The sequence below is a fragment of the Rhineura floridana genome, chromosome 11 (genome assembly GCF_030035675.1).
Source record: "Rhineura floridana isolate rRhiFlo1 chromosome 11, rRhiFlo1.hap2, whole genome shotgun sequence".
Classification (NCBI taxonomy): Eukaryota; Metazoa; Chordata; class Lepidosauria; order Squamata; family Rhineuridae; genus Rhineura; species Rhineura floridana.
Genome location: NC_084490.1, coordinates 57,057,955 through 57,199,456, shown reverse-complemented (window position 1 = coordinate 57,199,456; position 141,502 = coordinate 57,057,955). Strand labels below are relative to the sequence as shown.

General features: G+C 44.4%; 7 protein-coding genes and 1 long non-coding RNA gene across 21 annotated transcripts in view; 6 read left to right on the top strand and 2 right to left on the bottom strand.

Moving 5' to 3' along the window:
• LOC133367032 (glucose-6-phosphatase catalytic subunit 1-like) overlaps positions 1–922 on the top strand; it is a 10,475-nt gene extending 9,553 nt beyond the window's left edge. For all 4 annotated transcript variants that reach the window (XM_061590667.1, XM_061590668.1, XM_061590666.1 and 1 more), the window contains one exon: positions 1–922. This exon is cut by the window's left edge and continues 450 nt beyond it. In XM_061590667.1, the coding sequence (XP_061446651.1) occupies positions 1–62 (62 nt within the window). In that variant the 3' untranslated portion in view covers positions 63–922.
• LOC133367031 (putative protein PTGES3L) lies at positions 869–29,803 on the bottom strand. 4 transcript variants are annotated; one of them, XM_061590664.1, is made up of 17 exons: positions 28,240–29,796; positions 26,612–26,725; positions 25,390–25,456; positions 23,121–23,219; positions 22,358–22,447; positions 20,835–20,888; positions 8,531–8,659; positions 7,413–7,572; positions 7,232–7,289; positions 6,356–6,512; positions 6,153–6,269; positions 5,767–5,897; positions 5,273–5,339; positions 4,277–4,368; positions 3,780–3,834; positions 1,926–2,020; positions 869–1,627 (listed from the first exon to the last, which is right to left on the bottom strand). In XM_061590664.1, the coding sequence occupies exons 1-17, from the start codon at positions 28,245–28,247 to the stop codon at positions 1,492–1,494; spliced, it is 1,629 nt and encodes a 542-aa protein (XP_061446648.1). In that variant the 5' UTR covers positions 28,248–29,796; the 3' UTR covers positions 869–1,491. The 4 variants fall into 4 exon arrangements, with proteins under 4 accessions (XP_061446648.1, XP_061446645.1, XP_061446646.1 ...); XM_061590661.1 differs by lacking the exons at positions 20,835–20,888; positions 22,358–22,447; positions 23,121–23,219; ... (1 more) ...; positions 26,612–26,725; positions 28,240–29,796 and adding an exon at positions 11,490–11,796 and having other exon boundaries at positions 1,926–2,023; XM_061590662.1 differs by lacking the exons at positions 20,835–20,888; positions 22,358–22,447; positions 23,121–23,219; ... (1 more) ...; positions 26,612–26,725; positions 28,240–29,796 and adding an exon at positions 11,490–11,794.
• Positions 17,046–25,490, top strand: LOC133367033 (uncharacterized). The gene is made up of 3 exons (XR_009758501.1): positions 17,046–17,336; positions 24,786–24,867; positions 25,252–25,490. It is a non-coding gene; the product is annotated as an uncharacterized LOC133367033 (long non-coding RNA).
• Positions 29,219–39,894, top strand: RUNDC1 (RUN domain containing 1). Its single transcript, XM_061590659.1, has 5 exons — positions 29,219–29,959; positions 31,802–31,960; positions 32,086–32,284; positions 34,912–35,025; positions 37,302–39,894. Exons 1-5 carry the CDS (start codon positions 29,633–29,635, stop codon positions 38,171–38,173), a joined length of 1,671 nt encoding a protein of 556 aa, XP_061446643.1. The 5' UTR covers positions 29,219–29,632; the 3' UTR covers positions 38,174–39,894.
• A 10,659-nt stretch (positions 39,895–50,553) lies between these two features.
• Positions 50,554–55,387, top strand: RPL27 (ribosomal protein L27). 2 transcript variants are annotated; one of them, XM_061590411.1, is made up of 5 exons: positions 50,554–50,660; positions 51,748–51,830; positions 53,581–53,750; positions 53,950–54,060; positions 55,298–55,387. In XM_061590411.1, exons 2-5 carry the CDS (start codon positions 51,750–51,752, stop codon positions 55,344–55,346), a joined length of 411 nt encoding a protein of 136 aa, XP_061446395.1. In that variant the 5' UTR covers positions 50,554–50,660; positions 51,748–51,749; the 3' UTR covers positions 55,347–55,387. The 2 variants fall into 2 exon arrangements, with proteins under 2 accessions (XP_061446395.1, XP_061446396.1); XM_061590412.1 differs by lacking the exon at positions 50,554–50,660 and adding an exon at positions 50,670–50,747.
• Positions 55,388–57,377: 1,990 nt separating this feature from the next.
• On the top strand, positions 57,378–71,135 carry IFI35 (interferon induced protein 35). 2 transcript variants are annotated; one of them, XM_061590923.1, is made up of 10 exons: positions 57,378–57,576; positions 58,773–58,800; positions 61,419–61,517; positions 62,491–62,649; positions 64,280–64,396; positions 64,862–65,012; positions 66,626–66,735; positions 68,944–69,133; positions 70,040–70,146; positions 70,459–71,135. In XM_061590923.1, exons 2-10 carry the CDS (start codon positions 58,786–58,788, stop codon positions 70,669–70,671), a joined length of 1,161 nt encoding a protein of 386 aa, XP_061446907.1. In that variant the 5' UTR covers positions 57,378–57,576; positions 58,773–58,785; the 3' UTR covers positions 70,672–71,135. The 2 variants fall into 2 exon arrangements, with proteins under 2 accessions (XP_061446907.1, XP_061446906.1); XM_061590922.1 differs by lacking the exon at positions 57,378–57,576 and adding an exon at positions 57,704–58,141.
• Positions 71,136–73,824: 2,689 nt separating this feature from the next.
• LOC133367123 (uncharacterized) lies at positions 73,825–97,210 on the top strand. 6 transcript variants are annotated; one of them, XM_061590916.1, is made up of 6 exons: positions 73,825–74,344; positions 80,427–80,617; positions 81,375–81,475; positions 87,975–90,533; positions 94,674–94,882; positions 96,141–97,210. In XM_061590916.1, exons 2-6 carry the CDS (start codon positions 80,437–80,439, stop codon positions 96,208–96,210), a joined length of 3,120 nt encoding a protein of 1,039 aa, XP_061446900.1. In that variant the 5' UTR covers positions 73,825–74,344; positions 80,427–80,436; the 3' UTR covers positions 96,211–97,210. The 6 variants fall into 6 exon arrangements, with proteins under 6 accessions (XP_061446900.1, XP_061446899.1, XP_061446901.1 ...); XM_061590915.1 differs by having other exon boundaries at positions 73,829–74,344; positions 81,372–81,475; XM_061590918.1 differs by lacking the exons at positions 73,825–74,344; positions 80,427–80,617 and adding exons at positions 84,219–84,396; positions 87,262–87,392 and having other exon boundaries at positions 81,396–81,475.
• Positions 97,211–98,567: 1,357 nt separating this feature from the next.
• On the bottom strand, positions 98,568–141,288 carry VAT1 (vesicle amine transport 1). The gene is made up of 6 exons (XM_061588233.1): positions 140,614–141,288; positions 114,190–114,397; positions 111,960–112,130; positions 111,442–111,531; positions 107,175–107,416; positions 98,568–104,828 (listed from the first exon to the last, which is right to left on the bottom strand). Exons 1-6 carry the CDS (start codon positions 141,040–141,042, stop codon positions 104,724–104,726), a joined length of 1,245 nt encoding a protein of 414 aa, XP_061444217.1. The 5' UTR covers positions 141,043–141,288; the 3' UTR covers positions 98,568–104,723.
• Positions 141,289–141,502: the final 214 nt, after the last annotated feature.

Below are 141,502 nucleotides of genomic sequence, written 5' to 3'. Positions count from 1 at the left end.
TGGCTGTGATCCCCTATTGCATCTCCTGGCTCCTCGGGCAGACAGCGAAGAAAGACTTATAGGGAACAGAAAGCTTGGAATTGAGCTACCTTGGACATGGTTCCTCATTCCACCTCTTGCAGGGGCCCTCAGGCCTAAAACTTTATAAACCAAGGAATATTGTTGACTCTTCTGTGGGAGATCAAACAGAGCTCTTCTGCAAAACGCTGATGAATAAGGATCTCCTCCAGATTAGGATCAGGAACATTCTGGCATTCGGGCAGGAAGGGCAATGAATGGTACAGGTTTCCCAGCCAGGGAGTGGAAAATGACTGGTGCTTACATGTGTATTGTGAAAGAAAGTCTGAAGAGTCTCAGCTAGAACAGGAGGATGGTTAAAGTGCTTTGTTCATTTTAAAGCCAGCTGGGGTGCATGTTGTATATTCAATAGCAGCCTGTGGGAATAGATTGCACTTTCTGCTGTCTGCCCACATTATTATTCTCTATTGTTCTGGTGCCTTCTCCCCATTTGTCCCTTTTCTATATTCCTATCCCACCCTTTGGATGTCTACATGCATCTCATTTGTCTCTTTTCCTCTGTCAGCCACAAATCTCAGGCTTTCCCCTTTGTCTCCCTTACTTTGCTCTTGGTCTTTAACATCTGTCCAGATTTAGTCTTGTGGGCTTTGTGGATGATTGCTCCTAACATGTTTTACATTTCTAATAATGTCTTTGGCACAGTATGGGTGTGACAGCCGTGCAAACCTCAATCTACCTGGTGCAGGTGTGGGTGTGACCTTCTTATGCTAAAGTGTGAGGCACCCAGTTATGTTTTACTAGGGCTGCAATCCTAAGCACACTTCCCAAGAACTGAATCAAAGCTACGTAATATTGCGCAAGAGACAAACTAATGGATTAAATAACTTGAACATGAGCAAAAGAACTGGCCAACAGTAGTGTGATCATGTTTAGCGTACAAACACATTTGTCTCCCTCGTACATGACAGTTTTCAATTGTATGATACTTGTAACAGGTGGGCAGCCTTCAGTGAGGCTAAGATATAGGAATTTAGCATTCTCTGCCTTTCAGGCACTTCAGCTGTGGTACGCCAGAGGGCAGTTTGCAGAGGGAGAGCTGAAGTAGTCAGAAAGAGATAGAGACCCATCCTGGGACATGCATAAATCATTGCAGGTGCTCAGAGGTACGCTCCGTGTCTTTGTCTCAGTATCCACTTGGATTAGGGGGAAGTCGCTTCAGGGGGAGTTAGCATGACTTCCAGGCGTGCTTTGTACCTGCCATTCACTTTTACCATTTTTACCTCTTGGAGATTTCTCACTTCACAACTACTGCCAAATTAGATTCCCAGCCCAGCCCCTTTGTTGACACTGGCATGCACAAAGCAAAAACACAAAGGGGGAAGACATTCTTAGCGGATAACTTTATAGTCCTTAGGGAGAACTGTGGCCGAATCGTTCCGCCATTATCTATTATGTTGCAGTTTGTCCATCCCATCACTGCTCTGTGATCTGTTCACTGATAAATGTCCGGAGCAGGGCCTCCACCTCTGCCCGCCGATTCATCCGTGTGGCTTTGCCCTGGTAGCGACCAGGCTTCCCAGCTCCTTTTCCTTCCAGCAGTTCGGCCACCCTTGTGGGAAGAACAGCAACAGAATCAGAATTGCTGCATCAAGCAGATTAGCTTTTCCTCAACCCACGGCAGCTTTGTGCACCAGCAGGCTCCCACAGAGTATATCCAGAGCATGATCTGGCTGATTTGCTTCAGCCCTACAAACTGCTAGATCAATATTTTGCTCTTTCAAAGATCTCCAAGAACCTATTAATCTTTTCTGTCTCACTGACAAAAAGATGACATCCACACCCCCTACCAACATACACACCAATCGAGGGCCTTACTTTAACTTATCCAACTGCCCTGAATGACTCACCTAGGGCCTAGTTTCTCCACCGTTTCTGGAGGCCCTGCGAGCAGAAAAAGCCCAGCTGCTTTTTCATCTCCCACAGACAGGAAAAGGAGGGTTTCCTGCTGGAAGAAGAGATTCAGAACTGCCACTGTTGCTACATGGCTCTTCAAGAAGTACTAATCAAACAGTTCTCAGGTGTGCTACTACTTGAGAAGATGTGAAATGGAACAGGATTCGGCAAATCAAGTGTTATTTATGGTGGTGCATCTCCCACACCATCACCCTGTACATTATCTGGATTTCACTGATTCCCATTTAGTTGCACTTGGCAGACATTTCAAGGTTTCCAGAGTAGCTGAGCTTTGCTGTTATGTATTTGGCTTTATTCAAGTGGTAGGATGAAAGTCCAAGATAGGACAATCCCTGCTTAGAAACTTTGGATAACCTTGGCTACTGCAGCAAATGATTACATTTTGATGTTACCCTAACTAGCTCCCATATCTGTTTTCACAATGCTTTGGATAACTGTGGTTGGGAAGTAAAACTCATGTCTATAAAAGGACCAGCTGCAACTCCAATATATTAGTCAAGTCTCAGAACGTGGCCATGAATCAGGATTGGGAATCTGTGGCTCTCCAGATGTTGCTGGACTACAATTTGCATAATCTCTGCCCATTGGCCATGCTGGGTGGGCAGCGGTGTCACTAGCAGGAGTGCGGGGGGGGGTGCGGACCTCCGGCGCGCACCCTCCCAGGGGCATGGACCGGGGTGGTTGGTCTCTCTGACAATCTCTCCCAGTGATTAAATCCTGGAGTCTGGATCCTGAGCCCCCGCCCCGCAGGAGATCATCCAGGCCGCTGGCGCCCTTCCCTCTTGTGGCGCCTCCGATGACGTCTAAGCGCACGTGCCGTGCCGCACAGGCTGGGCAGGCAGCTTAGCTCTCCGCCGGCCCTCAATGGCGTCTGCCTGTCCCGCTTCTTCCTGGACCTGGTGCCATCTGCAGCCTAGGGGCGGGGCCGGGCGGTTCTGGTGTCACCCCCTCCATGGCATCACCCGGGTGCGGCCCGCACCTGCCGCACCCGGCTGGTGATGCCCCTGTGGGTGGGGCTGATGGGAGTTGGCATCCACAATCAGAAGGCCACAGGTTCCCCAAGCCAGCCATAATCTGGAATGTCACTAGACTAACATTTAAATCTTTCTAAGTTTTGGAGTATGTAAGCTGTTAATAGTTATGGATGCAGCTGTGAGGTACTCCTAAGAATCAAACCAAATTTAGCATATTTGGGGCAGTTAGGATGGTGCTACATTACAAATTCTGAAATATCCATTTGTGCTTTTGGCCTATAAAGATTGACAAAAACAATGGCACAGCAGTTGTTCTTGAGCCTCAGCAAAAGTCACCACTCTAGAATAAGACCTTGTAACTACAAAAAATCTTTCTTACTCTCTTAAATTCAGTTAGAAACCTTTTTGCTATAACCTCTTTATTTTTAATTGGTAGTATCACATTAAATAGGGATATTTTAACCACAGAATTGTTGATTTAGGATTAAAATCTTCATAATTTCTAATTGCATCTGCTCATTTAATCAATTATATATCCTTCTGTATTTCATGTTAGATTTAATATTTACTTGGCACACAGTATCTTAAACCTTGAACAGTGGCTTCTGTAGCCAATTATCCTACTTTTAATTTCATTTTGAACTATAGTCTGAATAATATGAAACCACAGTATTAAGTTTGGATCTGTTTTGTGTTGCAATAACATAACTAATATATTAAAAGTGGGAACAAACTTTTAGCTTAAAGTTTAGCAACTGCACAACATCCCTGTATCTGGGACAGAAACTCCGAAACAAGAAAAGAGGGACTCACCCCTGTGCCAATCTCATTCGCAATGATGTTCATGAACTCAGAATCACCGTCTTTCCTGCAGAGAGGGAAAGGATGTTCCAAGACCCCATGATAACCTCTTCCTCATCCCAAAATCTGAAAGAAATGAGCCTAAACTTCCACCTCTGCCATACCTATCTCCCCAATGGATCCACCAGCCCCACAAGAAGGAAACTGGCTTGAGCATAATTTTTTAAAGTATTAATAATTCATAATTCAAACTCTGTGTTGCTACAAAGTTTCAAAAATATAAAAGACCATATAATTTTGCTTTGATTGGCTCAAAAAATCTTTGGGTGGGGGTGGGATGGGGGGTGAGAGAAACAGTCTCTAACCCGTTTTCCAGTTGTTAAACATCAGCCTTATATTTTGGCAAAATCTCAAGGCATCTAGTATTTTTCCTTTTTTCAGGCGTTTGAAACCTGACGCTCCCATAGTCGTTCCATGCAAACCCAACACTGAGCTACATTTCCCCTCACCTGTGTAACACAAGCACTGGTTCCTGGGCCAAGTTTTTTTTTAAGCTCTGAGCAGTTAGTACAGCTAAATCTCTCAGTAGGTTCAGGTTGTTCTGAAAGAGAAGCAGATGTTTGAATGCAGACACCATCACTCCATTACAATATTCAATCAAGAGTGAGTTATGGAGCAGGCAGGGAATGCTCAGCAGTCAAAAGTTGAAATTTGTCTTTAAAGGCCGGCTTCTAGAGAGAACAAATATTATAGGGGCTGCATTGTGCCATATTGTACCTGTTAAAGACTCTAGGTTCCGTGAAACTGCATCTAGAGTACTTCAGGAAGCAGAGTCCTTAGCCTATTAGCTAGCCTGCTGCTGCAATTTTACAGAACAATCCTGTCTCTGCTTGGCTCTCAGTCTCGTCTCATTGGTTGGAAACCACACAGCTCCTTCCAGGTTATCGTCAAATTGTCTGCAGCCATGGCTACCAAACCAAGTCTATTCTACTGCTCCTAGCTGATCTGTTTTCCTCAACCCTAGTTTCTATTGCTTTTTTATCATTTTACTGATCATTGGCTTCCTACAGGCTGCTTATTAGCATATGACCTCAGCTGCTGCTTGCATGACCCCCAGATCCTGACTGATCTCCCATTAAAGGGTCATCGGTGGATCTCTCTGCTGTTGTGGGGAACCTTTTCAACCCTGAGGGCTGCATTTCCTCATGGGCAACCTTCTGGGAGTTGCATGCCAATGTTGAGCAGGGACAAAGGCAACATGTGTGGCTATATTTCAGTTGTGGAACAGTCAAGAACATTTTACATACACCCACATGCATTTCCCCATCCAAGAAAGCAAGGTGCATTATCACAGGGCAAGGACACATTCAAGCCAGGCAAAAAAGAATGCAGAGCAAGGCCAAAGCTTGGAGATAGGGGACATTGTCTGGGAAAAGTCCTGAGGGTCAGACAGATGGGCCTGAGGTTCCCACCCTTCATGGGGGCCTGCTGCCTGTCAACTGTACCTTCTGAAGCTGCTTCAGAGAGTTCTGTAGCCTCTTCACAGCTTCCACGTGCTCTTCGGGGCCATTCCTAAAATGACAAAGGTTACCAAACGCCCTCAGGAGGATTGCTCTATCATTTAATGGAGGGCAAGCTCAGTGGACAAAGCAAAAACAGCTTGTGCTAACTGGAGACGCAGAACTGAGCAGCAATAGAAATGGTTAACCATTTGGGAACAGCCATCTTTAAATCCATTTCATGTGTGCCTGTTGAAAATGCTTGCATTACTTGTCCTGAGGCCCAAGATCAGGCCAGGCAATATACTATGAAAGAAATAACTGGCCCAACTTACATAAACAAATACATTTCGTTTTTTCTTGCCTTGAGAAAAAATCCCAGTCTTTGTAGGCTTTTCTTTTGACAGTTTATATGAAATTTGCAGGCCAGTGGGTTTTTCAATAGCCTTTCTCTTTACAACCCCTTTTATACTCTGGGGCAGGGGAAGACGAATACTTACTTAAGCAGTGATGTGAGGGCCTTCTCAGTGGCATGGCTTCGCTCCAGAGCTTTCAGTACTCGGTTTCCAGCGAGGAAAACTAAGTTGGTCTTGTTCTTTTTTCCTTTTTCGGTGCCCAAGAGCTTAACCATCTTCAAAAGACAAGCACTTTACTGTGAGTGGATGATTGTAGATGTTAAGCGAGTTAGGAAAGTATTACATCTGCATGCATCTATCTTGACCCCCACATTCACAGGGGAAAAGCATGTGCCACAAAGGGGCAGAACTCATTCTCACAACAAAGCACGGGTGTGGATTGCAGGGCAGTCCTGGGCTCATACGTGAAGGGATTCAGTCTGCAAAGGCCTCGATTCTGGGGCTACAAGGACCTCCCACCCATGCCTCACCTGCAGGTCACTGAGGTTGGAGACATGCGTGCCACAACACATATTGGCATCAACGCCCTCGATGCTTATGATCCGGACAGGCCCAGTATGGTCATCTGGTAAGCCACGGCTCCTCACCTGCAATAAAGTATCTGGTTCAGAGAAGTGTGCACAGCAGCCCCTCCTTTCTTGGCCTGACTGCCACGGCCTAGACGCTTGCTTACCATCTCAACTTCAGGGTCACCTGCTGCCAGCTCTCGCACCACCACAGGGATTCGGGCTCGGATTTTGTCATTCACGCTCTGCTCAAGGGCTGCCACCTGACCTGCTGTCATTGAAGAGGTGTCCAACTCTATAGTGCTTCGCTGGCGTCCCAGCTCCCTGCAGAGGATGGGAGAGAGATAAATGGCACACGCTCCAAGTCACTTGGGAGAGAGCTCTGGGTACACCAGAGAGCTCTCTTGGACACCCCTAATACCATTGTTTGATGAAGGACTATTGCATGGAAACTAGGCCAAGATTGCCATGCTATGTGCACTTCCCTGGGAGAGAAGCCCTACTGAATATATATCATCAGACTCTACATTTCTTTATGGCTATGCAATTTATTTCTGATCTCAGCTTCTGCGTTAAGTTGAAGACAAAATATTCCTTATTAATTAACAATATTTAGCCAGTAGGAGATGTGTTGATATGCTACTATAGGAAACTGTGAAAGTAACTTCTCAATAGGACTTTTGGGGAAGGAACAATTGCTGTCTCCCAGTAACCTATAAACTCCACCTGGGAATGTTAAGCTACAAAGACACGTTGCTCATTCAGATTTTCCCAGTGGCTTCAAGAAAATTGGAAAGATATTGCCTTGCAGAGGTCTTGTACTGCTGATTAATTGGTAATGAAACTGTTACAGAATAACCTGGTTATCTGAAGTTATTAAATACCCCAATGGTGATCTATGCAACTTCTTGCCAGCTTACACTCCCTAAGGACCCCTAATTTCTCTAGAGGTTTTGCAGCTTCTCTCTCTGTAACCCACTTGAGTACTCAGAACACACACAAGCAGGGGGGAAATGGATTAGGCAGAGGTGCATTCTGCTCACCATGATGTTGTCTTGAATCCAAACATCAGATCCGCAAGGGCTGTGATAAGATGTTGCCCTGAAAGAGACAATGATAATGTGACAATTTCCCTGCTGTTAGATTTTTAAAAAGATTTAAAATGTATTTTCTATGATTAACCTACCTGCACGTGTATGGGTATCACATTCATCAGTTCCTTACCTGAATGCTGCTGCATGTGGTCAAACCGCCGTTCCCAATCCAGCCCCAGCTGCACCTGGCTTCCTGGCTCAAGGGGTGTCTGGATGAAGTGGAGAGCATCTGGGCCTTGTCGGGTGACTCTCAGCACTGGGATGTCATTAATGAGCCCCCGGTCATCGGGCTGGAGAAAAGAGATTAAAGTCACTCCCAGCTTTTGGGAGCTACTGTTTTTTTGGGAATATACAAAATCATGTGAAAAAGAGGCAAACATTGCTGTGCAACATTTCACAAATATGGGAGTTCTCTGAATAATGTTCACAATATTAATCAGTCCAAGTAAAAGTTTTAATCATTATTAATTATGGCAATAAGGTGACTGTCATACAGTGAGTAGGCCTATTGAAATCAATGGACTTGAGTTACTTAAGTCCACTGATTTCAGTTGGTCTACTCTGAGTATGATTTAGCTGAATATCACCCAGTGGATTTTTCAGGCAGATTTAAGCTGGCACCCCAAAACACCCAAAATGTGCTATCGATATTTACTGCACATTCAGTGCAATCCAGTGTGTAGTGTAGTGATTTGAGTGTTGGACTAGGACCTGGGAGATCAGGGTTCCAATCCCCACTCAGCCATGAAGCGCACTGGGTGACCTTGGCCCGCTACTGTTTCTCAGCTTAATCTACCTCAGAGGGTTGGCATAAGGATAAAATGGGGAGGGGGAGAACCATGTGTGTCTCTTTGAATGGGACATAAATGTAATAATAAGAATAAGTTTACTTGGAAGTAAACCTTGGCTTATCCCCCAGAAAGTGTGTTTAGGAATGCAGCCTTAAATGTGTAAAATAAAAGTAGCACCCACAAGATTTGGATTTAAGAACAAACAGGAAATCACATTTGTTTTCAATTGTTGTAAACTGTCCAGAGAGCTTCGGCTATGGGGCGGTATACAAATGTAATAAATAAATAAATAAAAATAATAATGATATTTCTAATAACTGTATGGAACACTTAAAGACTTAGTTTCAAAAAAGAAGTGAACTGTAAATCCCTAGTAACATATTCAGAAATATACAATAGGTTACTGCTCCCAAAAAAGGGTTCCACGCTGTGTCTGGCCAAGAACAATCCTTGGTACCTGCCCTCCACCCTCTGGGAAAAGAATGGTATCTTCCAGGATGACATGGAATCCCTGAAGCGTCTCCTTTTTTCCACCGGTTTCCGTGGATAACTTTGCAGGGCAGCAGGAAACCACCTGTGTGGTAAACTGAGGAAGAAAAAAAAAAGGGGTTGTGTATGAATGTAGTTGCACTAAAGATCTGGAGGCCTTGAGATTTGAATGTAAGGAAAGGTATACACCAAACCCAAGAGGTAGAATCCAAAGATACTAAATGCTTCAGTATGACAAAAACCAGCAGTGTCTAACAACAGTTTTCTTCAGGACAAATTCCTTTATGTACTGTGAAGCAGAGCATGCCTTGCTATCTACTGACTGGCTTTTTCCATGAATTTTGTCACAGCAATGGGTTGTAGCCAAAGGTAATCACACTCAGAGTACACCCACTGAAATTCATGGATAAGGCTAATTTAAGTCCATTCATTTCAATGGGACTAATGGAGTAGAACTTAGTTGGATACAACTCAATTAATATATTCAGCACCTTTAGATTCTACACCACCATTTAACATAAATGCTTGCAAGGCAACTTATATACAATAATGCAATTTTTCTTTTTTAAAAAACACATAAATCAAAAAACATTTTATTAAAACAATTCAAAAACAAAGCAACTGTAGAAACATGCTTCCAGTTCAATCCCAAATGCCTGTTAAAATATTTTCATGTTTTCCAAATGAGATCAAAGAACAAACTAGGCAGACTTCTCAAAGGCCTCTGCTACACAGTACCAAAGTCACAATTGAAAAGTCTCTGCTCTTAGTAAAAGTATTTTTCTTGCCACTCATTCATTAATTTAATTTATTTATTATTTTATTTATACCCCGCCCTTCCTTCCAGCAGGAGCCCAGGGCGGCAAACAGAAACACTAAAAACACTTTAAAACATCATAAAAAGACCTTAAAATACATTAAAACAAAACAACGTTAAAAACAAAAAACTTTTTAAAATCTTTTTTAAAAAGGGTTAAAGATATTAAAAGACATATTAAAGGCAATTCTAACACAGACACAGACTGGGATAGGTCTCAACTTAAAAGGCTGGTTGAAAGAGGAAAGTCTTCAGAAGACGTCGAAAAGATAGCAGAGATGGTGCCTGCCTAACATTTAAGGGGAGGGAATTCCACAGGGTAGGTGCCGCCACACTAAAGGTCCATTTCCTATATTGTACAGAACGAACCTCCTGATAAGATGGTATATGCAGGAGGCCCTCACCTGCAGAGCGCAGTGATCGGCTGGGTATATAAGGGGTAAGACGGTCTTTCAGGTACCCTGGTCCCGAGCTATATAGGGCTTTGTACACCAAAACTAGAACCTTGAACTTGGCCCGGTAGCAAATGGGCAGCCAGTGCAGTTCTTTCAGCAGCGGGGTGACATGTTGGCGATATCCTGCCCCAGTGAGCAGTCTCGCCGCTGCATTTTGCACTAGCTGCAGCTTCCCGACCAACCTCAAGGGCAGCCCCACATAGAGCGCATTACAGTAATCCAGTCTAGAAGTTACCAGTGCGTGGACAACAGTGGTCAGGCTATCCCGGTCCAGAAACAGCTGCAGCTGTCTTACCAGCCAAAGCTGATAAAAGGCACTCCTAGACACAGAGGTCACCTGGGCCTCTAGTGACAAAGACTGATCCAGGAGCACCCCCAAGCTACGGACCTGCTCTTTCAGAGGGAGTATGACCCCATCCAAAGCAGGCAACTGACCAATTATCCGAACTCGGGAACCACCATAATTCCCCCATCCCCTGCTGTAGTTTCCCTTCCTCTCCTGTTGATATGTGTTATAACTAGGTTTTTGTATGATTATTTTATTGCATTCTGCAAGTAGTTATGAGAGCCAGTGTGGTGTAGTGGTTAAGGTGTTGGACTACGACCTGGGAGACCAAGGTTTGAATCCCCACATAGCCATGAAGCTCACTGGGTGACCTTGGGCCAGTCACTGCCTCTCAGCCTCATGAAAACCCTGTTCATAGGGTCGCCATAAGTTGGAATCAACTTGAAGGCAGTACATTTACATTTTTAAGTAGTTATGAGCATCAACTGTACTGTATCAAACTGTTATGTGAAACACACTGAATGGTAGCAATTGCTTGGTCAGGACCCAGGCCAGTGATGTGTTCCAGCCTCAGATGGTAACACAAGTTTTTAAGCCATGCATCTAGGCATAAAAATACAGTATAGAATCATAGAAGGAAAAGCAAAGGTCATCTAGTCCATCCCCCTGCTAATGCAGGAAATCCGCTGCTGCTACAGTATCTCATGAGAGCTAGTGAGATAGTGGCATAGTGGTTAGAGTGTTGGACAATGACCTGGGAGACCATGGTTTTAATCCCCACACAGCCATGAAGCTCACTGGGTGACCTTGGGCCAGTCACTGCCTCTCAGCCTCAGAGGAAGACAATAGTAAACCCCCTCTGAATACCGCTTACCATGAAAACCCTATTCATAGGGTCGCCATAAGTCGGAACCGACTTGAAGGCAGTACATTTCATTTTCACAGCATCTCATACAGGTAGCAATCCAGCCTCGAAAATGTTTTGTCCATGGGGTTTTTTATTCCAACAGCCCTCAGGACATGCCTGCTTGTGAATTAGCAACCAACGCCAGTTGGGAACGATTCAAATCCCCATTCAACCATGAACCTCATTGAGCGATCTTGGGCGAGTACTATCACTCCACTTAACCTAACAAGTTGGTATGACTGAGGATAAAGGGAAGGGAAGAGCCATGTACGCTGCCTTGAGCTCACGACCGGCGGAGACAGCAGGATAGAGAAAAAATAAATGATCTTGATTTGGTCTGGAGGACAGTATCTATCTGCAATGATGCAAATCTACACACATGCTATTGTATATATTCGCATGCGCACAATTAATAGAAATGAGCGAAACCCAACGTCCCAGATCCCTCGTATCCTTTCACACCTGCTGGACCCAGCTGTCCCGCTGGCATTTGAACGCCATGAAGCAAACAGCAGCGACGGCGGACCAAATGGCCCCGTAAATGCTCCTCGGCTCCTTTCGCCTCAGCCGCAATGAACCGCAAACACAACAGGTTACTTCCGCCCGGCCTAAGGCAAGCGGCGCAGGACATAGTAGTCTGACTTTCTCTGCGCTTAGTGACGAACGGAGCGGGGCGGGGCTCGAGCCACTTCGTCTCTGGTTGGTAATAGCGAGAATAAAAGGTCTCGCAACGTGGAGCTGCATTGACAAAGAAATACGCTGTTTCAAATTATAGATCATTACTCCCCCCCCCTCCCCTTTGGGCAAAACCTTTGTCGAGTGGGGAAGAGGGATTACAGTTGCCGCCTCACCCAGGCTTATTTGCATATGTTAATTAACGGCGTGACTATTTAAAATGACTAATCGTTTAAAAGAAAGATGGTCGTTTAAATCGCTAATCGTTTAAAAGAAAGGGGCGGAATCACAAGCAGTGTGATCTGAAAATGGTCAACTAGAGTAGGTAAGGGGTGGGTAGAGGAATTGGCATAAACAGGATCACAAAGCATTTTGTAATATGAAAAGTAAAAGTAGCAGTGTTGGATAATAAGAATTCCAAAATCCTTATTTGATTTATATCCTGCCCTTTCTCCCAGTAGGAGCCCTGATATTAGGATAATACCTTTATAAGGCCAACCAAAATGTCACAAAATAGTGTGGAAGCTTTTAAGTTCTCCAAAACTCAGGCTAGAATAATAATATGATAATAATAAAATTTTATTTAGCAGACGCCCATCTGTCCGACTGAACGGACACTCTGGGCGACGTACAATATAAAATACAATATAAAATACAATCTGCTCATATACATAATCATCACATTATTAATATCATAACATCTCATCTGAAGACCATCTTACATTAATACAGTGTAAAACCTAACCCACCCCAGAGATCCCATAGGCCTGCCTGAAGAGCCAGGTCTTCAAGGGGCATGCCGAAGGTCAAAGGGAAGTAAGTTCCAGAGGGTGGGGGCCACAATCGAAAAAGCCCTCTCCCTGGTCCGCACCAACCTAGCTGTCTTAGTCAGTGGGACCGAGAGAAGGTCCTGTGAGGCTGATCTTGTTTGGCGGCATATTTGATGATACTGGAGGCGCTCCTTCAGATAAACTGGGCCGGAACCGTATAGAGTTTTAAAGGTTAAAACCAACACCTTGAATTGGGCCCGGTATACAACTGGCAACCGGTGTAATTCAATCAACACTGGGGTGATATGATCGCGGCGGCGAGTCTGCTTTATTAAGCGTGCCGCCGCGTTTTGTACCAGCTGGAGTTTCCGGACCGTCTTCAAGGGTAACCCCACGTAGAGCGCATTACAGTAGTCTAATCGAGAGGAGATCAGGGCATGTATCACTCGTGGGAGCAGATGTATGGGAAGATAGGGTCGCAGCCTCTGTACTAGATGAAGTTGGTACCAAGCTGCCCGGCTCACTGCAGAAACCTGAGCCTCCATAGACAGCTGGGAGTCCAAGATGACCCCGAGACTGCGGACCTGGTCCTTCAGGGGCAAACTCACCCCATTAAGTATCAGGTCAAAATCACCCAACCTTCCCTTGTCCCCCACTAGTAATACCTCAGTCTTATCGGGGTTCAGCTTCAGCCTGTTCTTTCCCATCCATCCACTTACGGACTCCAGGCACTTGGACAAGGTATCCACAGCCAACTCTGGTGAAGATTTAAATTTTATTTATTTATTTATTGCACTTGTATACCGCCCCATAGCCGAAGCTCTCTGGGCAGTTTACAGCAATCAAAAACATTAAAACAAATATACAATTTAAAACACATATTTTAAAAACAATTTAAAACACAATTTTAAAATTTAAAACAATATAAAAACAATTTAAAACACATGCTAAAATGCCTGGGAGAAGATGCTGAAGGTGAAGCTAAGGTGCTGAAGCCCCTGCCACCATCGTGGTTAATGGCAGAGATGTGCACGCATAGCACGCATGCGTGCCATCAACCAAGATGGCGGTGGAGGCTTCATCCCCTTAGGGGAACTGTGTCCGCCATCTTGGTTAATGGCAATGCTAAAAGACAGGAGGCAGGCATGTGGGGCGAGGGAATGGTGGGCAGGCGGAAGTTGCTGCCCTGCGATCTGCAGAAGGGGAGCGGAGGGGCCCCTCGGGAGCTCCTGTAGCTCCAGGTGAAGGGGAAGCAGAGAAAAGTAGGTGGGGGCATGGGGGGAAGGGGAGCAGAGACAGGTAGGTGGGGACATGGGGGGGCCCACGGCACACACACACATGTGCACACACCGGGGCAAGCTGATGCCCAAGGGCCCCGGGAATGCCTGAAAGAATTAATAATAAGGGAAGAAATAACAAAGGATAAAAACAAATGTAATATACATATTTTAACACAACTCAAAGCTGTACTTTATCTCAGGGAAGCATAAATTCTTTTGACAGTATTCCAAAAATGGATTCCAGTTTACAATAACATTCTTTTTGTCTTTGTCTGTTTCCTTGGATCTAAAAATTGTGTCAATTTCACAAAATCCCAAAGCAAAATTTGAAAGTTTATCAATCACTTGTACAACTGAAACTGAAATTTAATCCAGATAGGACTGAGGCCATGGCCTGCCCTGGGTGGGGTTACCCTCCCTCTAAAGCAGCAAGTACGTAGTAATTCACTATTGTCACTGGAGACCCAGGTGGCTTCAGTACCACAAAGTACCTTCCATCAGCTTCGGCTGGTGGCTCAGCTGCAACCCCATCTGGACAGCAATAGCCTAAATGAGAGACAGAGCTGCGTGTCATCCGCATATTGGTGACACTGCAGCCCAAAACTCCTGATGATGGCTCCCAGCGGTTTCATATAAATGTTAAATAGCATGGGAGAGAGGATAGAACCCTGTGGCACACCACAGTTGAGGGGCCAAGGGTCTGAAACCTCATCCCCCAACACTACCCGTTGATATCTACCGGAGAGATAGGAACGGAACCACTGTAAAACAGTGCCTCCTATTCCCAGTCCCTCCAGGCGACTCAACAGGATACCGTGGTCGACGGTATCGAAAGCCGCTGAGAGGTCCAGGAGGACGAGGAAGGTATGTTCTCCCCTATCCAACGCCCTCCTCATATCATCCAGCAGAGCGACCAAGGCTGTTTCAGTTCCGTGTCCAGTCCTGAAGCCCGACTGGAAAGGATCTAAATAATCTGCTTCCTCCAAGTGTGTCTGTAGCTGCTTTGCCACCACACGCTCAATTACCTTGCCCAAGAACGGTAAATTGGAGACTGGGCGAAAGTTGTTTAAATCTTGGGGATCCAAGGAGGGCTTTTTCAGAATAGGTCTTATCACTGCCTCCTTGAGGGGCAATGGCATTACACCCTCCTCCAAGGATGCATTTACCATTGTCTTGATCCCATTGCCCAGTCTCTCTTTACAGCTCATAACGAGCCACGAAGGGCAAGGATCAAGTAAGCAAGTGGTTGGTTTTACAGTAGAGAGCACCTTGTCCACTTCATCAGAGAGAAGAGGCTGAAACCGATCCCAGCAGACCGGATTGCAACTGGCCGCCTCTGGACCCCTACTTGTAACCACGACGTACGGAATCTTGTCCTTTAGGTGCTCGATTTTATCGGCAAAGTGTTTAACAAATGTGTCACAGGAGGCTTTTGATTGTTCCATAGGTTCCTGCGCTACTGGACCGACCAGGCTTCGGACCACTTGGAACAACCTCCTGGGACAGCACTCTGCCGACGCAATAGAGGCAGCAAAGAATTGCCTCTTTGCTGCCTTTGTTGCCCGCTGGTAGTCCGCTATTGCCGCTCTAACCAGTGTCCGATCACCTTCAGTGCACGATTTCCGCCATCGGCGCTCTAGTCGTCTCACTTCCTGCCTCAGACTGCGTAACCGTGGTGTATACCAGGGTGCAGTCTGAGTTCTATTCAGGAGAAGAGGACGTTTCGGTGCCACCCAGTCTATTGCCCTAGTGATCTCCCTATTCCACTCCATCACCAGGGCTTCGACCGGGTGGCCTTCAGTTAGCTCCAGATCACCCAGCGCATTTAGGAATCCAATAGGCTCCATCATGCGTCTGGGGCAGACCATCCTAATAGGTCCTTGTCCCCTGCGGAGGGTGTGCGGCACAGAGAGATCCAATTTCACCAGGTAGTGATCTGACCATGACACAGGGCTAGAAGAAACAGTCCCCATCTTCAGATCACTTTCCTTCTCTCCCGCGACAAATACAAGGTCAATGGTATGGCCGGCTACATGGGTGGGACCCATATTACTTCGGTGCAGTTCCCATGAAGTCATGGTTTCAATGAAATCCCGAGGGGCTCCAGTGAGAATGGCCTCGGCATGCACGTTGAAATCCCCCAAAACCAATAAGTTCGGGGTAAACAACCGTACAGCCGCGACCACCTCGAGCACCTCGGCCAGGGAGTCTGCCGTGCAGTGGGGTGGGCGGTACATCAGCAGAATTCCTAAACTGCCCTTTGGTCCCAACCTCCAGTACATACAATCAACAAACTTGGTCTCGTGGAGAGGAGGTCTGGCGAAAACCAAGGACTCTCGATAAATAACTGCCACACCCCCTCCCCGCCTACCAATCCTCGGCTGCTGTGCATATCGGAAACCCGCTGGACACATGGCCTCAAGTATAGGAGCCGAGGCCTCGTCCAGCCAGGTCTCCGTAATGCACGCCAGGTCTGCATGCTCATCCAGAATAAGATCATGGATGAGTGATGTTTTCTGAACTACAGACCTGGCGTTACACAACAGCAGTCGAAGGTTGGATGGAGTCTTACATCCCCCAGTTATCTTCTGGTTTAGGGCAGGCCCGGAACAAGGGATGGGTACAATACATCTATCCCTTGTTCCCCTAACCTGGCGTGGCCTGCCACCTCCGCCCTTCCAGGGTCTGGCAAACAAAGCAAGAGAAAGGGGAAGGGGGAAATGTATTTGGTTGATGGTAAAGCCATCTATCAATGTTTGATAACAGCCTTAAGATGGTGCACAGGAGGAGTTAGCAGATGTTCAGATGAGACTGCAGGTTTCGGGTTGTGCCATGGCCTATTAGGAGCTGGGAAGCAGAAATACACAATGGCTCTATAACTATTGGTTTTTGTACTTTCATAGATCTGGAATCAGGCATTATATGTTTCTTCTTCCCAATAAACCTTGACTTTACCACCATAAAATACTGTTTTTCTCTTCCACACCACCCCTTTTATTTACCTTCTCACCTGAAGAGAATTTGAAAGTTTGCACACTATTTTGTAACATTTTGGCTAATCTAATAAAGGTATTGCCCTAATACAGCTTTTGGAATTTGTAATGTGTCTTCTTTCTCTCCTTGATGAAAAACTTCATTTTGCTAGTATTTAGCTATTTAATTTAAACAAAAGAGGGAAAAGACTTCCCCATACCCATCTTAGGACAGCATAGTGCTAAACCGCAAGGTAGAATTCCGTGGCATGTCCTGCCTAGCAAGATATTTCTTTTGATTTATGAGATATCTAAAAAAAATCCCTTTTGAATAAAAAAGACTTTCCACGATTTGATGATCAAATACTCAGTTCAGTAACTAAAAGGTTGCTTGGAGCCTTTGAGCTGTGGGTAGCTCATTGTTTTCTCAAGGAATAACTACTTGCAGCTGGCAGCGAGGATACCAAGTGTTGTGGCTTCAAGGTTCTTAAAGCTTTGGGTTAACCACATAATTTGTCTTCTATGGACTAGGGAAGAGTAGTTCATTTTTGCCAGCACTGGGAAGCTGCAGGATGGTCGTTACACTTACTGAAGTAGATACCAACATATGAAGTGAGTAATCAGGATTGCTTAAGTTCTATGTGCTGTTTGGCTTATGGTGGCTTTTTAAAAACAGATTGTTGTGCAATTCTACATATGACTACATACAACTAAGCCTCATAAAGTTCAATGGGACTTACTTCCAAATAAGTGGGCATATACAAGGGATGGATAAGAAATTCAGTTCAGTTCACATTTAAAGCCCAATTTATCACTTTCCAAAACAACTTGAGAACTAAAATGCAGCCATTCTTCAAAATTCACTTATCCTAATTTTGCGATGCAGTTCTTCAACTGAGCAATGTTTACAAAAATGCATGTATTAGGGGAACGTGTGGATAAAAATGAAGATTTTAGTGAAAATAACCTACAAAAAGCATTACATTAGGAGAAACTGCTTGCAAAAATATGTACATTAATCAAAACTGCATACAATAATGTGTTTAGTAGGAAAAGTTCACACTAAAATGCTGGAAAGTTTTCATGACGATTTTTAAAAAGAAAAAAAATTGCTGCAAAAATGTGGAGAACCAAATTTAAGATTGGAAAATATGAGAAATGGAGAGGACCAAAATTGACATATATGTCCATCCCTAGGATATATACAGCTTGTGACTAGCCATCATTTCCCCAAGGTCATATAGTGAACTCTTGTGAACTGTGGAGAGCCAGTGTGGCATAGCGGTTAGAGTGTTGGACTATGACCTGGGAGACCAGGGTTTAAATCCCCACACAGCCATGAAGCTCACTGGGTGACCTTGGGCCAGTCACTGCCTCTCAGCATCAGAGGGAGGCAATGGTAAGCCCCCTCTGAATACCGCTTACCATGAAAACCCTATTCATAGGGTCACCGTAAGTCAGAATCGACTTGAAAGCAGTCCATTTCATTTTCATTTTGTAAACTGGGTTTTTTTTATTTCAGCTATATAACTCATTAACGTTCAAACATTTCAGTCCTTGCATATCAATTACTTTTGAGGTATTCAATATAATTCTCCCTCAATGAGTGTCTGATCCTTCCTTTTTGTATATTTTTATCTCAATTGTTTTCATAGAGGTTCACGGTTTGTCTTTTGTTACTTGAGGTACAACATCCTTCCTGATTTTGACATGCAGGTGGGGAGGGGCAAGAACATGGGCAGGTCATCTGAGCTGAATCCCAGTTTTTCCATAGTGAACTGGAATCCTTATCCCTTTTACCTGGGAGTAAGGGCCATTGAATCCAACTGAATTTACTTCTAAGTAGACATGGTTAGGATTGGGCTGTAGGTTGCAAGTTCTTTCTATGTGTGCCTACCCCATTTTGCCCACATCTACTAAACTGACAACATGAAATAACCCTTGGGAATTCTCCCACAAAATCATATTGCAGCCAGAGAGGGAGCACTTGAAAGGATGGGGAGAATGCTGTTTTCATAGCTAAATCCTATGGATGTCAGCTCATTGCGTTCAATGGTACTCCTGGCCCGGTTGATGTGTATAGAATCCAGCTTGACTCTCCTTTGTATTTCTGCTGTGGTAGTGCAACAGAAAGTGGGTCTCTGACCATCTCCTTTTCTTTGCCTTTAACTGCCAGCTGTCACCTTGGTAGACCAGGTGTGAGTGTTGCAGTACTTGGCTTATGCATGTTTGGTTGCTGGGCTTATATTCAGAAGGGTCTGGCTTATTTATTGCATCCCTTTCTGTGAGGGGGAATTCTGCAGCCTAGATTTACAAGTTGGAAGAACAAATCACAACTCGCCTTTACCATCTGAAGGGGACAATTTAGCAACTGATGTCTCTTGAGCTTTCTTGCTAGTGTTGCTGGTTAGGCAGATCAGATCTCTCCTTTTGAGCTCAGCAGCACTTAAGCCTAAACAAAAGTCACTCTCTCCTCTGCAGTGATGGGTGACAGCCAACAGAGAGGTCAGTTTTGTTACCAGTATTTATTGGCGAAGCTTGGAATAGTTTCCTGCCTTTACGCATAACAGCCCTAAGAAGCAATGAACTCAACAGAGAGAAACTGGAGACACGAGGAAGGAAGGAAAGAAGGAAGGAGAGTTGTAAGTCAGAAAGGCTGGGGCGGAAAGCAGAATCAGAGTAGTACTGGAGCAACAGGATGCTATGGGCTGCTGCCGCCGCCACTCATCTAGGTAGGAGGCAGGAGGTGTGGCCACTGCATCGCCCGTCCATCTATGAGAGTCTCAGTGGGAAAAGTTCCATTCTAGGGTTAGCACTTCTTGTACTAGCTCTTGGAGAAAAATGAAAAGAATAGAAATCCCTGGGGAACAATTACATTGGTCTGAACTTGCTCCACTACATTCGCTCTCTGCCAGCTCTTGCTTCAGTCCCAGCAGTACTTTCGTTCCTGGACAGAAAAAAAGATTAATTGCAGAATTCACAACATCTCACATATGGGATGAAGGCAAAGAGGGGATTAGGAATCATGCATCACAGACCGGCAGGCTCTTCAAAGCCACTCCACTCCCAGATATTCAGGGCAAGTATGAGGATCAGAGGTTGGCATTGTTGGGCAGGAGTTGTTGTCTCTGTGTGTTCACATGTTCTCCTCAAGCACAGCAAGGGAAAGAAGTGGTAACCTGCACTTGCCTTTTCCTCTCCTTCTGGACCGTGGCACAAGGAGGAGGGGATCCACTCAGGGTGGGTGGGGGGCTCTGAAGGTCTTTGGCCCAAAGGCTCCATAAAACTTGGAGCTGACACTGTCAGAGCTGGGTGAAGATTTTTTGACTGTGAAGTAGTACCCATGACAGAGCAAAGGATTGCTCGCTAGGCTTCTGCGTTCTGAATCTAGCACCGAGGCTCCGCCTTGACAATTTAAGGGTGACGTGAAAGCTCAGATGAAGCTGCAGCCAGTTCCCTATTATCCTTTTGCAACAGCCCTTTTGGAATTGCCAAATCCAGTTTGCTTCCATGTCTTGAGCAATGCATCCCCTAAACTCGCATCACCCCAGCTGCTTGTGTGCCCACCCCTTCCGACATGGGGAATGCTGTTTAGAGCTGCATTGTGCTTGGGTGCCATGAAAATTACCTTTGGGCCTTATGCTTTTCAGATATCATCCTAGAAGAGATCAGAACAGACAGGGGGAAAAGATCAGTATCGTTGTGGAGAGAGCACCACTTCTCACCAAACGCTGCAAGACAGCTGGAGCTAAATGCTCTTAAACTGCATACGCAGGCCTCTCCCGGTTCTGGAGACGTGCCTTAAAACAGCAATGGGGCCCAAAACATATTCCCTCCCACCTGTATGCCCCCATTAGCTTGTGAGTGTGGCACAGTCTGGCAAAGAGAGCCAGTCTGGGCCAGCCTGATAGAGTTAGAGACGAGATCTTAACCCCGTGGATCTCGCTTGTCGTTTCCTCCTGAGAGGAGTACCCAACATGGTGCCCTCCAGATGTTGCTGAACTCCAATTCCCATCAGCTCCAGCCAACAGGGCCAATAGAATGATGGAAGTTGAAGTCCAGCAACACCTGGAGGGCACCATGTTGGCTATCCATGTCCTAAGTACTTACATCGAGATCATCCATGGCAGGAGGTGGGCCCTTCTTGGTGACTTTCTGGATGAGCTGGGTGGGAAGAGGAAGAGATGTAATGACTTCAGCGCTGCTTCTGAGAACAAGAAGACCTGGTTGGCCACTGTGAGAACAGGATGCTGGACTAGATGGGCCACTGGCCTGATCCAGCAGGCTCTTCTTATGTATCTTCTTCCCCTTCCTCCACAAAGATGCAACTGGCTTGGACCCGTGCTGTTGGCTTATTCATTTCTCTGTTGGCTTGTTGTACAATGGAACAGATACCACCTCAACCTCAAGGAGAAACTTATTTGGTGCTCTGCAACTCATGCTTCCACAGAAATTATAATATCATAACTTCATTGTGATGTCAGGTGATTGACCTTGCCCACCTGTCAAACTTGATTAAAGAGTGAGGAAGATAAGGATCTGGCCCTATGGTTAGTTCTTGTTCCCCATCCTTGCCATAGACTGTTCAACCATCATGTGATCCTTAACTGAGTTCTTTAACTGGAATTTTGATAACTTTTTATGTGAGGAATGGAAATAAATAAATAAAGACTAACATATGATATTCCTTTGGGCCTGTGAATGAAGGTACTGCATTTGGCTATACTGTATAAGAGAGACCGGTACAAATCTTGTACTTAGCTATAAAATTTACTGCGTGGGCTTGGATTAAAGAAGGGCTGTGTATATTTTGTGATCACACAATACAAACACTGGAATTAGTATTATGTTTAGAATTGAACATCAAATGCCTAATCTTTAATAAAACAAACATGTTTTAACCCTTAAAGAGGCAAAAATCAAAGCTTGAAAGTATATAGCCAGTGATTGGCAAAATCTTGGAAACCAGGGGTGATCAGAACAATTTCCAGTGGTTTGAGCTTAAGACAATAGGCAGAGCTCTGCTGGATTAGACCAAAAGCCTGTCTACTCCAGCATCTTGTTCCAACAGTGACCAACCAGATGCCTATGGAAAGCCCACAGGCATAGGAATCTAGTTCAGTGCCTGATGTAGTCACTTGCCTCTTTCTGCAACTGGGAGTGGCAGATAATGTATGCAAAATAAGTTTATGCCAAACTGTATAATATAAGCCTGGTAACAGAAAACTTTTTGTGGCATGGAATTTTGGTTTAACATTAAGCACGCCCCCTAACTTGCTCTTGGCGATTGATGTAAGGACAAATAAGCATTCTGAAACACAACATTATCTGAAAAGGTAGGGCTGTATAAATTATGCATAAATGGTATATATAATTGTAGTATAATCATAGTAGCAGAAAGTGCAAGTTCTTTTCCAGCTTTAAAATTGCCTGTCACATTAACTGTGGTTTGCAGTCCACATGGCCTGTCTGAGAGAAAGGGTCTTGCTGTCATTGCTGGTCAAGGACACCAGTGCATGTAAGATCATGAGAGACAGCCAGCCACTATTGTCTCCTATAAGCTTCAGCACCGCAGAGTCTGACTGGAAGGGAGCTCAAGACTCTGCCTTGCGCCCATAGCTAGACAGACTCACCTCTGCATAGTGCTCAACCATGGCTGCTTCTACTTCCTCATCTCCTTCCCAGTCACGCCAGTTATCAAAGTCCACCGAGAGCCATGCTGGCTGCAAGTAAGATTGACAGTTATTAGAGTATAGCACAGGGTCCCTGCATTCATTTATTATATTTATATCACACCTTTCCTCTAAGGAGCTCAAGGTGGTGTACATGCTTCTCCTCCCTCTCCATTTTATCTTCACAACAACCCTGTGAGGTAGGTTAGGCTGAGAGACTGACTGTCCCAAGGACACCCAGCAAGTTTCACGGCTGAGTGGGGATTTGAACCCTGGTCTCCCAGGTCCTAGTCCAACATTCTAACCACTACACCACACTGGCTCTTTTCACCCTACTGGAGGAGTACTTTTGAGGAACAGCTAGTAAATGAGCAAATTGGCTTTCTAGATTTTATCCCTTTTCAGCAAGGAGACAGAATCTATTCCATGCCCCTTCTTTCTAATAACTGGATAACTACAAGGCCAGATAGAGGCAGTAGCAGAGAATTCTGGTCCCTTTGCAGCAACTTGATATCTGACAACTTCTTGGGCAATTTGCATTAATCCCTTTTAGCAAAAAATAAAACTATGAACCTTTCCATAAGCCCTTTTTAGCAAACGCGACTCAGCTTCCCCCCCACTCCTTGAACTAAGTAGAATAGATACCCCCATCCCTGGGGCATTTCACTCAAAGAAATCCCACCTTGGTTCTGTAGAGGAAAGAGAACAGCACAGGGGGGCCTACCTTGAAGTCTTCCTTGGTGAGACGGGGCCAAGCCACTTTTTCCTTCCATTTGCGTGCAAAGAGGGTGATGGACCTACCCGACCGCTTGTTCTGGGAATCCTGAAAGGAAGTGTGTTGTAGAGAAATATCAGGCAGGCCACAAGGCTAACGTGAATTAAAACCAAGTTTGGAGAAACGTTCCCTGTGTTGTATGAGCCCTCTGGCTTGAGCTCAGGTGCACTGGTCTGTAACAACATATGTCAAGAATGAATTACTGATTTCAGAAATATACATCCCAATTTTTCAAACAATTTCAAGACAACTAGAAACCAAAACAATCAGGTAATTAGAACTGAAACATAAATAAAACATACTAAAAACTTAATCAAATAATATTTCTTCATGCAAGCCAGATTCCTCTAAGATCCCATCACATTTTAGAATGACCACCACTCAGAACCTAGGATAAGGTTACTCAAGAGCATGTTTACTTCTCAGTGGCTGTGGTCTCTGCACCACAAAGGGGTTCTTGCAATATGGAAATCTTCCACCCCCTCGCTGACTTAATCATGGGAATTTTGCCAGTTAAAATAATCACAGACATCAGTAATGAAGAACATAATTATTAATAACAACTCTTATGTATATCCAGAAGCCCACAAACAAGGTTTTACACTCTGTTTGTGTTGCACAGACAGGAAACTGTCCCAGAGCAAATCTATACCTGTCATATGCTTTTAACAGCAGAATGAAACATGGATGAGTGGCGCCATACATTCAAGAGAAGTGGAATAGAGGTTAAGATATAAGCAAATGCTGACTGCATGTGCATAACTAAGCGCTTAATAGGTGGGTGGGTGTGGGTGCATATGCACAAGTGGTTTGTACTTTTATTTGCAATGGTATCTGCATGTAATGACAGTGGATGTAGTTAAGCGCATGCATGACAAAAGATGTAACATACAGGAGAACACCAGATTGCAATGATGTCAGATTGGGGAAACTCTACTTGTTTCTTTCTTCTGCAGGCCGGAATTAAGGGTTCTGGAGCTAGTTTGAAAGTGGCCCCCAATGGTGTAGTACAGTACTTAAACACAGTAGGCCTAGAAGTATTTCATAATCTTATCTTTTTCATTACGGTATAACAGAAAGGTGGGTGAGGGTCATACAGACTAGCAGCTTCTACTGTAGTTTTATCCATTAATTAGCTTTCCATTAAAAGCAACAAGTGGATTGCAATTAACTATCCATACTTAAGGGGATTTGGCGCTTTGGGGGTGTGGATATCTTGCTAACTCTGTCCATACTACTGCGTATGACATAACCATGTTGGCAGAGAAAAGGCAATTCACCTGAGTTAGGCCTTTTAAAAATGAGTTCTTCCCCAATCAATTTTTAAAATAATTTTTAAAAAATGCACTAAAGCACTGTTTACATTTCAGCACTGTTGCACAGTTTCTGGGCAATATCCTTTTAACGCTTAGAAAAGAAAGTGTGCGTGGGGGGAACACCTAGTGATAAAATGGCTCCCCCAAAAACAGTATGGCTTTGTTTAACCAATTTTTACATTTGCACTTTAAGTGCCATTTCACAAATAAAGGTATATATAGCGCTAAGGTAACTGTGCAGATAACTGGACACTATGCTACTGTTATATTTCCTCTTAAAAACTCCTATTTTCCACAGCCTGAGAAAAAACTGCAAGAACACAACAATCCAACGAAGGAATACATCAATTTGATGATTTCATACAGATGTCTTCTCAAAAGTGAGCTCACCTCCAGACACCCTGTTTACTGAGCATTCATCCTGTGCTGTTTGTGATTAGACAACAGGGGCTATTTAATGAGCATACATTCTGATTTGTTTGCGGGGAGGTTAGATGGCACTGTGTCAAAGGAAGTGTTATCCCATACTTTCCTGTATATTTTCCCATCACTTTCCTTATTGCAAAAAGTCTGAATTTGCTGGTATGTGATTGAATCCCACCTGAAAATAGTTGACAGTATGGAAATGTCCTGAGTTAACAAAGTGAGGCTATTCTGCCTTGGGCTCCTTTCGGGAGGAAGGGTAAGAAACAAACATCGTGCCAAGCTTTGTGCTCCTATCTCTTGCCTCTGCTTACTGGTGGTATCTACCTAACTTCTGGCAGATGAGTTGAGGAGAGGTCCTCTACAACGTCCTGGCCTTGCTCTTGATAGAGGTGGAGCAGGGCAGCAGAAACCAGTCCCTGAACAACTCAGTCCATCGTTTTTTAAAAGCATGAACCTCACTTGGTTTCACTGCTCACCTTGGAATTCACCTGGGCATAGAAGTGAATCTCGTTGTACAACTCCACGCCATCAGCATTCTTACAGCTGCAGAAAGACAAACATATTATGGTGAGGCTCTTCTGGTACTACTAATAAGTTCTGAATAATATTCCATGCGATTTTTATCAGCAATGAAGCCACAATAAAGATCAGTCAGCACTGCAGTTCTCCAAGAAAGAAGCTGGGAGGCCAGGGCCCACTCGCTCACCTTGTAAGACTCAAAGGACAGAATTTGCTTGTAGCTTGACTTTTAAGATTATGAAACATTTTATCTAAAGTTCTCTTTTTACAGCTACTTACTGAGGGATTACTTTCAGAGTAACTGACCAGTCTGTTGAATTACCACGTTTTTAGGGCAGGGATAGGGAACTTGTGGCCCTCTAGATGTTGTTGGACCACATCATCCCTGAACACTGGCTGTGCAGGTTGGGGCTGATGGGATTAAAACCCATCAACATCTGGAGGGCCACAGGTTCCCCATCTCTGACTTACGTGTTAAGGAATCCAAAACCTTAATGGCAGACTTTTCCATTTATCAGCTGTTGCAATTCTGTGCAGAGTTAGGTTCACTGAAGCTCATTGATTACAACTGGATTCAGCATGCTTAACTAAGTAGGACTGGGCTGCACTGCTGATAAAGCAATGTGTGTGGTTTTTTTGCATCTTTACTGGAAGTAAGTTTCATAGTGTTTGACAGGACTTGCTCTCTAGTATGAAAACTCAGGATTGTTCGTCATGATTGTTGATCCCCTCCCAATGTAGATCAATAAATGAATCTGAATCTAGTTCCAATATAGACAGATAGAAACAACCAACTGTGGAAGTGAACAAGCAGTAAAGTAGGATAATAAATATAGGGAAAGTCAACAAGCAACTTACAGTGCAATCCTATGCATGTTCCACTGTTTTTATAACAGGGCTCAGCAGGATATTTTATATATGGAAAAATAGCAGCTGGCAAAAGATTTATTACACAGGTTGCTCGATTAACCCTTCAGTACTGTACTATTTATTTATATTTACAGTCCACCCTTCACCAAATGGGCCCAAAGGAGATTGCAAAAATGTCACAATTAAAACAAGTAGAATACATTAAAATCATAAAATACAAATAAAAGCAACCAATGACACAGTAACAAATCAGCAGTACAGCAGTAAAGGACAGCCATACACAGCAGTGCTAGCAAGACAACCCCTTACCTGAACACCACCTTGTAATCATCAAGATCCACTTTCACATCCGTGCTGTCTTCCACACAGAACTCTAGGTATATCCATCGTGGACGGTCATACCACAAAGTCTTGGCTGGTTGCCTTAGGAAACATGGAAAGAAAACATGGTGGAGGAATTAGGATAGCAAATATGTGAATATCATTGCCAGTGAAATGAAGGGGTCTGAAGTGATCCCACATTACAACACTGGCACATTAGCAGCGTTACAAATTGTATACAGGTTTGAAGCTTTAAATGGCTTCTTACCCACAAAATTAGAATGGAATGTGTGGATCTTCCTTCTCCTTCAGTACAGGTTTATGTGCGGCGAGTACTGTCATCTGCATTTAGTACCTTGTTATGCCAAACCGTGACATGATGGTTATTGGCGAACCCATTTTAAAGCTGCACAATCTCACACATGTGGCGCCAGAGACTGAGCAAAATTTAGGACAGTCAGATGCTAAAGTAGACAGGCTCCTGCACTTTTAATAGTTGTGCAGAAGTAACACAAAGCCACATCCGCTGAATTTCTGTCTTCTGCACATCTATTACAGATTCCAGGGCCCTGTTCCCTTTTGCATCTGGCCTCCCAAGCAAAAATTTCTCTGTGTGTGCATGCCAGCCCAAGACATTTTGCTGCCTGGGGTGAAGGGCATAGGAAGCTGCCTTATACTGAATCAGACCACTGGTCCATCTTAGCTCAGTACCTATACTGGGAGGCATGAGCTCTCTAGGGTTTCAGATGGGTGTCTCCCAGCCCTAACTGAAGATGATGGGGATTGAACCTGGAACATTTGCATGCAAATCAGATGCTCTGCCACTGACTCTTCCTTTGGAGCTACTGCCCTTCCCTACTCTTCACTTACTTCAATGCTGGTGATGGGATACCATTCTCCACCACAACTGAGGCCAGCAGGCAAGGTTAGGAATGTAGTTATGTAGCTCTCACTGTCCTCCAGCAGAGGGGAATGGCTCTGGGGCTTAGGAGGAACAGCCTAGGAGATTGCCATCATTGCCCCCAGCATCTGCATCTTGAGGTGGTTGCCTCGTTTTGTCTAATGGCAGGGCTGCCTCTGAGAATATACACATATGTACTGGCATCCTACAGACTGCACTTCAATGGGTCACTGTACATCTCTTTTGTGTGTGGATCCTTCTGAGATGTATTTCTTACTGATTTCTAGTTTCCCTCTAGGCCTGGGAATAGAGATTCCCGAGATTCAAGGTAAAGTAAGGACTGCGCTTTCCTGAAAAGGGCGGTGCTAAAGGCCATGGTTATCCGGAAGCCACTTTCCTTTAACTTGGGGGAAACCTGCCCCCTAATCCCAATTGTAGGAGAACTGTTTGTGGTTCTTCAACTGTGAGCAACATACTAGTCACACAACATTAAAACTAATGAACGGTTGAGCATTGACACAAATTATGGATCCTTTCTGCGGGTGAAGGTGGGAGGCACGCGGGAGGGGGGGCTCTGGGCAGGAAGGTGGGAACTCTGGACCACAGGATGTTTTTATTCTATTTTCCCGGAATCCCAGGGACCAGGTGATCATGTAAGCCCGCAGAAGGATCCCGGTTATTAGGAAAGGGCTGCTGTCCCCCCGCAAACACCCACCTTGCCATAACTGTCGCGTCCCCAACCCCTCGGGGCCTCCGTCCGGGCGGGCAAACAGGCAGGCAGATTTATTTAGAGTCCCCTCTGGCCAGGCGGAGCCAAAACCAGAGCCTCCGCTACACAGCTGCCGCTGCCCATCATAGTTCAGTTCTCCCCAAAGGACTAAAACCAAAAATTTTCCGAATGCGAATTCCCACGATGTAATCAGAGTAGTATAGAATATCCGTTTTAACTCGTTAGTCACTTTGAGCGTTTATAACACATTTGTGAAAAGAGATTTTATTAGCCCTTCTATTGGTTTAAAAAAGTATATGCGTGTTTTCTGGCAAGTAAATAAGTATAATGATCTAATTAATGGACACGATCCGGGCTTAATTAAGCGCTTTTAGGCTGCCATCCTAAACAACACTCGCCCTATGGAACACTGTAAGCTAGCTTCCAAGTAAACATGCTTTGGATTGATCTGGAAATCCAAATTCTCTAAATTCTACGGCGTGCCTCACACGTTTGTTTATGGTCAGTCTTGCTGTTGCGCTCCAAATTCACCCTCTTGATCTATAACGCATTTTTCTGCTAGATCGATCTCCTAGGATCGTCGTTTGTAAAAGACATAATTAGGAAGCGTTAAGTTCTAGAAAGAAGACATTTAAGGTCTGTACGGCAGTGTTCAAGCGGCACCAGGCAGCCCACCGGTCCCTTGCAATTCTGAAGTGGCTGAAGTCAAAGTATGCTGCAATATGGGCCAATATTCCACCCTTTCCCTAGTCTTTTGAGCAAATGTATAAAGTGCTGTATTCAAGAGATTTGATTTCCATATATCAACATCTCAAGGGCTGTTGGGCGAATGGAATCCTTCAACTTTTTGGTAACATGGCCACGCCCCCTTCCCCTCCACCCCATAGATGTATTAAAAAGTTAAGCAAACACACACAACCACTCCCGGGGTGACTTGGAACGTTCATTTACGGATTACTACAGGCAAAAGCATAAACTTCACGCCGCGTAGTGTCTGCATGCAAATGAATGGAGCAGGAACATAGAGCTTCTGCACGCAATTGAGCGCCGATTTGCTCTGTGCTGTAGCCTATTAGAGATGGAGAGAAGTTCACATCCCTGCAATCTTAGTTCAGTGTTATTACACCCATAGTGAGAGAAGAGACTGAGAGAGAGAGAGTAGTGCACGAAAACAGTGCAGTCCGGCGCTATTATCCACTCCTCCGTCAATTTCCTCATCCTAGGAAATGAGGGACGGGTCCGGTCTACGTGACGTCATTCCGTCTCCGTGCCGGAAGTGACGCTTCATCCTCACCGGCACGGTCTCCCTGAGGGGGCTTTCGGTTTGGCGTTTTTTGCCGTTGGCGGCGCCACTCGCTGCGAGGCCGCGGCGACGAGGATGATGGAGGCAACGGCGGGGCCGGGGGAGCGGTGGGCGCCGGTGGGAGCGGTGGCCGAGGCCCAAGCCGAGGAAGAGGACGCTGTGGAGGAAGCGGAGACCGAGCCGGGGTCTCCGCGGTCTCTGAGGTTGGAGCGGCGCCGCCTTCACTCGGCTCTCCTGGCTTTGGCCTCGCACTTCGCTCAGGTCCAGTTCCGGCTCCGGCAAGTAGCCCGCGCCGGGCCAACCCAACAGCAGCGCCTCCTCCGTGAGCTCGAAGAATTCGCCTTCCGCGGCTGTCCGGGCTTCGGCTTCGCCGCGACGGACGGAGTCGACGCCGATACCAAGGTGAGAACGAGTCGACGGGCCCCGTCCTTCCTTTTCCCTGAGCTACGTGGCACGTAGACGCTCAGGGACCAGCAGCGCTGAGGCTGAGCTGCGCATCGAGAAGTCGGTAGTTTAATGCCGCCGCTGCCCTCGTCCTGCGACGGCGCCTTAGGCAGTGACCAATTCCTGCCATGTGTATCGCGGGGAGAATTTTGATCCTTGCAGGGCTGTTTTTCGAATTGCTGACATAATGAACGTGAAGTGCTTTGAACGTTTGCAAGTGCTAAATAAATGTTTCAGCTGTTGAATTTCGGTTTGTCAGATCGGATTAATGAAGGCATAGGAACGATTGGGGGTGGAGGAGATGCTCTCGAGGCACCGGGTGGGTGAGGAGGAAGTCCATCAGAGAAGGCTCAGAGCAGTTAATATATGCGATTTATGGCTGTTTTGTCTCTCCATTTAAAGGGTTCATAGTTGAAACAGAGCAGGGGATCAAATGAAGGAGAAGGAACTTTTTATCTTACATGGTGACTGGAAAGGGAGAAGTGGGTCTCAGGAGTGTGGATGTACTCACTCCTGGATGCCTTTGATAAGAATGACATTTAACCATTGTACTTAATCACTCCTCTGAACTGCTTTGATCAGGTCGTGTTCCTGTGATTCACTCAGAACTGTAGGCAAGAAGTCATGTCTTAGCGAAGTGGCAACAGGATACCTTCTGTGTCTGAATGGTGTTCATGATCTTTGAGGCTGTTCTTCGTTCAGAGTTAAATACTGTACCATCAATGCCTGATTCACAAATGGATGCAATTAATTGCATGGAAACACAATCTGTTGTGTTGGAAACACAGATCTGTTGGCTGTAGATTGCAGTCCTCTGCACACTTACTCAGGAGTGAGCACCATTGAACCCAGCGAGACTTCTGAGTCCACATGAATTACACTAGGCTATGTGAGATGTAACCCTCACTTCGAATATCAAAGTAATAAAAATATTAACAGGACTTAAACTGTATTTTGAGATATTCTTTAATAATTGATTATTGGCTTCCACTCATGGTTTGTTGTGTGTAATGTGAAGCAGGCCTTTGGTTTGTTTCTTGGTGTGGTAACAGCAAGAATGGAGAACAAGAAAAATGGGGATTTTTTAGCAACATGCACTGGCATGCTACTTGTTCACATTAAACCATAGGCTTTTTAAACAATAGTTTAACATAACATCCAAACCAGACTACAGTGACTATTTCTTTATTCCTCAGGGGTAAGCAAAATACAGAGTTGCTAAGTGAGTTTGTGCACCTGAACAATGTTTCCATATCTGACATACATACCTTTGCACACTCTTACTGCAGTGATTATAGCCTGGTGTACAAGAGAGGCTTGTCTTCCTGAACTGATAAGCAGGCTGTGATGTGGCTATTGTAAGAGTCTTGGTTCTGTGGAATGTTGCAAAGTATGTGTGTATGTAAGATTTATTTATTTATTTATAAGATTTTACCCACTCTTCACCAAAAGGTCTTAAAGTGGTTATAGCTAGAATATACAATTACAAAAACAATTAAAACCGTTATAATAATAAAACATGTAAAAATATTCCAAATGTTTTTTCTCCGGCTTGTAGATCAGCCTTTCCCAACCAGTGTGCCTCCAGATGTTGTTGGACCACAACTCCCATCAGCCTCAGCCAGCATTGCCAACGGTCAGGAAAGATGGGAATTGTGGTCCAACAACATCTGGAGGCACACTGGCTGGGAAAGGCTGATGTAGATACTTGCTGGCAGTGGGATAAGAGGACACATCACTTTGGAGCCTTACTTTCATTTCCAGAGGGGTGCAAGATAAGATATTCTCTCTTTGTTTCAGAGTGAGCCTGAGAAGCAAGAACAGCTAGAGGCACGGAAGGAAAAGCAGCGAGAACTTATCCTGCAGCTCAAGGCCCAGCTGGATGACTTGGAAACATTTGCCTACCAGGAGGGGAGCTATGATGCACTGCCACAGTCCATGGTTATGGAAAGACAGCGGGTGAGGCCTAGCTTCCATATTAAAAGACTCTTTTTGTCCAGCCAGTTGATGTTTATCCCTTTGGGGTGATCTTAGAAGAGGGGAGAAATACTAGCTCCAGAAGTATTTCCTGTGTGGTTTTACAGGTGATTATTGAAGAGCTGATCAAGAAGTTGGACATGAACTTGAGTGAGGACATCGCCTCTCTGTCCCCAGAGGAGTTGCGTCAGCAGGTGGATGCTGCTGTGGCACAGATTGTCAATCCGGCACGTGTGAAAGAGCAGCTGGTGGAGCAGCTGAAAACCCAAATCCGGGACCTTGAGATGTTTATCAATTTCATACAAGGTCAGTAAGCACATTTGCCTTTCATTTTTTGGGTGATGCACAGGGGCTAGGACCTTGGGCATTCAGGGGACGATGGTATATAAGGAATGTGTACAGATACCTTGAGAGCGGAGGGGTGGAACAGCTAGTGGTGGACCATGTTGCTAAATTCACGTAAGTATTAATTCACTTTAACAAGTTAAAACATCTTGTCTGTTGTCATTGCGTTTTGAGTAAACAAAAAAAGGAGGTAGTGGGAGTAGTGTATCCTCTTTAACATGTTCCAGAGGGATGGCATTGTTAATCTAACTGCAGCAAATCCAGCAACAAGTCTTGCAGTATCTTTTAACACATTTATTATAGTATAAGCATTTCTGGATCACAGACTACTTCATTGGATGCATTAAGTGTTATTCTGAGGTGGCAGGTATGTTAGGTCCTGTAAGATTAGACATATTCATGGAGGATAAGGCAATTGATGGCTACTAGCCATGATGATTGTGCTCTGCCACCATTCTCAGATGCAGCACGATTCTGAAAACCATTTGCCAGAAGCCGCAGGGGGGGGAGTGTTTTTGCACTTAGGTCCTGCTTGTGGGCTTCCCATGGTTGGCCGCTGTGAGAACTAGATGGGCCACTGGCCTTGATCCAGCAGGTTCTTATGATCTTAATAGTGTTGTCTGAGAAGATAAGGAGACACAGTTGACATCTTGAGCTTCTTGCAGGTTCTGATCCCTGTGTCGTCTTATGCAGCTTGTTGCTGGTTTGTAGCTGGTTTAGGTTGTGGGGCTGACTGTAAGCAAAACTGGCCTATCGCCCAAGGCTTGGGCCGGAATAGGCTTTAGATAATTGTTGATTGGCTGGATTGATTTTAGTGGTGAGCTGTTATAGAACATAAAAAATGTAAGCAAAAAACCCAAGGGTTCATTCACCTGGTCATCTTCCAATGGTATACGCTATCATCTGCTACCATTTCCTTCTGCGTTCTACTTAGGACAAACAGGTCGATCTCTATGCAAAAGGATAAATGGACACAAATCTAACATCAGAACAATATTTAGAAACCAGTGAGAACATTTTAGCATTCTAGGACACGGTTACTGACCTTAAAGTTGCTATTCTTGAACCAGAGGAACTTGAAATGAAGACAACAGCATGAAACTGTTCAGTTTATTTTATTAACAGCATTTTAAACCCCTTCAGCCAAAAGCCCTCTCAGAATGGCTTTTAAAGATACAGAATAACACATCCCTGATCTCAGGCTTGAATTACAACCATGCAAGAATTAAATTACAGCACCTGTGGTCTGAATTGTGATAATGGGTTTTGATTCTACTGCAGGTGTCAGTTATCTTATCAGTGCCAAGATCTTTGTGCCATAAGCTATAGTGCTTTGTGAATAGTTGTGTCACACCTCCAACAGAGGAGGATGAAGAGCAGAGGATTGGCACAACAAACGCAAGAGAGGGAACAAGTAGACCCTCCTAAGTTGCAGCTGCAGACCTCCCATCACTAGAAGATGTTCAGGATACAGCTGGAGCCCCTCAGTCAGACTTGGGAAGTGAACATGAGGTCCTTCCACTCCCTGCAGAGTGAAGATGCCTGTGAGTAGCACAGCAACGCAGGCTTTCTGGCTGTTTAAGGCTACAAGCTCGTGAGAGTTGGAGGGCTGATTGCTAGCACTTGAACCAGGGAGAGGACCTTAAAAGGCTGTGAGTGGCTTGGGGCTCTTGCTGGAAACAACATAGACCTTTTGTGACTCCTTGTAGCCAGCCCAGCTTGTGATTGCATGTCTTGACCCTGCCCTGTCTCATCGGATTCCCGGTACCATGACTTTGGATTTCCCCAGGACTTGTCTGTTCTTCACTCTCTCATTATTTACACTGACTGCAGTTGGGGGCCTCTTGCCTCAAGCCTGACATTTATGGCCTGGCTGCTGGATGTTATCTGTTAATTACCTTACTGCAGCCATAAACTATTCCCCTCAGTCAGCAGAGACTGACAAGTTGATAATTGTTTGTGTATTTCTGTATATTTTTTGTATATTTAACCTTTAACATAACTGTCAGTCCATATTTTTTAAATTTAATTTCCCTCTGGCCTCACTGCTTACATATATTCCTGCCAACTTAGGATAACACTTCATGCATCTCTGCTAACACTTACGCATCTCTGAAGTGGACTCTAGTCCTTGAAAGTGTATGCTGTCGTAAAAGTATTAATCTTTAAAATGCCACAAGACTGATTGGTCCCCTCTCCTTTCTTTTTTAACAAGGACATTCCTGGCCTGTTCATTCATATAGCCGTTATCATAATAGAACTTGCTGTATCTCTTCTCAGGGTGCCTCTTGTATATCCTTTAGAGAATAAGAACAGAAAACAGACTAGAGGAGAACCCTGGGATCTCCTCACATGGCTCCTCTGAATCTGAAGTTCGTTTGGTGTGAGAAAAGAGCAAGGAAACGAAGCATGTCTGTACCTTGAACTGTTGGTTTCCTTTTTATGTGAAAATGGCATGAGTGCAGTTGAGGAAGAAGTGTTATTGCTGGGATGGAGCTGTGGCTTATAGTATTTAGTAAATGGTTGTGAATCAAGGCTGCTTAGGTTTTACAATGCTTGGTAAAAATCTTCTCCTCCTTGCTTTGCAGAAGAAGTCGGCAGCCCAGGCAAAGCAAAGGATGGCCATTGTGACTGTTCAGGTGGAAAAGCTGGAAGCGGCACCTGCAAGCCAAACATCCGTCAGCCTCATGGAAGCAACAGAGGTGGGTACCTGGGTAGGCCTCAGAGTCTTGTATAGCTTTATTCATGGTCAACAAATGGCCTTTCAATTAATTTTTATTTTATACCACCCTTCATCAAAAATTGATTATGGAGCAGTTCACAATAATACAAAAAATGCAAATCCATAAAACACAAAAGCTTACAAATACCTTAAAAGACTGGATGAATAAAATGATTTTGGCCTGGCGCCTTTTGTCTGCCACTTGGAACTAGTTAGGAGAGAGAAGAACTGGAAAGGGTCCAAGGGAAAAGAGGGCTAGAGTGCGCAGTTCTTTTCCATCAATGACTCACCTGCCCCAACCCCTACTTTCTCCTCTTGGCTCTCTGGGGGGCAGCTTGAGACTCTTTTTGGCAGGACCTTCCCTAGATGCTGCTGTAGACTTGAAAAATGTATCTTCTCTCAACAGAGTTCCCTATTGCAGGCTTGCTCTGGCTGTTATACTTGAAGATCAGTACTTCTAGCCACCAGCATCAAATTTGCAAGTGCCACAGGAAATTCCTAAACATCTGGACAACCAAAGCGTCTCAGACATTTCCTGTTCTGATCTCAGCTGCAAATGTTGTTGGTGGCATGTGCTGTTCAAATCTCAGAAAATCCACCACTTTATAATCTTCTCCCTGCAAGTCCCACAGAGTCTAACCTGAATAGCATGGTTCCTTCACCAGTATCACCCATCCACTTGGATCTGTACCAATGCCAGCTTATTCCCTTACACTTCTCTCCAACTACGCACATAAGAGGAGGCCAAAGTGGGTCCTACTCCATAATTGCAACTATCATGTTGTCACTGAGAGAGCCTGAGGGACTCACCATTAAGACCACCTAAGGATACTTAGGCTTCAATCCAAACTCTCCCCCACCCTGCCAGCCTGGCAGGGCTTTGCAGATTTGCGAGTCCACATCCAGGATCCTGCTATGCAAAGCTGCTGGAGCAGAAGGTGGTGTTGACGTGTGTGCGTTGTTGCGTGAAACAGCATACATTACGTTGGAGTTAAGTTGAGCAAGAAACTTCTTCAGAGCATTAGAGCATGTTAAGAGTCTTTATTAAGACATTATGGCCAAAGGCTTAAGAGTAAATACATGTAGAGTTTCTTCAGTCACCCCCCTTCTGGTACCTCTCTCTTCAAAGGTAAACACAGAAGACAACCTCTCAGTTCAGAGGCAATACACAGAAGACTCAGCTTAACACAGATAGCTGCTAGAACTTTTCCCAGTTTATCGCGATGGCTACTATAGCAACGGCCTTGGCAGTCCGTTCCCAGACTGGGCAAAGACATAACTCCCCCTAGTTACAGTTTTTCAGACTTGATGGAAAACAAACTCAGTGACAGTGCGGTTCAATGGTCAACAGGTGGTGGGGTGCGCAGGCACATCACTGCACCAGCCTGGAGCTGGTGCAGCGATTGGGCCCAGTGCCATCACGTGATGGCTTCAGAGCTGGCTGGGGATCAAGTTGATTCTGGGCTGGTGCTACAGATGTGAAGGCTGGGGAAACCTGGGAAATTGGGGGGAGTGACGGGACACATTTTTTCAATTTCCCCCCTATTTTCCCATTTTTTGAGGGAAAAACTGGAGGGGGGGAACTGGTTTTTTCCTCACTTTTCCTGTTTTTTTTCTGGGCCTTCACCTCCCTAGTACTCCCAGAAATTCCCATTTCAGAAGATTTCTGCTGTCACTTACTCCTGCTCATTCGATGGGCTGGAAGAGGAGCTCTGCACCCGTAGATGGGTCCTGGGTTCACTCTAGCCAGCGGCCAGCCCAGCTGGCAGAGATATACCTCTGCCCAGTCCAACACCCCAGCCCAGTGCAAGAAGGGTTTGGATTGCTCTGCCAGCCTCTCCCTTCTCAGAAACTCAACAAGTGATAACTTTTGAAACTACTTCTCTCCAGTCCCTACCTTAAAACTGAATTCTGTTGATCAGAGCTTATGCTTCCTTTAGCAAAAGCACCCCTGCTAAAATCTTAAGATTTCTTCTCCAGGTCTTCAGTTTCATGTGCAAATACAGGCAACTACATGTATAGACCTCTTGTAGGGGTGAATGGAAGATAAAGTTTAAGAGAGTGGTCCACAGTTCAGAGAGTTTTAGCAACTAAATCATGGAAATCTTTAGGTGATGCAGCCAGTAGAACATACTTTGTGGGTGGAGTGAGCTTTGTGTGATTGCCAGTCAAGACCATAATAAGTGTCCCTTTTAAGGCAGTGGGAGCGTTCCATTGAATCTGCTGTTCTAAGGAGCATTTCCTTTTTCTGTGCAGTGAACCCTGAAGATGCCCAGAGGATGCGGGAGACAGGGTTACATCTCATGCGCCGAATGCTTGCCGTGCTGCAGATCTTCGCTGTGAGCCAGTTTGGCTGTGCGACTGGGCAAATCCCACACCATTTATGGCAGAAGGACCGGTCTGACAGGGACTATTCACCCTTAGTGAAGAAGCTAGAGATGGCTGTGGCCCATGTGAGGCAGTTGGCCCCAAAGTACCAACTGACAGAGCCAGAACATGTAATCAGCTACTCGGGCTTCCAGGACACCACCTTGGGTGGGCGGGATGAGCTAACACTGGCTGTGCGTAAGGAGCTGACAACAGCTGTGCGGGACTTGCTGGCCCATGGCCTCTACACCCCATCCCCTGGGATGAGCTTGGTTTTAGCCCCCATTGCCTGTTTGCTGCCAGTATGGAGCTCCTCTCCTCAGGTCATGCACCCTTGGGAGCTCTTTGTGAAGTATTACAATTCTAAGAATGGCCGAGCCTTTGTGGAGTCGCCAGCACGCAAACTTTCTCAATCTTTTGCCTTGCCAGTGATGGGTGGGGTGCCTGCTACCCCAAAGCAGAGCCTGCTGTCGGCCATCCACACAGTGCTGTCGGAGCATGACCCGTTCAAGCGTAGTGCAGACTCTGAGCTGAAGGCTCTGGTGTGCCTGGCACTCAATGAGCAGCGTCTGGTCTCCTGGCTCAACCTCATCTGCAAGTCAGGGGCATTGATCCATGCCCACTACCAGCCCTGGAGTTACATGGCCCAGACAGGCTTTGAGGGGGCCCTCAATCTTCTTAGCCACCTTAGTAACCTACGATTCAGCCTCCCTGTGGACCTGGCTGTGCGGCAGCTGAAGAACATCAAGGATGCTTTTTGAGAGGCTGGGGAGGCTGGAGGCCCCACCTCAACCCCTTTAAAGGGGGAACACTTGCGGCTCAGTACAGGAGGCCACTTCTGTGCGTTCACAAGGGAGGGAAATGCTGCTAGTTGGTGGTCTTCTGTTGCTGAGCTGCTGCTGGCTTGCCTCTGTTGCATGCACCAGACCACATGGAGCTCCTGCTAATTCACAGGAACTCTGCTGAGGTTGCTGCCTTGGTGCTGTGTTTAAAGAGGCCCATGTGCACAGTTCATGGCTATTAAGGATAACCTGTTGTCCCTTGTACTGGAACCAGTAGAGAGGCTTATGGCAGGAGGGCATCTCTCCTATCACAGGGAATTTCTGAAGGTCCAATAGTTAACTGTTTATGCCCCAAGTCCCATGGAGTCAGGGCCTAATCTACAAAAGTACAGGAAATATTTTGGCTACATCACAGAAAACTCCTTTTTCTCCCCAAGGTGGCATATGTGACAGACACACCACTCCAGGCCTGTAATTTCATGTTAAAATGCACTGTCTGAGTTACCAAATCTGAGCAGGAACTTTCCCTGTATCAATGGCCTTAAGGTATTTGACCCTCATGCTGCAGGACCAATCTCTTGCTGGGAAGGTGTTTTTTTTTACCCAGTCAAAACTATTATATGCTGGAATAGAATCCTGCATGTGCTTAGGTGTCAGCAAATGGCCACAGCGTATGCCCAGTATTCAGCAGCTGGCTTGCTGGAGAGGTAATGTGATGATCAGGTGGATTCTACAACTTTGTTACTTCCCAACAAAGCATTGGAAGGAGAGAATTCCCTACTATAAACAGTTAGGTGGTGTCAGAGGGACTTCATAAAGACAGGGAGAATGCCCTTGATTGTGGACAGAGGGTTTGGTCTGGGATCTTGGGAAACAAGCACCTTCCTTGGCCTGTCAGAGGAGTGTGGGTGGAGGTATATCTGTAGTGGGAAAGGAGTTTTTTGCATGCCTATTTGAAAAGCAGTTGTCATAACTCCCTCTTTGAAGGAACAAGCAGTCAGCTTTGTGATGACTGGGAATTAGAACTGTGGGACCTTGAACCTTAGGATTCCATGCCAGTTCTGTGGCAGTAGTAAGGCTTGGCAGAATCCTTACGTGATATTTTTCTTCAGTGGAGCAGAACGGTTGTGGAAGATGGATCTGAAGGTATCTGAAGACCAGGGGCAACTTTTGGTATGTGGATCGCTTGCCCCTTTGTACTTGAAGCAATATCCTATTAAGATTCTTCAAAAAAGGTTGGACACACACAATCCTCAAATGATTCCTAGATCCCAATGCACAAGATCTGTAACTGCCAGGAGTCTTGTAGGTCTTCAGATCTCACAGATACAGGTTAAGATTAAGGGAAACGGTGCTGTCCTCAAAGCAAAGTCTGACAACACCTTCACTCAAGAGTGTGCAAAGGAGGTTCAGTAGCAAGCAATGCTCGTGTGGTAAAGTTATGTCTATTTCTGAAAATACATAGTTGTGATGTGTGTATGTGTGTAAATTGTCCTACTGAAAACCCTCCGTTTAACATAAGAGCTGTCTTATTTTTATTTGTTGGTTTATGTGTTGATGCACTTCAGAAAGTTCTGTTCTCGGGTATCTATTTAATACTGTGTATTTTGTTTTGAGTACAGTTCAGTAAGAGGAATAATATATTGATGGAGAATTGTCTGTTGCTGGTAATAAATTCAGTCTGATGGCTTTCTTATTTTTGTTGGTTTTCTGTATTGAATTTTTTTACTCCCTGCAGTTGATTAATGCTTAGTTGATACATTAACAGCTAGGTCTTGCCTCTTGTTCATCATATGTTTCCAACACCTACAGAAGCTGCTTGGTTGTATGAACTTTCATTTTCACACAGAATGAAATTAACTTGCGTCACATCAGTGGGAAAACTGAAAAACTATTCAAATATTTAGCAAGCAAAAATGTTGAAAGACCTGTGTGGAGGGTTTTGTTTTTGTATACCTTTTGTTACCATGACAGAGCTCTGTACTGGATACACCATATGCCGAAGGAGTTGACCACCTATTTCCTGCTCTACTTGACCATTGACACCTTCCCACTTTCAGATGTCAGAAAAGGTAGCAGGGATGGAGGGGTTAGCACTTTATATTTACAGCATGTTTGCTTTGTGGAATTCTAATAGCGTATTTTCTCAACTGTAGAAAAGAACCACTGACAGTTGAATACTAGAGGCTGCATGTTGGACCTTCCCCCAGAGGCTGAATCCAGGAGAAAATGGCCAGCCCTGCCTAGAGCTTGTAGAGCAAAGCCCTATGTTCAAAGAAGCAGTGTCCAGACCTGTCATTTCCTTTTAAAGTTAAAAGAGCCAGTTGCTCTTATAAGCTGGAAGGGGACCCCATCCCTTCTACTGCAGGCCGTATTTTCTGTGCCAGGTGATTGCATGCAAGAGCACTTCTAGGAGCTTTGTTTAGGGATTATTGTAGATCAAGCATATCGCCTATATTGGAGGATCCTACCTTATTTCCGGTTTGCCCCCTCCCCAGTACGTATTAGTTACTTTGTGTCTCCAGATTCGAGAAGTGATTCCAGATTGCAGTTTATGCTCTTAGCTGATGCATTAACAGCTGTTCTCTTAGAAATGGAAATGGACTGCCTTCAAGTCGATCCCGATTTATGGCGACCCTATGAATAGGGTTTTCATGGTAAGCGGTATTCAGAGGTGGTTTACCATTGCCTTCCTCTGAGGCTGAGAGGCAGTGACTGGCCCAGGGTAGCTTCATGGCTGTGTGGGGATTTGAACCCCGGTCTCCCAGGTTGTACTCCAATACCTTAACCACTACACCACACTGGCTCTCTCTGTTCTCTTAGACTCCCCATTTTTGTTTCATTTTTCACAAACAGCCTGAGAAAATGTTCTGATGAGATTCCCGCCATTGGTACTTTCACCCATCTGCTGTGTGGGCAGAATGGGGAGCTCTGCACTGGTGAAGTGAGGCTGATATCCCTCCAGCGGCACAGGCTAGTAGGCTCTGCAATCCAACCCACACCAGCACAAAGGGGTTAGATTGTGGCCCCCAGTCCTCCCAACTTCCTTGTGCCAATAGAGTGGCAAACAAGGGTTATTTTTACTTACATGCACCTTTACTGCCATCTAGTGGTAAAAACGGTGCTGTTCTCCCTGTCCAACTGCAATAAATAAATGCAAGGAGAACAAAGTTCATGCCCCTTTCTGAAGCCCCTTTCTCTTGGCATATGAGACCATTTTTGGCCTGTTTTGTAACTTGCATTTCCCCACCTTTTGGATTTGTTTGTCGTCTCTTGACAAAATCACACAATAATGGGTTCTACCTTGGTTTAATGTTTGTGTGAAGCTGCATCAACATTACAAAACCAATTTTATTATTAATACTCAACTCTTATAGCTTAGCAATTAACCTTGTACAGTGGTGCACATGTTAGGGTCTACCCTGGACATGTCTTTTTTTCTTAACAATTTTATTCGGAGTTCAGAGAAACAAAACAATTTTAATGAAAAGTTCAAATGATTTTAATTAAATAATCATACATGCTGGTCAATTAATGGTAATTAATACAGTTAACCTCCCATATACATGCACACACAGAGATCCCATGCAGCATACTTCAAAAACAAGGAAAATAATGCTGAAATGCTACATTGATCTGTTCTTAATAAAAACATTGAAATAGTTATAAACAATTCCAAAACAATGCCTGGGAAAATAAGGCTGTATGGTGGCTCTTGTGGCTCCAGCATTTTTAAATAAGAAATTTTCTCAAGAGGTGAATCAAGTTTTGGCTAAAATCCATATATTGTAGTCAACTAAGTTCTACTCTGAGTCAGTGGAGGCTGGTGGCTCAGATGCCAGTGTGGCTTAGTGGTTAAGGTGTTGGACTATGACCTGGGAGACCAGAGTTCGAATCCCCACCCAGCCATGAAGCTCACTGGGTGACCTTGGGCCAGTCACTGCCTCTCAGCCTCATGAAAACCCTATTCATAAGGTCGCCATAAGTCGGAATCGACTTGAAGGCAGTACATTTACATTTACATGTCAGTGGGGCAGTGAATCCACTCTGGGTTTTCGACTGAACTTTCAAGGAGCTATTCAGGGTGCTTTCCTGGAGCAAATTCACTGCCCCACTGACATCAGAGCCACCAGTCTCCAATGACTCAGAGTAGGTCCGTTGAAATTAATGACCCTAAGTCATGACCATTAAATTCAGTGGATTGTCTTGACTAACATAGGATACAATCCTGTACCTTCATTAGTACTTGGGACGTGAACTTACAAGATCTGAACAGGGTTGTTTATTGATAGGGTTGCCATACATCATAATCAACTTGAAGGCACATAACAACAAAATAGGAGAGGGGGAGAAGGCGGTAACTCTGTCTTGCCCCAGTTAATCTCCTCCCGCTTAGACTACTGTAATGCGCTCTACATGGGGTTACCCTTGAAAACGGTCCGGAAATTACAGCTGATACAGAATGCGGCAGCACGTTTGATTAAGAACAGCTGTCGCCGTGATTTTATTATTATTTATTATTTTATTACACTTTTAAACCGCCCTATAGCAACAGGCTCTCAGGGCGGTGTACAATATGATAAAACCACATTTAGAACCAATCTAAAGTAATTCCTCAGGTCTTATACGGCGCATCAATTTGGGGTTGGGACAAGGAAACTGTTTTGTCCTTAGAGACTATTCAAACCAATTTCCTCAGGCGTTTACTATCCCTCCCTCCAGGAACATCAGCAGCCATCTTACGTGCTGAGACTGGCCTTCCTCCCCTGGGAGCGCATATTCATCTTGCCCTTTTGAAGTTCTCAAAACTAGCTGGAAGGTCGCCGGGCAAGGAACTATTGAATTTGTGTCTAAACCACCCCTTCTCCTCTAATCTTTGGGGTCCTAAATTGGAAGAACTATTATCTAGTTATCATATAACTTCTCAGGTTTTTATATCATTAACACCTAATCAAAAATTACGTGAGATTGTTTTCCGCCACTCTGAGTATTTGGATAACTTAACACTAACTAACTCTAGAGTGGCCCCATGGTATGGGAAGTTTAAGACCGGTCATTATCTCTCCCCATACCTCACGTATCCTTTTCCCAAAAGCCTCAGGCACGCGTTCACTGCACTACGCTTCTCCCTCCCTAATGCAGACAGAGAGGGACGAATCCTCGGAATTCCAAAAGATCAAAGACGATGTCCCTGTGGATATAATAAGGAGGAGGACATTCCTCATATACTGCTTCATTGCACAATTTATCAGGACCCCAGAACTAAGTTCCTCAAGAAGCTTTTAGATGAATCTGAATCTCTTACAGAAGCGGGGAAAGTAATTTCCTTAATGTCTGATTCAAATTTGGACGTGACACATAAGGTATCCCTGTTTGTGTTAGCAGCTCTGAAACTACGAGCTAATTTTATTCTGAATCTTAATAACAGCTGCCGTTCAAGTCTGTCTTAGTTTTAAATTTTAGACGCTGTACAATCAGCATAGATTCTCATTGCCTTATGATGTTTTAAATTTTCCTTTATAGAATTTATTTTAAACTCAATTATAAATTTTAACATGGTAAGTTTGTTGTACATGATATATTAATTAATTTTGTGTTGGCCTTTGGCCCTGCAATTTAAATAAACTACAATACAATACAATTTAGAACCCGCAAATGTGGATAAAACATGTAAATATAAAAACACATTAAAAACAGATTAAGACAAAAATAGAACATTACACTAATTAACTATAACATTAAAATTAAAAAACAAAACTGAAACTAAAACTAAAATGCCTGGGCAAAGAGGTAGGTCTTTACCTGGCGCCGAAAAGATATCAAAGAAGGCGCCAGGCGTATGTCATCAGGGAGGGCATTCCATAATTCAGGGGCCACCACCGAGAAGGCCCTAGATCTCGTTGTTGCTCTCCGGGCCTCCTTGTGAGTTGGAACCCGGAGAAGCGCCTTCGACGTCAAGCGCAGCGAACGGGTAGGTTCGTAGTGGGAGAGGCGCTCCATCAGGTATTGCGGTCCGGTGCCGTTAAGGGCTTTATAGGTAAGAACCAACACTTTGAATCTGGCCCGGAAACGTATTGGTAGCCAGTGCAGTTGGGCCAGGACAGGTGTTATATGATCAGATCTTTTAGTCCGAGTGAGGACTCTGGCCGCAGCATTCTGCACCAGCTGAAGTTTCCGAACCGTCTTCAAAGGTAACCCTATGTACAGTGCATTACAGTAATCCAGTCTAGAGGTTACCAGAGCATGGATAACTGAGGCAAGGTTCTCCCTGTCCAGATAGGGTCGTAGTTGGGCTACCAGCTGAAGCTGGTAGAACGCATTCCGTGCCACCGAGGCTACCTGAGCCTCCAGAGATAGGAGCGGATCTAATAAGATCCCCAAACTACGGACCTGCTCCTTTAGGGGGAGTGTAACCCCATCTAGAGTAGGTCGGACATCAACCATCTGGTCAGAGGACCCCCACCAACAGCATCTCAGTCTTGTCAGGATTGAGTCTCAGTTTATTAGTTCTCATCCAGACCATTATCGCGACCAGGCAGCGGTCTAGTACATCAACAGCCTCACCTGAAGAAGATGAAAAGGAGAAATAGAGTTGCGTATCATTAGCATATTGCTGAAAACACACTCCAAAACTCCTAATGACCTCACCCAGCGGCTTCATATAGATATTAAAGAGCATGGGGGACAGAACTGAGCCCTGCGGGACCCCATATTGGAGTACCCAGGACCTCAAGTAATGCTCCCCAAGCACCACTTTCTGAAGACGGTTCTCGAGGTAGGAGTACAGCCACTGCCAAGCAGTGCCTCCAACTCCCAAATCCGCAAGTCGCCTCAGAAGGATACCATGGTCGATGGTATCAAAAGCCACTGAAAGATCAAGGAGAACCAACAGAGTTACACTCCCTCTGTCCCTCTCCCGACAGAGGTCATCATACAGGGCGACCAAGGCCGTTTCTGTACCAAACCCCGGTCGAAAGCCCGATTGAAATGGATCCAAAAGAACCTGGAGCTGGCGAGCGACCACACGCTCTAGGACCTTGCCCAGAAAAGGAACATTAGCTACCGGTCTATAGTTGTCAAGATTATCAGGGTCCAAGGAGGGTTTTTTTAGGAGCAGTCTCACCACCGCCTGCTTTAGGCAGAGTGGGACCACTCCCTCTCGTAAAGAGGCATTAATCACCTCCTTGGCCCAGCCGGCTGTTCCATTTCTGCTAGCTTTTATTAGCCAAGAGGGGCAAGGATCCAGAGCAGAAGTGGTTGCCCGCACCTGTCCAAGCACTTTGTCCACATGCTCGAGCTGTACCAAGTGAAACTCATCCAATAAAACAGGACAAGACTGTGCTCCGGACACCTCATTGGATTCAACTGCAGCAATATTGGAGTCAAGGTCCCGGCGGATGTTAATAATCTTGTCTTGGAAGTGTCTCGCAAACTCATTACAGCGGGCTATTGATGGTATCATTGCGTCCCGAGGACCAGAGTATAAAAGTCCCCGGACGACTTTATAAAGTTCCGCTGGGCGGTTAGAAGATGACTGAATGGAGGCAGCAAAGTACTGCTTCTTTGCTGCTCTCACTGCCTTCACATAGAGTTTGGTAGAGGCCTTCACAAGTGCAAGATTACAGGCGTCGGGAGTTCGTCTCCATTTGCACTCAAGCCGTCTCCTATCTTGCTTCATCACTCTTAACTCCGAGGTATACCAAGGAGCCAATTGAGTTCTGCAGCGGAGAGGGTGCACCGGGGCGATCGCGTCAACTGCCCGGGTCATTTCTGTATTCCACAGAGTGACCAGGGTTTCGACAGGAGCGTCAGTTTTATCAGCCGGGAAATTCCCCAGAGCCTTTTGAAAACCCTCAGGATCCATCAGTCTCCGGGGACGGACCATCTTAATTGGTCCTCCACCCTTGCAGAGGGGAGAACACATTGTGAGCCTGAACCTCAATAGGCGGTGATCTGTCCATGACAAAGGAATAGATGTAAAATTCCTTACTCCCAGATCACCATCCCCTAATCCAGTGGCAAAAATCAAGTCTAGAGTGTGCCCCGAAATATGCGTAGGGCCAGTAACAAATTGAGACAGCCCCATGGCGGTCATGGCGGTCATGAAGTCCTGAGCCGCTCCAGACAAAGCGGCCTCGGCATGAATGTTGAGATCCCCCAATACTATCATATCACTCCGGTGTTAGTAAATCTACACTGGCTACCAGTTGTCTACCGGGCCCAATTCAAGGTGTTGGTATTGACCTTTAAAGCCCTATACGGTTTCGGCCCAGTTTATCTAAAGGAGTGCCTCCAACATCACCAATTATGCCGCCCGACAAGATCAGCCACGCAAGACCTTCTCTCGGTCCCACCAGTTAAAACAGCTAGGCTGGTGCGGACCAGAGAGAGGGCATTTTCAATTGTGGCCCCCGCCCTCTGGAATTCCCTTCCTTTCGATCTTCATCATGCCCCCTCCCTGATAGGTTTCCGCCGGGCCCTGAAGACCTGGCTGTTCAGGCAGGCCTATGGGATTTCTGGGATGGGTTAGTTTTTAATGCTGTTTAGTTTAATTATTGAATGTGGTTTTCTGGTTTTATATTGTATTTTATTGTATCAGTGTACGTCGCCTAGAGTGACCGTTGGTTCGGCCAGATAGGCGACTCATAAATAAAATTTTATTATTATTATATTATTATTAATGTTGTAATCTGACAGATCATTAAATCTATAAAGGTATAATAAATTAGGAACTGAAAGGTCTGCATGCAATACAGCTTTTCCCAACCTTTTGGCCCACAGATGTTGGACTACAATTCCTATCAGCACCAGCCAGCATGGCCAATGGTCAAGAATGATGGGAATTATAGCCCAACAACATTTGGGGACCTAAAGGTTGGGAAACGCTGCAATAGAGTAAAGGACAGCATTGTCTGCATACAAAAGCAGGGCCACTGAGAGCTGGCACTGGGCCTAGGTCAAGATGCATGAACAGGCCCCCCTCCCTAAATCTTCCTACAAACCAAATGTTACTACTTTATTTAAACAAGTTTTTAAGTGACTTAGGTGTAACTTAGGGTGAAAAAGACTAAAAATAAATGAAAGAAATTTATCAGCACAGGATAGTTAATATTTTATTAGAAATAACACTGTTCACAAAGCGAAAATAAACTTCACATTTTTCGTACCACTGCATTGCTAAACTACTTAGCTAGTAGAAACTACTAAACTGCGGAACTCAAGGTATGTTGTGCTTTGCCATGTCTGAATCATATTAATGTTGGTGCTTTTTAAAAATGTATTTTGTTTAACAAAATTTATATACTGCTGGATTGTAAAGCCTCTAAGCTGTTTACAAAAAATTGATAAAACAGTTAAAAATGAGTAATTAAAAACATTTGTAATTAAAACAAAACAGCAAAAGACTAAAAAGATAAAAACACATCAGCATCTACGTGTCTGGATAGACTTGCCTAAACAAAAAAAGATTTAAGCAGATGCTAAAAAGAAGACAGCAAAGGTGCCTGCTTCATTAGGCAGGGAGTTCCAAAGATTCAGTAATGCCACACTAAAAAAACAATTTCTTACAAGTGCCGAACAAGTATTATATGGCACCTTGCAGATTAAAGTGCTCAAGAGGCATATATGGGGTAAGGTGGTCCTGCAAGTAAACTAGTCCTAAGCCGTTAAGGGTTTTGTACACCAGTAGTAACCAGAGCTTGGAAGATTACTTTTAAAAAGGAATAAATTACAATTACATACCCCCCCCAAAAGGAATAAATTACCATTACAGTTACAATTGTTCTGAAAGGAATTGATTACTTTACCATTACTCAAAAGTAATCACTACAATTACAGTTTAAGCTACTTTAAACTAGAGTGCCTACAAAGTGCTGGCCTTGGCTGCTGTACACGAAGTCACCTAAAACATCATTAAAAACGAACACACGCGCAGATAGTAGAACAATTCTTTTTATCTATAAAATAGCAGTGGTGGTCTTTCTGCTGGTAAGGGAGGGAGGCAGAGGCCACCACACACATCTTTGTGCATCAAACCAAGTGCAACCCCCCACACACACATACACACACACTCAGCCAGCCAGCATAATCTCTCTCACTCAACCACCTTCCAGACCCTGCCATGCCACCAACTATGGGACACCCACCCAAGCAAACATTTTCCCGAGATGCAAAAAAGTTTAACCATTGCAAATGCTGCAAAGTAACCAGGGAGAGCGGTGGAGGCCGCGTTGTGTGCCAAGTGCAAACACAGTATTCACACACACACGTATGTTGTCATCTTTCACCTCTGCAGTTCTTTATCTCCATTCTGCTGCTGCCTCTTTCTCCTTTATCCATGTTTTTGCTCTCCGGCTCCACTCCATTCTTCACCACCATCCATTTTTTTAAACAATTGTTTTCTGCACTCCACCCCACCTTGCTCTTCACCTCCTCCTCCGTCACCTCCTACTCACCCACAGAGCAGGAGGGAAGAGCACAGAGGCTGAGTTTGAGGCACATGATTTTAATCCACAAATCAGAGGAGCAGAATACTTCCCCTGCTCCCCTCCAAGGAATGCCCAAAAGTAATGCTTGAAACATTACAATTACTCCTCAAAAGTAATAAAATTACTCCTCGTTCTATTACAATCAAAATGTAAAGGAATTACCCACTCGTTCCTCAAAAAAGCAATAAATTACAAGTAATTTGTTTTTTGTAACTAATTACTTTCAAGCTCTGGTGGTAACACCTTGCACTTGGCCCGGTAACTAGGGTTGCCAGGTTCAAGGCCTGAGACTGATCCTGTATGTTTAGGAGAAGAGAAAGTCAGCCAAGTGCAGGTGTTCTTGCAACACTGGAATGGGAACCAAGAAGTCTTCTGTATCTTTAAAAGTTGTACAGGGGGAAGGGAGAATTCCACCTTGTGGCTTTTCCCATTACAGTGTTGCAAGAACACCTGCACTTGGCTGACTTTCTCTTCTCTTAAAGATACAGGATCAGTCTCAGGCCCTGAAGCCTGGCAATCCTACCGGTAACAAAGCTGCAACCAGTGCAGATCCCTGAACAGAGGTGTTATATGTGACAGTGTGTCACTCCTGTCAGCAATCTGGCTGCAGCATTTTGCACTAACTGCAGTTTCCAGGTCAAATGCAAGGGAACCCATATACAGTGCATTGCAGTAATCCTGTCTTGAAGTTATCAGTGCCTACTGTGGCCAGACTCTTCCTGTCCAGGAATGGTCATAGTTGTCTTATCAGACACAGTTGATAAAATGTATTTCTAGCCACTGAGACTACCTGGTGACAGAGCTGGATCAAGAAATGCCCCCAGGCTGCATACCTGCTCTCTCAGGGGGAGTGCAACCCCATTCTGAGCAGGCAGTTGACCAATTTTTCAGACATGGGAACCACTCACCCACAATGCCTCCATCTTGCCAGGATTCCAGCTCAACTCATTTTCCTTCATCCATCCCACTACTGCATCAAGGCACTGCTCCAGGGCCTGCAGGCCTCTCCTGATTCAGATGTTACGGAGATAGAGCAGAGTGTCACCAGCATATTGATGGCCCCTTGCCCCCAGACTCCTAATGAATGCTACCTGTGGCTTCATATAGATATTAAATAGCATTAGGGATAAGAAGTGCCCTGCGGCACCCCACAGCACAACTGCCAATGGGCCAAACTACAATCTCCCAATGCTACTGTTTGCAGTCAGTCCTGTAGATAGGACTGGAACCACTATAACATTGTGCCCCTAATTCCCATTCCACGGAGCCGGCCAGGAGGATACCATGGTCAATTATAGCAAAAGCCACCAAGAGATCGAGAAGCAGAAGTGAGGTCACACTCCCCCTGCCCCACTCTCTGTAAAAGTTATCCAAGAAGACTTGGATAGGCTGAGATTTAGCCACAGACATCATAGCCACCTCTGATCTGTTGAGATACCAAAATTTATTTTGTAATGTATTGCTTGTTTTTTCATAGCCCAGGCCCTCCAGAGATCCGGGCCCTGGGGATTTCCCTCCCCCCCCGGCCTGTGCAAAAGTATTTTATTTTCTTCCCCTCATATTTCAATGTCTGAATCCCTTGTCCAATCAAATAGCATAGTCCGAAGGGATCTACTGTAAAGCACGATTGAACAAAAACCTCAACAACCCCCAACCAATGTTAAAAAACACGAACAACCGTAAAAGAGTCGGAACCAACGCGTTTGGTGTACGACGCCCAATCATAGAGCAACTCTCAGCCTCTCTTATATTTTCTATCGATGGGTCTCATTCGCGGGCTGTGGTAGAAAAAAGAGGCCTAAAGGAGTATGGAAGTTAGATGCTCTTGTGTGAGTCTACATCTTATAAGTCTGTATTTTTTTAATCGTTAAATTCCGTACCACGCACGCGCAGCCTAAGCCGCCGAGCGGCGTGAAAGGTTGGAGGAAGTGACCTATCTTTCCTCTTCCGGTGTAGTTACCATCGGCGCTCCAGCTTCAGTAAGTTTAAGGGAAGGGGGATTTGATACAATCGGTCGTAATCCTTTTAGGCTGACTGGAAGGCTGGGTTCCTGGGGTCGTCGGGCGGTAGGTCTAACTCGACTTTGCTGGGATGGGCTCTTGGGCTTCTCGAGGGCGGCTTTGTGAGATGGTGGAAGGCTTCGCTTTGGTGGTGCCCATTTTTCTTGGACGTGTTTCTGCCTGCACTAAAAGGGGGGAGAATCCTAATCTGTATACAGTATCTGGATATTGATGGCCTTTCTCTTTCAAAAGTTGTCATGGGAAGGGGTTACCAGCTGTCAGGTGGACGGGAAGCAAAACGCTGAAATTACCCGGTCTCTTTTCAAATAAAACGGGGTTTTTTTGGCGGGGGAGGGGATGATTCTTACTGTTATGTATGAGTGTCATAGAAATACGCACCTACGGAAGTCTTGTGCAGCTTTCTCTTGGTTTTTTCTTCTTCCTATGATTTTGTTGGATGCAATTGATGTATGGTGATAGGGCCTATATATAGAGCTATATTGTGGGTAATCAAAGTGTGTCGAAGGGCTGTAGTTCAGTGGTGAAGTATCTGCCTTACACCAGAAGGTTCCAGGTTTTAATCCCCAGCATTTCCAGATAGGGCTGGGAGAGATGCAGTCCTGAAACTTTGAAGAGCCACTGCCAGTCAGTGTAGACATTACTAGATGGACCAATGGTCTGATTAAGTATAATATAGCTTCCTATGTTCTCTGTATGGCTAAGTTAGAAAATATTGGTTAGCTCTTTGAGTCCTTGGCTTCCACCACCCCAGAGAAAATCTTACTTAAGTCAATACCCAGCTGTAGGTGAGCTGAGTTTTGAGGAAATGTTAGATTTTCAGGTACTGGGATATATGAATGTGTGAATCCCCACACAACCATGAAGCTCACTGGGTGACCTTGGGTCAGTTACTGCCTCTCAGCCTCAGAGGAAGGCAATGGTAAAGCCACCTCTGAATACCATTTACCATGAAAACCCTATTCATAGGGTCACTATAAGTCGGAATCGACTTGAAGGCAGTTCATTTCCATTTTCATGTGTTTTTTACATTGTGTTTCCTCTTCAGAAATGGGCAAGTTTATGAAACCTGGAAAAGTGGTTCTTGTACTCGCTGGACGTTACTCTGGACGCAAAGCTGTTATTGTTAAGGTGAGAAGATTGGACTTTATTTTTTTTTATCATTAATTTTATTCAAATTTTCAAACAAAACAAAACAAAACAAAAAAGAAACAAATTAAACAATAAAATAAAATGTTGACTTCCGATTTGTCGCAGATCAGTTATAGGTCTATGATATATGACAAACCTGTCTCTTAATATATTACAAAATCACTTTCCTCCAGTAGTTATCTTAATTAATCATCAAATCTCATTAACATCACTTTATTCTTTCCGCAAAAAGTCAAAGAGAGGTTTCCACTCCTTGAGAAATATATCCCTCGATTTTTCTTCAAATAAACATGTCAATTAATCCATCTCATCAAGTCTACTAGGACCAGTATTTTCAATAGCCATTTTTCCATTATCAGTATTAATTCCATCTTCCAACTTCCATCCTTGCACCCATAATAATCTTGCTGTCATAGTCATATAGTAAGAGTCTGATGGGAATTTCCTTCATCACAAATATTTCCTTGCCATCAATTCTGAATGTGTTGCTGAAATATTGTTGTAAAGTCATATCTCTATTCCTCTTTTTTACGAAATGCACTAGCACATCTCTTGAGAGTTTTTCTATTGTCACATATCTGGAATTAATTCTATAAATTTTCTCTATTTCAAGTGAGAAGATTGGACTTTAAGGAAAAGGTAGTTTAGGTGCAGAGAGACAGACATCTCTGGCAGATGTTGGAGGAAGAATATCTAATCTCAAGACTAGTATGTTTGCTAATTTAGATGTGGTAGTAATTTGCTGTGTATTCATGAGTCCAAACTAGTGGAAAACATTTGGCTCTTGCAGTAGCTTACAAAGATCACAAGCCACAAAAACAGCAGGGCAGCATAAAAATGGCAGCATAAAACCACATCTCCATACAAAAACATGTAAAATCCTTTGCATATACAAGGGTTTTCAGCCAGCAGCAAATAAAAAAACAATGAGGGCATTGGGTCAACTTCCAATGACTGAGAATCTTTTGCTACCTGTTTCATTTCAGAAGATAGGGAGGCCTGGAAGCAGGGCCTCAGAGGTCGATCATAACTCCTGGGTAGGTTCATGTGTGAAAAGACAATGCTATTAAAAGTCCTGTTCCCAACATGTTCAGGGCTTTATGGGTAAATATCAGCAACTTGGATTGTGCTTGAGAATGGACAGAAACGAGTGGCTGGTGCCAATTGCTTTACTGGTTTCTGTTACTTGTTTTGATGGTCTAGAATACGAAAAAATTATTGATATTTGTAATGATCAGAATATTAGTGTGAATACCCTTTTGGTGATTAGCATGAATGAAGCATGGATCCTCTCCCTTCCCTAAGAAACCCCTTCCTCTAATACCGCACTCAGATGCTGATTGTAGAGATGTAGCAAAGACAGGAAAGTGAGGGGAGGTATTGGAATGTGTGGGAATAATTTTTTGCAGAAGTCCAAAAACATATTTGCGGGTACACCTCCAAAAAACACCTTAACGAGGACTGACCTTGCTCATAACCATATTGGGTCCCAGTTGGAAAATAAAAAAGGAAAACTGATGGATTGAGAAATGAAATGCGTTGCTTGGAGGGAATGACAAGGAAAATGCACTGCAACTTTCTGTTGAAGTCCCACTTGTAGCAATTATTATTTCTTCTGGCTGCATTTGCTTGTTAATGTGCACTTGAATAGCCTCCAGTACCTTAGTTAAAGGGTGTGGTTCCATCCTAGCTGTGGTGCCTCATCCTTCTAATTAACCTCTTATTACAGAATATTGATGATGGCACCTCGGATCGCCCATATAGCCATGCCCTGGTGGCTGGCATTGATCGCTATCCACGCAAAGTGACAGCCAGCATGGGCAAGAAAAAGATTGCCAAACGGTCCAAGATCAAGTCCTTTGTGAAAGTCTACAATTACAACCACTTGATGCCAACCAGGTGAGTGAGGAGCTTGATAAGTGGGAGGAAAGGAAAGTGGAGAGCTGACTCTGTCCATTCAGTAAAGAGAGCATCAGCTTTTCTGGATCCCTGTCTTCAGATTTCAGTAACAGGTGTGGACATCTAGGGAGGCCAAGCAACAGAGCAGAAGTGTGTCCATATTTGTTGCTTGTCTTAACCTATTGTGTCTTTTGCCTAGGTATTCTGTTGATATTCCCCTGGACAAAACTGTTGTCAACAAGGATATATTTAGGGACCCTGCTCTGAAACGTAAAGCACGGCGAGAGGCCAAAGTGAAATTTGAGGAAAGGTGAGTCTTGAGGAAAATGCATCTGCTCCAGTGGTTTGAGGTGTGGCCAAATCATTATCCAAGTGAGCATAGAGAGTGTGTTAACCTGTGAAGTTGGGTTTCCCACATCCTAAGCCCAACATCTAGTCTGTTGCTTCTCAAATCATAGGCCATGGGCCACTTTCAGATGGGACTCAGAACCACAGCCTACCCAGTGCCTCCTCACTTGCTTGCCCTGCCCTCTACCCATGTCATAGCTGCCTCGTTGGGCCAATGCCATTCCCTGTATGCCACACAAAGGTGTCCGGGTGATAGAAGTATGGCAGGGGGAGGGAAGTTCTTCCTCTGAGGGGTAAGAGCCAAAGGAGGTGTTGAAGGAAAGTAGATAAAAGGTTAATATTCAATTCAATTTATTGTACTAGCCAAAGGCCATGACAAATACATTAAAAACACACAGAGGTATGTAAAAGTATACAGAGAACAAATTGTTGTTACAACCAGTGATATAAAAGAATTAAAAAACTAAACTGAGAATACAAAGGAAGAGAGGAACGCTGTTATAGAAAGAATAAAATAATGTGAAAGGACCAGGGAGAAGGGATGAAAAAAACACTGTTGAGGGAGGGATGAGATCCAAGCTGAATATGAAAGGAGAATAGGAGAAGGAAATTACAGGAAATGGGTAAAAGTCTTTTGGGAGTCATGGGGGGGGGATGGGGAATGGGAAGCAAAAAATAGACAAGAAAAGAGACTTTTCCACTTAGAGCCTCAGGATCAGCAAATTCTGCCTAAAACAGAGGCTGAGTCACAGTACCTCCAGAACTAATGTCTGTACTTTGCTTAAAGAAACCAGAGCTATGGAACTCCTCCCCAAAAGGGAAACGGTGACAAAGGGTTTATCAATTTCCAGAGATGGATTAGATATTGGTAGAATGTGATGTCAGCAATTGCCAGCCGATTATGCCAAACTCTTCTATCTATTGCCTGGCTCTGCCCTGCACCACCATTTTGTGACTGGTGGGCCTCAGTAATTTTTAGCTGTCTTAAGAGGCCCCTGGCAGTGGAGAGTTTGAGAACTGATCTAGTCCGTTGCACCCTAGATTGCAATGTGAAGGGGGCTGGTGGTTTCGGTTATGACAACTCTCTCATACTTGGGGTGGGGGAGATGGGTATCATGTCTGATGCAATGGATGTCCTGTTGGGCTGGTGTTTACTTCATGCGTTGTGAAACTAACGAGAAATCATTATTCTCTTTCAGATACAAAACAGGCAAGAACAAGTGGTTTTTCCAGAAGCTCAGATTCTGAATTGCATGTAGTTGCACCAATAAATGTTTTTGAAAAACCCATTTTTCTGAAACTGTATTGTATACTTCCTCTCTGGTGGATTTATTTGGGGAATGGAGGAAAGAGAGTAGTGAAATGAATATCATGGGATACTTGAAGGTATCCCATGTATCTTGTAGGCATCATAAGAAGACCCTGTTGATCAGACTAAAGGCCTATCTAGTCCAGCATTCTGTTCTCACAGTGGCCAATCAGATGCCTAAGAGGAGCCCAGAAGCAGGACATGAGTATGGTAGCATTTAGGTAGACATCACTGCCGAGGAGAGGGATTTTTAGGCAGCTGCCTGAAAGAATAAAGTACTACTCCCCACAAAGGAACTTTAACTTGAATGACGGTTTAATTATACCATCACTTTTCAGGGTCCCAGAATGTGGAAAGAGCATACAAAAAGTATAGGAAATGCATTTAGCTCAGGCTCTGTTAAATTGTCTCTGCACAGTCTCAATTGCATGAGGAGACAGGATCTGTGTCTCCTCTCCACATCAGCATGCCATCCCCACCATTGCTAATGTGAGTGGATGGAAGACTGCCGAATGTCCATAGGCCATCCTATGAGGTGGAATGGTGAGTGCTCAGGGTTCCACCTCAGAGACAGCATGTATGCGTTAGCAGACTTCTCCCCTTTGTTCATATGTTGAGAAAGGCTCCGTTGTGGGTCTGAGGGCACAGGGTAGGGGCACATAACCCTATTGTTGCCACATGGCTGAGGTTACATGAAGGCAAGTGCTAGCTGCAGGGGCTGCAATGGCAGATGATCAGGGCTTGAGTGCATTTAAAGGTTTTTTGTTGTGCATATGCACATAGATGGCTGCTTACCATATGCTGCTACTTAATGTTCCACAAGGAGAGCTGGAAGAAGAATTCTGTCAATCTTGGAAATGTTTCCTACAGTATCTTGAAAAAGCATATCCCATAAAACACTTTTTATCTGCTTTCCATTGCTTTTCTGTTGGGACCAACTCAAACCAGAAACTCTGCTTGCTTATTGCAAGGAAGCTAAGTGTGAGCACAAGTAAATTTGTTTGGATTTTGTAGAGTGTGTGTGTAAAGACCCCACTTAATGTTCTGGGCTTTTTCCTCCCAGCCAGAGTAGAACAGAGAGCTTACTGGATGCTGTGTTTGGCAAGACAGGAAAGGGGAGAGGAGGGGAATGCTTCCATGTGTATGTGGGTCTTAGTTTGCCCTCCCTCCTATTATCGCCACTATGTCTTCATAGGTCCTTCCTACCTTTAAATTGGGGAGCTGTGCTTGGCACAAAAACTTGGAACAAAAGGAAGTACTTGAAAGAAGCTGTTCTTTGCTGTTTTCCTCTGTTGAGCTGTTCTTCTGAACTGTAGGGCTGCCAGGTTCAGGGCCTAAGACTGATCCTGTATCTTTAGCAGAAAAAGTCAGCCAAGTGCAGGTGTTCTTGCAACACTGTAATGGGAAACCACAAGATGGAATTCTCCCCACTGCACAACTTTTAAAGATACAGAAGACCTCTTGGAGGCCAGGCCTGGCAACCAAGAGGTCTTCTGTATCTTTAAAAGTTGTACAGGGGGAAGGGAGAATCCCACCTTGTGGTTTTTCCCGTTACAGCCTTGGAAGAACACCTGCACTTGGCTGACTTTCTCTTCTCCTAAAGATACAGGATCAGTCTCGGGCCCTGAGCCTGGCAACCTTACTGAGCTGCTAGCTGCGTGCCTCTATGCCTCAGCAGAGTACAGTTCCCCTACTTTAGAGGGGGGAAAGAGCTCATATCTGTGTAACCCCTAAAAAAATTAGGTATGCTTTTCTACCTAAATCTATAACTAGGGGGGCTTTCTCCACATGGCTTGACGTTAAGCTGTGATATTGAAAATACCACTAGAGCCCTTCTGTTACAGCAGGGATGTCGAGAAAAACTCGAAGCTTCCTTGAAACTTCACTGAGCTCAGGAAGAGGGAAAGTTTAAGCGCAAGGCTCTCCATGATTCCAACATTTAAGATCTCTGAAACAGGAGGATGCCCTGTTGGAAATATCTGATAAAACGGAAGCACGTGGACCAGGTACCTCACAGCTGCTGCACCCCTCGCACCGCGGAACGGGCAAAGAAAGAAGCCCCGGGGCGGGGCTTGATTTGGGGGCGGGGCTGAGGGGAGAGGTCATCAAGTGGGAATCGAAAGTGAAAGCCAAACGAATCAAGGGGAGCAGCTGCTGGAAGTCCAAGAGGTGAGCTTGCCTAGAGGCGGAGGGAATGCGCCGACTAACTCCTTTCCCGAAACGAGTTGACAATTTGCCCGACAACCCAGTGCAAAGGATCGCGAGCCTATAAAAACTATGGCTGTTTTTCATGGAGAAACATTCTCCCAGTCACGACCGGTTTCTGATCTTAAGGGAGTTGCTGCTATAACCTTCCCATGCGCTCTCCAAAGGAATTTGGAACAGAGGTGCCCCTGTTTTATGTCAGGAGGAGGACATAGCTAGCAGTTGCCAACTTACCTACTTGCCCCTTGCATAGTGGAGATTCCCAAGAGATGAAGCGAGCAGGGGAAAGGAAAAATGTTTTTGGCCCGCTCGCGATTGCTTGAGCCTTTTGGTTAGCGTCTATTGCCTTGCGTTGCGTGTAGGGCTCATCTGCTTCTGTCCCCCAAATTTTGTTTATGTTTGTGTTGTGCGCGCTGAGCGCTCCGCCTCTCGACAGAAACAAGGGCGAGGTCAGGAAGCAAGTGTGGTGGTGGAGGTGTTCAGCGAGTCAGCGTTTGTATCTGAAACCCGGAATTTGATACTGAGCATTGTAAGTTCAATAACTTGGGAATCTCGATTTTTCTTAAAGCACGGTTGCTTCCGCACCATACATTTAAAGCACATTCTTCCGCTCCCCCGAAAGAATCTTGGGAACTTAGTTCTGGGAATTATAGCACTGTGAGGGGCAACCAGTTCCCAGGATTCTCTCGCTGAGCAGCGTGAGGATGTGCTTTAAATGTTTGGTATGTATGCAGGCCAAGTTTCTAGCCACTGTGGCTAGGAAGAGAGACTTGACCATGTGGGGACAGTACCTGGTGAAATGAAAATGAGGCATGTGGTGGTACAGCGGAGCAATCTTTCCCAACCTATAGGTCCCCAGAAGTTGCTGGACTACAGTTCCTCATTGGCCATGCTGGCTGGGGCTGATGGGAGTTGTAGTCCAGCAACATCTGGGGACCCACAGGTTGGGACTGATTAGTGAACATGAGTTGGGTTTTAGTGGCCCGCATAAGCTCTTTATCCTTCCTTATGGCTACATGAAACAGAAGAAATTATGCAAACCAGAAACATATTTGCATACTATCTATGTATAATAGATCCCCCTCCCCATATGACAGTTGAGTTACCTTCATTTTGTATCAGTTGCATTGTAAATGCAGCCCTTCCATTTTCTCTTCCAGGTGTGTCCGCATAATGAATTCAGACCAGGTAAGCAGGCAGCTGATAGGTAAATAGGAGACTGTCTCTGTGTGGCAGCTGGAGGGAGGGTGGCTCTAGAACATGGATGGTCACAAAGTGGATCTCTGCGATATTTGCAATAGACTGGCAAGAATTTCTGGCTCCCTGTTGTCAAGCAATAAAACAGCCCTCCTATATTGCCCTGCTCAAATGAAGAAAACTTGATGCAAGCAGGACTGGATTTTTGTGTGGATAGCCTGTGAGCTCAGTTCTGTTCTGGTATTCAAAACAAATCCCTGGGCTCTTAATTCTTTAATTTTAAATGTAGGCCTTTTGCAGCAGGCGCCACTTAGTGGATGTTGGAGTTCTAGTCAAACACATCTTTAGAACGCTGGGAACTGTAGCTCTATGAGGGGTAAACTACAATTCGCAGGATTCTTTGGGATTGGGGGGCAAATGTGCTTTAAAAGTATAGTGTGTGTGTGCAGCCCGTTTCACATAATTGCCAGTCAGATATTTCCAGGAAGTCTTATCAGCTGGCTATAGCAACATAGGCAGCTGTCTTGCACTGACCCTCGGTTCATCTAGCTCAGTATTGTCTTATACTGTCTGGCAGTGGCTCACCACACTTTCTGACGGATCTTTTTCAGCCCTGCTGGGGATTCACATGCCCTTCTGCATGTGAAACACAAAGGCAATTGCCATCTCCTGCAGTTGCTGATGCCCCTCAGCAATTTGCATGCTAAACTTGGAGGTTGAGACATATCTTCCTCCAGGAGGTTGAACAGTTCCTTCTCCAAGCAATCTAAACCAGTAGCCATTTCCACATTTTGCGATAGCACATTTCATAGGTGAATGTTACGTTATGTGAAGCAGAAGAAAAATTACGTCTTGAATTTGTTGCTCATCAATTTCATTGGGAGTTGGGAGGTTATGTTGTCTGCTACTTAGGAGAAGAGGTGTTAGTGCCATGGTTTTGTTGCTCTGATGCAGAACTTATACACGTGCTTAACTTTCCTGTTCAGCACACAGGCCATCTGTTCCTAACAGTGAACCTTTTCTTAATACTAATAGGAGGTAATGCTGTTGCTGCCTGCTTAGCTTGTCATAGAATGAATCCCATCAGGTGCTCCTGAGCAGGCTGTGGCCCATTTAGCTTCTTTTGGTCACCTCTGTGTGTTTCTGCAATCCCTTTCTGATCCCCTTGTCTTCAGTTTAGCCATTGTTGCCCTATAATCTTTGGAGAATAGATCCACTCACATTGTCACTGGATGTCTCTCTGTTAGACATATGATTTGATTCTGCATTCAGAGTGATATGAGAAATCTCTATGCCGCCTGATTCAAGCATGCGGTTTCATCACCTAGCGTTGGAGTCAAGGCACCTGTCACTATTACAAAGTAGGCAAAGTGATATCTTTGAATCAGATCAAGGTCTGTTGGAGAATGCAAACTGACTTAACAATTTTTCCATTGCTCCTGAAAAGGCTTAGTCTCTCTAGACCTCATCCCTGGAACTCAGTATCCAAGCTCTTGATTCAGCCCTCAAAGTTATGAAATAATGGCACAGATGAGTACCTTTGAGCACATATAGAGTATGTACCAGTTCTTACACCTGTGATGGGAGCTGAGCTTCCAAGTCAGGTGATGCTACTTCCAGGCAGGCTGGAGCCTCAGCACCTCTGATTCAAAACAGTCAATATGTGATCAAGAGTTCTGTGTAACTGTACCACTTGTATACTTATTTATTAACAGAAAGATGGTCTGGGTTTTTTATTTTTATTTTTTTTAATCTAATCTCTTTTGTTGTATTCATCCAGTTGCATCTCCCTAATATCTTTATGTTTTTTCTATGCATGCTCTGTGTTACACATAAATTAGTAAAATGGTGCTGTGAGTGTAGCCATATTGGGAGCCCAAATGAGGTGGAGAGCAGGGTAGGAAATAGTGTTATCGAATCATAGACCCCCTCCCATGTGCATGGAAAAGTATTGAGGGTTGCAACATGCGTGGGCACTTCTTGCTGCCATCAGTGGAAGGTCAGTTTCATGGAGGATAAGGCTATCAGTGGCTTCTAGCCATGATGGCTATGTTTACCTCCAGCGTCAGAGGTAGTATACCTCTGAATCCCAGTTGCTGGAGAAAGTGCTGTTGTGCTCATGTCCTCCTTGCAGGTTTCCCCTGGGTATCTGGTTGACCACTGTGAGAAAAGGATGCTGGACTAGATGGGCCTTTGGTTGGATCCAGCACAGCTGCTCTTCGGTTCAGTCTTCCCTTTCCCTTAAAAGCAACCAGACCATCTGTTTGGGTTGCTTTTGAGGGGAGAGTTTGGTCTTCCTTTGTCCCAAAGTGGCCATATGGGGGCGGGATTTCCCCATAATATTCACAATGAGAAAATTTCATGAGGTTGCCACACTTTTAGTTACTGGGCAAAATGCTAGCAAAATGACACTTTTTAAAATGTGCATATATTGTAACACATTGATATACACAAGTGGTCAGAGGTTAGTCCTGTTCTCCTCCCCACCCCTAAGTTTTCTTAAGATCTATCAACACCCCCCAGGTGTAGCAAGACCCCCTTATCCTGGGCTCCTTCCTGCTCACCTCCACGCTCCTGGACTGTGAATTTCCTTTTGCTCTGCTCTGCAGGAGGCTGCCCTTGATCTGTCCAGTATGAGCGTCTTGGCGAACAAATCTTGGGAGACAATAGCGGCAGAACAAACCTTGAAAGAGATGACAAAGTATCAGGTACTTCTCCTTGGGAAGAAGGATTGCCTCTAATGTCTAAAGCAAGATGTTTTAGAGGCTCAGTTTTTCCTTGCAGCACTCTCCCATAATCCCTTAAACCTGGTTTTGGTTGCTCACTAGTCACTGAGGTGCACTCTGAACACGCCCTGGGCCACTTTGTATGTCCCACAGTTGATTCCTGCTATTCCTGCCCAGGTTCTTTGGGCTTTCAGTTCTAATGAATTCTGGCTCAAATTAAGCTATGGGAAAGGGCCTGTGGTTGTCTCCGCAATAGAAATGTAAAATCTCTGGAACTTTTGAGGCCATGAGGAAAAAATATTTTCCCATGGATGTGTTTTGGGTGTGTATGAATTTTTTCTGGAGACTGAAATATATGCAATAATTTCTTACCAAACCTAAACTTATTTTACAGCTTTAACAAGATAAAATACAATAGGTAGAACTTAGGCTGTAATCCAATACATATCTTCTCAGAAGTAAGCCCCATTGGGTTCAAGGTTAGGATATATCAGATTGCAGCCTTAGTTAGCATATAAAATTTTATTTATTTGTGGAATATTTATGAAAGTTTCAGAGCAATTCTCTGCATGTTTACTCAAAAGCGAAGCCCACTCTGTTTAGTGAGACTCCCAAATAAGCATGCATAGGATTGCAGTCTCAGAAGTATGTGTAAGTAAAATTGTGAACATATACCCAGTACTATAAAGGCAACAGCACCCTATGCTACCTAAATAGTTATATCCAAGTAAGATATAGTAAGAAAGGTAAGTAAGAAAAAACAGAAACTACAAATCTTGTAGTAAAAAAAAGAAAATGTATTATTTGGACAGAAATTGTTTCATACAATATTAAGGGCTATTGGCATGTTTGAATATTCTCAGTTTCCAAATTTTCCTTTGGATCTTCATGGGGGGAACAACCCCTTTGATTTTTTTCCCTCCTGGATCTTCACATCTCATCTTGTCACCTCCAGCATATGTGCAAAGCATTGGAGAGTGACCAGTTGTCATTGGAGGCAGGCAGAAAGGACAGTGAGGAGTACGCTTTCAGACTTGAAAGAGAAACTGAGCTTCTATGTCACAGACTCCAGGAGCTTGAAGAAGACACCCAGTCCCAGAAAGTAGCTTTCCAGGTATGGTACTTTTAAAACTGTGGCTGCGTATCTTGAAAGCGGGGGTGGGGCACCTGTAGGCCTCTAGCTGTTGTTAGACTATAATTCCCATCATCCCTGTGGACATGCTGGCTGGGTTGAATGGGAGTTGGAGTTCAACAACAACAACTGGGGGAACCACAGGCTCCCTATCCTTGCTTCTTTTTTTTAAAACCTTAATCAAGGTAACCCCAATTCTGCATCAACAGATGTTCAATTCTGCAACCATTCTGGTCAAACATAAGCATCTGTTTTCTTATTTTGCCTCCTTTTATCTTGCTTCTGCAATTCACTGTGAAAGGTTAGAAGGGAAGTGTTGTGACCACTACAAATCCTCCTCAGTACTTTGCCCCCGCTTTCTGATATTTCTCCAGGCGCAGGTACGTTCAGCCTTGTCTTGCAGCCATGTGGGCAAAACACTTGATTTAAGGAAATTTAAAGCTGAAATATTCAGAAAGCTAAACTCTTGCACCCTCTCACAGGGGTTGCCAAACGGTGGTCCACGGAGCACCAGTTTCATTCAGGCGGTCTGTGGCATGTCGGCATAAAATACTGATACCGATTTTTACTTGTATTTTATTGCTTCTTTTATTTTATTGTATTACAGTTTGAAGTTTATGGAATGCAAATTGTAATACAATAAAGTACAATCTAAGAAATAAAGGAAGCAATAAAAATAGAATTAAAAACCATGCAGCATCTAGCACAGCGCATTACAATTGTTGTAACAGGCAGAAAAATCATGAAGTGGTCCGCCAAGACCCTCAGCCATTTTCAAGCAGTCCTGGGGGGGGGGAGTTTGGGGACCACTCCCCTAGCACATGCACAGCCTGATTGCAGACTGTGTAACTATGTGATACATAAGTATTTGTTTGCCATACTTATAAGCCCCCCCAAAATGATTTTTCTGGGCAGCTTATAGTATTAGTAAACTATTAAAATGCAAGAATCAACAATAAAGCAGCAGATTTAAACAGAATGTTGGAAGATTAAAAGTCACGCAGTCCTGTCTTGAAACATATTTTCTGGGGTGGAAACAAAGCCCTTGGGCTCAGCAGCAAGGTCTCTGTGCAAGGACTCTTCTTAGAGACATTTGGTTGTCTGATGGCAAAAGAGGTTGCTAAATGAATTTAATTTTTTTTTTATTTTGCTTGAATGCATGTCCTGCCTCCCAAATCTGAGCTTCTCTCCCTGTGTTCTGTCATTCATTCTTAGATCTCCCAGGCTAAGCTCCCATGTTTGAAGCTGTAGCACAGATGAGCCCCAGCTAAGCCTTACCTGTTCTGATAGTTTGCAATACTATCAGGGATTCTCTTTCTGTTAGTTGAGGTGGCGGGTGTCTAGACTGGTACATTGGCAAAGACTTACACAGGTCTGGGATCCTGAGGGAGGGAGGTCCTCGAGCAGGAGTGGGGAACCTGGTACCTTCCAGATGTTGCTGGACCACAACTCACATCCTCCCTGACCATTGGCCATGCTGGCTGAGGCTGATGGAAATGGGAGTCCCACTATAGCCTGTATGCCACAGGTTCCCCTTCACTCCACATAGGCTGTCTGCAGTGGCAGGGTCCCTCTTGTTTGCTGCTGGTGACTTGCCTTCTTTCTCTTGCAGAAAGCACTTGAGTTGAGCATGGAGGAAAACCGCCAATTGTTGCAAGAGAAACAAGTTCTGGAAAAGGAACTGGAGCAGCTGGAAAGGCTCCAAATTATCCAGGAAGAGCTCCACAAGGTGCTGGGGAGCATGTGGCCTTAGAAAGAATCTGTTTTTATCTGGATCCACATATACAAGGTTGTGCCTGTCTCTTCAGGAGCTATTGAATCTGAATCAGAATTCCTCTTGGGGTTTCTGACTGGAGAGTTCCAGGCATGGCTTGATTTCTAAACTGAAGTGTGTTGGGGCTTCAGCTCATCTGTCAGTTGATCTTTTCTGCTCTACAAACCAACTGTGGAGGCTGGTAGTGGTTTTCGCTGGCGAGGCAGAAACACTCTGCACGTGCACAGAAGCACTCTGTCTTTCCCTAACATTTTGTATATTCCACGCTAAGCTCTGACCTTAAACTGTCTGGTGGCTGAGTCCTGAATTAAATTAAGCTTGGGAATTTGATCTGGAGGGTGGGGTATGAGACCTTGTAGGAAAAACCAATACTCTTATCAATAAATCTTTTTCTCTTCCTTCCCTCCCCTAACTCTCCAGGTGCCAGCCAACTTACCTGAGCGGGTTATGGTGTTTAAAGGCCATGTGGAAGAGAAGGGGGAGGCATTGCCTGATATGTTGACAGTTCAGCCACAGATTTGGTACCCTGTGCCTGGAGGATCAGCTCTCATCACTTTTGAGAGCCCTGAGGGTAGGAGGAGCCGTTCCTGACTGAAATTCTGATCTCTGATAGCTATCGCAGTGGTGGCCCTCAGCTGTGAATCATAATTGGGAGCAAAGACATAAATGGGAACACACAGGCTCAGGTCACATGGAACGCTAAGCCAAACCATGGTGGCTAAATGTCAACCAGTGAACATGCAGGAACTCGGAATGAAAATCACAGCTGCTTCACTGCTGCTGTGTTCCCCAGGGTAAAGCCAGGTCTAGCTTACTGTTATGTTCGAGCCAAGCCTCATGGTTTGTCTCCTCCAGAAAAACTGAGTTGGTAAGCCATAGAACAAAGCTTGACTACAGCTTGCGGTTTATTTGGAGTGAGACAACTCCATGAACCCAGGGATGGAATGCTAAGTTCAAACCATGACTTGGCCCCATGTAGCGCAGCCGGAGCAGGAGCAGGGGAGTAGGGAAGCAGCTGTGATTTTTCCTTCATTTTTTTCACTCATTCGTGCTTAGCCATGGTTTGGCTTTGCATTACAGTACGTGCTACGAGAATCTTAAGAGACTTCGCAGGCTGGGAAAAAAAAGTTGGAACTGCTGTAGCATGGCTAGAATGGGCCTGTTAAGATTAAAATTAACAAGGGGCTACCTCACTGGTTGGATGTAAAGACACTACACAATAAAACTAAAGAAACACTGTGCAAATTAGGGATGCTGTGGAGTAGCCAACGTGGCACCCTCCAGATGTTCCTGGGCTTCACCTCCCATTATCCCTGATTGTTGGCTGGAGCTGATGGGAGCTGGAATCCAACAGCATTTGGAGGGCACCACTTTGGCTATCCCTGCTCTAGAACTAAGGACCAGTAGCAGGTATATTGGATCTGAGGTCTGGGATTTAAACAGAGGAGGGGACCCCTAGAACTGATTGTCAGCACCCCTCATGCCCTGCTCTTGCCCCCCCCCCGGTATGTGGAATTGGAGATCACAAATTCCAGGGCAATGGCTATGTTATATGGGCAAACTTGAAGGCTCTCTTCCACTCCACCCTCCTCTGTCTTTTATTTTGTAAGGTGGTAATAAATCTGAATCTCAGCTGGACCACTTCAGACTCTCATGAATGAATAATTCATACAAAAAATTCTACGCATAGAAAATTAGAATATCAGATGAGAGGGATAGTGCATGAGGTCAGGGAGGTACATGATTCCACAGCAGGATACAGCATACAGCATTACCACCACCACCACCAATGTTTAGCTTAATTATTCAAAGGGAAGAGAATGGGGTCTTTAGGGGTGATCTAAACCAGTCCCTTGCCTGCAGCAGGAATCCTATATAAAATCCCAGCCCCTTTTATCTCTAGTGGTAGGACTAGCACTTCTGTTTCAGAAAGGGACCTAAAGATATCATCCAGCTGCAATTCTTTCATTTCCCATGCTAATCCAGCCAAATGTTTCTTCATCCAATTCTGCATGGCCTCGATGGATAAAGATTCTACAACCATTATCCAACTCCTTCGAGAAGTGACACATTTTCATCTTACAGGAGGATGGAAACTTAATTCTGGATGCTGAACTGGCAGGAAAGTAGGGGGATGGAAGGGGATTGCTAGGATTGATCTCTTTTTTCCATTCTCCCTGTCAGTTGCCAGCCGGATCATCACAATGGGACAGCATCAAGTTCAAGTGGATGAATGCAGCTATGTGCATGTGGAGGCGGAGCCAATGGCATTGCTCTTGCCCTCATCCTTGGAGGTACATTCTGCATCCTTCACCTTTGAGCAACATGTCTGTTTGGGGGTAACTGTTGGTAATTGGAAGTGTCTGAAACAGAAAAAAGCACTGAAACAAAATTCAGATTCTGCATCAACCTTGTAACTGGAAAACCTAGTTTGGCATTTATTTCTTTATTTTGTTCATTTTTGCTGTGCTGAAGTCTCGCTCCTAGGCCTGGATAAATCCTGGTCAGCTTTCCCTGGCTCTGATTTCTGAGATTTTCTCAGCCACTTACCACATGTGTGAATGACCATCATTGTGTGGAAAGGGCTTGCAGGGCCACACACTGACCCCAAGGTTATGCAACTGCTTGTTGGCCCCATCCTCAATGTCCTTGTGTTGGGTATAGATGTCTGCAGAGGAAAGCCTATGGGCAGAAGCCTTCCACAAAAGCTGGAACCCTGCATTCCAGCTCACTTAGAAAGGATAGGCGTGGGTCTCAGGGGCAGGGGTGATGAGCTGTGTGGTTTCTGTGGCAGAGCCCTGTTATATGATTCACATGTGAAGGGCACTTATCTCTGCAGCCGCAAAGTTAAACGGTCAATCTAGGACACAGCAGTGGGAGATCTATGAACAACTCTCCGTTTTTTGGGGGGGGTTGAAATTTGAAAGCAGCTGGAGGGGTATTTGATGCAGGACTGCAATGCTGAAGGAATAAATCTTCCTCCCCCGGTGCTGTTTTTGCAATGACTTCCCCTCCCCAGAAAAGCTGCTGTTTGCTCTGCCGGGGGGGGGGAACCTACAGGTAACCGGGTAACTGAAGCATAGAGGGCACATGTTCCTGCCTGTACGCAGACAGAGGACAAGCAGGTCAACTCAGTAGTGCTGAGAAAATGGGTGGGCAATCTGCGGCCCTCAATCTAACTTCATGCGGCCCTTGGCCTAATTTGTTGTGGGTGGTAAGGGGGGGAGGGGTGGCAAAAAGGCAAAGAATGATGTTGCAGAAAGACAGAGAAAAGAGGTCAGCCCCACGCGGTTTTGGCTCTATCCCTATCCACTGCTGGCTTCTGCCCCCGCCCAAGCAGTATACAGCCCCTGACAAGTTTACCCATGAGGGATTGCTGCCCTCAATAGAAGAAAGGTTCCTCCCCCACCACCCTAGAACCTTTTTGAGTCTGATTCTCTCATTCTGCATGCTGTCTCTCTTTACAGTTTATGTCCCTGTTGCTCCGCCCAGGAGATAAAGGGAAATTTAAGCTGGGCTTTAGTGGCATACTTCATGTGGACAGGAAACAGCAAGATGGAACTCTGTGCTGTAGTCTCAGGGACTAAGAGAGAAAAATACATATTTTCGAAGGAAGTTGTCACCATCAGATTTTCAGGGGCCGGCATGAATTTTTGAGCAGCTAGACCTCCGGAGACCTGAAGATGAAGTCAAATTTCTAGATATTTTGAGTTCTTGCTTCAAGCCTTGTTTTGACTGTTCTGGTTTTGTGCTAAAACAAGGATGAGCTAATCTTTTCATGTTGGTGTTCCTCTTTGGTAATTAGACAGACAAGAGAATTTTGGCAGGTGCATTTTATCACGTGGTACTGATGCAGAAGTTTGAAAAGCTGCAGCTACCAACATTCCTTCACCTGGAATGACGAAAAAGCTAAATTCTGCAACCTGTATAAATCAAACAATTTTGCATGTTTTTTTCTTATTTTGCATAGCTAGATTTTGAACGTTCACTTTTCATCATTTACTCTCCATAACGTAATCACGGAGAGAGGGTTGAGATATAAGAGGCACTGAAGCCTATCACTAATTATTGGAAATATAATCCTGCTTCGTTCCTGACTTCTGAGATATCAGCACACATTGCCCAGTTTCAAGCATATCTGTAGCCATAACAGCTAGAAATTTGCTCCCTTTTTAAAAAAATGAAAGCTAAGATTCCCAGGAAGATTAATTCTGTGCTCAGTACCAAATCCTGCAGGTTTTCTGCACTCCTGCAGTGCATTCAGTTAAGCTGAAATCTGTGCAACTAGGATGGTTCTGGAGCCCAAGCTGCTGAAATATTGACTATCCTTCTGCAAAAGAGGTGGATTGGGGAGTAGAGGAAGATAGTCCACATACAAACCCACATACTTTTCTTTCCCCACCAATGCAGATGGATCTTTTTTCCCTCAGCTGTGCTATGATGTGGCCATCCAGTTCATCTTCCCTAAGGCTTCTTCCTCTCTCTCTCACACCCCCCCCCAGATCTCCCTGGAGCACAGTCCCCGCCAGGTCCTGCTGTCTGGGTTGTTTGCCCACTCTGTGCTTGAGGAGCAGCTACTTGACAAGCTGCAGATCTTTTTCAGCAAACGGCAGAACATGGGCGGTGAGGTGGAGCATGTGGAGTGGCTGAATGGTTCTGGCCACGTGGTGCTGACGTTTGTGGAGGATGGAGGTATGGGGAAGGTGGCTGTTCCACACTCATGCTGAGTAGATGGGGAGGAAGTTTCTTCCACCAGATTAGGGGATCCCAGTTTTGTGGCACTCTGAATTTGTCAGTGGTCCAACTAGTTCAGTGCTCTTCTCTTGAGATGCTCCCAGGGAAGTGTAGGAAGGCATGCTGGGAATAACAACAGCCATCATCCAGTGTTTGTTTCTGGATGGGGAGGCTGCACTTTCAGCTTTCAAGGCTAGATACTGCCAAAAGGCTGATCCTCCATATGTTTATCAGACCCTTTCCCCCCAACCATTTGTACTGTGGCCATTGCTTTATCCTGTAGCATTGTTCCATAGGCTAACTATGTGTAACGTGAAGGGACGTTTCATTTTGTTCACCTGAATTTCAGCAGGCAATTGTAAATTCTTGTATATTGGGAATTGATCTTTCCCAGTTGTTTTTCCTATGCCACTTACGATTTCATGACCTTCTCTCACAATCCCACTTGGCCTTCCTCTTAGAAAGCTATCAAAGTCCAATCAGTGAATATTTTTGTTGCAAGGGAGGTGATCATTTTAGTTGCCCTTTCTTAGATCATCTCCAGTTCATCTTGATTTCTTAGGATTTTTTTAAATCACATTTTTGTTTGAACTGTCATTCACTTGTCAGCCAGGGTTAAGTAGGATTGTAGTTTAATTTTCCTGTGAATGAGCTTTTCTGTTCCTCCCCCCACCCACCCCATAAACCACAACCTTCATTGGGAAGAATGCTAGGAAAGTAATATACTCCCCAAACATTCCAGCATGTTGGATTCCTAGAACTGCAGTCTTTAAAAGCAGCCAAAGATCAAATACTTGCACACACCCTGGGAGGATATTGAGTCATAGATTTAAAGCACTATCCTTCGCCTCTCCCCTCTTCTAGTGGCTGAGCGGCTTATTCAAAGAGGTCAGTTTCAAGTGCCCATTGGAAAAGAGACTCATAAGGTGAAGCTGTCACGCCACTTAGGTGGGGAAATTGCAGAGCTGCAGGTGAGAGGAAGGGGGGACACCAAGACATATGTATTGCTTCACTCACTTTCAAATATGGTAAGCCAGATTGGGGGCCCTCCTGCCCAGTGGGACCCTGGATGTCTGCCCTGACGGCACTGCTGACTTCAGGAAACCTAACTGTGCAGCAGCAGAGGACACTGTCCAAAATCAGCTGCACGTTGGGATCCTGGATCTTCTTAATATTTTAGCAGTAGCAGCTACTACTGCTGCTTGGGTTTGCATTTTAGGCCCCCATGACTCTTGGAGTTTGGGCATCATTCATCAGCCTCCTTTCTTTTCTCCCAACCCCAGTTCCGTTCTTCAGTATGTGCTCAGACTGTCCTGCTGTCAGGGATTCCAGACGTCCTGGATGAAGAGTTGATGCGTGAAGCCCTGGAGATTCATTTCCAAAAGCCCAGCAAGGGTGGGGGAGAAGTGGAAGTCATTGCATATGTCCCAGTTGGACAGTGTGCAGTCGCTGTCTTTGAGGAGGAGGGAGGGTGGAAGGAGGGAGAGGAAGCCTGAGTGTAGCTCTGTTTTCCTGAGGCCAAGAAAGTTTCTTAATCAATTTCAGTGCAAGTGGTTGCTAAACTCCACCAAGAAAAAAACACTGAGAAGGAGAAACTTTTGAATTACGTATCACTGCAAGGAGAGGGAAACTGATGAGCAAAGACCACTTAAGTATAAACATGGAACGGGTATCATTGTGAGCCTAATCCAGTGGGTATGAACAGCCCAAGAGGAACGGTGGGGTCTGTGTTCTTGTTGCTCAGGAAAGAAAGAGAGGCTCCCTGCCACAATGGCACCTCTTTTCTCTGATGTGTGAACTCTTGCCTTTATTATGTGATGCTTTGATTTGTGGATTTTCCTGCTATGTTGCCCTTTTTGTCTTGGCATTAGGATGACCCCAGTTCCCTAATGTTTGCATTTCACCCAGAAGGGAGGGAGGAATCTCAGAAAAACAGAATAAAAAGAATGGCAGAATCACACTCATGCTGTTTGCACACTATTAATTCGACATGCGTGGTTGTCACCAAGAGCAATGTTTTGGGGAGCATTAACCCAGGCCCACCTGACACTGATGGCTTAGATCAGCTGGTTTCCAAACCTTTCCCCCTTCGAACCACTTGGAAATTGCTGAGGGTTTTGGTGAACCACTAAATCATTTTTCTGCTTGTTATAGCAATGGTAATTCACTGCGCTAGATGCTGTATGATTTTTAATGGTATTTTAATTGCTTCTTTTATTAGATTGTATTTTGTGTTACAATTTGAAGTCAATACAATAAAATACAATCTAAGAAATAAGAGAAGCAATAAAGATATAATTAGAAATCAATATATTTAATTTGGATATGCCATGAACCACATGAATGAGGCTTGTGGACCACTGGTGTCCGGGAACCGCAGTTTGAGAACTCCTGCCTTAGAGAACACACATCATGGATGGTGCCCTGAGCCTGGCAAGGAAGGAAAAAAATGTGCGCTTCTGTTTTGCAGGTCATCTGCAGCTACTCAGACCAAAATTTATTTCATTTATACCCTTGCTTTCCTCCAAGGATCTCAAGGCAGCATGCATCTTCTCCCTTCCCCCTGCAAATTTATTCTCACAACAACCCTGTGAAGTAGGTTAGGCTGAGATGTAGGAACTGACCCAAGGTCCCCCAGTCAGCTTTATGGCTGAGTGGAATTTGAACCTGGGTCTTTCCAGCCCTAGTCCAGCACTCTAACCAGTATACCACACTAGAGGTGACTGTGTGGTAGAAGACAGGGGTTTGCAAATGTCTTCCGCTTTTATAACTACCGAAGTAGGTCAGTGAGGCCAAAGCACATGCAGCTCCCCATCCTTCAGGAAGACTGCCAAGCCCTTTTCTTGCAGTCTGTTGAATCCTACCAGGCCATGGTCTCACCAAAGAGGAAAAAAGACTAAGCGGAGGGAGACATAATAATAATTATTCTTTATTATTAATTGCATTTATATCCCACCTTTGCTCCAAGGAGCTCAGGGTGGCATACATGGGGATTCCCCTCCTCATTTAATCCTCTTAACCCTGTGAGGTGGGTTAGGCTGAGAGTCAGTGACTGGCCCAAGGTCACCTAGTGAGCCTCGTGGCTGGGTGGAGATTTGAGATCCTCCGAGATCCTAGTCCAACACTGTAACCACTACACCATCACTGACTTTCAATAGTGGTGGGAGGGGAATAGACAATTGCAGGAGGAGGGAAATTGGACACCTTCAACCTGTTCTGCTTTCTCGTTCCTCTCCCAACCGGCATCACCATGGGCATCCTAGTGACATCTCCACAGGTCTTAAAATACTGTTGAATGTCATGTCAGCCAATGGTAAGATCTCAGAAATCCAGGACTTGAACCTGGATGAGCAGGCTGATCTGGCATGTTTTTCAGAGATCTAGTTGGATCTGTCCTTGCTTTATCTGGCACCTTTCTTACCACAGCAGCAGCTTCGTCTGGGCGTAGATCCATCCCTCTTGTCTAGGTGCCCTCAAAGTGTCCTTGCATATTTGCATCTGATCGGGGGGGGGGGAACAGGACTACAGTTCTGTTGGCCTGCTGCCCACCCCACTGCCTAACATTCATCCTGGCCTAAACTGGGAAGGGTGTGATCTTCGGCATGGCACTGGACTCTCCCAGGTATGGAGTCCTATATTAAAGGGTAGCAGTGTTACAATCTCAAGAAACCTTTCTTGGATCCCACCATCTTTGATGACTAGTGGCCTGAATCAAACTAACCATTATTGGGCAAGGTGTCTGAGCTAGTAGTGGTGACCCAACACACAGGTTTTCCAAGATGACTCTGATTGTCCTGAATAACAAGCCTTTGATCAAGCAGTATAGACTGTTCTGTTCTGCTGGGCATTTAGTCTTGAATGAAGTTTTGCTTTCTTGGCTCTTGATTACTGTGTTTTTTAACTGTTATGTTTATGTGTTGAGTTTTTTTCCTTGATTGCTACTTTTTACTTTAATAGCTGTGGTGTTTCATTGTTCCTGGTTTTGGTTTGTTTTTAACTTGTAAGCCACTTTGCAGGCCTTTGGGTGGAAAAGCAGCTTATAAAACAAATAAAGTGGCATATCATAAACAGGAAGAGCTCCTTTTCTCTCTCTCTCCTTTGATGTCCCATTGGAACAGCCACCATAGAGGAAAGGGAGAAAGGATGGGTTACAGACTGGCTACTTGGTGGGGTGCTTGGGCAGCTAATAGCTGGCAAAATTGTTTGCCAGTCATGGATTTGGAGGAGGCATGAATGCACAGGAAAAAAGTCCTTTAAAAAACCCCTTACATTAATTATAAAATGTTATTACTTAAGGGAGATGTGTAGACTTTTTTAATGGCTGGTCAGTCTTGGAAATAAATTCACAAAAAGTATTAGCAACAACTAACTTTCTTGAGGCCTACTTTTGTTGCTGTTATGTGCCTTCAAGTCGATTACGACTTAGGGCGACCCTATGGATCAGCGACCTCCAATAGCATCTGTTATAAACCATCCTGTTTAGATCTTGTAAGTTCAGGTCTGTGGCTTTCTCTATGGAATCAATCAATCTCGTTTGGTCTTCCTCTCTTTCTTTTAACACCCAAACGAAATCTGACGAGCTTTCAGGAAAGCAATGATTTGCACAAAGCCTAGCCACAAACTGCAGTGATTCTGAGTGCATTTTGTTTACCGCCGCCAGCCAACCTCATGCTTCTGGAAACGGCTTCCCGCGCAGAAGACACAAGTCCTGGGAGTTCATCAGGCTAGAACCCAGACTGCACGGGTTAGCGTTAAGGATATATGAAGATCTCTGATAGATTGGCTCAAAAGGCCCTCTTAGTCAATAGGTGGTCAGCCAGATGCTTCAGGAAAGCTCACCCCCCAGCAACTTCCTTTGGGGTAAATGACATCTGTACATGGACGTTTCACGGACAGATTGCTACGGGGCACCGATTGACTCCTTGCGCTTCTGTGCCTGGATGCCCTCGTGTTGGAACTGGCCAGGCTGGGCTCCCAAGTGTATGTGCGAATCCCGTCGGACCAGAGGCCAGCGTTACCCCCCCCCATTACGCGCCTGCCTGGGTAAATCGCGCCCCTCCTGCGTCTCTCCGGCCTTCCCTTTTGCAAAGAGGGCGGTTCTGGGACGAGGCTTTCGCTTTCGCTTCCTTGCTAGAGTTGTCAATGTTGCCCCTGCCAACCTTTTCACAGGTACGTACCTCTGCGCCCCCTCTCCTCTATCCTTGCGACTGCTTCTGTGCTCCTCCGGGGGCCCTTCCCTCTTTTTTGTCTGACATTCCCCGCCGGGACTTCTTCCACCCCCTTCGAACTGAGCCGATCTGCAGTGCCTTGACGTGTTCGCCACCACATCGGGCTTCGCCCCTTCCCCCGCTACTCCTTCCTGCAGCTACGAACTACGCAGGGAGGGTTTCTGGGGATATCCGGCATGGATTCTACCAAACAACCGAGCTTTCTCCCTCACCCCTCAAACATGACACTCCAGCCCCCTTCCCTTGGGGAGTTGCAAATGCAGTGGGTGTGATGTGTTGCAAGTTTGTAATGTGTGATGCTTGAGAAGGTCCCCCACATAAAAAATTGGGGCTGGGGGGGGGAGCAACGTTTTGTGGTCTGTAGCACTGCTCCGAGCCATTGCTGACCCTTAAAACTGATTTTGGGCCGCAGTGTGCCCTAGCAATTCCCGTCCCCCTTCTCCAATGGTTGAAGAGCGCCTTGTTGAAGCCCAGGCGCTTCCTCTCGCCCCACCCCTTGCTGAAAAAAGTCTAGCCGATTGCTTTCTTCAAATGTTAAAACGCCTTCAGGTATTCGCAAAGGGAGCCGCTCACAGGCTACGTTCAAGAGCCAGGCCTCCAGCGTGTGGCTCACAGAACACAGATGGGTCACCCACACCTTGATTTGTCAATGAAATCTCCCCCGATTTTCTGGAAAAATTAGCCATATGGGGTCAGACTAGTGCTTCATATATATGCAGGGCTTGCTACCTTTTAGAATAAAAGATCAGCCTTCTTCAACCAGGGACCCTCCAGATATTTTGCATCCTTCATCCTATCTGGTGAAAACATATGGAGGGCACCAGGTTGGGATAGGCAGATCTAGATCAATTTAGTAGTAGTGGAGAAGAGACTAACTATGGATCAGAAAGTACTTTGATTGAATCTTGCCTATTTTAACCTTTGAATGCAACTTTTCTATGTTGCCAGGTTTATGTAGACAATTAAGAAAACGTCTTCTGTAATACGATGATCTGTGAATGCGGTTTACTGCATAGATATAATTGTTGTAAACCACTTTGATTTTTTAAAAATGAAATTGCAGTATACAGGTATTTTTATAAAATAAATAAATGAGTTCACGTGGGTGGCTGGAGGCAAGCCATTCTGTGTCTCCCCACCTCAACTAGATATGGATGTGAAGCACTTTGAAATTAATTAGCAACTATTCTTTGACTGTATTTTATATATTTTAATGTTATGGGTTTTTTTTTCATTAATTTTTATTCAAATTTTTAAAGACAAAACAAAACAAAACAAAAATTATTAAACAATAAAATAAAATGTTGACTTCCGATTTATCGCAGATCAGTTATAAGTCTACAATATATAACAATCCTGTCTCCTAAAATATGTTATAAAATCACTTTCCTCCAGTAGTTATCTTAATTAATCATCAGATCTCATAAACATTACTTTATTCTTCCCACAAAAGAGAGGTTTCAGTTCCTTGAGAGATATATCTTTCAATTTTTCTCCAAATAAACATGTCGATTAATCCATCTCATTCAAATCTGTTAGGTCCAATAATTTCAATAGCCATTTTTCCATTATCAATGTTAATTCCATCTGCCATCTTCAATAATCCTGTTAAGTCCAATAATTTCAGTAACCATTCTTCCATTATCAATAATCCTATTGTCCAATAATTTCAGTAGCCATTCTTCCATTATCAGTATCCCATAATAATCTTGTTATCATAGCCATAGTCCAAATAAACATATAGATTAATCCATCTCGTCAAACCAGTTTGATCCAATGATTTCAATAGCCATTCTTCCAATATCAATATTGATTCCATCTTCCATCTTCAATAGTCCTGTTCAGTCCAGTATTTTCAGTATCCATTCTTCCATTATCAGTATCCCATATTAATCTTGCTGTCATAGCCATAGTCATATAATAAGAGTCTGATGGGAATTTCCTTTATCACAAATCTTTTCTTGCCATCAATTCTGAATATGTTGCTGAGATATTGTTGTAAAGTCATATCTCTGTTCTTTTTTACAAAATGCACTGGCTCATCTCTTAAGAATTTTTCCATTGTCACATATCTGTAGTCAATTCCATAGATTTTTTCTATATCAAACTCCATCACATCATTCCAGTCCAAAAAATTATCCAAGACATTGATAACTTTATCTCTATTATCTTCATTAATTTCTTCAGAGACAACGTTAAGTTCCAAACAGTAAACTTTATTTCTAGTATCCATAAACTCCAGATCTTTTTCCAATTCTACATTTGTTCCAATCTCCAGAGCTTGTATCTTCCCTTTAATTTTTCTTTTCTCATCTCTAATCTCAACAATCTCCTCTCTCACAGAATCCACTATTTCTTTAATCTCCTGCGTCATTTTGCTAAATTCATTTTTCATCTCCTGTCTACCCTGTCTCAGGGTTTGTTTCGTTATCTCAATCTCATCCATTATTTTCTGAAACATAATTTCTTCCATGGTCTCAGCCACTTTCCTGATTGCCATTCTTAAAACCACAAAAACAAAAATTATGTCAGTCACAATTGGGTTAATATTCCAGGCTCGATGAAGTCACAGTATAGACAGTACAGCCTGCCTTATCTCTTATGTTCAGGAATACAAAACAAATTTAGTTCCCAGCTTCAAAAGAGTTAGTGGCGTCGTGAACAAGTAGATTCGTCAAAATGAAATAGACCAAAAAGAAAATAATCCCAAACATATAATGCTCCAAAGTTCATAAATCAAATTTATTTATTTTTTTCCCTCCTCGAAATAGAAATCCCTCTTCCGTTTGTATCTTTAGAATGCACTTCCAGGCCAGCTTTTTGCAATAAAAACTAAGATAGGCTTTTTCAATTTCTTTCCTCCTTAGTTTCGTGAATAAAGGAGAAAATTTTTAACTCACCCAGAAGATCTTTATAGCTGATTCATTGACAAATCTCTTTTTGCAGCAACGATTTAAACCAAATTAAAAAAAATATATAGAAAGAAGGATGCTTGCTTGTTTAAGTCCGTTCTTCTTTAAAGAAAAGATAAACGTGTCGCTTATTCAGCTAGAGCTTGATGGATGTCCTCCGGCATTGCTGGCTGAACCTTCTCTCATAAATTAATGAGATCCAGTCCTCCCAAACAAAAACAGGCTTTTATGGTTAATCTCTACGTCTCTCCCTCCCCGGGAGAGAATCTTCACCAGTCAAAAAGAACGTTTTGACTGATTTAAGCTGGAAAAGCTTCTTCTGAGACGAGAGCTCGTCTCAAAAAGCAGGCACAAGCGAAGTCACCCTTCCTGGAAGTCTTTAATGTTATGGTTTTTACTGTGTATGAGTGCGCTGTTGTAGGGTAGAAGGGTGGGATAGAAATTTGTTAAATAACTAAATAGATACTCTGTTTTAATTATCACCTGCTTCTGTAAACATTAATTCATTTATGTGATTTTAAAGAACTTGTACCTTACGTGTGGCTAAAAAACCTTCCTCTGGGAAGTTTACAGTAATGTCAATAAAATGCTTACAATGTCAGTAAAAACACATATTTAAAAGGAAGTAAACAGCATTATCACAAATGGTTAAACGCTCCCATAAAATCATTCTAAGAATCTGGATAAACAGGGTTGTATTCAACAAGGTCATCCTTTTTTCAAGGACTTCTGCCTGTGCAATGGGACTTCCTCTCCCTCTCCTGCATCCCTCCAAATCTGTTCTGGGGCAGGGGTACGGGGATAGGAGAAGGAAAGGAAGTCCTGCTGTGCAGGCAGAAATCTTTGCACTAATAGGACAACTTACAACCCACGGTTTCATAATTTCCATAAGCTTGCTGGAATAAAATGGTCTTTGTGAACTTCCTGAAGGCCATAAGGGAAATAGGATACCAACTTCCTTAGAGATTGGTATCACCACTGAAAAGGCCCTGCTTTTTGTGCCAGCCAAACCAGCAGTGCTGTTATTCAAAGCAGGGCACCATCGGATGACCTCACAATAGCTAATGTACTTAAAAACCCCACTTTCGTGTGAGTATACTTCAAAAAGATAGAGGGGAAATCTACTTAGTTTACCACCTGTTAGTATGAAAGGATGTTAAGACTAGCCAGACTGTGTTAAGGTAACTGGAATATTAATACAAAGTTCCTATTAGATAGGCTCTATCTCTGTTGTCTTATTGGCACCTACCAAAGACTTTCCTCTTTCAACAAGCCTTTAAAGTATAGATACCTTATCCCATTCTGCATCTGTATTGGATTTTTTAAAAAGATTTTTTAAAATGTTTTGTTTTTAATATGTTTTTAATGCTTTCTCATTTGTTTGCTGCCCTGGACTCCCTTTGGGGGGAAGGCCGAGCTATCATCATCATCATCTCATTCTACATGAGTACATTGCTGAAATCTCCGATGTTTCTCTCAGAAGCAGCGCTGTTTGTGAATGTTTTTGTTGCTGACAGCTTTCTTCCCGTGCAGTTACATTGCTGAAGAACATTCCATGGCATCAGAGTGATTTCAACCAATAGTAGTTGTACTGAGGAGGAGCTTGCCAGTGTCAAAAATCTTGATTGATATTGAAGACGCTCAATGGCTTTTAAAAAAAATTAAATGTGCATTGAGTCCATTTAAAGAATGGACTAGGGCCTCTTTTAACGCCTTAAAAATGTAAAGGGCTTGCTCTGTAGTTGCCATTTTCATGGAGGCCCTGTTGTGCCACTAGCTCACACCAAACTTTGTGTGATTTCTACAGGCAAGATATGCAGTGCAAGTGAAACTTGACCCACGCTGAATGAAAGGCTGGTGTGAGCACATCCGTGAAAGCTTTCCCTTAGTTTCGTTTAGCCCTGCTTTGAAATTCTAGCCCAGCAATCCTCCTCCAAGGAGGCGCTGTGGAATGGTTGGGGTCAAGGTATGCGTAATACAGAAATGAGATTTGAAGAACTAAACAAAAGACGGCCTGGTCATTCCTATCTTTCCAGAAAAACAGTGACTTTACCCTGTCTACCCCTTAACACCATTCCATGGTGACGCACGCACACTTACCGCCCTCCTTTCCTGACCCTCCTTATCCCAGCATTTCTCAGGGATGTGAGACCAAGTTGCCCCCCTTTCCTGTTGTTCTATTCCACCTAGGCTTAATGAGTGTTTTTTTTAAAAAAAAATTAAAGCCCTGAGGCATCATGAATATTTATACCATGCACACATACCTCTTTGCATGTTAATTTGATCTCTAGTGAATAATTCAAGAGCTCAGAGCCAGGCCTGGCACCTGTGCTGGGGCAACAAGGCTTTTGAGGAGTTGACAGGGTGGCTCGCCGCCCACATGAGGGGAGGCGAGACCTTCAGCTGCTGCATTATTCATGTGGGAGTCGGCCCAACAGACAGGCCGGGCTGGGGAAGCTAACAGAGTCTGTTTGTCAGCGAGACCAGCTGGGCTCACGTGGGGAAGGTCTGGTCAGAGGAGAAACTTTGGGGGTGGGAGGCAGCAGGGAAGGGGTCAATTTGTCCTTTGCAGGCTGGTGAGACAACATTTTCAATGTATCTAAAAATAAATAAATAAATGGCGCCAAGAGATATACTCTCTTGCACAACAAAGGCTGGAACAGATTCATTTCCCCGCTGCGAATTTTTCCCGTCGTCAGCAACTTTTGTATCTGTGGGTCAAGACAAAACTGATAGTCAGATGTATTTATTTGAAGCCATTGAACATCACAATAATCCAAAGAGTATAGAAGACTTTTTAGCATAGGTGGCCCCACACCCCATGCTATATAATGAAATTCTGTCGGATCCTTTGAGTTGCATATGCTATATATTATGCCTGAGGCTGAAGGATATTTAACTTTTGGGTATGTCAAGAAAATATTGCAAATACTTCCATTTCCCCAAATTACCTGTTTCTTTCCTAAGAGGAGAATATCTAGGAAAAAGACTTTCCTCCTCCCTGCCCCATTCTCTTTATCACAATGCCTTCAAGATATTAGTGGCAATGAGTTCCACAGGTCTCCTGCAAGCATGTTAGACTCTCTGTTCACACATAGGTTTCCTCCACAGGTTTGACAGCATGTCTACCTGCTGTACAGTTTGTGTCCGAGGATACCCTGCTGACTTGCCACTGGAGCGTGTGGCTGACAAGCTGACAATCCATTTTCTGCGAGCACGCAATGGTGGTGGAGAAATTGTCAACATTGAGTTTGCACCACAGTCTCCAGACTGTGCTATGATCACCTTTGAAGATGCAACAGGTAGACAAGGGATGGTGGTGGTTTGTGTGAGGGGAGGAGGATAGTGTATGCTGGAGGGAGAAGGTGGTGTGTTGAATATATGAATGCAGTGTTATCATTTGGAAGCTGGATGAAACATTGTCCATCCCCCCCATTGCACATAGAGCTGCTGAAATGTTACATATATTTGAAAACCAGCAAACTGTTCCAAGTATTGCAATGTAAATGTCTACGTGCAAGTTCCATACTGGAGAATTTGTAAGATGTTTTTTCCCTTGGTGAGAAATTAAATTCATACCACACGTCTTACATGACTTCACTTTCCTCAAAAATATAAAAAAGATGAAAGATGACAATGATATAAAGCATATTTGGTGTTGGAGGTCGGAGAAAATTCATAACTAGATTTCAAGTCCATTTTGGGGGGCTTGAAATTCAATTCTTTTTCCACACACCAAAATAATGTGCTAACTTTTTCCCCTGTCTCACCAATAGTACACTTACAAGCTAAAACATGCTGCAGAAATGAAACATTTGCACGTGCCTAAAGATTCAGTTTTACAGTCAGCCTTTTAAATTTTGAAATGTGAAATTTGAGTGGAGGATTTCAGGAAGGAATTCTGAGAATTTGAGTGAGACTCAAAATATTGAGAGAGGTAGACCAAGCATGTGTGTATAGAGGAAAACACGATGAGATTTTGTTCTGCTTCCATGGCTTTTGGTGAGGCTGCCAGTTGTTGCTAGCTTCTTTTGATTGCTATTTTTTCTCATTCAGTAGCTCAGCGAGTGCTGAAGACCAAACAGCATGTCTTGGCTGTCAATGGGAAAAACTACCCTTTGGAAGTGTCAGCATACCCAACTGAATTGAACCCCAATGAGGTAACAGGCTGACTGATATTCTACCAGTGTGGGGGGAACTGAACTTAGTAAATGTGGCATTGCACATACTGAGGCAAAAGAAATGGTACATTGTGGTAACCCCACTTCTGTAATCTGAACAAACTACACAGGTTAACCAGACTTGCATATATTTTACATAATTTTGTTTTGCTAGCCATGGAAAACGGAAAGGAACAGTGATGAATGTCGCATTTCCACATACATATGCTCTACTGACACATGCCCAGTCACCAAGAGGGCAAGAAACTTGTTTTTGTTTTATTTTTGTGCGTAAATGATTGTTTAGGGTTCCTGGTTTGTAACCCTTCTAGTTTCTGTGTCATTGGTATACAATGCTAGAGACTGAAGAATATCTCTGCTACCAGGTTGGTTGGAAATTTAATTTCTTCTATCTTGTTTTACATGGAAGGTTGGGTTTTCATTTCGTGGTCTATATTTGGCTGCCCTGAAATACGTATTTGGTTGAATCTAAATTTCATGTATCACAGAGTCACATGAACAAAGGCATACTGTGTGCTGAAGTGGTTATCTAGGAAGGCATAATTCACACATGCAGCATGCACATTGCCTCCTTTCCACCTTGCAGTGAGAATCCTATTAAGTGTAACAAGTGGATGCAATCTGTGTGCAGAACTAAGGTTTCTATTGTACCAAAAGTGCAAAAGTATGTTGCTGTGGGGCAAAGGGGAACTGAATCCCTTAAGCTGGCTCCCCATGCATGTGGGCATGGTTTAACTGTGTGTGCAGCATAGTATGTGCAGCCCTTTCCTCTTCTGTGGGCACTCACAAGGGCTCAGCTCTGGAACTTAATTTTGAATGCCAGGGCCTAGGCTCTGAAAGATGTGACAACAAAATTAAAAATGAATTTGAGCAAATGCAGAGTTTCCTGCTCCTCAGAGCAGGAGTGGGGAACTGGGTTTGGCTGGCAGGAGTCCTGTTTCTGCCTGCACGCTTTGAAATCAAACTCTGTGGGCAAAATTAAGCCCATAATGCCCCAGTGGTCAGCTTTGCATAGCACTTATCAATCCCCAATGATCAGCTAATTGGAAGGGCTTGTGAAGCCTGAACAAAAGAGTTGAACCGGGGCTCAGAAGTACAGTAAAGGCTGCATCAGAGTGCCTTCAGCATTGTCCTCTGTTCTGGCTGTAGTTCTCAGGACTACCCTAATGGACCACATTTTTAAAAAAATACTGTTCAAGAGCCCCTGAACTTGCTAGGGATCACTGACTAACTGGCTTCAAACACTACTTCTCTCCTTTAATATTTTGAGGGTGAGATCATTACACATAGTGTAAGCAGGTCAATTATGGTAGTCACTTACGTGTCCCTGGAAGAATCCAGCTAATCCAGAGTGAGAGTTTAATTAGTTTGCTTACTACGTGTGCTGCAGTCCTGATGCTTGAGATATTTGAGGATGCAGCTCTTGCAAATGTAATATTTTTGTATGAACAAGCTGGTTGGATTTTTTAGTGTGTGCTTTAGAGCAACGGAAGATCCTCAAGTGGCTGCTTCTCTTGAGCAAGGAGTCCATCTAACCTGCTTGGCTGGTTAGTCATAAGGAATACATGGGGTTTTCCTAGAAGTCCAGTACATTGGGAAAAAATAGATTTTATACCGGCTTTGTATGATGCTGAACTGGTGCTTGGGAGTTCTGAGCTTTTGGGATGTATCTTCTGCTGCAACCAAGTAATTTATTCAGAATGTGTATACTTCCAAAAAAGAGTTTTTTAAAAACAAAATGAAGTTCATGTAAAGACAAATTTAAATGTAAGTGTATGGATCATGTGTGAGATGATTTCCATAAAGAAATTCCAGTCTTCGATGTTCTTTCCTAAATGAAACTGACTCCAACACCAGCTTTCCAGAGCAGAGTAATTCCATTAAATTTAAATAATACAATTTAGATGTATGTTTCTGAAATGGTGGAGGCAGTGTAGGGGAAGGGAGCTAGCTTTCTCCATGTTCACGTCAATGTAGTGTCTCCAGTGACAGGAAAACACAGAAGTACAACCTCTAGGATAACGTCTGAATTGTGCACAACAAATGGATACTAACTATGCATTCATTGATTTAAAAGTGGATTATGTGGACAAGCCCAGGGTCTTTGCCTTTGTCAGGCTTGCTATAACTGCATTGGAAGAGGAACAGCTGGTGTGGCAGCAGCGAGCGCCTCTTTCCCTCAGCTCTGCTTGCTGAATTATTTATCAGCCTAAACATCCAGTGTCAGTCCTGTGTCCACTCCAAATGCTGCAGGAACGTCTGTACTGTGTAAGGATTTTTTTTAAAGTTGCCAAACCCATTATTAACAGTTTCAGTTTGGCAGGGTCAACGGAGACTGCCTTTGGCTGAACAATGCAGTACTTTCAAATGGAGAAACAGGCTATAAATGTGCAAGAACACTGTTAATAATGGGTTTGGTGACTTTTAAACAATTCTTACACAGTGTAGAGGGTCCCGCAGCATTTGGAATGGACACAGAACTGCCTTCATAAGATCGTGAAGTCAACATTCTTAGGATGTGAGTGGGAAGAACTTGTGGTATTTTTAAATATGAAACTAAAAATGTGGTTGAGAGTCTATCCAGCTGGTTGTATGCATGTTATTGTTAATGTGAGTTAGAAACAAAAGAGCATATTTTTCAAGTGAATATACCTTCTGAGCAGTGTAAGTTTCATATTTGCACATGGGATATGTAAAATGTGCTTTCTTCTGCCTTTTAAAGTTCCAGTAGCTAGACTGGCTAGTTAGGACAACCAGTGTCAAGAGCTGGACATGGATTACGGAGACCTGCTCAACCATAAGGGAGCTCCATGGATGGCCTCACTATATCTTTGCCTAACCTGCCTCCCAGGGTTTTTCATTTTGGTGTTTGTTTCTTGGTGAGGTTGAAATAACTTCCTGTAAGTAGACAAGCTTTTTGGAGGAAGGGCAGGGTGCAAATGAGCAACTGAATTCTTTAGAAATGCAGTCATGGGAGAAATTGCTGTAAGCAGCTCTGGCCACATAGTGGCAACAAAACACAACTTTTAAAAGAATATCATCTTCATGATCAAAAATACTGGCATTTGGAGTGCATCTAAGCACCTGCAGAGGGCATCTTTAAAGCTAGCGAGTAACTACAAGTGGATCCTACCCAGGGCTGTGGAGTCGGTACGCCAGACCTTCGACTCCGACTCCTCTATTTTTCTACTGTCCGACTCCGACTCCTTCATAAATGGCAAATGTATATTAACTAGTAATAACAAATTTACTGTAGTAAAATAGTAGTACAAGGCATTTCATCACCACCATGTTAATCCAGAGCTTGGAAAAGTTACTTTTTTGAACTACAACTCCCATCAGCCCCAGGGATTGGGCCTTGTGCTACCATTTTACTACAGTAAATTTGTTATTACTAGTTAATATACATTTGCCATTTATGAAGGAGTCGGAGTCAGAATCGGAGTCAGAACATTTCTACTGACTCAGACTCCACCCAAAATTGCTCCCGACTCTGACTCCACGACTCCGACTCCACAGCCCTGATCCTACCCATCTGGGATTATGGAGCCCTTAAATGCTATTTAGAGGGGAAGCTTCTGTGTCTACAGTTTTTGCCTACCAAATTCTCAAATTGAATACTTCCACTGTGCTCTGATGACTCAGAGGTCCTTACTCAGTAGAGCTGGAAATGCATTTCTGAACATGATCATATGCACTCTATACAATGGGAATTTAGATCATAGCAAAAAATAATGATAATGTATGAATATTAATTTATGAATTCCCAGAAGAGGAAAAGGGTAGAACCTTTTAAATAATTAGGAAACTTGCTTGTTAGCAGGCACCTCTATCCAACCCTTAGGACTCCCGCTTACCTGCACCCTCTCTTCTATGCCACACCTCTCACTGCCCTTGCACCATGTCCTCTTTGAGAGCTTTTTGGCTGGACCTCAACTCTGATAATGCCTCTTGCTTACCTGGATGGAGAGGTGTGTGTGTGTGTAGAAACCTCTGACTTTTGCTTGGCTGGAATGTAGCCTATAGTACAAAGGTAAGAGTCACACCTGTTGTTCCGCCCACTTTTTGCCCCTGGCCCCACCCACCACTGGCATGCAACTGCCCAGAAAGTTGTCCTGGAGGGAGGGTAACCCTCAGGCTGGAAGAGATTCACCACCCCTAGCTTAAATCAAAAGAGAAAGTGAGGATACAGATTGTTCCCCAACCTGCACACACATCAGGAAATCAAAGCAATGAGGACTGTTTAATATCTGACCAATATCTAACCATATATTTAATTATTTGCACTTTTAAAAACCATGCTTAAACTGGCTGCTTTTATTTTGAAGAAAACACATAGGCCTCTGATCTAGAACATGCTCCTGATCTCAATTGGAGCCTCATTTAGGGTAGAAACACACTCACTGTTCTGCCGGGTTCGTGTGTCTCCACCTCTGTCCTGAAAACGGGGGCACATAATGCTAGTCAAACCCTACCCCTTTTTACTGTAAAACCTGGTGGAAGCTGCTTGAGTGCATGTTTTTTTTTAATTTAGTTTAAACGGGATTTTGCAACTGATCGGCAGATCAACCTGTTCCCCCTCTAGGTGTGGCTAATGGAAATGTTTTAATCTGGTAACTAGTGTGTTTACAGCCCATGACTGTGCACCTGTGCAGGGGCGTGCATATTTGCACCCAGTGTACCCAATGAAAGAACACACTTGCTTTGCTCTGGGTGGGAGGCTGTAAACACACTAGTTGCCAGAGGCTGTAAACACACCAGTTGTAAGATCAAAGCTTTTCCATTAGCCACACCTTGAGGGGGGGGAATGGTTTGATCTGCTGATCAGGTGTGAAATCTCTTTGAAGCTGATTTTTTTTTAATGCACTTAAGCTGCTCCCACCAGGTTTTACAGTTAAAAAGGGCGGGGTTTAGCATGTGCCCCCCCCATGTTCAGGCGGAGACACACTGGAACCGGCAGAACAATGAGTGTGTTTCTACCCAAAGTGACAAATTCCTGATTTTTTTTGTTCTTGAATACTTTTGCTGAGGGAACAATCTTGGTAATTATTTAGCCTCAAGGATTACAGCTCTGACTTTCTGTGTGGTGGCTCCATTATGGCATGGGTGACTGCTCTTCCCTTCCCCTTGCAAGCCCCCCCCCCAACAAAAAAACCTGGTAGTCCTGAGTCTTGGGCCTAGAAGGCATTTCATTTCCCTCTACCTTGTTTGCAAATCTTCCTTTTTGGCAGCTTCTAGGCTGCTTTCCTTCTGGCTCTCATAACTCTTAAGGGGAAAGCTGAGAGATAAAGAGCCATGCATGCTCTTGGTGGTATGATCTTCTTATACAGTGAACGCTGCTTGGGGCTGAAGCCTTTAGGCCTATGGGTGCCAGAGTACTCTCCAGTACCTCCTATGGTGCCCATGAATGATCTATGTAAATATCTCCTCAAAATCCACATTTATTTATTTATTTATTTATTAAACTTATATACCACCCGACTAGCAATAGCTCTCTGGGCGGTGAACATCAAAAAAATACAATAAAATTACACAATCTAATAGAACAAAATATATAAAAACTGTACACTCTAAAATCAGATATTTCATGTACACATTTCATGGGATGCCAGGATTGGACACCCAGCCCTTCCTTCCATTCTGAACAGAGGAGAGGTGCAAAGAGGCTCTCTCTGTGAGTGAGCATGTTGGTAGCTAATGGTGTGTTTTTCCTCCAGGGCATTCCTACACATTTTAAGGTCCTGTCTCTTTTTCTGCTCTTGTAGATGTGGCAGCCATTTTGTGTTATGCCACACCCCATAGCAGCCATTTTGTAAGTGGTGTCCATGGCACTTTCTCAAAATTCAAAATGTGCCCATTGGTCCAAATAGGTTGAAAGTCTCTGCTTTTGGCTCATGTAAGTGGCTATTTGTTTTTTGTTCTTCTCTTGTGGGTGTGGGGTGGACCAGCAGCAGGGGTTTCTAAAAGAAACAGGTGTTTTGAGTTTCTCTGTCGCCCATGTGGTGTCAGTTCCCATCCACCTTTTGTTTTGGAAACCCTGCTTAGAGATAGATCTCTAGCCTGTGTTGGAGAAAACTAGATTTATGTAGGCGGGTTTGTCTTTGTTGTGGAAACCTGGCTGGAGCTAGAACTTCTGACAAAGATGTTCTTTGAATAAGCCTTCAAAACAAGAATAAAACCTTTTCCTCAGCCAGGCTCTGATACCAGAACTGAATCAGGGTAGATGTCTTGAGGAAACAGACTGCAGGGACAGTGTGTGTGTTGGGGAGGCATGATCAGTGTAGGAAAGGCTGACTCCTTTGGATGTAAAAATTAGAGCCACCCATAATTTAATATGTGAATGGAGCAGACATGTGGCTGCCGTCATCCCAGCTAGTTTGGCCACCAAAGTTTTTTATGGGCATTTTAACAGGTGACCCTTAAAGTTCCTGTCCCTGTCTTTGGTGGTTCCTAACAAGTTCTTGCTCTGCCTCCTCAGATCTTTGTGCGCGTCTACATGAAGATTGATTATAGATGCATCCCCAATGGAAAGGACATCCTGTACAGTCTGTGCCAGCAGTATGGGGGCATACATTTCAACTTTAATGCTCAGGAGATGACCTGCTCTGTCAAAGGATCCTTCACGGAGTTGCAGGCCTTCACTTCTGAGTTGCTGAGATGCCTCAATAGCAAGCAAAGGGTGAGCATCTCCTCTGCATTTGGAGGCAGATCTGCTGAGAAGGCAGAGGGAGATGGGGCTTTGCACCAGGAGGAAACCCAGGCCAAGAGGGGGGAAAATGAAAAGGAGACTGCAGCAGGCCCATTATCAGCCAGAAAGTCTGCGGAGAGCCACGTAGAGCCCCTGGAGGACTTCTCCTTGGTGATAGACGCCGACATTTACCTGTATATGCAGAAGTTCTGCTGCGAGGAATTCAGCAACATTTTGCACCGGCACCAGGTGGGTGTGGTGGATGTCATTAGCGATGGCATTGCCAACCTCTATCTGCAAACAGCATCTGATGAGGCTGGGGGGGTTAGTTCCCTGGTTTCTGCTCACCTGGCACTCTCTCAGCTTTCTCAGCAATTGGAGGGCACTCTGCGGAAAGAGAAGATCAACAAGAGACATTTGGGGGCTGATGGCAGCAAGGGCCTTCCAAGGGAACTTCAGAGCCTCTGCCCACAACTGTTGATTCATGAGGATGATGGACATTTCTGCCTCATTGGGAATTTGGTGGAAGTTTCACGAGCCAAACAATATGTCCAAGATTTAATTGCTGGAAGGGAAGCTGCACAGGATCATCAGAAACCTGATACCCCCCAACCTGCACACTTGCCACTGATCCACGAACAGAGAACTGCAGCAGCCCAGCTCGAGTCCCCTGCAGAGTCTGTGCCAAGGAAACTGAGCTCACCAAGGCCCAACAGCAAATCTGAACACAAATTGGCTGCCAAATTCAGTTCCGAGGCCTCCATGCCACCCTTTTCAAATCGGGATACCCCATTGGCAGGGCTGCTTGCAGGGGACTCGCTTCAAACAGCCAAACGCCAGGCTCCAAATAATGAACGTTCTCTGCAGTTTTTGCCAGCAGCTGCTGAACCAAAGGGCCAGATAAGGCAGCCTGTGGAATTCCGTCAAGTACCTCAAGGGGTGAAAACGGATCCCTCACTGGCTGTGTCTGGAGGCCCCATGTCAAGTCGGGAGGGCCAGATGAGCCTTCGTCTCATGGAGCCTTCATCCCTTCATCATGTCACAAGTGCCTTCAGATCCTTGAACTTGTTTGATGCCGCAGGGACTGCAGAACCGAGGCCTCACCTCAGAAGGCTCAGCAGCGTGTCTGTGGCTGAGCCCCTGTCAGCGGCTCAAGCCAGTGTGTACTATTTAAAGCAAGAATCCCAGGAGGATCCCTACCATACTTTGCAGAAGGAGATCACAAAGGAAAGGATTACCCAGATGGAGGAAGGCAAGGAAGTGGAGTCTCAGATTACCAAACAGGGGCACTCTAGCCCCCCTTTGTTAACTATCCAAAGGGATGGTGGGGGGTCTTCAGGCATGCAGAAAGCTGAGGCCTTCCCAGTGCCTCCTGCTTATATCCACGAGAGCTTCACCTACTCTGAGCTGGCCATGGAGGGACCTGAGGACGAGGCTCTGAGTGATCTATGTCGCTACCTAAAAAATTTCGATGACCAAGTTGTTGTCAGCCGGGACAGGTACAGGCTGGACCTTGTGTACCCCTGTGAGCTAAAGTCGCAGGTCCTGGAAGTGTTTCGCTTATTCTCTGCTCGGAGGGTGGCTGCCCTGGCTGAACAGATTCTTTCTCGTGACGCATTGCAAAGTAAAATTCAGGGCGAGACGTTGAGCACAAGGAGCCCTCAGCAGCTGAAGGAGAGCAGGAGAACCAGCCTGCTAGAGAATTCACTTGGCCTAGACAGCCTTGCTGGGGAGACTTCGCCCTCCCAGGTTCAGAGATCGCTTGAGGCCAGCAGTTTCCAGCCTGCAGTGGCACCGAATTGCCCAAGTGATCGAAAAGCACGGCAAAGTGAGAACCATGACCAAACCCCAGATGCCAGCAAGCAGGGTTGCCCTGGGAAATCAGTGGCTGTGACCAGACAGGGGTTGCCAGACAAGCTTCATTTTGCAAGAGACTGCAGCAAGGAGGGAAGCAGCCATGAAGCAGAGAGCCCCCCATGGCCCTTTCCTGATCCACCATTGGGTGTTTCTTCCCCAGTATCCTTGCAGGTGGCAGGCAAGTGCTCCCCTGCAGCAAGAGAAGGTGTTGCCTCAGATTTGGGTCTAAGAACTGCCAGCCTAGGAAGTGAGTCCATGGCTGAAGAGTGTGAGTTGTGCCAAAGCAACCATCCTGTCCTGTTCTCTGCCCCCTGGACCAATAAGCCTTGCAGGACACGCTTCCCAACAGGTAGCATTTCCCCGCCCTACTGCAGTGCCTCCCCTGCCATCCCTGGAACCTTTAGAGCTTCGACCATATCACAGAGCCTCCCTGGGGACTTCCAACATCCAACGCTCAAAATAATATATGACATTCCTGATGGAGTACAGCAAGTAAGTACATCGCTGCCAACTTCCTAAATTCCATTCCATTCACAGCTCAGGAGTTCTTCAATAATTTTGTGACGTTATTTAAATTCTGTAATATGTGCTTACTAGTGCATTTTACAAAGGTAATGAGCCCTGCCACCAGGAACGAAATTCATTAATCCCATCCTGAGTGGGGCCCACCTTACCTACTTATTCTCTCAGGGTTTCAGCATTTAATGTTTTACTTGTGTTAGGTTAACAGATTATGGGGGGGGGAGTGGATGTGTGTGAGAGAGAATTGATTGGTTGTTAGGAGTAATGTCACTTGAACAGCTGATGTGTATAACAACTGGCAATTGTGCACATTCACCACACTGCCTGGAGAATGTGCACATAATTTGTCCATGAAGAAGGAAGTGTGCACATTCTCCAGTCAATGTGCATAATCTCCAATTGTCCTTGAGGAATGTGTACATCTTTGACAGGGTTTTGTACGTTCTCCAGGTAACACACAACCCCCCCCAAAATTGGAGGATCTGCATATGTTGACAGAGTTATGTACACTGCCCAGTCAATATGCACATTCTCCAGTCAATATGCACAGTCTCCAAGAAACACACCTTAGTTTCTGTCTCTAGTTACTACAGTCTTTTCAAGGTTCCAGGACTGGATGTAGGCCAGTTGCAAATCTTTCCAGCTAGAAACAGACTATGCATAGTCTCTGATATCGGAGAATAAGGCATTGTGAATGTGCACAATGACTAGGTTGTTGCATTAGCTGTTTAGGTCACATTGCACCTCATATATATACACCATGACTACAGCAAACTCCAGGGTGCCTCATTTTAAAAAAAAAAGTTTTGTATTCTACCTTTAGTCCAAGAAGCTCAAGGCAGTGTACATGGCTCTCCCACCGGTAAGGTAGATTAGGCTCAGTATCACCCTGTTAAGTTCATAACTGAGTGGAGATTTAAACCTGTCTCTCCCCATTCCTATAGCCTGTAAGGAGCCACATTTAGATGCAATTTGTTGGGCGCCTTGTATCATCTGTGTGGGTCTATCTCCTCCTTGAATTAGAATTCCGCCTGCCTTGCCAGTAATTCTCATTCCTGGCTGAAACTCCCACGCTCTGATCTACTTTGTATGTAGAACATGCTACCAGGTCCTTTGCCAGAAAAGAACTAGCAAATTTTAAGGGGTGGTGGTGGTAAAACAATGAAAATGCTTCCTTTGTGTGCAAGACTTTATGTATTCTACCCTAAACCCAATTTAGATATTGTACCAAAAATAGGAGAATTTTACAGCATTAATAAATTAAGCAGTTGATTGTTTTTATTTAATTTATTTTGTGGAGAAGCAAAGGCAAGTAGTTGTGTGGGGCATCAAAGCCCCATGTTATACTTCTTAGCACCCCAGTTGCACCATTGATGAAATCCTTGACAGTGGGTGGAGACATTGTTCTCCGGATATCAGATCTACTTTCACAGCTTTAAAAGCCTGAAATTTGCTTAAAGAAAAGAAAATACAGTAGGGCCCCGCTTTACAGTGCTTTGCTTTACAGCGTTCCGCTAATACAGCAGTTGTCAATTGCAGAAAGGCCCCGCTCCTACGGTGCTTGTTCCGCTTTTATGGCATTTTTTGGCCGTCGGGCACCATTTTGGTCAATGTTAATCAATGCGTGCCGCTTTACAGCGGTTTTCGCTTTACAGCGGGGGTCCAGAACATAACCCGCTGTATGAGTGGGGCCCTACTGTAGAGATTTGCAGATGCTGGATATGGTGCCTGCCTATTTTTTAAAAAGATGCCAGGATTCTAATCCTCATGGTGGTGGTTTTTTGCTTTGTCTCTATAGCACTTTACAGTGTATAAGGGATTTTACAATTGTGCAGAAAAACTTGGAAGTGATTAAAAAACTCAGAAGCCAGGGTGGGTCTCAGCACTGAGTTTCTGATTGTCAGTACATACAGTGCCCTGCAAAAGTACTCAGACCCCTGACCAATGCTCTCATATTACTGAATTACAAATGGTACATTGTAATTTCATTCTGTATATTTTATTTTGAAACATTGAAACTCAAAATCAATTATTGTAAGGTGACATTGGTTTTATGTTGGGAAATGTTTGTAAGCAACATAAGAAACTGAAACATGTTGCTTGCATCAGTATTCAGCCCACACACATTAATATTTGGTAGAGCCACCTTTAGCTGCAATAACAGCTTAAGTATTTTGGGGTAGTATGTACCAGCTTTGCACACAGTGTCAGAGGGATTTTGGCTCATTCTTCTTGGCAGATTTTCTCCAGGTCGTTCAGGTTGGTTGGACGTCGCTTGTGGACTGCAATTTTCAAGGAGTGCCACAGATTCTCAGTGGGATTGAGATCAGGACTTTGACTGGGCCACTGTAGGACATTCACCTTTTCCTTCTTGAGCCACTCCAATTTTGTTTTGGCCTTGTGCTGAAAAGTGAATTTCCTGCCAAGCTTCAGTTTCTTAGTGGACTGAAGCAGGTTCTCTTGCAGTATTTCCCTGTATTTTACTCCATCCATTCTTCCATCAATTTTAACAGGATGCCCAGTCCCTGCTGATGAGAAGCATCCCCACAGCATGATGCTGCCACCACCATACTTCACTGTAGGAATGGTGTGTCTTGAGGCATGGGCAGTGTTAGGTTTGCGCCACACATAGTGCTTTGTGTTTTGACCAAAAAGCTCTATCTTGATCTCATCCGACCACATCGCAGCTGGGGCACTATCATGCTTTCTGGCGAACTCCAAACGTGTTTTCAGATGGTAATTTTTGCGTAATGGCTTCTTTTTCGCCACCCTCCCATACAGACCAGTGTTATGCAGAGCTCTTGATATGATTGACTGGTGCACCATTACTCTACTCCCAGCCACTGAACTCTTTAGCTCCTTCAAAGTGATTGTTGGCCTCTCTGTGGCTTCTCTCATAAGTCTCCTTGTTTGATCACCGAGTTTTGAGCAACAGCCTTTTCTTGGCAGTGCCTGGGTGGTGTGATGCAGCTTCCACTTCCTGATTATTGATCCAACTGTGCTCACTGGGATATCCAAACACTTGGATATTAGTTTGTACCCTTTTCCTAATCTATGCATTTGTATGACATTATTTCTCACTTCTGTAGAAGTCTTCGTTTTCCTTCAGATGCCTGACCAATGATCCTTCAACAGTGGGGTTTTTCTCCTGACAATGTGACAGCAACTTTAATGGTTCACAGGTGGAGGCCAATGGTAAGGTAATTGTGTCCTCGATAGAGCAGTTCCTTTCATCTGTGTAAACTGGGACCTTCCACAGCACAGGAGTTGAGTACTTACGCAAGCAACATGTTTCAGTTTTTTATGTTTCTTACAAACATTTCCCAACATAAAACCACCTTACAAAAGTTACCTTACAATAATTGATTTTGATTTTCAAAATAAAATATCATACAGAATGAAATTATAATGTACCATTTGTAATTCATTAACATGAGAACATTAGTTAGGGGTCAGATTACTTTTGCAAGGCGCTGTATTGTCTTTGTTATCCTACAGCCTTTTGTCTATCCTCATAGCTGCTGTATCTTGCCCTAATCCTGAATTCTGTGTATTCTGTAAATAAAAATTCCTGGCCTTTCAGATAGGCCTGACATTATTTGGGTAACACCCATAGAAATTCTCAAAGACCAAAAGAGAGGAGGAGCAGGATACCCTTGGAGCTGAGCTTGGATGGACTGCTTAACTTTCTCCCCCTTCCTGTGACTAAATTGTTCATTATACATGTTTGATCCTTTCCAGAAGGTTGAAGAATCCAGCTTTTCTTGGCTCAGCATTTGAATATTTTTTTTAGTGCAAACATTTTCCTGAACTTCACTCCATCTTCCTCTCTTCCTTCCTTCTCCTCTATTCACCCCCCACAGTCCAAAATTCTTAGTTCTTTGAAAACTTAATATTTGCAGACAGAATGAGATGAGGCAGAGGGATGAAATATACATACAAACTTGATTTGGCCCTTTAATTTGGATATCTTGAGACTAAGCTCAGCTTTCTGGAGTTTCCTTTCCACCACATGCACATACGCTTGACCCAGCTATTGGCTTCCTTCTCCAGACTGGCAGCCAAGGTCTTCTTCTATGCAAGTGTTTAAAACCCCTCTTCCTCCCAAAGGCTGGAGATCCTCGCCCAGGGCATCCTTACCAAGGAGATCACTTTGAGGCCTTTCTTCCCGACAATCCAGTGGGTCAGCGGTTGATGGTGCTTCTGTGCAAGGCATTTGAGCACAGTCTGACATTCCAAATCAAATCCTGTGGCTCAGAGGACAGGGTGATTTGGGGACCCATCCCCCATAAGACCTGCATGGAAGGGGGCAGGGGCAGGTAGGTGACCCACAGCCAGGGTAGCAATTTCCAGTAACCTTTGACAAGGCCTCAGGATTGTGAGGCTGGCAGGAAAGGATGGCAGAGGCATACTGGAATTTAAAGAATGGAAGTGCTAAGGAAAAAATTTGCACCAGAGCCTGGGAAGATGTGTGTGTGTTTAGTAGGAAGGGAGCTGGGGAAGGAGGATGACAAAGGCTTTTGGAGTGAACAAGCAGAGGAATAACTTCCACATGTCGATTTTAAAGGAATACAAACTTTTGGCCCTAAGTAGGCCAACATATACCCCTCGGTTCTGAGAGTTTGCAGAAAAAACACAGAAAGGAGTAGGTAAGAGACAATCTTGGCCCTTCTTTAGTAAAAAAAGGTTTCTAGTCCTTGTGGCTGTGACGTTATGCTTGGCACTGTGTGAGTAATGCGTGCTAAAATCTCAGAAGCCATGAAGATTGCTGAACAAAATTTTCAGTAGAGGAAGTTCAGGCGCTGTCTTTTTGTTCTCCTGACCAACAAAGCTAGTATGAATTACAGTAGGGCCCCGCTTACCGGCGCTCCGCTAATGTGGTGGCTTTCCTACCCTCTTTAAAAGCCAATTTTGCCACTTATGTGGCATTTTGTGGCATTTTTGCATCATTTTCACACAACGCGCCCCATTAAAGTCAATGGGGTTCCACCTTACAGTGATTTCCACTTTACGGCGGGGGTCCAGAACGGAACCTGCCGTACAAGCGGGGCCCTACTGTATGCACATTTTCTAAATTTACATAAACATACGGGCCAGGGAATATGGATTGCTAGTGTGCAATTTTATTTTTATTCTTTAGCATGGAGCAAGTACACAAATATCTTGGTCTTTAAGTGTAATTTATTTCCAAATTTTATATTCCATGGAGTAGATATAAAAACTTTTAAGGAACAGGCACTCTAATTTCCTCTGCACCTTGCACAAAGGACTCCAACAAGTAATCCGTTCATTTCATTCTGGAACAACACTCAGTAATGTTCGCTTGTTATTCGCTGATATCTAGGAATTTTGCCCATGCTTCTGTCCAGAAAATGGTGGGATGGCTGCACTTCCATAGCTAAATCTCTGGGTAAACAGTTCCTGGCACTATTCAGTGTCTTCCTTGAGGCCCCCCTTATGGGGGTAATCCTATAGGACCACATGTGCAGCAGTAGAACTGATAAAAGCATGGTTCAAAGGAAAGGGCTGCACTGAATTATTTCATTTCCCCCACCCCAATTTGCTTTTTGCTTGCAGAAATGGCTACCCAGATGCCCAATACCTCCAGTGTGTGAGCCTGAAACTAAAAGACCTGAACATTGAGTGAAGAGAAGATACTCCTGCAAGCATCTGGGAAACTCCGTCACCTTCTTGCCCTCCAAAGCCAGGCACCATCATCCCTGCTTAGCAGTTTGAAGAATTCTCCAAAAGACACTCTCTAGCATTTATGTGCAGTGACACAGACACACACACCTCCTTTTCAGCCAAGCCATCAGAATGCCCAGCCTGCCTTCTTTCCATTGTTACGGCTCCCTGCAAGGCCAATACTTTTCCTGCAATTTCCTGCTACTGTCAGGGCACCTGAAGGCATTTAACATTGCAAGTCCTTTAAAAAAAAAACTATTGTGGTAGTTTATGGGGCAGGGAGGTTGCTTTTCATGCAAAGGGATTTTGAGGTAGAGCCAAATGTGTACTACTTGTAGCTCTTCTAGAGAAGCTGTCTTGCCATGAGGGCTGTTTGCATGTGTTCTGAAGTGGGAAGAGTCACATGCATGATTGAAATTGCTTTGATGGCGAAGATAACTAAAAAGTCATAAGACACCATCACATTACTAACGCTGCATATCCCAGCATCTGAGGGAGTTCCACCCATTTAAAGGGGGGGGGGAGTCCACTTCTACGACTGGCTTTGAATATTGTGTTGAAGAAATAGTTGTAGATATAAGAGCAAGTCTCACACAAAAGGGAGCGGGGAGAGTTGTTCCTTCCCTTCCCAGTGAGATGCACTTGTTCAAAGGTTAACCTGCAAGTATTGAAAGCAGATGCACAGGTCAATTTTGCATCTGATTCAGTGCAGGCCTGAAGCCACATTGTTACTGGGGCAAGAGCTAGTAAAAGGGAAAATAGTGAGGGAGGTGGTCTCCCAGGCTTTCTTATCTTGGGATAATGACCTCTCTCCCAGCCTTATAGTGAGGAGAACTCTCAGTGGGAATCATTAAAGCAAGCACATAAGTAAAAGCCCTTGTCTTCATCTCTCTTCCTACTTGTGCTTGCAACTTCAGCTTTTGGGAAACTTGCAAATAAACTTGCATTGATTACTTCACAAACCTTGCTGCCCTTATTCATGGCCAGCTTGTCCAATCTGTTCTGTTTCAAAGAGCAACCGCTAGTTTGCACAGCGCAAGATTTTTGTTTAATGTGGCCTTAACTGCAAAATGGGCCCAGTTTTAAACCAAAAGGCCAAGAGTGTGCACACAAAGCCTTTGAAATGCATGTGGGTCATTTTTTCCCATAGAGTGCTTTTGTACATAAAGCTTTACAATTATACACACCTTCCCACCATAATCTTGGTTAAAGGGGTAGTTGCTATTCGTGCCATCTGTACGCACTGGTGAGCTAGTTTCCCAACTAGAGCACACTAGTCTGCTCCACTCCCCTGAATTAGTGTTTCCATGCCTGTTGCAGCTGCGCACTTGCAGTTCCACCAGTCTCCATCCCCACCCGGGTAGGTCTTTCAAAAGATAGGATATTGAAAGAGAGGAGCTAGAAACTGGTATTTTGATAAATTGCTATGCGGTTCATCCCTGCTTTTCAGTCTCTCGAGCAATATATGCTTGAACTTACCACAACTGCAGTAGCTGCTTCTAAGCTGTTCTTGAATCTTTTCCTCCCCCCAAATATCAAGAAGATAAAGGACTTCTTTTACTTTCCATGAAATACCTCTTTTCTTCCCCATTTATGTAGATTACAAAAGCAGCAACCCTCAGCTTTACTAAAAAATAAAAGGTAACTCCCAGGTGAATGGGCAAGGAAATGAAGGGGAGTGGCCCAGCCCAATAGGAGGTCACCTGAGGAAGCACTGTATGTACGCAATCAGGCAGCAAGTGTCTGAGAAATGCATTCTTGGGACAAAACAAGATTATAGCCATTTCAGTAAAAAGCACTTTGGGTCAATTAATAGAGTGGGACAGATGACATGGAGATGATGTCATGTGCACAGCACCCCAAAAACTGCACTGAATGCACAGTGTGTACACAGACCCAACGTATGTCTTAGAAAGTTACAAGACGCGAGTTGAACTCCAGAATCTTCTGAATTCAAGGGTGCAGGCCTAGAAATTACAAAGTTATAAAAGAAGAGTATCTTCTTTCCTACCCACAATTGTATGAGTTTCTTTTTGAAACCCAAAACGCCACCTATTTTAAGTGTTCTTTACATGAAGATGGCCATTAGAATATTATATGCCCTTTTTCGCACAGTTGAGACAAGTTATTCTACACCAGTACGAGTATCAGTGCACACTCTCCTCCCCCTACCCATCTTCGGAACTGGAAATGTTCTGAAAGACCCAGGAAGTTTCCAGAACACCACAAAAGAATCACACCACCCTTGGTTGCCAAGGTCAGAGCCCACAAGCACACCATGCTGCCTTTAAATTAAAGCACTGAGGAGCACAGGACAACTTTCTTTTGTTATGCTTTTAATGAACACCCAAAAAACACATAAGGCATATGGTAACATTAGGCAGACTTAGCATTTCATGTCTGAATCTGTGTAAACAGCATTGGCACATTTGCTTCATTGACACACACCCACACCCACATGCGCAAGCAGAAGAGAATTAGCTTCTTCTCAAACACCATAGAGAGACTTTTAAGGAAGCATCTTGAACCATAAGGACACACAAGCTGCTCATGAACCACCAAAAGGGGAGCGGATGGGGCAGGTGCTGCAGCCTACTGTGAGGGGACTGCACAGCATGCTGTAGCCACTAACTACCCATTCCTCAGCAGCAGCACTCCAGGCTTTAAGGATATCCATTTGGCAACAGTAGTGGTTCCACTGCTGATTCTAGCTGTGGTTGGTACACCTGCTGACCTTACGCCTGGATGCTCCTCACTTGTCATTCAAGACTACACCACACAAAACAAACATGCAAATAAAATATCTTGCCTTCACACAGGTAGGGCTTTCCCTGCATCTTCCCAATTTCCCTTGGCCGCTTTGACTCCAGCTTTCCACCATCTCTCAGTGGTCATTATACAATATTCTGTTGTTTTTTAAATGAGCCAAGTTCAACACAATCCAAAACAAACTTTAGAATTTGGAGGGTGGGGTGACAAGACAATGAACTATGCAAATTTTGGAGGGAATTTATACTAAGTCTTCTGTCCTTGTCTGTTTAAGGAAAGTGTCTATCAAATTGAAAAACAGCATTTCCAACCCACCACCCAAGTTCTGCCCCACCCTACTGCTAATACAGCTATATCCAACACAATAATTGGGAATGTAAAAATTTGCATTAGGCAACTCTGAATCTGAAATTTTGCAAGAAAACCACCATTAGGTGGATCTTTTTGAGAATTTCTTTGCTCAAATGAGTCTTACCTCTAGTAATTGAGGTCCAATGGAGATGTTAACTTTGGCACATAGTGTAAAAAGAAAATCACACAGAGACACCTTTGCCCTCTCCCCTTTCACATTTATGTTGTCTGAATGATTCCTTACATGATGGGAACTGGTACTGGCTTTGCCAGATCAAAGTGTGGTAAACTGCAGTTCACATGGGGCTGCCAATCGCTCACACCACCTGAGGACACCCTTCAACCCCGTGAAATTGATCTAGTAAAATTTGCATAGTAGTCTCATCACATCCAGAAGTGGCTTATTGGTGGGGGTTAAATGTTGTTGAGGTACAGTATTTTTTGAAAGCTCATTGAGCTGGAGAGGGGGGGAAAGGGCATACTTTCACTTGAACTGTTCAAACTTTTGGCCCTTTGTAATAGCCAACCACTCCCCATCCTAGTTTTAGCTCAAATGGCATTTCAACTACCTTGAAACATAACAAAATCCACAGAAAAACAGAAATTCTTTACTTGTGACATGTTTGGCCCTTTGGATTCAAGAAAACTTGGATGACAGCTTTTTTTACTTGCTTTGGTCCTTGAAGTTAAGTAGGTGCAGTTTTAACAAATTATGACTTCTTTTAAAGAGGGCCAAGGGCCTTTATTTAATACTTATGACCCATAAAAACAGTTGTCTTTAACACACACTCACACTCATACTCTCTCACAATTAAGTCACAAAATAAGGGGGACTTGCTATAAAATTCAAGATTACAGTGTTAATCAGCAAGGCAAGAAAGAGCAAAGTTATAGTGCTTTAAGATTGGATGTCTCTATTTTAAAAAAGACTTCAGGTACTGAGTAGCACTAAGACATATCTGTGTTAAATGTCTATCGCAAAGGGAAAGACCTTTGCTGTTCACGAGGAATGATTCAGAACTGTCAGACTCTAGTGTGACAAGGGAGGGAGTTGCAAAAAAATTTGCAGGAAAGGAATAGGACAATCACTTGCTGTTGCTATGTGTTAAGACTTCTGGTTTTCAAGTGCATTTGCACATAGGGCAAATGTCTTTTCACCTCTCTCTTCCAACACCAGTTGGATAACCTTCAGGGACAGAAGCTCCTTTCTCCACCCACTGAACACTTTCACATATGACACTTGAGAACAGAATTCAAATTTGCCACATCTGTAATTCAAAAGAGAAACTGAGCCAAATGTGCACTACTTGTAGCTTCCTGGAGCACACCAGCATTCAGAAGTGGTGCTTTGGAAGATTTAAGGCCGCAACCCTACGTACATTTACTTGGGAGTAAGTCTCATTGACCTCAATAGGACTTACTTATGAGGAGACCTGCATAGTATTGTACTGTAAAAAGGCTTTCTTGGCACAACTCTGAAAATGTCCAATAGCTCCCCACATACGAGATTCCAGGAGAGTTCAGCTCACATTCTCAGAGAGCAACATGGGAATATATGCACCTTGGGCGAAGGTACACCAAAAGTGCAGGCCTCCTCAATGCTTGTGTAAAATACAAGCCATAAATATGGTGTTTCATACTAGTTCCTGGAGAAGGGGAAGGGTGATCTTTTAAACAACCTAGGTTTGGCAAAGGCTTCTGGGGTTAGACAGACCTTACTCACTGTCTGAACAAGGCACTGGTGAAATGGGGAGGAACAATGCAGCACAGGAGTACTTTTAAAGGCAAGGATATTCCTTGCAATATTGAAAGGATGAGAACACAATAGTTTTGGAATGCCATCCGGAATAAGGCACCAGGCAGCAGCAATGAGGAAGGCAAGAGAAAGGAGGAATATATATAGGGTTAATTAATCTTTGCATCAGTTCCCTACTCTTTGTAGAAGCTGGAAGAGAGGACACACATGCTTTGGGAGCAGTTTTTCTTTTTTACTTAGCACAAGGCAGGGTTGGGAGTTCCAGCTCTCTTGCTTAATCAAACTGAATAGGCCTATAGGACCAAGGTTGCAATCCTATGCACACTTACCTGGGAGTAAATCCCACTGAATTCAGTCAGACTTATTTCATAGTCAACATGCAAGTAAAAACCTTAAAGAAGGGCCACACAAGCATGCTAGAGAATACTACAAAATTCCTGGAGCAGAAGAAAGTGCTATGTTGGGTACACAGACGCACAGTCTGAATGAGTCCCCAGCTCTATTTGCTCTCTGGTACACTAGTTCTCTGCTTGCAGCCCATCTTGGTCTGGACTGCATAGATTGATCTGTGGGAAAGTAGATAGACAGACAGACAGACGGCCCAGCCTTATAAATATATATAAAGATGCCTTATACTATTTAGCACCAGTGGCAGTTCACAGCCAGGGGTCTGTCCTGTTTTTCAACAAAATTCAGCAATGACTAAACTTGGGGCCATCCACATACAAGCCACGTGCTCCACCACTGAGCTATGGCCTTTTGAAGCAGGAGGCCTTTTAGTCCCTCCCACCCCTAGGATGCTATGCATTAATCTGGAATCCACAATACCCGCCACTAAGCATGACAGGGAAATTAAAGGATGTTTAGGGGTGAACTAACCTGTGCTAAGTGACCCTAAGTTTGAATTCCTAGAAAAGATGCTCCCAAATTATACCACTTCATGCATACCAAAAGACAGTACATTCTAGGATGAAAGGAATGAGGCACAGCAAGAAAATATAGTTGCCAAAATTGCCTCTTTCCATCTTTTGCTTAGAACAATCCTCCAGATTTTTGGTTTCTAAGGTCAAGTTACCTTCCAGGCTGACTGCATAGGATGTCTCCTTGCCTATGTTACACACAGAAATGACTAGTGGGCATGTTTGTGTATATGTGGGTAGCTAAAAGGTGCCTTTAAAACACCTACATTAGCAGCTGTTTGAGCAGCTGAATGCTTGGGATGGGAGGGGAAAGCCTTTATGGACACAGCACTCACACTTCGAAGGTGTGAAGTCTCCATGCCTGCCCTCCTGCAGCAGTACCTGTAAGGAAGGTTTGGGGAACCTGCAGCTCTCCAGATGTTGTTGGACTTCAGCACTCTTCATCCCTGGCCATTGGCCATGCTGGCTGGGGTTGATGGGAACTGGAATCCAACAACATCTAGAAGGCTCTATCCCTTCCTACCATAAGCTGGGGAGAAAAATATTCAGATAACGAAAGACAGATGCCAGGAACTACATGCAGCACTAAAGGCCTGAGAGACTGCAGCCAAGGGCAGGCATTGTAGGGGTATTAAGTTATATTCCACAGTGGGAATCTCACACAAGTGCTGTATAGCAAAGGATTATGATCTGAGGATTCCTTAAACTAATGACAGGGCACTAAAGGTCCATGAGTCAAGACGCCATCCACAGTTGGCCTCCGCTCTCATGTATGCTTTTGTAACAAGCAAAAATGAGCTACAGGGCTCACTGATGGGCAGAGGGGGGAAAGAAACTGCCAGAAAGGCACACGTTTCACTACCACAATTCCCAATAGGCTTTATTGTTTCCTTATGCCAGGAAAAAGCAGAATAAGACCCTCAGGGGCATGGTGTCTTTGCCAACTGTGATCATCAAGGAAGGGGACTAGGGAAGTGAGTTGGGTCCCCTTGCCCCTTTGCTTAGACCTAGGCTGCTTACTAGGAGGAGGAAAAGGACGAGAGCTTGGCCCAGAGTAGAGCAACTCTGGGGGGAAAAGGAGAACTTCAGCACTGGCACAATTTTTATTACCGTATCTGTGTTCAACTATGGAGAGACACTTTGTGGACAGAGGACCTAAAAAGGTTGAGGAAATTTAGTGATATGGAAGAGAGCGGAATGAGAAAAAGGGGGCTTGGCTGTTTCAAAGACGGAATTGAAGCAGAGTGGCTCTTTCCACATCAAGACGATTAACCAAGAGTGATTGTTTCTGACTCCAGTCTTCTCTGTTCATTGCAGAGAATTGCTAAATGTTATTGTCTGTCCCCCAAACCCCTGACAAACAATGCAAATGTAAAGGCAATAATGAGCCAGTATTTAGTCCCAACCATTTTAGCTGTATCTTGGAAAATGGCTGGAGTATGAATGCAGATTCAAGGAGGGTCGGTCTCAAAAGAAAAACATCAATCAAGAGTTGCAGGAGGGAATGGTTTAAGCATCCCTTCCTCCAACCAGCCCAGAAGGACACAGAGCAAAATGTTAAAACTGAGTGTGTGTATATTACAGATAGACAGTTTCCCCATTCAAACATCAAAGCAGCCCCTCACCAAATCACATGCCATTTACATGACAAAAGAGTTGATTCTGCAAGAGATAGCACAATTTTTAAGATTACAGGCTAGTCAGCTGCTTGGCACCGTTATGCGTCTATGTAATCCATTTAAACTGAAAAAGATGAGGTTTCCACCAAAAGCAACCCAGATCTTTCTATTGCCAATTCTTGGCTTTTTTTCACATAATGGCAATTTCCAAGGCAGGTTTTTAAATGGCTCAAGTGTGCTAAGGTTGCCCGTGTGGCCTCTGGACATTAAGGCTGTCTCAAGAGGCAGCAGGATCAACGGCTTTGCTGCATCAAGATAACAGGAGGAAGCAGAGGCACCATCCTCATCCTCCCCCCCCCATTTTTCTTGTCACAGCAAAGCTGCAAAGGTCTGTTGTGTTCCACTTATTACATGTGCCCATCGGAAGTGGCAGGTTTTGAAGCTCCGTTTCTATGGAAACTTTCAATATTCGCTGTAACAATGGGAGTGTTACATACTCTAAAGTTATTAGTCACCAGAGGCAGGATAGGGCATGAGTGGGAAGAGGACTCAAGAGGCAAATTTGGTGTGAATTTTGTGGAGTTGTGGGTGGCCTAGAAGGTAAAAAAAAGGATCCAGAAATCAGAGGAAGTTTCAGTGGATGCACGTGACTCGTGCACCTCCACCTTCAAATAATGCCTTATCATTCCTTTAATAGAGCGAAGTATTAATACTACATGAGCAGAGAGTCAGAATCAAATGGGATTTCTCTCTTTTTTTTATTAAACTAGACCAGCCAATGCTTTAGAGATGGTGCAATCTTAAAGAGTTTCACCCAGAGGATTCTGTAAAACTCAGACGCTTGCATCATCTTTAAAAAAAACCCTACCTACAGACCACAATACATTTGTCTCTTCAGCCTTTGTGTCACTTATTCTGTTAACAACAGTGAGCGATCTCGATGTCCCTTCCCACTTCCATCAAAGGATCAGATTGGGGGAGGGGGTGTTAAAAAAAACAACAACCCAAAATACAACAACGTGAGGACCTGAGGTCAGACAATCCATCCGTGCCCTTCACTTTAGTTCTCTGCTTTCTTGATTTCCTCCTTCGGTGGTGCTTCAGGAACCAGCACGACTTTCCCAATATTTTTCTTCTCTTGTATCTGCTTCATGGCATCTACCACCTGCAGTGGGAGAAGGATGAAGGACTTAATCTCCTTTCTTAAGGGTAAGGTCTTTCAGCTGGCATTAGCCCTCCCCCCCTCTGCCACCAGTGGCAAAGACAATTGCGGGGTCTTATCAAGATTGGCCCCTTTGGAATCAGGCCAAAAGCCCATGTAGCTCAGCAAACACTGGTCAGCCAGGTATGACACACGATGGAGCTTAGCCATCCCCAACATCGCAAGTCTCCTGTTTCTGAACAAGGATGTTCCATTTTCAGGTATTATGGATAATAACTATTGACAGATTAATATTCAAAGAATTTGTCCAATCTTTTAGTGCCATTTACAGCAGTGGCTATTTATTGCAACATACATTTGCAATGAAATCAATCAGTGTCTGAAAGAGCATGTCCTTTTGACATTCACTGATACGCTGCTAATGAACATCCTAGCAGCAGAAAGGAATGTTGTATTAACAGCTATTAAATCTCTCCCCCTCTCCGTATGCCCCTATAATTTTGTAATTTCTTAACCCTCCGGGTTCTCTCTCCTCAACCCCTGCCACACGCACTCTTATTTTTAAATAGATTTCAAGGAATCTGGGCTTTTTACAGCTCAGATGCAAAAAAAGAGAGGGGGTTCCCACCACACCCATTTTCTCCTTAATTAAAAGTTGCTGGAGCTCATTTATTACCATGCACATCAGAATGGGCAGACAAGAGGCTAATCTCTTGAGAATCTCCCCCCTTCTCTCACTCACTCTCACTCTCCAAAGCACGGATCATAAGCAGCCTGGCCAGACCTCACAATGTATCACCAAAGGTGAAAATCCATGAGCCTGCCACAGAGCACATCAGTATCCCCAAAGCTTTGCTCTCCGGCTTAATTTCCTAAACTTGTTTTCGGTGTCAGTACCTTGGAATTAAGCCTTAGAGCAAAGCTGTGAGGCTATAAGGGTGGAGCATCTCCTGGGGATGTGTACAATGGAGGCATTCATCTGAACCAGAATTCAGCTCAGGAGCTTATTTTAACAGGCTTGGCCCTGCAACAGGCAAAGTCACAATTAAGGAGAGTGGCTGTTATACCAAGACTGGCCATTGGTCGATCTAATTCAGTACTGTTGACACTGATTGGCAGTGGCTCTCCTGGGTTTTGGCAGGGTTCACTCCCAGCCCTGTCTTGAGATGCTGGGGACTGAACCTGGGACCTTCTGCATTCAAAGCATGTGATCTACCACTGAGCTATACAACCCTTCACCACTCGCCACAGCCTAGCACCAGCTTTGCCCAATTTTTCATTTTTACTTTTTGTCCCTTCTTTATCTCTAAAGGAGCAGAAAACATTCATGTGATTAAATGACTCAACCACTTCTTCCTTCACTTTCTCCTTCTCCCTCCCCTCACAGCCATCACATGACAAAACACAAAGTCATCTGGAGACAGGCTTCATGCAAAACTGGCCTCGCCTTGCCCTCTACTTTCACTTCCTTCTCCATGCTGACTTGGGCTGATGCAAGGTGTATTCTGAAACGTCTCTCTTGAGGTCTGCCTGGCAACTTACACAAGGCCTCTATCAAGAACTTCTAAATACCTCCAGCGAAGGAGTGGCCACCACCTCCCAAGGTAGCGTGTTCCACTGTCAAAAAGCCCTTACCATTATAGAGTTTCTCCCAATACTGGTTCTAGTCCTGCAGGCTGGAGCAACAGAGAACAAGTCTACCCAACCTTCTGTGTGACAGCCCTTCAGATATTTGAAGGCTGCTAACGTGTCCCCTCCCTTTCATCTTATTTCCAGGTCAAACATAGCCAGGAACTCTTTCCTCACAGGACTTGGTTTCCAGCCTTTTCACCTTCCTGGGCACACTACTCTTCACAGTTTATCAATGCTTTTTCTAAAATGTGGCACCCAGAACTGGTCACTTCCCAGAACTCCAGATGCAGTCTGACCCGCACAGAATAAAGCAGAACTGTTGCTTCCTGTGATCTGATGACTAGTGTTCCTGTTAATGCAGCCTAAGACTGCATTAGCTTTTTTAGCAGCCACATCACACTGTTGGCTCATATGCAGCTTGTGTTCAACCAAGACACCTAAATCTTTCTGCATGTATGCAGCTCCCAAGCCAGGTCTCCCCCATTTTCTGTAACTAAACGTAGGACTTTACATTCATCTATGTTAAATGTCCAGAATCTCAAAAGCATGGTTCAAAAGCTGTTGTGTACACAACACTCATTACCCGAAAAGGAGATACTGGGGCTCAAGCCTATACTGATGCACCGGGCCAGGAGGCGGGGGGGAACCATGACTAAAAACGTTCGCAGTGTAGTACGGGGCATAAGAAAAGCTTGTTGCACTGCCATGCACTCTTACCTGCTCAAAGGGCCAAACAGAGTCCACCTTTGGCTTGATTTTGCCTTGACTGTAGAGGGCAATTAGTTTGGTCATCACACCACTTATGAGCTCCACCTCTTCATCCAGGGAGCCCAGACTGTAGCCACAAACAGCCTTGTTGAGATGAAGGAGCTGCAAGGCATTGATGCTGAACTGGTTCCACCAGGTCTTTGCCATGGCCATCAGGTTCTTCCTCTGTCCTGTTAGCAAGTTGGCTACACCTGGCAAGTTCAGAGTACATACAGTTTAGTATCAGTTTGCGTATTAGCTGCTGTACAGTGCCCAGCATTCCCTGAACGATTACACTCTAAATTCCCCCAGACAGGCCTTGGGCTTAATTTCAAGAGGCAAGATGCTGTACGGCAGGAGGAAGCTAAAACCTGCCTCAAAAGCTGGGTTGTTGGTGCTGGCTGAGGTTGCTTTATGGCATATGAAAAAGTACTCTACACATGCTCAAACACAACCCAAAGCTGCTGGCTCACACTGGCTCTTTTTGGATTGCTGTTATGAAACATTCACTTTACATTTTTCTCCACAAATTTCCAATTGTGTCTTTGCCTGGCCTCAAAACAAAGCGCTGGGGTGGGGGATGTATAACCCTACCCTCCAACATACACACAATGTCCCTTTTGCCCTCCTGGACTCTTTAATCATTATTACAGATGCTGGAAAAGGTACCCTGTTGCTACTAGCTGGTGAACTGCACTGGGTTTTAGAGGCAGGTGAAAAAAGGATCTGACTGATCACTGTATTTGGGGTTAGGAAAGCATTTACACCAGACTTGGATGGCTGAGAACGATCCTAGGTGGATGTTTTTCCCCCTCAGTGGAGGCTGTTCCCTGCAGCATGCAGCTTGCTCACCCGGTTATGCCATCTGGACTACTTGTTTATTTATCCAGCTATTGATTTTTTATGCCACCCTTCAATCTAAAACTATCAAGGCAATTTGTGTAGCGTCATACTCAGAGGAGACCTACTGAAATTAACAGACATGACTAACTTAGGTTCATTCTCTAACAGGTCTACTCTGAGTAGGACTCAGTTGACTACAACCCTTCCAATTCACACACAACAGTAAACAATACAGTAGAGCAGTCTTCCCCAACCTGGTGCCCTTCAGTTGTTGCTGGATTACAACTCCCATCATCCCTGACCACTGGCCATGCTGGCTGGAGCTGTAGTCCAGCAACATCTGGGGAGTATCAGGTTGGGGAAGGCTGCAATAGAGTAAATGCGGCAATAAAGGAACAAACAATACACATCTTCAAATGGTAAACTCTTAGATAAGTTGAAAGGTTTTTGCTGGGTGATGAATAGGCATAACATTAGGTGCTAGACAAGCCTTCCTGATTAACAGCTCTACAAACAGGGTACTAACAGAGAGAATGACCTCATCCTGGTCATCACCCAGGCACCTGGAAAAGGGCCTCCAAAGATCATCTCAGCTGACAGGAAAGCAGAACAGGAAAGCAGAAATTCCTTCAGGAACCAGGCTCCAAATTACATCTGGCTTAAAAGGCAAGCACCAATATTTCCCATTCAGAACAAGTTGGACACTACCTCCCACCAATGGTACCTCCCACCTTTTAGTATTGAGCTTCAGTTTATCGGCCCTCATCTAGTCCACTACTGAGAACAAGCACTGATTCAACACTTTCATTGCCTCACCCAAATTAGATGTAAAGGAGAGATTGAGCAAGGTCATCTGGAAGGGGTAGACACTCCAAAACTATGTGCTGACACTCCAAAACTCGGGTGATCTCACTCAGTGGTTGGTTTCACATAGACGAAAGACAACACAAGGGATAAGCTGTAACCCTGTGGGGCTCCACAGCACAAACATCAAGAGGCTGAGCAGCAGTTCTCCAGAAGCATTTTCTGGAACTGGCCATCCAGGTAGGAATAGAGTTACTGGAACTCTGTGACCCTGAATCCCAGAAGGATACCATGGCCAACAGCAGCCAAGGCCACTGACAGGTCCAGGGGAATTGGCAGGATCACCCTCCACCTCCCAGCATAGATCATCTATACTGAACCAGGCCTGAAGCCAGACTGAAATGACTCTAGGTTTTGTCATGCACAAACAATGATTAGTGGCAAACAGTAGTCTGGAGAGAGACAGAATGGGAGAGAGTGAGTGAGTAGGGGGTCTCTCTAACATTGCGGGAAAAGGGGAGGAAGTGGCTTCCAAGACCTTTTCAGAATTGTATCACTGGAAAGCTCTAAGATGGGAAATAACAGTGACCATTTTGGAATACCGTGTGGGAGTCTACAAAGGTCTACACGCTTTAGGTGTGAAACTTTTGGATTGCCACCAGAGGGTTGCAAGATCCTCATCTCCACTTCCAGTGTGACTGTGTAAGGGCTTTGTTAGTGGGCACAGAGACACAGTGTGTTCGCTGCCGGAAGAAGGGGGAGAGAAGTATTCAACAGCTTTGGAGTTTGACTCCCACATGCCACAAAACTTCTGTTACAGCTGCAGCGTTTTCAGTTGACTCAGATAAAAGGGAATGTGCTTCAGTGGATCTGTTGAGGACAGAAAAATGGAGCTTTGGTCTGACCCCAAGAAGCAGTCTCATATAACCGTATGCATTTCTATTTCTCAGGTTCCAGAGATTAAGCCTTGCATTGCACAGTGGTCCCAGGGCAGATCATTCTAGCATTTTCTTATTCAGGTTTGAGCATTGGGATTAAAAGGATTCTGGGGCTGGCCTGGGCTACATTCACACCAGACATTTATTCCACTATTATTCCACTTTAAACAGTCATGGCTTCACCCAAAGAATCCTGGGAAGCGTAGTTTGTGAAGGGTGCTGAGAGTTGTTAGGAGACCCCTATTCTCCTCGCAGAGCTACAATTGCCAGAGTTCACTGGGAAGATTGACTGACTGTTAAACCGCTCTGAAAACTGTATCTCTGTGAGGGAATAGGGGTCTCCCAACAGCACTCAGCACCCTTCACAAACTACCCTTCCCAGTATTCTTTGGGGGAAGTCATAACTAGTTAAAGTGGAATAATAGTAGAATTGGGGAACATTGCTCGACACCGCGGGCTCTCCAATATGGGGTCCCGCAGGGGTCAGTTTTGTCCCCCCTGCTTTTTAATATCTACATGAAGCCGTTGGGAGAGGTCATCAGGAGTTTTGGAGTGCGTTGTCATCAGTATGCTGATGACACGCAGCTCTACTTCTCCTTTTCATCTTCTTCAGGTGAGGCTGTCGATTTGCTGAACCGTTGCCTGGCCTCGACAATGGACTGGATGAGAGTTAACAAACTGAAGCTCAATCCAGACAAGACTGAGATGCTGTTGGTGGACGGGTTCTCTGATCGGATGGTGGATATATACCCTGTCCTGGACGGGGTTACACTCCCCCTAAAGGACCGGGTTCGTAGTCTGGGAGTCTTTTTAGACTCTTCCCTCTCACTTGAGGCTCAAGTAGCCTCGGTGGTTAGGAATGCGTTTTACCAACTTCGGTTGGTAGCCCAGCTACGTCACTATTTGAGTAAAGAGGACCTTACATCAGTGGTACATGCTCTGGTAACCTCACGTTTGGATTACTGTAATGCGCTTTACGTAGGGCTACCTTTGAAGACAGTTCGGAAGCTACAACTAGTGCAAAATGCGGCGGCCAGATTGCTGACAAGGACCAAGCGGTCCGAGCATATAACACCTGTTCTGGCCAGCTTGCACTGGTTGCCAATATGTTTCCGGGCTAGATTCAAAGTGTTGGTATTAACCTATAAAGCCTTATACGGTGCGGGACCACGATACCTTGCGGAACGCCTCTTCCGATATGAACCGGCCCGTGCACTACGTTCTGCTACGAAGGCCCTCCTCCGGGTTCCAACTCACAGGGAGGCCCGGAGGGTGATGACAAGATCTAGGGCCTTCTCAGTGGTGGCCCCCGAACTATGGAACAGTCTCCCTGAGGAAGTACGCCTGGCGCCGACTCTGCTCTCCTTCCGGCGCCAGGTCAAAACCTTCCTATTCTCTAAAGCATTTTAAGTTACACTGATTTAATTTTAAAAATGTTTATTGTGTTGGATTGTTGCTTGTATTTTAATATTGTTTTGTTATTTATTGTATTTTTATGCTGTTTTATGTTCACCGCCCAGAGAGCTATTGCTAGTCGGGCGGTATATAAATTTAATAAATAATAAATAAATAAATAAATAAATAAATGTCTGGTGTGAATGTGGCCCATGATGGAACCTAACTTCAATTACACCCTAGTTTTCTTTACTTACCATAGGTGACTAGTTTGCCCATTGGCTTTAGGAGATTAAAGCCTTTTGTGGTATCTGAACCCCCCAAAGGGTCCAACACAACATCTACACCTAAAAAGACAAAGAGAGAAAGTTACCATTACAACAGATTTATCAGGAACTTCCAGTATTCAGGGGGGAAATGTCAAATACCAAATCCAAAATTTGTTTCTGAACAAGTTTTAATGTTTCTAACTTACAGAAACATTTCAAAAACTACAGAAGGGAAAGTCTTGATCGTTTTTTAGAAAAATATAAGGCTATAATGCGAGGTATTCACTTGGCCAAATTTAACAGCACTCTAACCTAATCAACTAAGATCCTCTTAACTGGGTGACAGCCTTACAAATTGGAATATATTTGGAGTTCTGCAAATAAATTTGGGTTAGCAAAATGTGACTCTCTACCCACTTTCATTTCAGCTGCCTCACAAGCAGAAACCCAGAGATAGAAAAAACAGTCACCCTGCCCCCTCCATCCCTTCCCTCTCTGTTTCTGACCTTTGGGGGAGATTTTCCGGACTTCTGCCACATAATCAGCTGCCCGGTAGTCAATGGGATGAGTGACACCATTCTCCTTGAGGGCATCATGTTTGGAAGCAGAGGCGGTGCCAAAAACTGTGACATCTTCCACAGTTTTGCAGAGCTGGACAGCTGCAGTTCCCACTCCACCTGGAAGGGGGAAAGAGAGCCAAATAAAATGCTGGAGGCAGCATGGAGCCATTGGCAGCAAGCAACGTGCACAGCTTTTGTGTTCTCATCCAACTATCCAAAGGGGGAAATCCTCTCCCTGCTACAGAGGAAGTTCACTGTCAAATTAAGCAGACAGTGGTTGCTGAATTGGCCCAAAGTACAGGAGACACAAGGTAGGTTGATTATGAGCCAAAAAAAAGTTTGTTTCACAGAAGTTCAGCAGAGTTTATTGCTTCTAGGCCTAACTTTACATTTTTCTATAATGGCCTAAGTTAGGATCCTTCAGAGATGTTCTGTCCGGTAACATGAAATGGACAAAGCCTTGAGAGAATACCTATACCAGGGGTTATCGACATGGCACCCACAGATGCCCATGCACCCACAGAGACTTTTCCTGGCACTTGCAGGGTCCCCTCCCTACCACTAAAATTAGGCTCAAAAGAAGTATTCTATTGTAGCCAAGAAAATAGGTTGCAGTGGGTGCTTTGTGCATGTGCAGGACTCACAACAGTTCTTCCAGATTGCAAATATTCCCACGGGCCCAAAAGTCTGGCAACCTCTGATCTGTACTATACAAACTAGTTTGAGACTCGTGACAATTGACACTGACTAGAATAAGTTGTATTCAACTAACTTTTACTTAAGGTAGACCCACTGAAGTGAATAGACCTATGTTAGCCATGGCCAATAATTTCAGTGGGTCTTTTCTAAGCAAGAGTTACTTAAATACAACCCATAGTCACATTCTAATACTCAATGGCTACGCTCACATGTAACAGTGAGCCAAGAATCTTGGTATTATAGACTATCGCGTGCATGAGCAGTGTGCTGGTGAGCTTAGGCCAACAGCACCATGGGAGGAGTGAAACAGGAGCGAACAGGTGAACAAGCCGGATGAGTGTGATGTCTGAACCTGGAATCTTGGTTTCTTCCTCCAGAACAAGCCAAGATTTCTTAAGCCAACAGCAATTTAGTCTGGCTAGTGATCCTGGCTAGTTATTTATTTATTTTATTAATTAAATTTATATCCTGCCCCTCCTCCCAGTAGGGAGAAACAAACCATGATCCAATCTTGGATCCATGATCCAAACTTGACTAAGCCGACTGGTTTACAAGTTCATGCCAGGGGAGGCATGAAGCTGAAGCAACCAGGCTGCCTGCACTAGCATGCAGCTTGTGCACAGTATGGTTTTTAAACAATGTTTAGAGAAAAGGCGGGTCAGAGGAGACATGATAGAAGTGTATAAAATTATGCATGGCATTGAGAAAGTGGATAGAGAAAAGTTCTTCTCCCTCTCTCATAATACTAGAACTCGTGGACATTCAAAGAAGCTGAATGTTGGAAGATTCAGGACAGACAAAAGGAAGTACTTCTTTACTCAGCGCACAGTTAAACTATGGAATTTGCTCCCACAAGATGCAGTAATGGCCACCAGCTTGGACGGCTTTAAAAGAAGATTAGACAAATTCATGGAGGACAGGGCTATCAATGGCTACTAGCCGTGATGGCTGTGCTGTGCCACCCTAGTCAGAGGCAGCATGCTTCTGAAAACCAGTTGCCGGAAGCCTCAGGAGGGGAGAGTGTTCTTGCACTCGGGTCCTGCTTGCGGGCTTCCCCCAGGCACCTGGTTGGCCACTGTGAGAACAGGATGCTGGACTAGATGGGCCACTGGCCTGATCCAGCAGGCTCTTCTTATGTTCTTATGTAATGTGGCTTACTGTTACTTGTGAACACAGCCAGTGTGATGTATTGGCAGAGTGCCAGACTATAACTGGCTGGGGAGACCCAAGTTCAAATCCACAATGATCCACAAAATTCACTATGTATTTGTCAGCCTAATCTACCTCACAGGGTTGCTGTAAGGATAAAAATGGAGGGGGGGGAGAACTCATGCACCATCTTGAACCAGAAAGGCAGGATATAAATGAACAAATACACTTGTAACACAGGAGGAGCGAGTACAGTGACCACTCAAGGACTTCGTTCTGAGCAGTTCAGCTACAGCTAAGTATCAGAGGAGAAGAAATTCATGGTTACCTGCTGCCATGTGGACAAGGATGCTCTGGTTGGGTCGCAGGTTGCCAAAGTCAAAGAGGATCATGTAGGCAGTGATGTAGTTAACCGGAAAGGCAGCAGCTTCCTCGAAGCTCATTCCTTCTGGCATGAGGAATGTCTGATTGGCTTGGACTGTCACAATCTCTTGCCAGAGCCCTGATCTAGCTATCACCATCACCTTATCACCTACCTGGTACAAGAGAGAAGAGGACTGTTAGGGCTGTCGGACTCAAACCCACGTGGAAGAGTATTAGAGGCTAGTCAAAGGATGGTGAGCCTGTGCCAGTCCAGATGTTGCTGGACTACAACTCCCATCATCCCTGACTATTGGCCATGCTGGCTGTGGCTGATGGGAGTGGGAGTCCAGTAACACTTGGAGGGCCACAGGTTCCTCATTCATGGGTCAGACCCTATATCACAACCTGAGGCCACAGAGGTTTCTCTCTTTCGGCGCAATCTGTGCAATTACTGTAGAGATACAGGGGACTTTAATAAAAGCAGCATCTGTCCCATGTACCTTGTGTCCTCCCAGTAGCATCTGAAGATGTACAGTGGGTCATTTTTACACTCAGTTGTGGGTCGTCGCCCTACAATAGTGAGTGCTTAAGAGCTAGAAGGCAACTGTTAGGAATGGCTCTCTGCAGTCGACTGAATTTTGGCTCCACCTAAATTTCAACACAAGTAGCCTATGAAGCTGATGTAACTTACATTTGAACTGGGTTTCACTACTTCCCACCTCTTTTTCATTCAGAAAATAAAAGTCTAGATTAGTGGTTCCCAACCTGGGGGCCGGGATCCCCAGGGGGCACGTGAAGTAATCCAGAGCGGGTCGTGAACAGTAAAGAAATGAATTATTTATTAATGTTTTTAAGAAGTCTTCACTCTTACACTGTCTGCTTCCCACTGGCGCTGCAGATGACACCTCCCCCTTGCTCCAAACGAGAGGGGAGGCCTTTTGATGAAGCGCCAGAGCAATGTGATACAGCTACAGAAGTGAGAAGTGCTCAGGTTCAGTACCAGAAGCATGAATGAACTGTAAGAAAGGAGGAGGTGTGGGCAGACCAGGGCAAGATGTCTTCACTATGAATGTTACAGCAGTTAATAATCATGATAGCAATAATAATGGGCTTATGGCAGGGTAGGGAAATGTGGATTTACATACGAGAAAGTCCAAAATGACAGGGAATGTCATGGATGCCGGTAAATTAATGGAAATACAAAGGGCTTAGATCGCAGATTAAAAGGAGGTATGGATGGGCCCTCTGTTACTATAGCAGGCCACAAACAGCATAGAAGCAAAGCCTCTTGGATTCTGCATTCATTGGTATGATGTAGTGCAGTGGTTCCCAACCTGGGTACCGGGACCCCCAGGGGGGCCGCGAAGTAATCCAGAGGGGGCTGTGAACAGTAAAGAAATGAATTATTTATTATTTTTTAAAAAGTCTTCACTCCCTCGACACATCTGCTTTCCACTGCCGCTGCAGATGACACCTCCCCCTTGCTCCAAATGAGAAGGGAGGCCTTTTCTGAAGTTCCAGAGCGTCTTTCAGGCGCCCTAAAGGCAGGCATCTGCCTATAAAATACATGGCAGATGCCAAAGGAGGCTGAGGGTGGGGCTACCAGGAAGAAGAGGGGATTACTATCACTGACTCCCGTCTCCTTGCACTGCCGCTACTGGCAACGCCCTTACTTAGAATGAGAGGAGAGGGCTTCTTGTGAAGCAAAAAGAAGCAAGCCTGCAAAAAAAGGCTGCTTTCCCCCTTCCTTCCTGGCAGCCAGCCTGCCTCCCTGGGGGGAGGGGGTCACAAAAAAATTTCAGCTTATAAAGGGGGTCCCGTGCTCATAAAGGTTGGGAACCACTGTTCTAGATGCAACCTCAAAACAAAAGAAATTTGGTATGTTTGGGCTGGAAGAAAGAATACTAAGGGATAGTATAGAATACTATACTAATACTTTAGAGTGTTCTTGCACTCGGGTCCTGCTTGCGGGCTTCCCCCAGGCACCTGGTTGGCCACTGTGAGAACAGGATGCTGGACTAGATGGGCCACTGGCCTGATCCAGCAGGCTCTTCTTATGTTCTTAACCAACAGTTTGCCAATAACTAAAACGCGTGACCTTTCTAATATTCCCTCATTGGCAACTTTCCAGGGTCACATACCAGTAGTGGGTGGGGCCAGAGGCAAAATTGGGTGGAGCAACCGGTATGACTCTTCCCTTTGTACTGTAAAAATCAGGAGCTTCCACACAGTGTCACACACACCTCCCTCTATCCTTCATCCAGGCTCTTAGCAGGCCTGCTAAGAACAGCCACATGAAAAGCTCAAGCCTGGAGGGAGGAAGTCTAGCTTGCACAGCAGTTGGAAGGGGAAAGGAGTCCAACTCCTTGTTTACTGCTTCAATGCATTGCTTTTTGGGGAAGTACCTATTGTCTCTTTCAACTCTGTGCTTCCTAAAGGGGCAGGCAATGCTTGTGCCAGGCATCAGCAGACACAGCCTCAAGACAGCCAACCCAATAAAAGGGCCTGCTGTCCCACCCAAGGCTTTGAGCTGGAACATCAGGAGAGACTAGCCTACAGTGTGCAATAATGAAAAGGTACCAGAGCTTAGATCTACCTTGAAGCCAATATTTTAAACATTGAAAACCTGCTCCCTTAACCCCAGATGTGCGGCAATGGCAGTTGTTGCCAGGAGAGGGGGGCAAAAGAACTGTGTATGCTCTGAGGCACTCTATTATGAGTGCTCATGTTCCAAGATTAAATCCTGGTTTTCAAATGGACTCCTGGAGTGAACATGAGGCCAAATTAAGCCCAACCTGCCTAGAAAATGGTTTTAATTGAGATACCCAACTTATAAATGTCTCAGGTGAATATTTTATGGCACAGATACAGAACACCCCCCATCTTCAGAGGCAACACACCTCTGCAAACCAGACGCAGATACAAAGGAGAATTCAAGGGAGAAAAAAGGCCATCTCCATTGTTTGGCTTCTGGGTTCCCTGGAGGCATCTAGCTGGCCATTGACAGAAACAGAATATTGGACTAGCTCAGGGGTGGGAAACCTGTAGCCTTCTACATGTTGTTGGACTACAACTCCCATTAACAATGTTGGTTGAGGTTGACAGGAAATTGAATTCAGCAACATCTGGAGTAGGGATGGAGGAGAATTTTATTTGGTCCACACTTAAGCGAACTGACTCCAACTCCCAGACTAATACTTGGACCAGAATTTTTATTTTATTTATTGCATGTATTCGTTGCTTACTATACAAAATGTCTCAAAGTGACTTTAAATTTAAAACCTTAAAAGATAAAAGAACATTTACTAAAGTATAATTATCCTTTGGATTTCACGCTTCCCCAAAGTTTGTTATAAAATTCTCAGCTCAAAAACATAGCAAAATGCATTAGAAATACATGTTTTTGTTAAATTATGTTTAGAAATGCATACATTGACATAAAATATGTATTTAAATATGTAATTTGTAAAAAATTGCATTTAATATATTTAAACATGAATTTTCATACAGGTTTATTTAAAATGTGGAGAGAGCTGCAGAAATGGGACAGCAATTATTTACGAATGAACATATGTCAAATTGACATGTACATTAACCAGAAGCAGATTAATTCATCTACCCCTAATCCAGAGAGATGCAGATTCCCTCCTATACTAGATGGCTCTTTGGCCTGATCCAGCTGGGCTGCTCTTCTGCAAGCAGCTTGAGAGATGGACAATGGCACACACAATGTCCCAACAACTGGCATGGAAGAGATCTGGGTTCTAAATTTAGGAAGGGGAAAGGGAGATTCTTTTCAAGAATTAAACAAGAGAGGTATCAGAGCTCAAGCCAGCCCATACATTTCACTCTCTCTCAGAAGTCTTTCCTCCTTATCCCAGAAGTGCATATGAGTCACATGCAAATTCTTAGCAATGAGGGGAAAACAACCTGCTCATGCTCAGTGTTATGCATAAGTTCTATAGGCGACCATGACATTGCTAAAATGTTTCCTGCCCTGTGGGTTGTGGGAGGGGAAGGGAGAAAAAGATGGGCACAACTGTGAAAGCATGTTGCAATACGCATACCCAAAACAGTTCACAGTTGTGTGGGTTTGGCAAGAGATACTTAAGCAAGCACGCATAAGGTTTTGTTACAGGCAAAGGGGCATAGCTGGAAGCTACTCAATACCCAAGGATAGTCGTCCGCCCCCCCCAAAAAGTTTCCCAGCATGCTTCAGAAATCCATTCGGCTGTATAATTCTGAAGTAAAAGGCAGGAGGAAATTCTTAACACCATGTATAACTGTTTTATTGAACTCAACACCATGGGGTGCTTGATGTTTTCAGTTAAACTTATTGTAGCAGAGAGCTAGATGAGAAACTGGAAAATACGTCTATCTCTGGCTCTCGGGACTTACTAGGCAAATGTATCATCTCCACCCAAGCTCCAGACTAACATCTGAGGTTTAGCACTGCCACCCATCATGTTTATTTCAGGCAGACCAGTGTTTTTCAAACTGAAGCCCAAGATTCCTGGGAACAACTCAGTGCAAAGGTCAATAATGGCACATGAGCTTCCCTGGCCAGTTGGAGGTGGTGGTGGGGAGAGGGAGAGACAGGCAGCTTACTCACCATGATGAATCTTCCCTGCAACATGCAGATGGACTGGTGTGTTCTCAGTAAGCCTCTCAATTTATGCAGCGTGATGGTGAGGCCTGACAGTCACTTCAAGTGAATGTTTACCCTAGGACATGTCCCAGAGTCCTTTACAACATGCAGGTTCTGTGCTACATATACTAGGGTTCCTCAGCAGAATAGTCAATTTAGAAAGTAAGGAGGTCTCTCTAGAAAGACCCTTTTAAATCCAGCTAGGCACTCATGGGAGTCTGCGGGAAGAGGCAAAGGGATCAGTTGCCTAGATGAGCCTCATACTTCCAGGTTTGTTTTTGCCTAACTTTCTGGTATTTGTAGAATCCAAGATCTAAGCTCATTGTGAGAAACTAATCAGCGTCTGCTTTTTTTGTGTTTTATTAGTCAATGAATGAAGCCTTGAAATGATTTCATATTTAGGAAAGCAAATCTAGCCAGTGAGACAAAGAGAAGGCTAGAGTGAAACACCCATTCTCTAGACTTCAATGAAGGAACTTCTTGGCTCATTTTTGAAGCCTTTCATGTTGGCCTTCCCTGGTGGAGAAGTGCTTGCTGCCCCACAGAAAACAAGTCAGCTATTCAGAATTTTAGCATAGCTGCAACTGGAGAGTACTACTGCTTACCTTTGGTTTTCAAGTTAAGAGAGGAGTTCATAATCTTTCTAACTTGAGTCATATTTCATACCCCCAAAATGTGAGCCCCTCCCGAGTTTGTAAACATTTTAAAATCACTCTGCTTATTCCAGTGTAGATAAAGTCCATTATTATTATACCCATACGATGGGGACGAGGCTGAGAGGGCACAAGTTACAACGGCCCTGCGAAGTATACCAGCGTTATACCCATTTTGCTGGAGAGAGAGGGGAACATATGAGTAATGTCAGTAGATTACTATTTTTAGAGAAATTGCACCCGTGCAATTAATTAAGGGTTGGGGGGGATGAAAGAAGCAGGGAAAGAACTGAGGGAGTCAGCAGCAAGCAGGAAATTGTTGTCCAGCCTGCTTGTAGATGGGCAGCAGGTCTATTCCCTGAGAAACAATGAAGGGGCAGACATGAAATACAAGTTTCTCAGGGGTCAGGTCTACTTAGGTCGTAGCGCTGCACAGTCACCAGCACCACCAGAAATGATAGTCTTGTTCTCTGATAGCTATGTTTAGTATGGAGTATTTACTCCCCCACCTGCACTCCTCTAAAAATCCTGCAGATGCCCTTACCAAGCATCTGCTTGATCTTAGCATGGCAACTTTCGCATTAAATGGACTAATAAGATGCTTCTTGTACACATACACAAGCTGCAATATTATGGTGGCTGGGCTCCTGGAGGGAACTGTGGAAACAATATAACCCTCTGGCGCTGCTTCCAGATTTCCGCCTGCCACGCATCTCTCCTGCTGAAAGAAAACACAACCATTTCCTCTGCAGAGGGGAAATCCTGTGTTTATTTGGCTCCAGTATCAGGAAAAGAGCAACATTGTGGCCCAGTATCCTTCACCTTCTACATGAACCTCCCTTCTCAGCAGTCATAAAATATTTTGCACGTGTGCGGAAGGCCAAACAGATGCCTGTTTGCCCCAATTAACGAAAGGAGCAGAGTTAAGTTTCCAGAGCAACACAGGACAAGACAGCCCAGTCCAGTGTACCATGTGGGCAGGTTCAATTTTGGAAGATCCAGGTTCAAACTGCATCTCAGCCATGGGCAGACTGGAGGGGCAAGTTCCCCCTCCCCCATCATCCCTCTCAACCTCCATCTTCCATGCATGAAATTCAGATAAACAATCCACCCTATTACTCAGATCTCAGGGGGTCACAGGGAGGGCAAATAATTTTTATAAAGCAAAAATCCAGTCTCAAACACAACAAGGAGTCTGTACTTTTCTGCATTTCATTTCCCTCTGACTACACTGTTTATGCCGCCATTATATTCATATTTATTGTTTGTTATTTGATTTATATCCTGCCCTTCCTCCCAAGCAGGTGCCCAGGGCAGCAGCAACCGGCTGCAACACCGTATGTGTATATACCTATAACTGAGGATAACTCTTAATGCATCTGAAGAAGTGGACTGTAGTCCTTGAAAGCCAGTGCCGTAATAAGTTTGCTAGCCTCTAAAGATGCCGCAAGATTCTACTTCTTACTAAAGCAACCACATATTAGTGAATTCTTTAGGACTTGCTTCCAAGTAAACATGGCTGGATCATACTACAAGAGTTGCAGATTAAGAAATACTTCATAACAGTTTTTCAAGCACACATATAATAAGCCTTGAGGGTGAAGAAGGGTTTATCTGATTTTATAATACTTTGCTGCAAACAGATGGGCTTCCTTTGTCACTAATCGAATTTCTCACCAGGAAACAGAAAGGAAAGCTGTCCATGGTGGGTTAGTTTTCCTACAGCTTAATCAGCACATGACAACGGTGGGTGCAGTCCTATTCATACTTACCTGGGAGTAAGTCTCATTGAATCAATGGAACTTACTTCTGAGCAAGCAAAAATAGATTGCACTCTTTTTAAAAGTTGTCTAAGGCTGCAGACAGGCTAGTTGCTTCAAAAGCAGCCAGACCGTTTTCTCTGGCTGCGATTTGAAACGACTCTGCCCACAGCCGGACACATCTCCCTTCCCCACTGCTGATTAGGACCGCCCACAGCAAAGCGCTGGGCCAATCACTGTGTGTGCCTCAGCCTTCAGCAAAGCTTTTTAATTGGACACACCTGAAGTAGCAACGGGGTTGTTGGCCATGGCCAATCAGTTGTGAAGTCAGTGTAAAGCTGACTTCCAGGTAAAACATGCTCAAGCTGCAACTTCCAAGGTTTTGGAGTAAAAGGGGACAGAGTTTGACGAGCATTATGTGTCCCCCACATTCAGAAAACAGAGGAGATGCACTGAAGCCAGCACAGCTGCAAGTGTGTCTCTACCCCAAGAGTCAAGCAACTCAAGGTTACATTACCATCATTAAGACTGCATTGACGATGTTGCCATTGGGTGAGTTTATGTGAAAGGGACCTCTTTGTTACAGGCCATAGCTCAGCAGTACAGCATCTGCTTTGCATGCAGACTGTCCCAGTTCAATCCCCAGGTAGGGCTGGAAGAGAACCCTCTGTGGAACCCTGGTCAGCCACGACCAGTCAGTGTAGCCAATACTGAGCTAGATGGACCAACGGCCTGACTCAGTTTAAGGCAGCTTCCTATGTGCCTAGCTTTTCACTTAGTGTCTGCCTTCCACCTCCCCAGAGGTTCCCACGTTGCTGAAGGCAGATCCTCCAATGCATACAAATGCCAAAAATGCTAAGAGATGCATTATCTAATCCCAGTGTGGAATTTAGTTGCCTCCTGCTGAAATGTGGTGGCTGGTTCAGAATACAGAGAACTTCAGCTTTCAGCAGTAGAGCAGAGCTTAAAGCCAGCCCCCTTCCCTCAACACATTAACATCTTGCTAACAAAATTGGCATAATTTGTTCAGATCTGCAGAGCCCGGCTTCCCATTCCAGAACTTTAGTGCAAAAACACACGTCCCTTGTGCACAGAGAGAAGCAGAAGAGTGGAAAAGCTGTCTGTTGCCCAATCAACTGCCTGCAAGCTTTCCCAGCCATTGGATGAGCTGCCACGAAATATTATACAATGTCAAAACATTTTAACTGTTCTTGGGGGAGGGAAAGGACTGGTTGTAGACAATAAGTCCTGCAGCTGAATTGCACATATTCACTGAAATTAACCTACCAAATCTTTGGCTGCAGATGCCCTTCCACCCCAAAGCCATACAATGAGGCTGATATTAGGAAAGAGGGGTGCAAACATAGCCCTTGCATTCCTTTGTTAGTGTGTATCCCCTTCACTTAATTGTTTTACTGCATGCATACACTGCAGGGAGCTACCACTGAACCAGGCTCCCTACATACATTGCTTGTACACGGGATTTTTTAAAAAATCCTGTGTTATTTAACTAACTCATTGCTACCTCACCTTTCTTCAGTTCAAGGCAGAACTACAGATTAGGGGCAACCATATGCAAGAGATGCCTCCCCACTCCTTTTTTTAAAAAAAATAAAGAAAAGCAACCTGGAGGAAGAAAAATGTGGCGTGGGACCCAGGAAGCTGCCTTATATAAAGTCATTGGTCCATTCTAGCTCAATACTGTTGACACTGACTGGCAGTGGCTCTCTAGCGTTTCAGGCAGGAGTCCTTCCCAACCCGCCGTGAGATGCCAGGGATTGAACCTGCGACCTTTTGTGCCCTACCACTGAGCGTATGGCCCTTCCCCTTACAAAAGCAGCATGCGCTCTGTGTGGGTTAATTCTTGTTCTTGCAAACACACAAACCTGGAACCTCAAGAAGGTTGCAACTTTGAGGGATGGTTGCAGCAGGCAAGGAGAGGGTTAAGCATGCATGCATCAACAAGCACTCTCTCCTTGCTGCTTTTCCATTCCATATTTTCCCCCTCCCTCGAAGCTGCTTTTGTTCTACTTAAAAAAATGTCAGGGTTTTCTTAGACATGGTTACTTGTCATGTGTACTTGGTGCTTTACAATCAGTAATCAAAATCATAGTAAAACTACCACCAGATGGGACATAGTGTGCATGCTTATTTTGAAATATGTGAAGCAGCACATATTGAGCATTCAGGAAGAAAATATGAAAAGCATCCAAGGGGTACTAATGCACTGGAGACAGGACAGCATGTCTGCAATGCCAACTCTGGATGGGCCAACTTGGTGGGTTTTTTTAGTTAAATAATGTGAAGGCTGAGGGAGGCCAGATTCAACTTTGGAGAAAATAAATTCATTTTCTTGATAAAGCCTCCAAGAACCCCTTCTAGCAGCCTTCCCCAACCTGGTGCCCTCTAGATGTTTTGAACTACAACTCCCATTAACAACAGCCAGCATGGGAAGGCTGCTTTACAAATTTTGATAGACAAGGAAGCATCAGCAAGTATTGCATATTCTCAGTTGTTGCAGCATATCACAAAGCTGATACAGACATTATGGCAGCTATTTAGCCTGTGTAATTAACCACTCACGTGAGTAGCCTGTTTGCACAAACACTGTAACTTTTGAAGCAACCAGCGACATGCAGAGGACTATTGTACACAGAAGACTGCAACAGCTACTTCCGTAACTGGGAGTGGGTGGGTAAGGTTTTTCCATTTATTTGTTTAACATACTTATAAGTCGCTTTGAAAGTAATTACCTCTCTAGACACAGAAGTAGCTGCTGCAATCTTATGTGTTCCACTTTAGCTGAAGTTCCCCATGACTCATATCTACAGAGAAGAGTCGTACCTCTTTGGTAAGAACATCTGTTTTGCATGCAGAAGGTCCAAGGTTCAATCCTCAGTGACTGGAGATAGGGTTAGCAATGTCCCTTGCCTAAAAACCTGGAGAGCTGCTTCCAGTCAGTGTTAATAATACTGAGCTAGATGGATCAATGATCTGAATCAATATAAGGCAACTTCCTAAGAACTTTCAGTGATCCCCACAAGTATGGTCATTCTAACCAACAGTTTAGAAGCTTACCTCTAAGTTACCAGTATGACAGAAGATAAACTTTGTAGGGGGGGAAATAAACCTTAATGAGCTGATTTGTATATACTGGCCCACGAGAAGTAGTTAACGGGATTTTAATTTCACTGTGGAATAGGTGCGTGTGGAATCTTCCAACCTTATTTAGAACTCTCTTTAGAAACATGTTGAGGCATTCTGTTCACATGCAAATCCTACATGTGAATGGGGATGAGCACACTAAGCTCCAGTCACCCCACATCGCTACTGCTGACACCCTTCGCATGCTGGAGGGTGAAATCTGAAGCAGGAAGTCTCCTCTGCTTATGGAGGCTCCCTGCACAATTTAGAAAGCCAGTTTTGGAACCTAGCAAGCTGCTGTATACAGCCACTGGGTCATCTAGTTCACTGCTGTCTCCACTGACTGACAGCGGCTTTCTGGGGTTTCAGAGAGAGGATTTTCCCAGTCCTATCTGGAGATGCCAGGGACTGAACCGAGGACCTTTTGGCAAGGAAAGCAGACACTCTAGCAATGAGTTATGGCCCTTAGCAGTTTTGCAAGGTTCTACATCATGCAGGAAACATCCACAAGTAGAGGAGGTTACCTGCTTCAGATTTCAACCTCGTAACCACTCATGAAGGGGATAATTATGCAAGGGCAGAGCTTATTGTGCTCATCCCCACTCACATGCAAGATGTACATGCAAGCAGAATGTCTGAACATGCCTGCAAGAGAACCATGAACAGCAGAGTCATTAGTCTAGGCATGACTAACTAGCAGCCCATGCACCACATATGCCTGCTTCCAACTTGGCAAGAGCCCTTCAGCACAAAACAGAAGGACCACCACAAAGGCCTCTGGGGCACCCTCTCATTTTGCATTAGAAGGAACACCTGCTTCAGCTGGGGGCCCTAAAACCTTGCCTAGCCAAGTTGCTCTGGATGACAGTGACATCATCAGCAGTTTCTAATAGCCTAGCCAGAAATTAGAAATATGTGCTTTCTTGAAGGAATCAGGGATGGTGTTTGCTAAGACGCATCTATAATAAAAGCCTGAAAAACAAAATGGCCAACCCAAAATCAGGATTTTAAGTATTGCCGCATTATTTTATGCTTATGAAATGTAGTAAAACACACACACATATTTTGGAGTTACCTGGAGTGGATTAACCCATTTCCCTCCTATTTTGCAGATGTAGTTATTACGTTGCGTACCTTATTTAGTAATCAATTTAAAACAGACAAGAGGGTGGGACAGAAAAAGAAAGAGAGAGATGGTTAACAGATGCCAGATGTTATGAAGGAACTGCAGCTACAGAAGGAAAATCACTGCCCAGATAAACAACATACCCCAAGGAGAAGCAATTTAATGAAGGTATAGGTGACAACCTGAGAGCTGTACAAGTCCTTGTGATTAACGTGGCATTCTTCATCAACAGAACAATGCCAAAATCAACACAGATTGAACACACTTCAAACAGCAGAGCTGGTCCCCGAGTTAACAAGAATTGGTTACATGGCTATTGTCCAAGCACCCACTGAGACGAACTTCCAGTTGATAAGGCATTTTTCTTAATGCAGTTGAAATGTGCAAAGGAAAAACAATAAGAATTCCTACCACCATTTATGTTTTAAATTCTGAATTTATTTTAGTGATAACTCTAATCATTTTTTACATGGGATTTTAGTTTGGAATACAAGTTAAAAATACAGGCAATACAAGGAGAGAACACACAATGAGAGCTCTAATTAAAGGAGAATGGAAACTCACCAATTACAGTCCTTAATGTATCATGGGCAAGTTTGTGGTACAGTAAGAGTAACATCCACAACCCTGTATGTGTCTATTCAGATGTTAAGTCCCACTGAGTTCAATAGAACTTACTCCTAGGTAATCATCATCATCATCATCATCAAGTTTATTGTAGGGCCATAGGCCAACACAAGATACAATACCAAACATTTAATATATATTAATAATTTAAAACAGTATTAAAAGTACATGTATATATAAATCATATAAAATTTAAAAGCGTTGAATTGTGCCAAATCTAGTAAGCTCTCACATGGTAACAATCCAATAAGAATTAAATATAGGCTGCTATCTTGTTTGTAATTCTGAAACAAATTTAGCTCTCAATTTTTGAACCGCTAGTGCAAAGAGAGATACGTCATGAGTAATCTCTGGATTTCAGTCAGAGAGTAAGAGGAATATTTTGTCTACTTCCGTGCTCATCCCGCCAATGTCAAACCACTTCCATAGCAGTTTTGCTCTAGGGATCTGGTATATTGGGCAATTTAAAATTATGTGTGGAAGGTCCTCTGCCCCATTATAGCCGCAAATACATTTTCTTTGATCCTTAGGAATGTTTAATATCCTTCCCTCCCTTTCTGAGTTGGGGAGAGTAAAAAAAACAGATTGCCGTAAATGCATGCCTAAGGTGCACAGGTAGTGTCTGAAGAAGATAAGAGGAGCATGTGTGGTCTTGCTTGAAACGCCAATACCAGGGGGCAGTTCTGCAATTGAGAAGGGACAAACGATCTAAGTATTCGGAGTGTTGAAACATCTTTGCTCTAAGGCTTTTCTGTGAATCTATTAAATTAAATTCTTGTATCGTTATATGGTATCTGTGTAATATGGCTTCAATTTTAACACCCCAAATAATTTGTGAATATGGGTGATTTAGGCATAAATTTAATAATTCCCTACCTTTCTGTAACATAGAAGATCTTATAAATTTTAACAGCATTAAATGAATACGAGCACCTAGTGATGGTAAACCTGTCTCCGCACGAAGCATTGCCGCAGGAGTTCCTTGGGGCTGCGACAAAAGGCGCCTCAAGAAATTAGTTTGAATTGTCTCAAGGGCCAAAACTGCTTTATCATCCCATCCCCATATCGGTGCGCCATACAGAATCTGGGAAACTACTTTGGCCTCGAAGATTTTAAGAGCCGGAAGAATTAAATATCCACCGCTGGTGCAGAAAAAAATTAAAATTGCACCCGCTGTTCTTATTGCTAGTTGCTTAGTCGATAGCCAGTGAGATTTCCAGCAGAGGGTGTCCGAAAAAATCACCCCCAAATATTTAAAAGTATGGCACTGCTCTAGTTGGTGCTTACCCATCAGCCATCTATGGCTCACCGGTCTTTTCCCGAAGACTAAAACTTTTGTCTTCTGGTAATTTATGTTAAGCCTCTCATGGTTACATAGAGCGTGTAGTCTTCTCATCTGTTTTCTCAGATCGATTGGTATTAAAGAGAGGAGAACCATATCATCTGCATAAAATAATGCAGAGATCTTCCTGTGGCCGATGGAGGGAGGAAAATATTGGGGATCCGATAGATCAGCAATTATGTTAGTTAAAAAAAGATTAAACAATAAAGGGGCGAGAGGGCACCCCTGCTTGACACCCCTCTCAACTACAATTGGAGATGACAAATTCCCCTGACGGTTTACTCTCACCTGAGCTACAGTATCAGTGTATAGGGCTTTGATTAAATACAAAAGTCGACAATCTATTTTCATATTGTATAATTTTGTCCACAGTCTGTGCCTATCCACAGAATCGAAAGCTGCGGCTAGATCTACAAATGCCGCATAAAGATGTTTAGTGGGGCCTGTTATGGTCTGGTTTGCCAAAAAGTTCAAAGTTTGGCAGTGGTCAATTGGAGAAGACCCTCTCCTGAACCCAACCTGTTCTGGGGGTATTAGATGATTTAAGTCAGCCCACTGCTCTAGCTTTTGCAGGAGGTATTTGCTTTACAATTTGGTTGTCACATTCAATAGACTGATTGGGCGATAGTTGGATGGATCCACCGGGTCATTTTTTTTATATATTGGGACTATAATACTCCATCTCCAACCCTCCGGGATTATACCAGAATAATTGATTCTGGTAAACATAACAGCTAAAATGGGGGCCCACCATTCAGGAAAATGTTTAAACATTTCCGGAGGCAGAAAATCATTGCCTGGAGATTTCCCATTTTTTAACGAATTTATTAAAACAGAGATTTCTTCGATGGTTACAGGGGGCCACTGTGGTAAGGACGAGATAGTTAAATCCAAAGATGTAGTTTGAGGGGGTGAGAGAAGAGAGTATAGTCTCTCAAAGTGACTGAACCAGTCAGAAGATGTAATTTGCTGTGTTATAATGTGGCTAAATGATCCCATTCCTAGATTAGCTAGCTGCCAAAAAAGACGCTCTTGTTTTGCCGAGACCGCTTCAGCTAATCTCTGCCATCGATAGATAGCAAAATCTAGTTTTTTTTGTCTCAGCAAATTTCTATACTTAACCTTGGTAGTTTTGAAAAGATTTACATAGGCTTGGTCACTTGGATTTTTGAATACTAGCCATAGATGGTGTTTAAGTTTTCTTTTTACCGCTCTACATTCCTGATCGTACCATGTTATGCGTGAATATGATCTATTTGTTACTGGCGGTTTCCGAGTCAGGAAGGGTTTTAGCAAAGAAAGAATGTCCTGAAATGCCAATATTGGATCGAGTGTTCCATCTAATATTCCCTGGTGTATCAGTTGATATGGATTAGAGCTAAGTTGGAATGCTATCTGATTCTTCCTATTCTCAGACCAGAAAATCCTTTTCAATGGACTAGGGGATTCCGTGTGGGGTGATGGAAATTTAACAGAATTAAAATGCATTAGATTTAATTGAAGAGGGAAATGATCACTCTCAGGTCTATATACGACCTTGAAATCGGCTATAGCTGACAGCAATGTTTGAGATGTGATCATGTAATCAATTAAACTTGTCCCCAGAATAGATCTATAGGTAGCAGAGCCATGGGAGGAATCTACTGGAGAACCATTTAGTATTTCTAAAGAGTGTGCTGACACTAATTCTAATAGGAGCGGGCCCTGTTTATTTGTCTTATGGTCTTGAAGAGATCTAAATTGATTAGTATTTTGACCCTCTGGAGCCCAGTTCGATGCATTGATGCTAATCTGCCGTGGGTTCCCAATTCTAGCATTAAAATCCCCACTTAAAAGGAGGGAGTCATTTGGATATAGATCTTCTAACTGGTTAAGGATTTCATTCAGTTTACCCCACACATTGTTATCCTCTAATGCTAAAGCGTCTGTTGGAGGAATATAGATGTTAATGCAAATCAGGTTCTCATCCATTATATCCCTAATCCTGACAGCCAATATTGTATGAGATAAAGGGGTTGGTAAAATGTTTACTTTGGATGAGTACATACTTGATATTAAGGTTACTAGGCCTCCTTTTGGGCAGCCTTTCCCTGAGGGTTTTATGGCCGGCGTTAAGAAAGATTGGTAGTTAGGAAGGAGATGATCTTCAGCAGAGGTGATCCAAGTTTCTTGTAAGCAAATAATTTTATATTTGCTCAAAAAATCTAGAAAATCTAAGTCACCTTCCTTATTTGCCCATCCACTGACATTCCATGATAAGATGGGGATCTGTCACAAGGCCGTAATCTCGTCAAACAGAAATGGATGGGCTATACTGCCGTTTGTGGGGTCAAGCCGCTTATAGGGCCGAAAAGCACCTGGCTGGCTGTTATGTAGAGGTTCCACCTCCCTAAGTTCTAGAGGAGGGGTTAATGTCCCTAGTTCATGTGCCTCCAAAAAGCGCATGCTTTCCCACTTCCCCGGGGGATCAATTTTCGTGTGTCTAGCGAGTTCATATTGAGGGGAGTTTTCCAAATTATTATCAAAGTAACTAGGAGGAGGGGAAATATTTTCCGCTATACCCCTCTCATTTGATCCGATTGGGGCAATCTGATTTGGTATATCACTGTCATATTGAATTCCCAATGGACCATCCATCGATCTATATTGAGTTGGTTTTAATGGCTTTACCAGTGATTTTGGAGTTATTAGCTTTGACATTTCCGAGTGGGTTGATTTTACATTCTGTAGCCTTAATTCAGTAAGACACTTTTTAAAGAAGTCTAATCCAGTAATTATCTCCTTTTGGGATGATTGTGCTAAAGCGCCAAATGTATCAAGTAATGAAAGCTCTTCATAAATAAAAGGTTTATGTTTCCCATGTGATGAGGAATATAAGTCCTGGGTAGAAGAGTGATCTTCTCTTTCAGTTTTAAAAGTAATTAGGGGTTCATATGAAACTGGTGCAACAGCCTTCGGGTAATAAAGTCTATGTGAAATTCTGACATTGGGTGAAATTAATTGAAGAGATGAGTTTGGGAAAAGGGGTAAGGGAGGGCCTTTGTTTTCGAAATATCTTAAAATATTAATACCAAAAATGACTAAGGTTGATCTAGCTGCTAGTATCTTATTTGCTACAGTTTGGGAAGAGAATCGGACCACAGCCCAAGCTTTGTGTCCGTTGTAATACAGATACCTTATCTGTACTACATCATTAGGACATATTGATACCCTTGGTTGTAATAGGTCACAAAAGTGCGCGATACGCTGTTGTTGTTGCAGGCAGCCCCACGGTTTAGGGAAGTTTTCAAAAACTAACTGATGTGGATCTAAAACTAATGTCCAATGATTACTCATCTGAGTCTGTACTGGTGATTGTCTCAACAAAATATCAGTCCAAGGGACTTGAAGATGTTCTGAGGGGTCACGAGCACCGTTTTGGAAGCTCATAGAGATATTAAAAGAGTCATTATTTGTTGGTTGGGCCGTGATCTGAAAATTTGGAGCTAAGTCCTGAGAAGCGTTATTTCCTTTGGGGAGACTAACAGTTGGATTTGTCTTATCCTTCTTACCATTCTTTCGAGGCAGAAGACCAGCACTTTTTTGATTATTTGCCGTTGTATTTTGTTCCAGGAGCTTGAAAAGTTTCTTAAAATTCATTTTCCTTTCTTTACGATTCTTATAACTTTTGACATTACTTGATTTTTGATTTTATTTTTGTTTTTTGTCAGCTTGCGCTTGTTTTTTAAGTTCATTGGAGCTGAATTAATTTTTTTTTAATCACTGTTGTCCCCTATTTGTTTCTTGCTAGAGGGACTGGTGGTAAAGGTTGATACTGATCTCTCTTTGATGTTCAGTATATTAAGAACCGCTGTTAAAAGACGATTAGTTTCTTCAAGAGAGTTCTTCATTGCATCCAAATCGAAAGCAAGCATAAGGAGCCAACCTGTAATCGTTGGTCCAATTTCTTCTGGTATATTAGTTGGAGTTGCCTGTATACTTTTCGAGTCGGCCTCTTCCTCTGTCTGAGGTTTTCCTTCGGTTGAGTCAGTCACCTTACATGGAGTAGGAAATGCGTTCAATTTTTTGAACTGGCTCTTTGTTTCAAGAGGAGAACTTGATCTCCTCAGTGGAGGGTGGCTGTTTCGTTCTTCTGGGTTGCTGAATGTATCCGCTTCTATGGGGTTCCAAGTAGATGTAGGGTTGGAGAATTGGGAGTCAGCTTTAGCGCATTGTAAAAGATGTTCATTGGAAAGTAAAGCCGCAGTAGCTAATTCCTCTGCCAGGTTAGGTGCTCTCTCATCAAAAAAGATGTTATAGTTCTTATCAGAAATATTTGTGATGGACCAATCATAGTTTGTATTAGTTGTATGAGATGTACTTTGGGGCTCCTTTAAATAGATTTTCTCCTTAGGTGTAGTGCAAAACTGTAATTTGCAACTGTCCCTTTAAATCTGCTGGCTTTAACTCAGCTTGGTGTAAAAGTGCTGTCGGAGGCTCTTGAGAATTATCTTTGCTGATAGCATTCTTTTTCTTCTGTATAGTCTTCTTGTTTTGTTTCTTAATAATCTGAGAACTTTGAGGTAAGTCTCCCAGAGCTCTCCTTTCGCTTCTTGTCAAGACCATAATGTTATTATAAAAGTTATCTTAAAATTATCTGAGGAGTTAAATTGGACTTTGTTTGCTACAGTCAAAGTTTAATTAATAAATAGTCGGGCAGCTCCCACACATCCTTGCTTCTTCACTTCCTCATATCTTGGCTCCGCTCAAACAGTGAAATGCAGTAGAAATGAAGGAGTTTTTGAGTGCAGGGAAAGTCTTCTATAGAGTCTCTTATCAATATTGATAACTAGCAGAATGGCTATTGAGTTGATTAAAATAATAAAGAACAGAGAACAGAGAACTGGAACGAAATCCAAACGCTCTTACCCTGTCGCCATCTTGCAAGATTGCAAGCTATGGAGCCAAATCATTGTCAATAAAAATATAGGCATCTTTACCGATTTTGTGTCCTGGAGGCATGTACTGAAAGCAAAATGCTGGGGCCTAGAACAAAAGGGCAGAGAAATCCTATGCAAGGCAACAAGGATACTGTCAGGCCCAGGATGAGACTCAGGAACCAGACCAGAGGTTATAAGTAATTCGTGTTTTATTAGGGTAATGTCCAAGCAAAGACTGCATCTTCTCATGAAGCAATACAGGGATACAGGTCCTGCGGCATTGGGAGAAAGTTGACAGAGCAAGGGACTTCTTCCCGCCTGTTCTTTAAGAAGGGGCCAAACGGGCGCGCAACCTTTCGCTCCTCCTTAACTGCTCCTCAGGTACTGCCCGCCTTCCCCCCCTTCTCTCCTGTCTTTTCAGCTGTCTACGTGTGCGCGGTGAGGGGGGACGCATCGGCCCCTCCTCGTCTGAAGTTTCCGATTCCAGTATGGGGGATAGGGGAGGAGCTGATGGTAAACTGCCTCGACGCTTTTCTGCTGTGGGCAGCCCTCCCTCTTCTCCCTCTTGCTCTGAGCTTCGAAGAAGGGGAGGCGTGAGAATATCCAGGGAGGATTCTGAAACTTCAACGCTCTCAGGCTCCCCGTTGCTAGGCGACCCTATCGCTGGCATTTCCTCTGTTTCGTCTTCACTCCAAAGGGGGGAAGTTCCTCCCCCTCCCCTCTGCCATCCATATGAATCCTCTTCTCCCAACTCCCCGGGACCCCAGCTCTGCCTCCCGACAGATACATGGGAGATGACCTATAGAGCATTGCCATCCTAATGGCTGGCTCACCTTTTTGACAACCATTCTCTTTGAGTGCATTGTGTAGTGATGACTTCTCTGAAGAATTCAATACCCATGATTATTGGATTCAGTAGACCAAAATTATAGGAAAATCAGTATCTGATTTACCATAAATCTAGTGTTCAAGTGTGGTGGCCATTTTGTTTTTATGAGTTATAAGAGTTTATGCATTATAGATACACTTTGACAGGCAGCAAAAATGGATTCAGCACCCCCAAATCTTTGAAAAGTAGCCATCTCCTACTTTTCCGCCGGGCCGTGAAGACCTGGCTCTTCAAGCAGGCCTTTGGGGTGGGCTAGATTTTACCATTATCGCTTTTAGATTTTAATGTTATTGTATTGGTGTGTCATTTTGTTCATTTTGTACGTCACCCAGAGTGGCTGGATGGCCAGCCAAATGGGAGAGTAAGAAATCCAATAAATTAAATTAAATTAAATTATTAATGAATGACCTGGCATGTTAGATTCTCAGAATATCACTCCCATCTATCATATAGAATTGCTAATAACAAACAATTCTCCACATGCCAGTCCTTATGTGGCTGATGTGGCACCATCCACACACACACAAGAGGGAGGTATCAGCAGGTTTGGGGGAAAACACACTTACTGTTGCAGACGTTTTCACACAGCAACAAAAAACGGAGGGGGGCAAAACAGCATAATGAGGACTGAACATGTTGCAGGGATGAGGGAGAAAAGATGGAAAAACATGGAGGAGGCAGAATAGAATGGAGTGACTAGGAAACCTAAAGAGGAGAACTTCACACTGCAACGTTTTGTTGCAAAGTCCATTTGTAGTATGTCTGCTATGCTTTGCCTTATCTTGGAAAGAGTCTGACGCCGCCTGAAATGGCTCAGAAATCTGTAAAATGCCTTGCAGTTGAAGGCCATGGACTTACAGCTCTTGCAGGAACAGGTGGAGGGCAGCAATGCACAAACGAAACTGAACCTTCCCCTTCTTCTTCTGGATTAAGACAGTGCTCTATTCCCTATTAACCCAGGTAAAGAGGCAGAAATAATTACAGAACACCGGGGGGGGGGGAATGTCTGGGAGCTTTTGCCTGTCTGCATTTTCACAGCACGAAGCCCATTTAGGTAGCAAAGAATGGCAACTGTGGTCTCTTGTGGAAATAATGGTTGCCAGGTTCTCTAATGCCCCTGACAGCTCATCTCAGTCTTTCCCCCTTCCTCTTGTGAGTGTTCTAAAGTACAAACAAAAACAGTTAATGACAACAATTCCCCACTAAAATGGACTGAGCCTTATTAGGCAGCTGGCATGTTGTCCATTAACCTCCCGTAACAGGAGGAGACAAGCACACCGGACTGACGAATTCTTAAAAAGACGATGGCCTTGTCTGCACTTCACATTTAAAGCAGTATTATACCACTTTCAGCAGTTATGGCTTCCCCCAAAGGATCCCGGGAAGTGCAGCTTGTTTAAGGGTGCTGAGAACTATTAGGAGACCCCTGTTGCCCTCACAGAGCTATAGTTCCCAGAGCAGTTGATTAATTAATACCTCTTCCCAGAGGACTCTGGGAATTGTAGCTTTGTGAGGGGAATAAGGGGTCAGTCAGCACCCTTAACAAACTGGTTCCCAGATTCTTTGTGGGGAAGCCATGACTGTTTAAAGTGGTATCATAATGCTTTAACTGTATAGCGCAGATGGGGCCTATGAGTTGTTTCCTGCATTAACTGGCAACAACCGTAACTCCCAGAAATTAGACATAGGGTTTGGGCAGGCAGCTGGGGAAACCCCCATATGCAACAATAAAACTATTCAGCTCCGTGCCCTTCCTGCTGCCATCCGACCGGATGAGCCGCTTGAAGGGCAGTGAATGTTAGGCAGCTGCCCACCTGCTCCCAAATTTCCTACCTCTTATGTTCTCTTCCCCACCAGCCACACACTCATGGCATGGCTTGAAGAGACCAGCACTAGAGGTGGTGGACACAGTGAGTCCCTTAAGACTGTGGAGCAGGAATCATGTGCATTCAGCTGCCTAGGTGTGTCCCAGTGGCACCTTCTTATGAGCACCGTTCCCCACCCACCATCGAGGAGCAGGTTGGTGTGTGCCATGCAGGGCTGTGGAGTCGGTACGCCAAACCTTCGACTCCGACTTCTCTATTTTTCCACTGACTCCAACTCCGACTCCAACCCCTCTATTTTTCTACTGTCCGACTCCGACTCCACCCAAAATTTGCTTCTTGTCGATCAAAATTTATTTGGAAGTCAGAGTCGGTACATTTCTATCGACTCCGACTCCACCCAAAATTGCTTCCGACTCCGACTCCACAGCCCTGGTGCCATGGATGGGTTTGTGGCAGTACCTGGCATCCATCTTAAGGGGCAGGAAAGTTGGGGCCTTCCTCAATAGTTCTGACCCCCTGAGCAGTGAATTGCCATATAAAAAAGGCAAGCACTCCTACATCCAAGAGTTTAAACTAAACAGAATTTCAAACATTAGAATGAATCTCCTTAGAGTAGGCCAGCATCAGAGACCCCTCCCTTAAATGTGCTCAAATGAGTAGCCATTCCTGCTCTACTTTCAGTTGGAGGGTTTCATTTTTCAAAGTGACATGGATTAGGAGCATAGGAATATAGAGTAAGGATGGTCCATCGAGTTTAGTATTGTCTGCACTGATTACCAGTAAGTAGCCCTCTGAGGTTTCAGACCAGATGTCTCTTCCAGTTCTACCTGGAGATGCTGGGGACTGAATGTGGACCTTCTGCATACAAAGCAGATGCTCAACAGATGAGCTACTACAGCCCTTCCTCATTAAGTCAGCACTCCCAACAACCCACTCAGACTATTAATCATTGTGAGTGAGAACAGCAAAGGGTATCAGTGTGGGAAGGAAGCACAGCACAAAGGGACTGGCCAGTTGTTCTTCTTTGTTGAGCCTTTTCCTTTATCGTATCAACATCAGTTACAGGGAATACCGTTTGTAAAACAGTCCCTGGGTAGGAGTTGGAGGATTGCCAAAGAACTCTTAACTGGACAACCTAGTGCCCAAACATGCTCTACTGATTTCTAGGGCTGCCTCTGAAGCCATGGTTGACCAGACAAAGGAATTTGGGAGACTGTGGACCACACAGCCAAGATGGCAAAGAGGCAGCAGGATGGAGGCTGAATTTCACATAATTGATTTGAATTAGACAGATAGCTTTCGGGGTGCAAGGTTTCTAGTTTTGTTTAAACTTATATCCTACCCTTCCTCACAAAAAAGCCCAGGAAAGCAATGTACCAAGTGAATTCGTTAGATTGCCAATGGCCTGAAGTGACTTTGAAGGATCAACCTGAAGGCAGCCTTTGAACTGTTTTACTGATCAAACTGATGTTTTAAAGTTCTGGTCCACCTTATTTTGAACGATACTTTGTTTTCTTCTTTTTTTTAGAAAAACAAAAACGGAAGTAACCCTTCTCCTGTTTAACCTCCACAATTTATTGTTTCCACAGTTCTGTTTGAACTTGGCTTAACATTTGTAGTATAAATCCAGGCACCAAACCTTGCACTTTTCAAGTCCTTAAGCAGAAACCAGCATGGTTTTCATTTCAAGATTAGATATTTTAAGGATGACGACTGACAACATACAGGTCTTAATTACCGTTTATCAAGTGGAAATGAAAAAAATAGTTGCTCATCAAGCTTATTCCTGGAGTGCAACAACAAATCTGAGGCAATTTAGGCTGCTTTGAGGCAATCATTCTGAATTTGCAGTGTCCCAGTAATATCACTGACAAAACGATGACTTGCAAAGAAAAGCAGGCCTGTGTGATCCTTACAAAACTAGACCCTGAAGGAAGCTTTAACTTGCTTTGCCTCTACTTTAGATTTACTTGGGAATCAATCAATACCGGAAAATATTTGCATTGGTATGTTTTTATGATTAGGCCAAAGCCTTTAGAAATTCTGGCTTTAAAAGTGAATGGAAGCAGCAGCAGATAAGCTGTTGTTCACTGCCCACAAAAGGGGTGTTCAGATACACACCTCTCATGCATTGGGGGGGGAATGAAGTCACACCCAGAGGCCACAACCCACACCAACCACATGGTCAGCAAGATTGAGAGCAGGCCCATTGCATGTAGGGCTGTCCCATGGAAGGAGAGAACCTGCATGAATCATGATTTTCCCTTGTGTATACATCAGGACATACGCCAGTGTGGTGTAGTGGTTAGTGTTGTACTAGGACTTGGGAGACCAGCTGGGTGACCTTGGGAGCAGTCACTGCCTCTTCGCCCAAGGACTACCTCACAAGGTTTTTGTGAGGATTAAATGGAGAGGGGAGAACCACATATGCCACATTGAGCTCCTTGGAGGAAAGGTGGGATATAAATGCAATAAATAAATAATGCGCCTAGGGTCCCTTCTCATTCTTGCCAGACATGTAGCCAAGCATGCCTCTGCTGGGGCAAGAGTGCATAGCTCCAGGGCCATGTGTTCTTTTAACACATGTAAGTACTTGCCTGAAGTCTTTAGGATTGCCCTTGAGGTAAGCTGGAAGCGTGGGTCAGGTCTCCACCCTTTTACACCCCCATCTGAAGCACAGAGACAAGGTATGTCTTATTTTGTCTGTTGCATTCACAGCCTCAGGCCTGTTTCTACATCACATGATTTATGAACTGATTGAGATAATCAGTATACTTAAATACACACACCACCTTAACGTAGACCACATCTGCACCTTACATTTAAAGCAGCATTATGCCACTTTAAACGGTCATGGCTTCCCCCCAAAAAAACCTGGAGCTAAGGTTATTAAGGATGCTGAGCACTGTTAGGAGACCCCTATTCCCCTCACAGAGCTACAATTTCCAGAGTGGTTTAGTGGCCAATCCCTGTTCTCAGGGAACTCTGGGAATTGTAGCTCTGTGAGCAGAATAGGAGTCTCCTAACAACTCTCAGCACCCTTAATAACCTACAGTTCCCAGGATTCATTGGGGAAAGCCATGACTGTTTAAAGGGATCTAATACTGCTTTAACTGTATAATGTGGTTATGGCTTTAATACCTGCGTGCCCGGGGTTCCCAAACTGTGTTCCAGGAGCTTCATTCAGGTGGACCACAGCATGTCTGTGGATTTGTGGTTGAAGATGGGAGACAGCACATCCATCGCACTGAATATTCATATCGATTCATAATTTTATTGCTGCTTTTATTTCTCATATTGTTTTCTATCATATAACAATTTGAACTTTACTTCTGATAAACAAAAGAAACTATAAAAACACAATTTTAAAAACCCACACAGCATCTAGCACAGCACATAATAACTGCTACAACAGGCAGAAAAATAATTAAGTGGTTCTCAAAGATGCTTAGCAATTTTCAAGTGGTTCATGAGGGGACAAAGTTTGGGAACCACTGCTGTATGACCCACACATACACACACAAGAAGTGGGAACTGACATCGCTGCATTTCTTGAATGAGCTGTATTGGTGTTCAGACCTACCTGCAATCCTTGCGTCTAACTCCCAAACATGTGCACGGAGAATGGGGGAGAGCTGCGGTTACACAGTATGCGTGTGTGTGGAACGCACTCCTCAAATGCAATTTTTTAAAAAAGGAACATAAGCTGCCTTGTACCTAGTCAGACAATTGGTGTACCCAGCTTAGCATTGTCTACACTGACTGGCAGCGGCTCTCCAGGGTTTTCAGGCAGAAGTCTGTCTCAGCCCTACCTGGAGATGCCACGGATTGAACCTGGGACCTTCTACATGCAAAGCTCCACCACCCAGCTATGGCCTTTCCTCAATATTCCTAACTTGTTAACAAGTCTGTATTCTGTCACTGAATACCACACTGGGAGACTGAAGCCTTGAGAGAACACTATTATCACTGGCTGCGTGGAAGTCCTGAAGGAAAGAAAGGACAGTAAGAGTGACCACCAGAAACTCATAGTCCTAAAACCAAGAAATAAAAATCCTCCATCCTTCCTTCCTCGACACCCAGCTGCCTTTTCCCTGCACAACTCCTCCTACGTAGCCCAGAGTCCGTAATCCCATTCATCAGTGTGGCGTCTAACCCTGACCCCCCTGATGAGTGTGACAAACTCCAGCCTTCTTCCCCAACCTTCCAACGGTTGTCTGAGCTTCAGTCATACCTAAAGGGCCTCCAGGGCACAGCACAACAGCAGGGCTGTTCCTCCTCCACCTCTCTGAATCCCCAGCCTGAGAAAGAGGGCTGGGGCGTGTCATTTTCACCTTGCACTTCCAGACACCTCTGACAGACTGAAGGAACAATCCTCCCCATCTCACCTCCAGGCTCGGAGCAAAGTGTGAAGTCAGGGATGAAAAGCCCACCCCTTGCCTGAGGGGGGAGGGCTCTGGCAGCCACAAGCATTTTGACTGGCTCCCAAACCCAGCCAAAATGTTATGAGCCCCTCCCCATACCAGTCCCCTTGCTCACCATCTCCCAATTCCCTCCACTGAGGGGGCGGATCCTAGATTACACCCTCCTGGTGTTTTATAGCTTGTGGACTGCAGTTTGCTTTTTACATTCGCTGTTTTAAGATGTTTCAACTAATGCTGTATACCACTTCGAATTTCAGTTAAATATATGCGGTATATAAATTGTCTAAATAAATAGGCAATTAATAAATAAAATATTCCACAGGGAGGTAAGAGGCGGTTCCTGGAGCCGCCGATCTCCGATGAGGGGGTGACACACGGCAACGCCGCTTCCTTCCTCCAACCCCAGATCATTCTATTGTCTTAACGGGAAGAAAGTGATCAGGTCCTCACCCACACTCCTGACAGGTACCATTATAGGGTAGGAGCCCCACCCTCCCTCCTGATCTTTTCTTCCAGGGCGGGACCCCACCTTCCCCACATTTCTTTCTATCTCAGCTATAGTTGAGTTCCCGCCCCTCCAGTTAGGCCTCCAACACTAAGGCTGCAATCCAATACAAGCTCCACTGGGTTCAATGGGGCTTACTCCCAGGAAAGCGTGTACTAGATTGCAGCCTAAAGCACCTTCCCGCCCGCCATAAGTCCATCTTTCTGCCCTCAGATCCCCCGCTGATGGGGTTGTGCACCACAGTCTACTACTAAGGGAACTACATCCCTGTGACTACTCCCTCACCCACGGCCTTGCATCCAAATATCTTTGACTGGGGAGGGAGCCTAGCTGCGCCCCCAGATTCTTCGTCTCCGCCACGCCCACCGCCCATTTTCCTGCCAATCCATCGCCTCTGATAAGCGTCGGCAGCCCAATTTCCTTGGCTGCGGGGGAGTAACTTCTGCCCGCACCCGAGCTCCGTTTCACTGCAGGCGCGCTGCATGGCAGTCCCTTCACCACCACCACCCCGGGGCCTTTTACTCACCTTTGGGGAGGAGACACCCTCGCCCACAGCCAGGACGGTTCCGGCCGCCTCCATGCCAGGGCTGACGGGCGGCGGGGGAAGCCTGTCGTAGAGCCCCTGGCGGGCCAGTAGGTCTGCGAAGTTGAGCCCGCAGGCCCGGATCTGCACGCTGACTTGGCCAGAGCCCGGGCTGGGCTCGGCGGTAGGCAGCTGCCGCGTCTGGACCTTCACTTTCTCGTAGCCGCCGTAGCCAGTCAACACCAACGCCCGATACTGGCGGCCGGCAGCGGGAGCCGCTGTAGCAGCCGCCCCCGACGTCCCCCCGGCAGCCTTGCCCTCCTCTGGAAGCACAGCCGCTTCTTGTTGCTGCTGCTGCTGCTCTGCTGGTGGAGTCGCGGTACCTTTTGAGGAGGCATCTGCATCGCCCCTGGCCGCCTCTTCCCCGGACATGGGAGATTCGGAGATAGCAGAGACACTCGCTGGTAGTCCTGTTGCTACAACTGTACGAAAAGAAGGTGCGGCTGGCCAGATGCGTAAAACAGCTGGAGAGGGAGGGAGGCGGTCCGCAAGAACCGGAGCTGGAATCAGGCGCGGCTCGGGCCGGATCTATAACGCTGGTGAAGAAAACCTGGAACGGAAAGCGGGGCCAGTGACTCCACCTACCAAGGTCTCCCTCCCTCCCTCCGTCAGCCAGTCCAGGACGCCCACTTTCTCCTTGTTCGTGCCAGAAAGCGAGGCGGAGACTGGAAGGAGGTTGGGTGTGCCTTTCTTACACAAAGTGTAGCCAGATCCTATGCGTCTTTTCCCTCGGAAGTCTCACGTGAATAGGGTTTACTCCCACCCAAGTAAATGCGTGTTTACAATCGTGGCCTTAGAAATACACGTTTTAAGTCTCGCTGTGCTGAATGGG

Excerpts from the sequence above, each read along its gene's own strand:
- LOC133367031 (XM_061590664.1), bottom strand. Across the intron at positions 20,889-22,357 it reads TGGTTGAGCACTATGCAGAG|CTCATCCAGAAAGTCACCAA; the intron begins GTGAGTCTGTCT and ends CTTCCCACCCAG. Across the intron at positions 7,290-7,412 it reads CCACATGCAGCAGCATTCAG|GGCAACATCTTATCACAGCC; the intron begins GTAAGGAACTGA and ends TGTCTCTTTCAG.
- RUNDC1 (XM_061590659.1), top strand. The coding sequence starts at position 29,633 with ATGATGGAGGCAACGGCGGGGCCGGGGGAGCGGTGGGCGCCGGTGGGA. Across the intron at positions 31,961-32,085 it reads TGGTTATGGAAAGACAGCGG|GTGATTATTGAAGAGCTGAT; the intron begins GTGAGGCCTAGC and ends GTGGTTTTACAG. Across the intron at positions 32,285-34,911 it reads GTTTATCAATTTCATACAAG|AAGAAGTCGGCAGCCCAGGC; the intron begins GTCAGTAAGCAC and ends CTTGCTTTGCAG.
- RPL27 (XM_061590411.1), top strand. The coding sequence starts at position 51,750 with ATGGGCAAGTTTATGAAACCTGGAAAAGTGGTTCTTGTACTCGCTGGA. Across the intron at positions 53,751-53,949 it reads AACCACTTGATGCCAACCAG|GTATTCTGTTGATATTCCCC; the intron begins GTGAGTGAGGAG and ends TCTTTTGCCTAG. Across the intron at positions 54,061-55,297 it reads AAAGTGAAATTTGAGGAAAG|ATACAAAACAGGCAAGAACA; the intron begins GTGAGTCTTGAG and ends ATTCTCTTTCAG.
- IFI35 (XM_061590923.1), top strand. Across the intron at positions 62,650-64,279 it reads CCCAGAAAGTAGCTTTCCAG|AAAGCACTTGAGTTGAGCAT; the intron begins GTATGGTACTTT and ends TTTCTCTTGCAG. Across the intron at positions 70,147-70,458 it reads GGGAAATTGCAGAGCTGCAG|TTCCGTTCTTCAGTATGTGC; the intron begins GTGAGAGGAAGG and ends TCCCAACCCCAG.
- LOC133367123 (XM_061590915.1), top strand. The coding sequence starts at position 80,437 with ATGTCTACCTGCTGTACAGTTTGTGTCCGAGGATACCCTGCTGACTTG. Across the intron at positions 81,476-87,974 it reads CTGAATTGAACCCCAATGAG|ATCTTTGTGCGCGTCTACAT; the intron begins GTAACAGGCTGA and ends CTGCCTCCTCAG. Across the intron at positions 94,883-96,140 it reads ATGGAAGGGGGCAGGGGCAG|AAATGGCTACCCAGATGCCC; the intron begins GTAGGTGACCCA and ends TTTTGCTTGCAG.
- VAT1 (XM_061588233.1), bottom strand. The coding sequence starts at position 141,042 with ATGTCCGGGGAAGAGGCGGCCAGGGGCGATGCAGATGCCTCCTCAAAA. Across the intron at positions 114,398-140,613 it reads AGGGTGTCTCCTCCCCAAAG|GTAGGTGATAAGGTGATGGT; the intron begins GTGAGTAAAAGG and ends CTCTTGTACCAG. Across the intron at positions 112,131-114,189 it reads CCTTGTCCACATGGCAGCAG|GTGGAGTGGGAACTGCAGCT; the intron begins GTAACCATGAAT and ends TCCCCCTTCCAG.